The sequence below is a fragment of the Ambystoma mexicanum genome, chromosome 4p, assembly GCF_040938575.1.
Source record: "Ambystoma mexicanum isolate Mex_15411 chromosome 4p, UKY_AmexF1_1, whole genome shotgun sequence".
Taxonomy (NCBI): domain Eukaryota; kingdom Metazoa; phylum Chordata; class Amphibia; order Caudata; family Ambystomatidae; genus Ambystoma; species Ambystoma mexicanum.
In genome coordinates this window covers 1,025,100,312-1,025,244,490 of record NC_090927.1, presented here as the reverse complement: position 1 = coordinate 1,025,244,490, position 144,179 = coordinate 1,025,100,312, and positions in this window count along the sequence as shown.

Sequence of the window (144,179 nt, the reverse complement as noted above, 5' to 3'; positions counted from 1 at the left end):
ACCAAGACATATGGTCATTGTCATTCGCACACCTCTAGTACCCAGTCCACCTGCGCTTCTGCCCCTACTGACCAGGGCGGCGTAAGCCACTCAGGATCCGCACCACCTTTGAAAAAGAAGAAGAAGGGTGGCCTATGTGTCGGCACATAGCCGCGAAATGGTGGTGACTGCAGGGTGCAAGACCACACCTGGTCAACGTAGGGCACACTGGCAGACAATCGCAGACCACATTAGTGCCCTTGGATTTGTGAGGCGCACAGCTGATGATTGCTACAAGTGGTGGAATGACCTGAAACACAGAGCAAAGAACAAGCTGGCCTCAAATCATGCCTCTACTCTGGTGACTGGCGGTGGGTCTCCACCAGAGGACAACCAACTCACTGAACATGAGTCTGTTGCTGGAACCTTCATCACAGAGGAACAGATCCAAGGCGTGGGAGACCAACCAGATTATGACGCATTGTCCGGTGAGTGCCCATGCATGTGTGTGTAATCCATGTGTATGTTGTTTGGGTGACGGGTTCTGATTGAGTGCCAGGTGAGGTTGTGTACTCCTGAGTGGTATGGGTCACCCATGTGCTTCCTCCAAAACATTCACCGGCCTTGGATTTGGGTATGACAGTATCCCTTCTGCCCACAGTAGCCAATTAGCGCCACATTACTGCAGTTGCCCTTGAACTGTCATCTTGCAACAACATTGTTCTGAATTTCTCATTGTTCATTCAGGCTGATAGTTTCAATTCTCCCATTTTTGCAACCCATTTTTCAGCCCTAACGCCACTTATGTGACATGCTTATGTCATGGATTACACCCCACATTGGCTCACATTTGTTGCCTTGTTATGTGAATGATTAGACCATTCAGGCTGATTGAGTATAGGCCTGCTCACATTAATTCTTGGGGCCTGTTTGAATGTGGAACATGATAGTTGTTTCCTGTCATGTTGAAGTGACCAACCATTGATGTGTACATCTGCCTGCGATCACTGTATTATTGTACACTGGATGTGTTGCAGTGTGTGGCACATGCGTATTTTGTCACACTATTTAGCATTTTTCATCTCATCATGACCATCTCACATGGATGGGTGACAGTACTCATTCACTGAAATATGGCTGTACTTGTCAAATGTACCATGGCTAGGCTACATGCCATCTGTGTGCTGGCATGTGTCATGTATGTGTATTGGACATGCCACTCACAGGCTAATGTGTGATACCAGTGCTACCCAGCATGCTACCCAGCATGCAGCAAATGTGTTGCTTTTCTATCTTGGTGTCCCCAGTGTCTGCTTTTTGCCTCCCTTCCAACTCATTGACAGTGCATGCATGCCAGGGTTATTGTCATGTGGGATATGTGTAAATCATGTACTGGATCTCTGGCTTGTCAGGCCTATGTGTGTGCTATGGTGCTCATGCCTGTTTCCATTTGTTGTCTTTCATGTTTTTGCAGGTGAGGACACACTTGATGCTGTTGAGGTTGAGGAGATGGTGCAGACCCAGGAGGAATCTCAGGCACGACAGGGCACCAGTGGAGGACGTGGTGTGATGGTGGGTGAAAACCCAATCTTATTGCAGACCATACTGCCCAGGGGTGTCTCTGGTTGCACCTCCCCAGACCTCTATGATTCAGGTGCTGAATCGGATGATGAGACTTATGTGCTGTCGCAGGTGAGTGTTTCTGGCAGGGACAGAAGTCCAACCCACCTGCACCAGGGGTAGAACCCTCTATGAGGATGTCAGTGTTGGTAAGTCCGCCTTTGGCGGTTATGGATGCAGGGTCACACTCCACAACATCTGATCCTGTTCGTGGGCCAGCAGATCAGAGGGGGAATGCAGTCCTGCAACCTCAGGCAGTCCCGGCACAGCAAGGTGTAGATCGCCTTGCCCCACACAGGTGTGGTGCCCGCCGACACCTTGGCCGTACGCCACCAGGCAATACTGTATGGGAAAACTCCATGTACGGTATAGCAGCACAACAGGGAGCATCAGTTGAAAGGATGGCTCAGGCAATGGAGAGGGTGGCCACTTCCATTCTCCCCCCTGAAAGGCAGATGGAGCAACAACAGCAGGCAACAGACTCCATTTGCCAATCACACAGGGAAGACATGTTGGCGTCCAACAGGGACAGACGGGAGGCACTGAAGACTCTGCGGGAAGCCATTTCTGTAGAGTCACAGGGCCACAGGGAAGCCCTGAGGTTAGAACTCCAGTTCCTCAGGCAGACTCTAAGTGAACTTGAGGCTTCCCGAAATTTAAGGTCAGAACAGCAGCTGGAGCAGCTCACACATTCACTCTCAGCTGAGTTGCAGGCAACTCGGGAGGAGATCCGGGCATCACGCGAGGCCATGCGTGCAGAAATGCAGGCAACCCGTGAGGTGCTGCATGGGGATCTCCGCACTATCATCCTCCTGAATCAGACCTTCAACACCCGCATGCTTGCTGCCATGGAGGACCATACCAGGGCTTTGCGTGGGCTGCCTACCATAGCACCACCACCTCCTGATGCAGAAGCAGAGGGTGAAGAGAGCGACAGCAGCAGTTCTCCCACAATAGCGTAGCCGTGCAGGCCATGAGCCCATGGAGGTATTTTTTTTTCCACAACATTCACGCAGGTGGGTGTTGGTGTGCACCCTGTCCTCGAACCTCCTGGGTGGCCTCCCCCCTGGCCCCCACATGGCCATTTTATTTTATTTTATTTTTATTTTTTTACAGTGTGTTGCCTTGTGTGGCTCCCGTGGGCATCCACTGTGTATTCCAGCTGGGAACATGCAGGCTTGTCCTGTCTTTGGGTTATATGCTTGGGTTCCTGACACACACACCCCTCCTGCTTCCCTTTCCATGGGCTTGCAAAGGTGTGACCAAGTGACAGTGACTTACACAGTGACATTGGGCTCCCATGAGCTGTGTGGGTAGTCTGTAGTCAAAACTGTGTGTACATCCCTAGTGGGGGTTGTTGGTGTATTGAACACTGCATGGTGTATTGATATGTGCTTGTGCATCCATATCTTCCTCCTTATTCACATGTACCTTCTTCATGACTTCACAAGGCTGTCTCCTTTGCGGATGCAGTTCATGTTGTATGCAGTACACTGACACATTTGCCTGACGTCAACACTCTGCAGTTAGAAGGGGTGGATGTGCTGGCTTATTCAGGTTGTAAAACTTGCACTACTTTGATTTGGTACTGTCATATTTTGGCAATTTGTTGCTGGTAAGTATTTGGTCATGTGTGCTGTTTGTTATTGATTACTGGGAGCATATTGTCTGTGGCCTGTTTCCATTTGGGACAGTGCACTTTATGACACTTGTGTCATGTGTTGTGCATTCCTTTGTTTGCTTTCACATTGCATGACATGCCATGGTGTGTTGGGTAGCGGAGATGGGGAGGGGTTGGGTGACATGGCGCTGTTTTCATGTTCTATTTTGCAAGGGGGTAGTCATTCATGCAGCATAAATGTGTGTCTTTTTGTGACACAGCATTGGTTGTCTTTAGGTAGGTAGGGATGCACACAATGTAACACTTCCAGGTGACCAATCTCAGGCTGGTATGGTTGTGACAGTTGACTGTCCCTTATGTCATCATCATTGATTGTCAGCTGGTATGTGCCAGGGCTGTGTGCACTCCACAAGGGTGTGATTTTATGTGAAGTAATTAGCCACCAGCTGCGTAAGGGCTGCCTCACCACGTACCCTTTCCCCTCCCATGCGCAGCGGCCGTGCATGTGGTTGGGGATGTGGGGGCACCACCATGTCCACCGTCAGACCCCGACGGTTGAAACGTTGTGCAGGACACATGCTGCCACTATGCTCCTGCACACTACTGGGGGCGCATATAGCAGCTGCCCACCAGAGCGGTCAAGGGAGCGAAAGCGTAACTTGAGCACTCCGAATGTGCGCTCCACTATGCCCCGGGTTGCAATATGGGCTGTGTTGTATCTTACCTCGGGTGGTGTGGTGGGGTTCCGAATTGGCGTCATCATGTGGGTGCTCAGAGGGTAGGCACTGTCCCCTGGGGAGGTGATGATGGGTATCATTAGTGGGGTTGTGACATTACTCAGTATCTGACATGCATGCATGTGCAGAGGCATTTATAGTCACCAAGCAGCCATGTATCGCCATGCCGCCCAGCTTCTAGGTCCCGGTTTAGGGTTGACATTCTGAAAATGAAACTGTCATGGGTGGACCCTGGATAGTTGGCATATACTGAGGTGATGATTCCCTTGCCATCACATACTACCTGCGCATTGATGGAATGCCAGTGCTTGCGGTTTCTATAGATGTGCTCAGTTGCCCTGGGAGGACGTAGAGCCACATGGGTACAATCAATGGCACCTAGCACTTTGGGGAAGTGTGCCACCCCGTAAAAGGACGGCAGCCTGCCTTTGTGCAGGTGTTCTGGGCAGGTATATGTGCCTGCGGACTGATGGGCATGCAGTCATGATGGCCAACACCTGGTGTAGGCAGCGTGACTGCGTGGCCTGTGACACCCCCCCCCCACTATGGCACTTGTCCGCTGAAATGAACCAGTGGCCAAGAAGTGCAGTACATTGAGCACCTTTTCCAAGGGGCTCAGTGCTTGGGAGCACAGGGTGGGTGATGTGAGGTCATCCTCCCACTCACTCACCAGGTCGAGTAATATGTGAGGTGGAAACCTGTACCTCCCATACACCTGGTCATCAGGCATCCCAAAAAGGCTGGTCCTGGGTGTAAAAATTCTGGCCCTGACTATCCTCCTCCTCCTGCGGTGTCCCACGACCACTGCTGCGAGGAACGGTATATTCATCATAGTGTCTGAGCTTGTTTGTTGTTTGCGCGCACTTTTATTCTGCGTGGGTCCGCGTATGCCTGCTTCCTACTGGCGTACGTGTTTCCGGATTAGCGCGTCCTTTTTGGCGCACGCGTTTCCCCTGTTCGATTCTATGAATATGTGTTGTAGGGGCGCGTGTGGGTGTTCCTTAAAGCATACCGGGCCCGGGTTCCTCAAAAGAAGACTTACCGGGCCATGCCAACCTTGGCAGACCCGGTAATTCCTCGTCCGAGTAACCCGGACCCGGTCCATCCCCATTCCCATTGGAGCCCCAATGGGAATGGGGAAGGAGCTAACAACGGGCCCGTTTATAACGGGCCCGTTGTTAGCTCCCTGGTCTCCTCGCGGGACCCGGTAAGGACCCCTGGTTTTACCAGGCGCCTATTGGGGGTCCCGCGAGGAGACCTCGTAATAGGGCGGAATGGGTTTACCGGCACCGGCACCATTACCGGTGCTGGTAAACCGATTCCGCCAACCTCGTAATGAGGGCCAACGTCTACTGCAATACCTATAACACATCACGGCTCAATGTTATCCGCATTGAGATGGAAGGGCACCGTTCATCTAATGGAACTTTCAAAGTGTGAAATGCTGTTGCAACAAAGCGAGTACAAATCAAACCGATCTAATGTTAAATTACACATACAAATGGTAAAAGTGAAATATCTCAGTCAAAGTCGTATTTTAGCTGCAAAGGCTTGTTGTACGGGACAATCACACTTTGAATCATTGTGTAAGAGAGAACACAGTGATGTATTGATTTTATTATATAGTACTTCGCCTCACCATTACAGCGTCACTACAACTTTATCACTCATCAACCATCTTAAAGGTTTGGGTGACCCTGAGCAAAATCCTATTAGGGAACATTTAGGGCCAGATTCACAAAACATATGTTAACGCAAGAGATCACTTGCACCAAATATATGATGCACTCTATTCTCAAAGGCTAATGGAATGCATGCATCAAATATGCACATATTCAAATGCTCTTATTTACCTCCTTTGCACATTTGCACAAATCAGGGGGTGCTTCTGCACATTTTGAAGCACATCCCTTGCTCACAAGTGTCCAACTTGCATTTATATCCTTCCAACAAGTATAGAAAAGCATGTTTTACACATTTCACAGTGACTTGCTGGGCCTGTCACTGTGAAATGTGCTCCAGCACCCAAGTGTGTGCTGCAAGCCTGTAATACATGAGTTTCAGGAGAATGCTTCCAACACTAATGTATTCAAGGAGAGTGCAGCTTCCATAAAATGTGCAGACCAGCTTTTCGAGTAAGTTGACTTGAGCATTTCTCAAACTACTGCAAACAAAAAAAACAGATTTTCTGTCAATTTCTTTATTTGTACTAGTTTTTTTTAAGAATAAGGCTCTTAGAGTACAGTAACATGGTAGGAATTGCACATCTTCATGGCACATTTCCCAAGATCGGGAGATGATCTCTCCATTGAGACATGTTGAAACAATTGTGCAATTAAGACCCAAAATCTGTCAAGAATATCTGTTGCAAAGACCAATCTACACCCACAGACAGTACAACACGTGTTAACATGCGTTTGAATGCCATTTATAAAGCCCTTAGTTAACCATTGCAGGCCATTTTTGTCTCAAGATGTATAGCCACTTGGTATGGTCAACAACATCGGAACAATAATTCCATGTAATTGACATACATGCACTTCATCCATATCTAACATCTCCCTTCACAGAATCTCACTCAGCTTAATCATAATGCATCACATATCAGTATGCCCCTTTTCCTCTCTAACTGTGACATTACTTTAGTTTTCAGGCATAAGATAATTAATTTACACATGAAGTCAAGATGAACCACACTAGATACAATAATATAAAATGAAAAGAGAATTAGATGGCATTCAGAACAGTGAAGACTTTATATGTATTAAACACATTGGGCCTCATTACGACCCGGGCGGTAAGGATTACCGGTACCGGTAAGGGCATCGGTGCCGGTAATCCCTTACCGCCCTATTCCGAGGTCCCTTTGCGGGTCCTCCCTTAACGGCTGGTAAAACCAGCCGTTAAGGACGGGACCCACAAAGGGACTTTAGAGGTAATAACGGTACCGTAATTTGCGGTATCGTTATTACTGCCTTCCCCATTCCCATTGAGCCCTATGGGGGCTAAAATGGGAATGGGGAAGGGCCATGGTGAATGGGGAATTACCGCCCCTGCCAACCTTGTAATGGGGCGGTAATTGCTCCATTCACCATGGTGGAATCGGTAAGGTTTTGGAGGCAGCCATGGCGCTAATAGCGCCATGGTTACCTCCAGGGTCGTAATGAGGCCCATTGTTTTTAGGAGCCGTTTCTGGAATAGTCCCATTACACAAAAACACGAGCAGGGAAATACTGACAATTGTAAGCCTGTGTATGAATAACAGTAGAGTCACTTGCTATGGAACAGACTGAGGCTTTCAATGGGAGGTCCTGCCAGCCAAATGGAATTCAATTGCTTATCTGGTTGACCAGGAGCTAGGCCAAGGAAGGGTTAATAGATGTAGTCTACTTCGGTCCAATACAAGCTTTAATTATGTTCCATACTGTCAAGCATGGACTCGGAACCAAAAGTGACACTGGAAATGTTGTTTAAAGTGGCCCCATATGAATATATACTGGAAGCTTTATAACACATTCTTTACTTCATCCCACTCAAAGGAGGACCAGGTAATCTCCAGAGTTTCCTATAGGCCAGACCACCACTGCATACCATGAAGAACCAGAATGGGAGCAAGGGCAGAACACTTGGTTAGGTACTGGCTGAGAGACCAGGCTGCATTGACATGCTAGACCTTTGCACTCTTTGCTGAAATGTCTAATGCTTTATTATGGCATGCCCTCATCATGCCTTGGGAGGTTAGGTTATGTCATGCTATATGTGGATTGATTGTTTGAGCCCATTGCTAACTATTGAACATTCTACTTTCCTCCGTGTACTGTACTTCTTCCAGGTGCTCTACTGTAATATGTGGGGTTTTTTCAGCCCCAGGATACAAGTGCACTGCATCTGGCTAAGTTAGACCCAAAGGCGCAGGAATATGGAAAGCAAATTGTTGGATATCAGACAAATGCCAGCATTTAACTCTCACCTACCAAACATTCTAATATTGTCTTTCGGAAAAAGAAAAGAGAAGTATTAATTGTTTTTTTGCATTTGGATGACAAGGCCATAGAGAATTCTGCGCATCCTGAAACTCTGGTGGAATATGTACCATATCAGAAAGATAAACTCCAGTACCAGAAGGTTGTGGCTTTGTTAATCTGTGAACATTATTGACATAAAACAGCACGAAGGATAATTAACAGAAATGTGTTTTATTTAATGCAAGATATTTGTGCAGGACTTATGTGTAAAGAAAATGCAACAAGTTAAGAAGCACAATTTATGTTCATCATATCTGACTTAAAACATGTGTTTAAACCAGGGAAGTGTTCCGCATAACACATCATAAAGGTCAAGCACTGTTCAACCCCGCCCCACTATATTTACGAGTCCCATTTGGTCAACATCTTTGAAGCTCAGCAGTGTCAGGAAGGGAAAGGAGTGTGTGCCTGCATGTGGTTTATTGGGGTGGAAGATTATGTTTATTTATTTATTTAAAAATGTATAAAGCGCCACAGGCCCTAAGAGCACACACCTCAGATGAACACCGAGTAAACAAAACTGCAGCCCATGGATTTTGCACTTTCTAAAATACACAACATTTAATTCAGTTTGTGGTGGGGTTCTGGGCTGACTGATAGTTGAGATGTAACAGGAGAATGTCACATGATTCAGGGGCGGAGTTATACCCATCTTCTCAAGGAGATAAGGAAACATATGCTCAGGTCCTTAGACTTGAAATAATGTTAAGTGATCTTATTGAAGACTAAGTCAACATAAGTCAGATGGCCAGGCCTACATACAGGTTTTGGGAACAGAAGGGATTATTAAGTGAAAAAGTTGGTATGTAATAAAAAGGGCCTCATAGTATTATACGGGGATTCATATTTTGCTCATAAACTAGGGAACCGTGATAGATACAGAGATAGTTCATATGTCTTTGGAGAACACATGAAAAGCACTATTTGTTTGAAGGAATCTCCTCAAAATTCAAAAACACGTTACAGATTGGAGAATCAGGAATATGGTAGCTTATTGTATCAGATACCTGTCTGTAAACTATCAAGATTTTAACTGATGTCCTTTCTGGCAAAGTCTGTCTTTAACATGTTCAAATCCCTGCCGACAACTGGCGTGGTTCATTGTGATCGACATGATTAGACCAATTAAACTAATATATATATTATGACCCTTATTTGCGAATTAGAGAAATGTGCCATGTTGAGGGATTTTTGAATTCATATCTGAGTTGTTAAGAAATGCAGATTCAGATGGGTGGAGCGAGAACTCACAGAAATTAGACCTGAAAATCTGTGAACCAATCAGAGGGAATGGGCTTGGTCTTGTTTAGGGGGAAGAGCAATCTATGTCCAATTATAATCATTAGCCAATGAGCCAGTCCATCCTACAGATATGTTGGGCTGTGGTTAAGAGGTTTTAAAACTGGAAGCACAGTGATTTGGGGGTCCTGGAGAGCAGATCATATGGTCAGACAAGGAGACAACCAGAAAAGGATGAGACAAGGAGAAAGGTAGAACTAAAATCTGGAGGGAACCAGGAGAAGGGCTGAAGGGCTTTTTTTGTGTACCATCCTTAACCAGGTCCTATTGCTTCTAATGAGAAGACCCAGGATGGCTTCCTGACCGCTCCAGTGCACACACAACCAAAGAGATTTAAAGTACATACATCCAGTCCAACAAGCCAAACCATTGGTGGGGTTCTATTTGAATGAATGTTTTCCGCTGTACAAACATTCGTTGGGTGGGTGTGCAGAGGTAGATCCCTAGTGTTTTCTGATGAATAATAATTTAATGAATTCCCACATAGCCAAAAGATGCAGGGCAAGCTTTTGGAAATGTGAAATCTCTGCTCTCTCTCTGCCAGCACTGATAAATATATAGTTGTAATTGGGGATCACATATTACCTTTTTGCCAACCCCAAAAATCCCCTAAAGTGTAGCGGTGCATTTAAAAACAAAATTCATAATTGTTCAAAACTCCCCGAACCTTGCATAAAAACAGAAGTGGGTTTCAAATAGTAAGCTGAATCTCTGGGTCTGTGCTGTTCAGAAAAGTGTCTTAAGGGTTAAGGAAAGTGAACATGACTTATGTAAAAGCCCACACTCTCTTCAGAGAGTGAACAAGGAACACCAAAGTAAATAGGGAATTTTCTGACTGTACAGTGGCAAAGGAACAATTGTCATTATATGCTGAGAGAGTATCTTCCTCAAATGTTGGTTGTGCTAGAATATTGCTAGAAGGGAATGTGTGCAGGGAGGTTAGAGATAAAGAGTGCTGTGCATGTCTATACTTTCTCCCAAGAGAAAGCACTAACTTTTATTTAAGTTGGACCACATACCAATTACATGGTAAAGTACAATTGTCGTGTCATGTCCTAGGGTGCTATTTGATCATCTTTACATTAGGGGTATTCTTGTGAGTGACCCAATTATCTGAAGTTGTCTCTAGACCTGTATTTTCTTTGACATGTGACGAGGGGGACTAGGGACAAGACATGGAAACTGTACAGGTTATTGTATTTTAGAGATCCTCTTGATTTTATATTTTGATAAACAAACTGGTGTTTTCAGCTTGTGGTAGTTATAGCATTGTCAGGAAGGTAAAGCATTATGCCAAGGAGTAGGGTGGTATGCCTCTTGATAATAATTTTGTAAATATGAATATGTCAATTAATTAAAAGAAAATAAATTCTATTCTTTCTGCACACCGGCCTGGTTTTTGTCTTGCCTATTTCAAAAGGGTGAGGGAGTCCTCTGGTGTTGTATGATTCAAAGGCAGGGTTAGTTAAGAATCCACATCATTGCTCAATTGGTGGGCGCTCTTGATTGGTGGTGGGAATGAACTTCCTGCATTAATTTTTGCCTCGTAAACATATCCTACAGATTCTAACAGCTGGCATTTGCCCCATGTGTCCCCATGATTCTTTGCTATGGTGTGTCACACTGCAGATTTCACCAGCTGAGGTTTCCCCCCTAGTGTGAATTTGCCATTATGGAGACCAATGCAATCAGTGTCCTATGTGTTTTTGCTCTCCAATGCCCAATTTACTTCAGGTGACCCATTCCTAGAGATCATGCCTTAACCTCATAGCATGCATACTTGTTTCTAGGGACACCACCAGGACTCTGTTCTCACTTGAAGACTTACCCTGAACTTTACTTGGGAAACTTTCTCACCCAATGTCTACTTGCTAACCACAGCTGCATGCTTTGTATGTCTTTCATGCCTCTGCGTGTTGCCCCACTATCATCCAGGACGAGCCGCTGCCCGCTGCCCTCTACCAGGGATACAAGACCATGAAAGGGGGCCTCAAGATATATCTTCCTAAGTACCTTCGTGAAGGGAACCACTACCTAGACATCGCCATGGACAGGCACATTGGATGGATGTTCTGCAAACCGGGCCCTCTAGTAACCTCCTTGCACTAAGATTTTACATCTCTATACTTAAACACCCTATATGCATACCAACTATGACAATCACAACAAACATCAAACCACAGAATGATACACCTCTACAATCAACTTACATCTCAAAGTCCCAGCCAATGCATCCTAACAGCATGGGCCTGCAAGGCTCCTCTCTAGACACACATGCATTGATGCTCTCGCTACATGACACCTAGAAAAAGACCTACATGCAGAGCTCAGGGTACTTCTGGTCTACATGCATCAACACAACAGGTAAGTTATCTTGCATTTTGCCTCTCTTCTCACTTACCAAACCAACCTTTTTCTCTTTAATATCTGCCAGATCGGCTGGAGACCATGAACATGTGGTGCTTGATATAAATATCAATAACAGAACAAAGAGTACAGGTAAACACAGTTCACTCTGAGGAAATAGGGTAACCAGTTTAATAAAACATACATATGTATTTCATGGTATGGTGGTTAAGAAACAGCAAGTAAATACCTCTTTCATGGGATCAGCTTTTGCTATTGCTGTGGTCATGTGCTGAACATGTTGAAGTTCACTTGTTTCAGATCTGCAGTGTGTCATCTTTTAGGACTGCTGTGGTGGTGTCCAGTATGAGTAGCACTCATTTCAGCAGAACACTGGTGGGGCCCTATCCTTTGTGAGATGAGCATGTGCAAATCCTAGAATGAAGGTTCCCTTTCAGTATTAGAGTGTTGGCATCCTGTGAAGCAGACTAATTTCAGCTGTGCAGTGCATTACCTTTTAATATTTCAGTGGTAGTGTTCTGCCGGAGGTGTACTTGTCGCACTCTGTGAGTGCATGTCACATTTCAGGTTAGAGGTTTTGGTATGATGTTGGATGTAAAATACACTTGTTTCAGTGTTGCATTCATAGTCTAATTTCAGGATGGTAGTAGTGGCATCTTATTCTGTGCAAGGTGAACTCTTGTCAGTCCTGCAGAAAGGATCTTTGTTTCAGTGTTTCAGTGGCAATGGTCCGTCTGGTGTTCACTTTTTTTACTACTGCAGTGAGGGTCAGCTTTCAGTATTGCATCCGTTGGGTCTTTTCTGTCATGATGTGCACATATTTGGGCCCTGAAGGAAGAGTCAGATATCACTAATATATTGGAGTGGATGTGCATGGGCTGTGTGTATTCATTGTGAGGGGGTAGATGTTTTAATTTAATCTACTATGTGGGTCACCTTTCAACATCAGAAATAGTCAATAGTCAAGCTACTTTGCTGCTCTTTAAAAGTGCAAGTAACCAGTCTAGCAGTTAAAAAATAGCAGTTAACAGAACGCAAACCCCACTCATTGAGCCAGGAGTAAACTTTAAAGCCATCAGCACACGTCCGTGAGTCAAGCATTACTGACAAGTGAATGTCCAAAATATGTTTGTTTTTTTCATCAAAAAAGGTGATTGGATGGATCATTGCATATTTTAATGTTGAAATAGCATACTTAAGCGTACCTAAGTGCAGAAAGAGCAGAAAAAGCAGCAAACGTGTTACCCCTACTCCTCCCTGAGGAATTTTACAGAAATTGGCCAACATTTCATCCTCACCGACCATATTTTTTTTTCTGACAGAATCAACAGGTGAGGACATCAGTTTGGATGAGGGTGATATCAGCCAAGGTGAATTTCACAATAGTGGCCAAACCACCTGCATATTCCCCTTTCTGTTTTGTGGTGGCAATACATTGGCAATAAATAACAAATCCAAGGACAGCAACCCATGTTTTCTGCAAATTAATGATGTCATATGTGAGAAGCAGGCATGACATGGTTTATCTAATTCCCCCAGTGCCCCCACACTATTCCACAATAGTAAATAAATAATATCTGGAGGGTAAGTGCCTACAGACTCAATATCGAAGGGAGACAAGAATGGGTCTTCCGATACATCTTCGAACAAAGACAAGTTAATTTGCTTTAATTAACCCAGACAAGGGGTACAACGTTGTTTCATCAACAGTCGTTTTTTCGGCAGGTGTTTTTACAAAAACACTTTACCAAAAAAACAAATTGAAATTTTGTGGGGGGGGGGGACGAAAAGGGCAGAAATGGGATTGGGGGGTCAGGAACAGTTAAAAATAGGGGGGAAGTGGGGATCTAGGGGGAACGCCCAAAAATAATAATTTAAATTTCGATTACTTTTTTCAACAAAATGCTTTCGTAAAAACACCCGTTGTAAAAATGACTGTTGATGATATGGCATAGAAGCAGAGTAGGGGCACTTGAGGCAGTCGTTGTTCCATCCAATTTTTCAATTAATTAAAGGGCTTCAAAACGAATATGGGACAACAAAATTCCTCCTTGGAGATGTTATTTTATTCTTATTTTCATCCCTCCCCTTGGTCCCTTAAATGATGCAAGAAAGGTTATTGGGTTGATCACTAGAGTCTGCTGAATTTCCTTGGGAAGTAGATGCGAGTACAGAACTTAATATTTTGGAATAACCACACCCTCACTGCATCACAAAACCATCAGGCAAGTTAGTGTTTGGATAAAAGAAAGGAAGATCACCAATCTTAGTTTTCCTCACAGGGGTGCTAAAAGCCTGGCTAGAAAGGACAGGGGATGTGAGTCTACAAGATCACCACAATGCAGTCACATAACATGCTTTTGTTCGTAAGCCTACCCAGGTTAGATGTCTTGCCATGAGTATTTTCTGTCAATTAATTGAAGGTCACCTTATATTAATATTGAGCCAGTGGGTAACCTTATTTCTAAGTAATATAGTTGCTGCTACCGGTAAATCAACATTAAAAGTCTCTCATCTACAAGTTTTGCTTTAAGATTCAGCTCAGGCATGCTTTCTGTTAGAAGGGGTAGAGGGTAAACTTCTGATTATACAGTATTACCCCTTTCGTTGGCTGTTTGGTCTTCGTGGCTATCAACCTTGTTGTCTGAAGGTTTGTCGCATTTAAGCGTAACTTTACTTTTCAAGTTTCATTTTAAATCATCAATAATAGATAGAGAGCCAAATACTGCCTGTTTACAGTTGTGTTAGAAAATCTCACATGGCAGTAACTGTCATTAAGTGCCATGGTCTCAATCCTAGAAGCTATCCCAGTGCAAGCTCTGTCAGCCTGCTCAAAATACTCACAAATCATTCTGCCACAAGAATAATTTGGAGGCCCAAGGTGGTCTGCTATTTTAATCACAAGCTATTGTAAGCTGTCACTCGAGTGGGGGTTTAGAGACCTGCTGTGAAATTCCTGTAATTGCTCATCTTTCACCAGCTGAAATGTTATGGGGAAATAAATACAACAAAGGGGGTCCGCATATTCACCAAGATTGTCACTTTCTTGAGAAGTGACAGCTTACAATAGCTCTGGGGAACACCACCTGTAGTGAGAGAGGTAGTGGAGAGAAAAGATATGAAACATATTTTCCAGGAAAGTGAAACTTTTGTATTCACCCATGTCACACACAACCTATTAATTATTGTTGCACCTAATTTTAATTGTAATAATTATGCAATGACACTTAAGTAAAAGTAGGGGTTTATGTAAAAAGAATATATTTTTGGGGATGTACTTTTAATGGATTGTTTGATGAAAATGTGCCTCTTCATTTCTTTGTATCTATTTAAATGTATTACATTTGTGAAAAGTGTGTTACACATTGAAACACACAATTAACACATTTAAAACATTATTTCAAAAATAATTGCTCACATTTTGGATTTCCGTCATAGTGCTGAGCCCATCCTACTACTCATTTAAAGCCATTTTTCCCCGATTAAAGCTTAAGCAAACAGTGCTGACTGACTTAGGTCCCACCTCAGGATGCCTGGTTACTGGATCAGTCTGGGTCTGAGCCCAGTCCCGTAGTAATAAGTGGGTAAGAGGACTCAGGAATGAAACCTGTTAAGATGCCCTCGCTGTCACTATCCTATCCTTTTGTTGCAGAAGGTTCATTAACCAGGTTGAACCTCATAGATCTTGGGTAATATTTCAAGTCTTTCTCACCCCTGAGGATTTTCCCATCTAGTTTGCCTATAACTTCCTTTAGGTAAAAATCAAGGGAATGCGTAGACCCTTCTTAAATTGACGCCATTGGTTTTCCTAGATGTTTTGCCTGCAGGAGAATGCTGTGTTAAATTAGATGTCCTCGTTCCTATAGTAAATGAATAAATATACAACCCTGTAAACAATTGATGCGCTCTGAAACACTTGTGTACTGTACGAGCGTGATACAAATAAAATATCATATAATATCATACGTTAGTATTAAAAATGTGTACAAGAGTAAAACCGGCCAATATAATTCAATATACATTCAATAAAATAACGAAAATGATGAAAGATAAAAAGTAGAGATACATTCTTAAGTGACTAGAAAATAGTTCATTGGTATACAGTCGCAACAATGCAAGTTCACAGGCCCCACTGAGACATAGTAGCGAGGTCAGTGGTGTAATTAATCAAAAAGTCAGGTTAAACTAATTACTTGCAAGAGACAAGGCTCATAATTATCTGTTTTGTTCAGTTCAATCCAGAGCATACGAGCTTTCGAACCTGCATCCAGCTGGCAGAGTGTGAGGCTAGCCACTAAACTTTAATTACTTGGGTTACTTCAACCTCAACCTGCAATAGCTTCCAAGAATAATTCTAGAATACTGAACATAACAGTGCCACTGTTCCAGTCAGCCTGCTATGGTAACAGCTTTGGCAGCGGGGATTGTTTCAGTAATGGCTAGGGATGGCTTCTAATTAACAATAAGACGCATGAGCCAAGAACAAGATTTACTGGCAATAAATACCCATTATCACCACACATAGCTTAAAGAACAATCTTTACCATCAATGGAGCATGTTACCATCTGGACTCTCTTTTCTGTACTTATCGGTATTCTGCCTGGTAGATTCAAAGTCAGAGCCTGCAGTCACCACCCAGGGGTTAGCAGTCAAGTCCATGTGGAAGGGGCAAGATGAGCAATGCGTACCGCAATGGGTCCATCTGAAGGCAAAGGTTAAAACTGCAGACGAAGATGAAGAGAGTGACTCTCAGGAAATGCACCTCCACTCCACTAGCTAGACATCAGTTATTTGCACTTAAGGGAGCAGATATGCAGCAAGTAAATAGGGAAAGGATAGGCAGGCAACAACCTGCCCAACTAGCCATTACGCACTGATGGAGAGTTTGTGCTGAAATAGGTTTAATTGCTTATGGAGCCCCGCCCTTACAGGGAACAAATTGCCCTGCTAGCCACTCCACACTGGTGACATCATCAGTGATGTAATCAGCAGAGTTCTTAGGTAACTGCAAAATGGATGCCTCAGAGTTAAGGTGGCATAGCTTCCAACACCTGCCAAATTTCATGGGTTTTGTGGCATTATATTGGCACCTTAACGTCACTCAAAATAAAGATATTTCACAGAATTTCAAGGGTTTTGTTGCATTGAACATTTGCAGCACATTAACTGTCCCTTAACGTACGTTTTTTACACTGAATTGCCAGGGTTTTGTTATGCAATACGCCCACTATGTGTAATCCTACTTTTCTTCTGTTAAGATAATTTATGTCATAGTGTTTGTTATCAATATGTGTTCTTCAGCTATGTAGCATGGGTTACTAGGATAAAGAAGTGGAGGCTGGGTAATCCCAAAGATAACTTTTGGGTTGCTGGGAAAAGCAAAATAAGTGGGTAGGGTAAAGCAAAGGGGTACTATTGGGCTACTGGGATGAAGAAGGGTGAGGTGAAGGTAATTGAGTATTGGGATGAGGAACAGGGAGATGGCAGTAATGCAATGGATTAATCAGAGGGTAGTGAGAATCAGAAGAATGCAAAGGGGTTAATGAAGTAGCAAGATAAGGAAAAGAGAGGTAGGGTAATCGGCCACTGGGATGAGGAAGATGGTGTTGACGGAAATACAATGGATTTCTAATTAGGAACTTGGATGAGGAAGAAGGAGACTGGGTAATGCAACAGATTACTAACGGGTACAGAGATGAGGAATAGGGAGGCAGGTAATGCAGTACAAGGAAGCAGAAATGCAACAGATTACTAATGGGGTACTACAATGAGGAAAAGGGGCGTGGGAGTAATGTAACAAATTACTATTGGGGTAGTGGGATGAGGAAGAGGGAGTTGGGGCTGATGATGTACTGGAATAAGGAAGTGAGAGGTGGGGGAATGGAGTACTGAGACAAGGACAAGGGAGGTGCAGGTAATGTAACAGATTACTAAGGAGTACTGGGACAATGCAGGGGGGTTCTGGAATGAGGAAGGGCGAGATATGGGTAATGCGATGGATTACTGTTAGGGTACTGGGACGAAGAGGAAGGATGTGGTGGTTGTAATAAAATATTAATGGAATATTGGGATGAGGATGAGAGAGGTAAGGCTAATGGAGTACTGAAAAGAGGAAGCGGGAGGTGGTGATAATGTAATGGATTATTAGTAGAGTACTTGGACGAGAAGAGGGATGTGGGGTAATGCAATTGATTACTATTGGTGTACTGGAATGAAGAAGAGGGTGGTGGTGGTAATGCAATAGATTACTAATGTAGTACTGAGTCAAGGAATAGGGATGTGGTTCAATGCATGGATTATGAATGGGGTACTGGGATGAGGAAGAAGGAGGATGGGTTAATGGAGCACTGGAACAGGGAGAAGGGGGGCTGGAATAATGTAATGCATTTGAAATGGTAGGGGGTCAAGGAAGAGGCAAGTGGCGGGAATTTAATGGATTAATAATGGGGTACTTGGACGAAAAAGGCAGAAGGCAGGAGTAATGCAATGGATTATAGTATCACCAGGAAGCGATATACCTCCCACCACGTCCACTCATTCTCTGCACTCATCTCACATTCATGAATGCAGAGAATAAGTGGACTGTGGTGAGAGACATACGTCAGAGAGCAACATTTCAACATATAAACATATATGCTTTATGTCTCAGGAGGATAGCTGAGGGGCAACGTACTCACCTTGGAAATAAAACAATGCAGAACAATACAGGATCGATCCCCTGATCTGCGCTGAGAACCTTCTGGGTATTAAGCACATTATAAATAAAAAAATACCAGCTGGAAATGCTCAACGAAGCGTACGAGGTGGGACGGCTGCCGGAGTCACTCAGGGAGGCGATTATAATACCGCTCCCCAAGCCAAATAAACCGGGACACGGTTGTGGCTCCTACAGGCCCCTGTCGATGCTGAACCAGGACAGCAAGATCCTGACAGCTGTCCTGGCCACTAGAATGCGCAGAGTGATCAGCAAGTTGATCCACCCTGACCAGACGGGCTATGTCCCAAACAGGAACATTACTCACAACCACAGACGCCTCCACAGGGTGGTCGAATGGGGATGTAGTGATGACGGCGAAATGGCGATAGTGGCATTGGACGCGGTTAAAGCGTTCGACTCTGTTCGGTGGCCCTGGCTGCTGGCGGCTCTGAGATGGTACGGGATGGGACCAGGTTACGTTAGGTGGGCCGAGATGCTATACAGTGCACCACTGGCCAGGGTCCGCACGGGTGCAGTGGTGTCGGAGAGATGGCAGTTGGGCAGAGGCACTAGGCAGGGGTGTCCCTGGTCCCCAATGTTGTACATCCTGGCCCTAGAACCCTTGGCAATTTACCTCCGGCAGCAATATGACCCGGTCGGCATCGATGTAGGAGGAGAGTGTCACCTTATATCCCTGTATGCAGATGATATGCTGCTATACCTTAGATATCCAGAAGAAAATTTGCAGTATGTCTTAGAGGTGATGGGGAGGTATGCCTGGTTGTCCGGTATAGCAGTAAACCCCCAGAAATCCACTCTATTTCCGCTGGGAGGCTATGTGGGGACTCTGGTGGAGAGGTTGCCAGTGTTGCAGATCCCGTGGGCGACGAGCTCCTTCCCATACTTGGGAATTGACGTGTATCACACGACTGAGGAAGAACACAAGCACAACACTGAACTTGCTGTGGGGAAGATCGAGAAATGCATGAGGTTCTGGGAAAGATTGCCATTAGCGATGATGGGCCGGGGAGCTATGCTTAAAATGGTGGTACTACCCAGGCTTTTGCATTATTTTAACAACATCCCTTACATGATTCCTAAGAAGTTTTTTGTGAGGCTACATAGTGTTTGCAGGGAATTCCTGTGGCACGGCACGCGTAACAGAGTCGCACTGTGGAAGCTGCAGAACTTCTACGAGAAGGGCGGAATTAAACTGCCGAACTTTGAGGCATATTATGTGGCAGCGCAGCTGCAATATGTGTCCAGGTGGCTCTCTGACGACGAGACCCCTGAACACAGGCTGTTTGGGAGGGATTGTTCCCCTTTTTATCTGCGAGAGGTGATCTGGGTGACAAATGCATGCATGAGGGAGCGGCCTAGAATGCTAGCTTTGGGACGGAACATGTGGAGACGGGCCTGCCGGATGATGGGTAACCCTTTGCCGTGTGTGCCGCAGTTACCATTGGTCGCACTGGCGAAGGGAGACGGGCAGCTCAGAGCAATCATCCGGACATACTGGGAGTCAGTGGGGTTGGTCACCATGGAGATATTTGGCAGGATGGGACCATCGTGGAGTTCAAAGAACTAGAGGCAGGGTCGGGATTGCACAGGGGTCAATATGTGACATATCACAGGATAGTGCAGGAGATCCGGAGTAGGTGGCCTGAAACTGCCTTGGCCGATGAACCGGACGCCACGGTGGAGATACTATACGACACATTGGAGGGCGGGCATGAGGTCTCTAGGTTGTATGAGATGTTGATGACAAAGGTTGGGAGTGATTTAGTGCACTTGAGACTGGAATGGGAAACGGAGATGGGGGCCCCGATGGCAGATGGGTTGTGGGAGCGTGCCTTGGGGTATCATAAAAAAGTATCGAGGAATGCCAGGTTTAAGCAAATACAGCTTTATATAACGCACAGGGCATACATGACCCCCTTGAGAATATCCAAATTTCGGGACGTTGGACGCCAGGCGTGCCCCAAGTGTGACGAGGAGAATGCAGACATGATACACATGTTCTGGGCGTGCCCAGTGATTGCAGGTTACTGGGGTGAAGTGGCGCAGAAACTGGCAGGGAAGGGTAACACGCTCAAAGTGGATTCAGCCTGGGCCTGCTTATTGGGGGGATATCCCAGAGCGCGTAAACTCAGACATGTTGAGAAATTGAAAGATCTGGCTTATGTGCTTGCTAAACGTAGGATTGCAATGGGATGGAAGGAGTGTCATAAGCCACGGGTGGAGGTCTGGTGGAGGGATCTCCAAAAATGGGCGGAGGCCGAGACGGCGGTGTGGCGGGATAGCAGTATTGCAGGGGAGGAGGAGGAAATGTGCTCCCTCGCGGCATGGAAATTGATGATAGCCGAACTGTTTGGAACGGGGGCGGCTCCAATTGAATCTGAGAGCGATGACGCCCCTCCGTCCACAGCGGATACCGATGGCGGACACCATACAGGCTCATAGGGGGGAGGGATGGGGATTGCAGTGCTTTTGTTGTTAAATGTGTTTATTTATGTTCTGTTGTTTTGTTGTTTGGTTTATATATAAAAATAAAAATATATTTAAAAAAAAAATAAATAAAAAAATACCAAGTTGCCTAACATATATATATATATCTGTAGTTAAGTTGGGTATTCAGATTCATAGGATACCCGAAAAATGTATTGTTTATAAGGTTTGGCTCAAATGATGGATTTGACAGAAATTTCTAAAGCAAAAGGTTGTTCATGCAAATTTGGGAAAGATCCGGTAAAAAATAAAGAAATGTAAGGAATCAAGAGTAAGACTCAGACACAGTGGCATTTTAAGTGTTGGTTACAGACTTTTATTTATCACAAAAGAAAAAGGGGTTTGGATAAATCCCATCTATCCCTCACTCTAAGAGGGGTTTCCTTGCCTCAAAAAACGAAGGAATGTTTGTCTAAGGATGTTTAAACCAAAAAGCATCCTCCATCCTGCGTCCAAAATCCTAAACTGACCCTTACACGCTAAACTCAATACAATGTGCAAATTGGGAATTTCTGTAAGCTATACACCTGCAGCTTTTTTAAAAAAAAGTTCCAAACATAAAGTTATATGGTGCAGAAACGAAACCCAACAAAGTTCCACCAGAAAAGGGATCTTCCCTTCCCGTATGTTTCTTCTGGTCTTCCACTGTCTACTCAGTATGTCCAAGAAAAGTCAATAATGTTCCATACTTTCCAAGGGGGGGCTCTTCCCCTGACTTTCTCCTTTTATACAATATTTTACTTCACAGTTTCAAAGGGGATGCCTCCTTCCTTAAGTTGCTCTTTCCATACAATATTTTACTTCACAGTTTCAAGAGGGACGACTCCTCCCTTGAGTTTCTCCTCCTATACAATATTTTACTTCACAGTATTAAGAGAGACAACTCTTTCCCCTTGCTCCTTCAGTGTTCACAAGTTGATACTTCCACAACTTAAATGGGAGTGGCCAGCTCTTCCCCTGGGTTTCCTTCAATCACACAGTTGTTTTGAATATTCAATCTTGCGTCCTCTGGACATCAGTTATCCTTCACAGGGGTATGGTTATTCCCTTTTTAATTGATTGTCACTGTTCTACAATTTCAAGGAGGGGTTTTACCCCTGAGCTTTCTCAATCTCTTCTTACCCTTGGTTTACTCTCCTGCCAGGGCATCACAACTGTATTACTTTGGTGCAGGTCCAAGACTCACAGACTCACCATTCAAACAAAAAACTTGCGCACAAAGCAATGACTCACTTTCAAAAGAAAGGTCTGGGGTTATTGCGTCCAGTAGTTTTTAAAATATTTGCCAGAGAAGAAAGTGTGCCCTTCTCCTAAAATTGTAGCTATATCTTCCATGATGCTTTGCAGCAGGGTTGCTTTTCATAAATGAAAAGCGCAACTTTTTTTTTGGTCGATGCGTGAAATGTTCTTGATATTTTTTAAATGTTGGCAAATATCCTAAAGGGAAAAGTGGAAAAATGCCTTTTGGAAGCGGAAAAGGGATGAAATGGCATCAGGCTAGAGGTGGGTATGGGGAAATATGGCGCCATGTGAAATTGGTTAGATGTGGGGGGCTTGGGGACCAATTTCAGAGCTCAAACGTTTTGGGGCCATTTTTTCATATTTGGGGATATAATTGCGGTTTATTTTTCAAAAATTCTGCGCTATTTGTAGTCTATTGCTATAAAAAAGAGTTACAACATTTGATTAATACAAAGTGAGGTGTGATGTAACTTATTGGGGCAACATGTCAAGGGGTGCAATATAGGCCTGGCCAGTGAGCAAAAAGTAGGCAGTGGCAACCTAGTGGATCAAAGAATGAAATGAAATCAAAGAATTAAATGTTACCTTGATTTACACCGTGCACCGCTACCATTTGCATGATCTCCAGGTGCTCATATGGCTCTGTAAGAAAGTGGGTCGGGGTAAGTTAGTGAGGGAAAAGGGATAGAATAGAAGTTGTGCTCGTCTGTTGGTGCTTGCAGAACCAAGGGAAAGTGGAATCTGTGCGTGTTCACTTCTAAAATTCTGAGTGTGCTTTGATTCTGTGCACAGGGGTTGTTTTGTCCAGAGAGGCAATGTCCAGTGTCTGCGTTGTTTGCAGCAGTTTGTTCTTGTGGTGGATGTGTGCTTTTGTGTTTGTGTGTAATATATTTAGCCCATGTTGGTTTGTATAGTGTGTTGGAGGCATGGGGAAGATGAGTGAGGAGCAGGGGAGGTTAGTAGACGTAAAGCAATGTCAAAGTTCCTACGCAGCAGGATTCAACCTATTTGCGAATTTCAGAACCCAGCAAGGCAATGGTAAAACTTCACAGAGCAGCTATATTCGACCCAATGCGAACTCCAGACCGTAGCAAGACTCAAGGCAATGGCAAAACTTCACAGGGCAGCTAGGTTCAATCCAATAGTGAATTCCAAAGAGTTGAAAGACTCAAGATAGTGACATAACTTGACAGTGCAACTAGATTTAACTCAAAGGCAAACCTCACAGAGCGGCAAGATGAAAAGCAATGGGAAACTTCAGAGAGCAGCAAGATCTAGACCAATGGCAAACTTCAGAGTGCAGCGAGATTTAGGGCAGTGGCTAAAACTTTACAGGGCATCTAGATTCGACCCACTGGCAAACCTCAAAGCGCAGCAGGACTTAAGGCAGTGGCAAAACTTCACAAGGCAGCTAGATTCGACCCAATGGCAAACTTCTGAGCATAGCAAGATGAAAAGCAATGGTAAACCTCTGAGTGCAGCAAGATCTAGACCAATGGCAAACCTCAGAGTACAGTAAGACTGACGGCAGTGCCACAAACTTCACAGGGCAACTAGATTCGACCCAATGGCAAACTTTAGAGTGTAGCTAGATGTAAAGCAATGGCAAACTTCAAAATGTGGCAAGATCCAAGGCATTTCAGAGCGCAGCAAGACTTAAGGTAGTGGCAAAACGTCACAGGGCAGCTAAATTCGACTCAATGGCAAACTTTGGAGAACAGCAAGGTCTAAAGCAAAAGCAAACTTTGAAGCTCAGGAAGGACTAAAGCAATGGCAAACTTCAGAGCACAGGAAGACCCAAGGCAGTGGCAAAACCTCACAGGGCAGCTAGATTGAACCCAATGAAAAACTTCAGATTGTAGTCAGTCAGTCAGACATGTTTATTCGAATTTAAAAAAAAATCATCAAACGATCAATTAATACACAAGTACATACAACCCACAAAAAATTCACAATTCCTAAAAACTAGTGCTTGGGGTTAAAATGAGACATACAGATAAATTGAACAATAGCAAGTTCACATTCATTACATCGTGGGATCCAATTCGAGCAGGGCACAATAAAAGTCAGTATGCGAGGTATATCCATTGTAAACATGGTTCATAGTTTGCATTCGTCCTCCTGGAGCCTGAGCAAATTTTTCCTAAAGTGCAATGCTCTTTTCAGGAATGTAAGCAATGCCCATGCTGTAAAAACGCAGTCAGCACTAATTAAATAAATAAGTGCAGCTTTATAATGGCGCACCTTGGTTTTCCTTAGGGCGGGTAGCAAAGTTGCCCTTCGGATGCCTGCGTAACCCAGGCAAAAGGTCATAAAATGAGCCAGATCTTCCAGCTGATCTCCGCAAACCGGACAGCCGGCACCGTCTTTGGTTCCCTTCCACCTAGCTGAAGTTGCTTGAAGGAGAAGGGAGTCAAAACTTGCCCTTGTGATAAGCCACCTATCCTTTTATAAGGGCTCCATATTAAATAGGGTTGGATACCCGAGGGCCTACTAATCATAGTGTGATATTCATCACATTTGTTGCCGTGTTCCCGAAGTGTTCTTTTCCTTACTATGGCCTATCGGACCACAGTTTTATAACTAGATGCCTCACTCTTAATTATGAGTGAGACTGGTGGAAAAAGATCACTAAGGTTGGCCTCCCTGAGAGCATTGGATATATATGCAAGCAAAGGAATTTTTTGCCAGCCCACTTTGCCCACCATGGTTCGAATAATAAAGTGGCACATGGATGCAAATTCATTGGCCCACAATCGGATCCAAAATAAGATTGGAGCCAACGCCCAGAGATCCTCCCAGAACTCCATCCCCAGTTCTCTATGAATCGAGATGCACGCTGCAGAGTTCGGGAGCTCCAATAGCTGTCTGAAAAATGTATTTTCCTTTACTTGGATGTCCCCAACCTTTGTGAAGCCCCATATGGGGGTACATACAGGTTGATGGCCAATGTTTGGGCACCATATATCTAAGTAATTACTTCTAAGGGTTGGCCCTTACATCTTACCATAAAACGAAAAATACCCCCAGTTTGTTGGCTCATTTTGGCTGATTGTTTGTCCACATGGCTTCTACCGTTCAGGGCTTCAGAAAAGCTGATGCCCAGGTAGTCAAAGGCCTTGACTCGTGGTATGATTTCTCCGTCACATAACATCGGTTTCATCGCCAATGACCGTTTTCTGCCCGAACAAGCCATCACTGCCAACTTCTTGGAGTTAATTTTTAGACCTAGATTACACATGAAGGTTGTATATGCGTCAATCAAGGCCTGTAACGCTCTGGGAGTTCTTGCTAGCAGGACGGTGTCGTCCGCATATGCTAAAACTGGGAAACCCCGGCCCCCCAACACCAGGAAGTCAGCCAAAATAATGATGAGTTTGGGTGATAGACCATTAATATAGAGGCAGAAACTCAGTGAGATGATAGTAATAAAGTAAGGGCAAGATTTCAGAAGCACAGCAACATATTGCGAGAACATGTACAGTGGACACTGCCGACTTGTGTGGCCAGTTGCAATGGCCCAGTAGTGTTTTAAAATATACAGTGGACACAGTCAAAGACTATGCTCACTGGTCAGGGTCGAAGGCCCTGGCTGGTGGGTCGGAGAGACCTATACAGTGGCCAAGGCCAAAAGGCCAAAAGAAACTTATTGGGGGAACATGTACAGTGCACACTGCCGAAGGACATGGCTAGTGGCCTGTAAAAAAACGATGATATAAAAAAAACCTTGAAATTCACTGAAATATCCTTGGTTAAGGTGCAGTTAAGTTTATACGCAACAAACCCCGTGAAATTCAGCGAATATGAGAAGTCTTGACCAGCTCAACCCGGGGCTGATTTACTGAGCTAATAAAACAGTGTGAATTACACTTACACCAAAAGAAATTAAGTTGTACTTCTACTATTTATTTGTTTTGTAAATTTAGTCTTACTTAAGCTACTTATTTAGCTTAGTAAATCATCCATATATATATATAAATATATATATATATGCCGCCCTATATTTAAGGTGAGCCCGACTCCCATAGGAACCTCTTAGAATTCTATTGTGAAAAACGTTTGATTCGAGTAACAGATTTGACCGAAAGTACAAAAGTGATTAGGGACTCACAGCCCCCTCACCTCCCCAGACTGCAATGTTTTGTAAAGATACGTTGAAGAATAAGAAACTTATTAATAAGACAAAAAGAAACGTTTTTCCGAGTTGCGGACTGCTTCCCATTCATTTTCCCATGGACAAACAAGGTACATTTTTGTCAAAGCGCACAGCCCAAACTGCTGGGTGGATTTGCTCCAGGTCCCAAACAACTTGGGCATGAAGCGTTAACTTGGGATCCATGCTTGGTTTGTGGTTATTCCGTGAAGAAGTGTTTTAAATATTTGACGGAGAAGTGGGTGCCTCCTTCTCAATAATAGATAGCTATATCTTGGGGATTTACCCAAAACTGGGTGTTTTTAGAAATGAAACAGCAGCCATCTTGTTTTTCTCTCAATGTGAGAAATATTGGAGGTTATAGTCGAGGAGATGGGAAAATGAAACACAGGAAAAATGCCATTTGCAGGTCGAATAAAACATGCAAATGAAATCAGGCTATAGGTGGATGAGCGGCTAGAGTGCACCAAGTAACATTTGGAAGTTGGAGGGGGTCTAGTCACTGAGTTTGCAACACAAAGCTTTCTGTACCCTCAATAGCCGACATCTGAAAGCAAACTGCGTCACAGAAACAGCGTGTCTTGTGCGGGGAAATGGAGAGGGCAAGGGAGGTGAGGAGGCCATCTAGGGAGTGGGGGAGCTGGCACAGATGAGGGGGGGTCACTCGGTGAGGACCTGAAACCATTTTTTTCCAGCCTTACCCCAATATTGACAGCTATATTTGAGGCTATAAAAGTATATTAATAACTGAGGGTATGTGTATCTGGGTAACCGTAGTTACATTTTTTTTAAAGATAGTTTTACAGCTATAGTGACTTTGGGGGTGAAAAATCACCATAGCCAGTGAATGATTGCCATCCAGGTCTGCCATCCATGCAGTAACCAGGACAAACACTGCTTACCTTCAAAGTGAGGAAGGGGCCAGCCTCCTCAGGCCATGTCGCTCAATAAATGAGCCAAAGTGACAAGACCACATAGAGAAATGGGCTGGCCCTTTCCTTGCTTTAAAACTAATCAGAGTCATTCCCACTTTCAAGCTAATTAGGGTCTGTACTGGTTACTGCATGGATGAATGACAGAATGGGCATCTAAATTATTATTTTTTTAAACCATGCTGCTATCAGTCCTTGAAAGTTTTGCACTCAGAGACATTTTTTTGTCTTTTGCTGAATTACATTCTGGTTTGTGTAGTATGCCAGTCAAGTGGGGGGTGATAAAGGCACAATTGCACACTTTTGCCTAACATAACTCAGCCCCTGTTCTCACCTGTTTGCCCTTGGTCGTCTTCTTCTTTGGAGGTCTTTCAGCGTTCCAGGATGTCCAGGATTTATACAGGTAAGGGTGGTGATCTTCCGTATCCAGTGTGGGAGCGTAGGCAGTCTCAGAAGGAGACAGGAGTTCAGGATTCCAGTAAGGTAAGAATCAGGAAGTCTATGTCCGGTCTGATGCGCGGAACTAGGAAGGGAACAGCACAGCTCGCAGTGGACAGGGGGATTGCAGCGAGCATGGAAGAACGGGTTGGTTTCCAGAAAGGATGGAATGAGCGGCCACAGGCAGAGGCGAAGTCCGCACTAGCACTTCAGGAAGGAAGAGGAAGGGAAAGAATATCGGATGGTTGGTTCTCAGAGAAAGAAGGAAACAGCAAGCACACTAGTCGTGAACTCGAAAGGGAGGGTTGATACGCGCAGCGCCGCGGGGACGTGCTCGTTTTCCAGGAAGCCAGAGTTCCTGCGTAAACGATGAACCGCTACGTGTCTGAGCCGGTGGCCATGTTGGGAGGATTGCGGCTCCAATGTTGCGGTGCACCATGGACCAGGAAGTCCAAAAGGGGCGTAAACGGCGAATCATGACAAACATAGTTCAATAAGGATTTATATATTTCAGTGACACTATGGAATGTGATTACCGTAATAACAATGTTGGCCATGGACTTGGCCATGACAAAGGCTGGGTGTTCAAAAATACCAATGTGCATGGTTAAAAGCCATGTCTAGTAGCCCATCACTGTTTTAAAATATACAGTGGGCAACGTTGAACGCTGTAGTCAGTGGCTATGGCTAAAGACCATAGCTAGTGCCCATTAATATGTTAGAATATACAGTCCGCACAACCAAAGGAAGTGGCCACTGTCTAATATTGTGGTGAAAAACATGGATAGTGGGCTGGTTAATGTATATATATACCGTGGTCACATCCAAAGGCCATCGATTATTGCATTTTATTATTTTAAACATGGCCGAAAGATGTACAAACTGCACAAAGTCAAAGGTCATGGCTAGTGGCCATTTATATGTTAAAATATATAGTGAGCACAGCCAAGGATTGTGGCCACTGGCCAGTATTGTGCTAAACTACATGGCTAGTGTCTGATCAGTGTATATAATACACAGTGTACATAGTTGAAAGCTATATCCACTGGTAAAGGCCAAAATATATGCTTGGTAGCCTGTTAGTGTTTGAAAATATTCAATGCACATGGGTCAAGGTTGTGACCACTGTCCATAACTGAAGGCCATTACTAGATGCATGCATTAAAATACATTTGGCCATGAACACTGACCATGGCTGAAGGCCATCCTTAATGCCAGTTACTGTTGTAATGTGATTAGTGATGTCAGATATCAGAATCTTGACTAATGCAGTGCATCTTGCCTAATGTTAAAGTTGTAATTAACAGCTAATAAATAATACAAGAATTACTGCACACATGTTTTAGTACACAAAATATATATAGAGCGCATCAATGCATACAAATATGAGGCACATACATGAAACCTCTAGTAATGAGGAAACAAATAACAAGTTCATCATCATATATCAAAAAACAATTGTCTGTCTGGGACCTGGTTATTGTTCCATGTTTGTGCATCATGAGCTCAGGCCACACCATAAGGAAAGTACCTTAAGAATATAGCACAAAGTGAAGAACTACATATACAGCACCATTAGAGTATGTGTATCATATTTTCAATGCAGTATGACCAGATCAAGTCCTCTGCTTAAAATTCTCACTGTCACTGAACAAAAAGAAGCTGCCGTGATGTGATGTCATCAGGGATTTCACCAATGATGCCATTCGTGATATCATCTTTAATGTCTTAGCAGTGCATGGCGGTGGCACGAGTTATAGATGTATAGCTTAGCATAAGTGGCACATTTCTTTGGCTTTCCGATTTTATCTGGCAATCACAACGTCCATTTAACATTTTCTTTCAGTGAATATGATTTCACTATAGTTAAGTTGACTATCGAGTATCATAGGAAACCCAGTAATGAATCACTAATAACTTTTTACTCATACGGATTTGGCTGAAATTATTTAGATAAAATGATGCTTATGGACCCACCAGAATGTTATATTTGGGAAAGATCCATTATGCAATAAAAAAGTTATTCAGAAAGCAAAAATGCAGTTTTGCTCTAGTCTCCCACCCCATTCATTTTCCCATAGAAGAAAAGGCCATATTTTTGCTCAAACGCACTGCCAAAAATGCTGATTGGAATTGGTCCCGGTACGAAATTACTTGGGCACAAATGATTGTCTCGATTTCCTGGGGGCATCTGGGATCACTGTGTCCAGTCGTTGTTTAAATATGGCGGAGAAAGGGGTGCCCTCTTGTCCCAAAATGATAGTGATATCTCCCATGGTGCTTTGCAGCAGAGAGGCTTTTCAGAAATGAGAAAGCTGCCATTTTGTTTTTGTTTGTTGCGAGAATTAACTGCAGTTCTACCCGCGGCTACCCGAAAATGAAAAGGCCAAAAAATGACATTTGGAGGAGGAAAGACAATCTAATGCCATCAGTCTATAGGTGGAGGGGGGGGACCATGAGGAGTTGGTGGGTGGCTAGGGACCAAGTTAAGGGCACACGCATGTTCTCGTAGCTGCAGTTATTCAGAAGAAAATGAGATCGAGAATGAAAATACGTCACACGGAACAACAATAGTTGGGAGGGGCATGGGAGAGGGCTAGGGGGCAACATGAGTTTTAGTGGAGGGGGGACATACCAAGAGGACCGGGGCAACCTAGTGAGTGACAGGGAGGGTAGGGAAACATAATTTTTCTGGTCATTTTTCCCCAATAACAGTGGTCATTGGGCAACAACAGGTAAACACAGGTATCTGTAGTGCACTCATTTTACAACCGGGAATATGGGGAACATTTTTTTTTAAAGTATAAAGGAAGAAGTATTTGGGCAGCTACAGTGGGGTGGGGGTGAAAAGTGGACAGGCAAAAGTGGAAAGTGACCAAGAACGAAGAATGTGGGCACCTAGTGGGTGTAAAAGAAACATATTGAGCGAACATATACAGTGGATACGGCCAAAGGCCATGGCCACTGGCCATAGCCAAAGGCCATGGCTAGTGGCTTGGTAGTGTTGTAAAGTATACAGTGGGCACGGTCGAAGGCCATGCTCACTGGCCTGGGCCTTTGGCCTTGGCTAGTGGACCCAAAATAGAGGGGGAACATGTGCAGTGATGAGTCAAGTTACCACCTTCTACAGCCCATGCACCTCCAATCCCTTTGGCTGGAATCCATTGAACGATGGCAAAATCACATGAGACAGTTTTAAACTCTGCCTGGGCATAAACACCTCAGTGGGGTAAAGACAGTTGGAAAGGATGCTTGGAACATTTGACTGAGAATTCTCACAGTGGGGTAATGGATCAGGGTGACCCTGAAGAGTCATGGGTGGGTAGCAACTTTGAGCTGTGCAGTGCAGGTAGCTTTTATAACAAATGAAGTGGTAGCTACTGTTTACATCATTGCTGTTTGTGCCTTTGTCCAAAATACCAACACCCCAAGAATAGAACTGAGTAAAGGATTGGGCACACTAATACAAAATCACCTTTGTGGGAGTGGTTTAGGCTTTGGGTCTTTCTGGTAATTTAACATGTGTGTTCACTCCTTTGAGATTAGACTGTGTAATACAAAGGAACAATTTGAGATGTGTGGTTTAGAGATCCAAATTTCCTGCTGTCATTGAGGTAATAGTTTAGAGTAAAAGTCATACTGTGTATTTAAAATCTAATTAATGTAAAGGTTAATAATGTAACTGTTATGCATTGCATGCCAATTTTAAAGTTGTTCTCCATGTAGCAATGCGCCTCCAGCTGAATGTTACCAAAGACACATAATAAACCCAGCAGGGAGGCCTTTTGCCTGCTGAGCACTGGGAAGCTTCTGCAAAGATGGCCAAATGGATATTGTGATGGGACAGCTCAGCCCTTTCTTCTTTACAGCTGTGAAACGGTGTGTACCTTTGGCACACAGTTGGATTCTCTCACCCGTCTGTGGCTTTGGGTATCATTTCATAGGTTTCTTTATGAACTGGCGCATTTAGATTTATTCTTTGCCATTTTAACTTGTGTACGATCTATTTCATGCTTGCACTTTTTGAGCACACAAAGTCCTCCAAAATGTGGGGTCGGGGAGTCAAAGTAGCGGTTACATCTGAACATCATTTTAGTGCCCACATTGTGCGTCCCCTAAGCATAGGCATGCACTTAATATTGTAAAATAAGGCATCATTTTGAACCTTTACTTTTTGGGAGAAACACCTAATTCTGTACAATGGTTTAAAAATGCATGTCATGCGTATAGAACGAACGTCAATGATAATGGGGAGTGGCACCAATAAAACCAACAAGGTTCTGGCTGTTTTGCACATTAGGGAGCATTCTGGGAACATAACAACCAAAGAGGTTTATATCTGTCAGATATGTCCATGAGAGTTGTATGACTGAATCACTAAATACCTAATGCACGCTCGGTTTGGTACACATTTCCTTTTTTTCGTTTTAACAAAAGTCACCCTAACAATAAAGCTTTGGTAAATATCAAGTATATATATATATGTTTTGTCAGCAGAAAACTTCAGCTGTCAGAATGCAATAACTGCTAACAGCTCCAAATCTCTCAAGCATTGTTGTGGATTCGCAAGACTCTGAGAAACAAAACTCAATTTAACTTAAATAAAACTGTCAAGTGCATTGAAATTAACTGCTATACAAATGTTTCTCCAGTGGAAATCTGCACCCCAGGCCTGGGCCTAGTTAGCCTCATTGTAAATATGTCACTGATAATATTACAGACTCAGATGCATAACTACAGTGACCCTGTAGTTATGGTTAAGTTGCATTCCCCAGAGGAAGTCGCTTTAGATTGATACATTTTACATTTTTACATAGCAATAGTACACCCCACACAAACTGCACTCACTTGCACATACAGTAGTTTATGTATGCATCAGATGTGGTAAGGAGTGTGCTGACTTTTTAAATCTGACACAGAGTTGTGCTTGGGTGCAGGTTGGCTAGGTGGTACCTGAGACATCAGAACTGGGCCTTCCACAGAGCAAATATGTCACTTTTAGGCCACTTTGTGAAAAAATCGGTCAGTTTGCGTTTCTTGGTGATGATGTCTTCAGTAGTGATTAACGTTAGCAAAATTATTGTGTACTTATTTGTGTAATGTTATCATAGACCAGGGGACTGCAACCTTTGGCTCTCCAGATGTTTTGGACTACAATTCCCATCAGACATAACTCACCTTATCAATGGTGAGGGACCATGGGAGTTGTAGTCCAAAACTTCTGGCAAGCCACAGGTGGCAGACCCCAGTGATAGACCATGGTACACAAACAGAAACACGCAGGTGCAGGTCACCCTGCCATTATATGACTATGATATCAGGTGTATGATGAAATTGACAGCATGGGTAACTGCGATGAGATGAAATACTGTTACTTATGGGGGATGTCATTTTTTAACTAAGATTTATAAATAGTAAAAATAAAAGCAAAATGTAAGGTGTGACCACTGAATATCTTCAGCTGACTCCTATACAGCTTTGGTAGAAATTTAAAATTATTATTTGCGGTATCTGAATTTGATGATTATAAATCGGCATAAAAATGCTCAAAATTCCTTCATAATATCATCAGATTATAAGAGTATTGTAACTGTATATTTTGAGTAACTACAAGTCTTCAGATATAATTCTAGACATTAGCTGGTATTTATCAACCTGTCGCGCATCTTTGATTGCACCAACAGGAACCAACCTTGGGCACATTTAGACACAGAGGGTCCACCTGATCCATCCCTACATATCTTGAAGGAACTCAATATTGATCGAGAGGTGAGTGGATAATATGGTCCAAGCGGAGGATTAACCTGTTCATTTCCATGTCGGCAGTGTGTGTGCGTTAATAATAAAAAAATTAAAAAAGAAAAAGGCTATTCACTGGAAATTCTGCTTCGTGCAAATGATAGATTATTCATTGAATGGCCCCAATCACTTTAGTACTGCAGTAAGTGATTGGTAGATATACATTGTTTATGGACACAAAGTGCCTATCAGTTAACATCTCCAAATCTAACGTTATGATGGTTAGTCAAAACCTTAAACCCAGATAGTCATTCAAATTCAAGGGAATTAAAATGGAGACACATACTTATTATGAATCCGGTACGTTTCCATATCACAAAACTACGTCATATGAATGCACACGCTGTGTCGTGCTTTCAAGGGTTAATATTGCATACTATTCTGCACATAATAATTTGCAAGTTCTGCACCAACATGTATATATTTTGGCACTCCAAAGTGTGAACATTCATCCAATACTGCTAGGTGATGCTTTATGAGTTTAAATAAGACAAAGAAAAGCCTTTGGACAGGACAGCCAAAGACTTGCTGTGGAATGAGAAATGGTATTGAAGCGGCAGCTGGAGAGCTACCTGTTTACCACATTAGCTATACAGTCGCTTGCTGCTGGTTGTTGGGCTGACAAACTGACAGGGGCTAGGTAGCGGGCTTAAAAACTGGTGGAACATAATTAATGTAATCATACAATGTAGCAAGTGACCACAGCGAGCGAGCCTGAACTCGACATGGGGTGTACACACATATTATATCAAGAAAAGTACATATGTTTCTTAGTGATCTAAAGGGCTACCAAATACTGTTCTGCTAATAAGCTGTGGCCAGTGGCAAGCAGGCTGGATCAAAAACCCAATATAACTTAACATCACTAACAAATGAAAAACATTTTCAATTCCAAAATAGCTTTTTAAATAATGACACTTGTGAATGTATTCCATTACCATCTGAGTTGCATTTATATGTATTTATTTATGTATTGGATATTTGTGAGGCACCTATACAACAAGTGGTGTTTCAAGGCACCACAAGGCAAAAAGGGGGGTCAGGGGGAACAATGAGAAAGATACAATAACAGTCCTCCTAGGTCTTGTGACATTCAAATCGTGCAAGTGCAGAACAAGATGTGTGAGGGAGGGGGGAGGAGGGAAGTGCCGGTTTGTGCAAAAACGAAGTTCTACAGTGGGAAGGGAAAAGGGTGAAGGGGTGAAGTGCAAGTGCTAAAGGTAGGCCAGACGGCAAGTGCCAGGAAATACATGTAGGTGAAAAGAAGGGGGATGGACTGGGCGGGTGGGCCTGGGGTCCTGTAGTACTCAAAGGGAACCAGGCGGCCATTCACTGTGGGAGAAGAAGGTGTTAGCAAGGGAGGGTGAGAGTGAAGGAGGAGGCGAAAGGGAGGGTCTTGAGGAGCTTCCAGAACTTAAGGAGATACGGCTTAAGCATGAGAGGGGTGGGAGACCATTCCCCAGGGAGGCTCCTGCGGAGGAGAGACATCGACCCCCACTGCTTTGCTTAAAGAAGCATCTGATTCGCAGAGAGTTGGAGTTAGCATACTGAAGAACTCTAGCAGGGAGGTATTTAGGGAGAGAGTGTTAGATGTAGCAGGATCCCAGGCCCCAGAAAGCCTTGTGGATGAAGAAGAGGGTTTTGAATTTGATCCAAGCAGCAACAGAAAGCCAATTTAGAGAAATTAAGGCTGGAGAGATGTGATCCCTGGGCTTGAGGCCAAGAATAAGTCTAGCAGTCAAATTCTGAATTAGTTGAAGGGACAAAGTGAGGATGATGGAAGATTGAGGAAGAGGCTGTTGCAGTAGTGAAGACTAGAGAGGACTAGAGCTCTGGTAACATTGAGTTTCTGGGGGAAGATGAGGAAAGTGAGGAGGTGCAGCTGACAGTGCACCTTCTTGGCAATATCCGAAATGTGAGGAGAGAAGGAGAGAGAGGAATCAAAGATGATGCCAAGGTTTTTTGCCTCACAAGACGGTGAGGGGAGGGGACGCACAGAGGGTGCCCAGTGCGAGGGAAGGAAGGTGGGAACTGGGGTCCCAATGAAAAGGATCTCAGTTTTACTGGTATTAAGGCAGAGATCATTGGCAGCACAGCAGAGATCATTGGCAGCGCACCATGACTGAATGCCAGTCAGACAGTCAGAGAGGAGGAAGATGAGGAAGAAGAGGAATGAGAGGGAAGCTTGAAGGATAGCTGCAGGTTGTCTGCATAACACTGGAAGTGAGGAGAGAAGGAAGAGATCAAGTGGGCCAATGGGGTAAGGTAGATGTTGAAAAGCCACGGTGAGAGGATAGAGCCTTTAGGGACACTGCAAGTGGAGAGTGTCATAGGGGAGAGAAACGGACCCAGTTGAACGTGGCAAGGTTGGTTGGAGAGGAAGGAGGTCAACCAGTCCAGTGCCAGGCCTGTGATGCAGAGGGTGTCACAGAGCCAATTCATCAGGGAGGCATGATTGACCCCATCGAAGGTGAATGAAAGATCCAGGAGGATAAGAACGAAGGATGAGTTAGAGTCAGGAATAACAAGCAAGTCATCATGAGCGTTCAGTAGAGCGGTTTCCATGCCTCTGGCAGCTCTGAAGCCAGAGTGGTTGTCGTGGAGACAGCCGACAGATTCATTATGTTGGGTCAGTTGCATTATTAGAAATGAAGTATGGATAGAACATACTGCAGTAAAAATGAAAGACGCATTTCCAATTCAAACGTAGATTAGTCAATTTTGGTACATACATTTAAATTCAAAGATGCACAATGTTAACGTTAATGTTAAAGCTATTTATATAGCGCACCATAACCAACGGAGTTGGTCTCAGCCACTCAGGCAAAACATATATTACTCTTTGCAACAACTGTGAACTGTACACAGATCTGGATTGGGTTCCTATAGAAATCAATTAAACAAACCATGTCAAACATAATTTAAAAAACGGTATATTATCACCATCTAAAACAACTTAACTTACCATTTTAACTAGTAAAATTAAAAGCTTGCCTTCATGTGTGCATGCCCGCAAATGATATGACATGATATGTCATTTATAACGCGCCTGTACACAAGTGTTTCTTGGCGAAACAAGACAAGGGGGGGAAACAGAGGGAGGACAAGACAAACAATCTCACTTGGCCTAGTGTCATTCAGATTGTGCAAGTGTGGCAGCACAGAGGTGCAGGGGGAAGGAAGAGGGGGAAGTGCCATGGAGCGGGAAAGGGAAAGTGCAATCAGGGCAGCATCGCTCTGAGTGAGTGCAGAGAGGGTAGCATGGCTCTGGGTAAGTGCAAGGAGGCAGGGGTCTGTAGAGGTTACAGTTACAGCCCCTAAGTGTGCAGTAAGGACGGAGGCAGTGCAGGGGAGACTGATCATGGAAGAGCCTGGTGCCCAGCATGACTCTGGGGTAGCTGTAGGATTATTTAGTGTGTTTTTAGAGTGCAGCGCCACTGCACGGGATCAATGTATAGCGTGTTTTTGGAGTGCAGCGCCACTGCATGGGATCAATGTATTGATATAATGCGGTACAGCAAGCCATGTGTTGCCAGTGTAACATATGGACATGTAAATGAAGACAGGCTACACAGGTCAAAAACAAACCATTTTCTCATTTAAAAGCACATCATTTTTATTTCTTTTCTCACCTGAAATGCCTCTATTGCAGGAGACACATTAGATAAATAATGAACTAATATAATTAACAAGTACTAACACGATTTTAACTTCTTAATATTGTAATGTGTTCTCCATGTGCAAAATGTGGCAGGCTGAGGCTCAATTTAAACGTGCATTCAGATTTTTTTTTCTCTCTTTTTCTCTGTGCTTTTCACGGTCCTTGCTCAGGAAACAAAACTCGAATAAGCAATTTTGTTACAGTTGCTTACTGTAAAAGTGAGCTATTGTTTGAAGAAGGAGGGTATGACATGATGGATTTTTATTGGACAGGCGTCACGTTAGGGGCTGTAACAGAGGTTTCTTGGTGTACCTCGGGGAGGAAGAAAGTCAGTGTCCATTTTGCATAGCTTTGGTGAGGACTTGGCTGAAGTGACTGTGGGGTTGCCTGGCTGAGAGGCGTCGTTCCAGTGCACTGTTGACCTTCACAGGCTGGGGATTCTAGTCGATGAGCACTTGCTTGAGAATAGAAGATTGCAGATTGGAATTGCATGTTCTTCTGCATGTTCTCGCTGGGATGCTCTAAAAGGAAGCCCTGAGCCATCTAAAGAAAGTGACCAGCCCAGATATTTTGCGTGCTGAACAGCTACAAGTTGCTTGTAATTATCTGATACAAAGTAAGAGTGCGGTGTGTGAATGAAATCTATTTCAGGCAGGCAGTGTAGCGATAGTTTCCATTGAAGAAGCACTGTATTTAAATACTCCACTCTAAAGTTGCCATCTAAATGCAAGTCCACTGATGCATTGTTTTCTTTATTGTTGCAAAGAATCTAATGAAATGCCATGTATGTTGCAATTGTTTCTCTTATGTTTATTTTAGAAAGGACTGCCTCGCAAAGCTGGTAATGTATGATTTTTTAAATGAAACTGATGTAAATCACAACCTGTGTAAAGGCTTCTTTTTGCTTCTGTTTTCTCTGGTGCAGTTAGCCCATCTCACGTCATAAAAGGGGAGGTTATTAGGTAATATATGCCAAGCGTCCTATGTGGAAAAAGTTATGTTATGAGTAATTACAAATAGCTGTGTGCGTGGTTCCACTCAGTGTATATATGTGTGTGGCTTCTGAGTGGAACACAATCCGATAGTCTGCTGGGCGTACATGAATCAGCAGAGAGAGAGGCCTCTGGAAATAGTTTCACTAATGTAAATAAATTAGTGATAATACCACATGTTATTGTGAATACTTTATGGAAGCATAGCTCGCTGGTGTAGATAAATCAGTGACAACAGCCAAAAGTGGCACTCCATATGAAAATGTGGTGTTATTGAATAATGTAGAAGCCTGAGGCCTCTAGAGATCACAAGAACAGTCTAAACAAAAGAAAGGGGTTTTGTATGTTGGGGCCACAAATAAAACAAAGAGATTATGCTCATCACTATACCACAACGAAATGTATACCAACTGAATGTATCTGTGTACTGAAATAATGCATAGCTACTATACCACTATAATACCAAACCTAATCTAAATACAAGGAGTGGTTATTACTAAACTATTTTTGTTTTTGGTGGTAAGAAAATACGGCGAGGCTCCAAATCTACACAAAATACCCAACATAGCCAAGCAACCAGTCAGCACAGCCGATAGGTAGGTCAGCAGGGGAGAGAGAAAGAGAGAGAGAGAGAGAGAGAGAGAGAGGGAGGGAGGGAGAGAGAGAGAGAGAGAGAGAGAAAGCGAGAGAGAGAGAAAGAGAGAGAGAGAGAGAGAGAGAGAGAAAAAAAGAAAAAAAAACAGAAGGGGAAAGGAAGATCTTGAGCAGCTTCCAGAACTTCAGGTGGTACGGCTAAAGTTTGAGCGGAGCAGAAAGGCTATTCTAGCGGGAGGCACCTGCAGAGGAGAGAGATCTACCCCCCATTCTATGCCTGGAGAAGCATCTGACCCTCAGAGAGTTGGAGATAGGTGAGAGAAGGAAAGTATTTTGAAAGAGAGAGTTGGATGTAGTGTGGGCCACGGCCCCAGAAAGCCTTTTGGACGATCAACAACAGCATCATCAGAAACCAATTGTATCACTCCTTTCTCTACTGAAAGTCAGGATGTGAGTGCCTCCAAATGCATGGTCAGGAATGTTTGCATTGTGAGAGCGGCGTAGATGGGTCTTACTGATTGGGAACAGGTGGAGATATAGGAGCAGTCCCACTACTGATATTGATGTTGATATTGATATTTTATTTCTATCGTGCTCGTGTTTCAGAGCGTGACAAGGCAAGGGAGGGGGACAGGGGAGAGCAAAACAGCGGTCTTACTAGGCCCAGTGACATTGAGCATGCCCAAGTGCATGGGACAGGGGGAGGGGAAAGGTGCATGGAAGGGGGGAGAAGTGGAAAGTGCGAAGCAGAGCAGAAATAGATAAATAACTATAAATAAATAATAAAGGCAACAAACAGAGGTAGTGCAGCCAGCAATTTGCAAGTGCTAGGTTTAAGGCAGCAGACTGGGTTGGCCTGATAAGTGCAGGAAGAAACGGGGGGCTGTATGGGTACAGCTAAAGACCCCAGTGCAAGGGGTGGCCCAGAGGCAGTGCGGGAGGGTGGAAGGGTGAGCAGGTACCTGGGCCCGGAGGACAGAGGGTGGCTAGGTGCACGGTGCCAAGAGAGAACAGATCAGCAGGGGAGAGGGGGAGCAAAGGCAGAAGAAAAGAGGAAGGTCTTGAGGTGCTTCCGGAACCAGAGATAGTTCTCCTCAAGTTTTAGAGTGGCAGGGAGGCTGTTCCAGATGGAGGCCCCAGCCAAAGACAGATATCTACCCCCAGCTTGTTTCTTTGAAAAACGACTGACCCTGAGAGAGTTGAAGGTAGAGGAGCGAGATGGGATGTCGTCCCAGAATAGATTTGGATCTGAGTGGTCATACTCGTATTCGAGAATAGGGTGGAATTTGTTAGCGGCCCCAGTACTGACTGGCCTTTATTATGATGGAAGAGCAGCCTGACTCCTGATCGGTTATGAGTCGGGATGTAACAGTGCTCCACTTCTTAACAGTACCATGTCAGAATCTGAAAGTGGCTACACTCCTGATCAGATATGAGTCGGAATGTGAAAGCAGTTTCACTCTATTACCAGGTAGAGTCTGCATATCCAAGCTTCCAAACAACAGGTTGGGATGCATGGGCAGTTCAAGCCCTCATTGGGATCACTCAGGTTCGAATGAATGAGCAATCCCACTTCTGATAGGGAACAGGTTGTCATGTGAGAGCACTGCCACCCCCTATCAGGAATAGGTTGAAATGCAAGAATAGTCTGAATGTGAGAGTGATTATGCTCTAGATCTGGTACAAAATATAATCAGACAGTGGTTCAATTACACATCAAGTATCAGCTGGGGTATGAGAGCCGTACCACTCGTGGTTGAAATGTGTGACAGTCCCATCCTGATCAGAAACTGTTTATCTTGTGAGAGCAGTCTCATTGATAAATAGGAACAGGTTGAGATACAAGTGTGCCCAAAACAATGATCAGGAACAGGTTGGTATATGTGAGTGGTCCCACTACTTATCAGTAATTGCTAGGGATGTGAGAGCTGTACCCAAAGTGGTTAGGATGTATGATTGACCCCACTTCTAATCAGGAACTTGTCAGGGGTGAGAACCATACCGCTCATGTACGGGAACAGATTGTAATGTAGGAGCGGTCCCAATTCTGGTATGGAGTGGGTCGACAAGTGAGTGTGGTCCCATTCCTAAACTGAGCAAGAATGGGTCAAAATACAGTGATGATCCCGTTGCAGGGTTTTTGTAGCGTCTTGTCTCGTACCTTCTGTGCTTTATTTCATTTATTTTTCTTGTTTCATGTTTTTCTGGCTTCCTTTTTCTTCCACGGATTCATTTTGACATCCATTCTTTCCTCCCTATCTTTCCTTCCTTCCTCCCTTGAACCAAAATGCAGTATATGAAGGCTTTGCTGGGAGGTGACGGGGTGAGAGGCAGGAGGAGGAACAGTGTGATGTTGGATTTTGTGAGGCAGATGGGGCGGTGGGAGGAGTTGTGAGTTTATGTGAGTCAAGTATTGATTGGTGGGTCTGGTGCACATCATCCTTTAGGATGGGTAAGCGCCTGCGTGGGTCCACCCACGCACCCGATAATTAAGAAGAAGACTTTATTTCGCTATTTTACTTTCAAAAGTAATGTCTGTTACTTCAGAACAATAGTTCACAAGAAGTTTCTCAGGTTTTTTCTAGGTCAGTTACGCAAATAACATATTGATGTTCTTTTCCTATAACAAATTACACAGGTTTCACATCTTCCACCCGCCCGTTTACTCAAATCACCCATCAATTATTTACTCCTTTTAGCCACTTCGCTCCATGAATCTGAGGATTGTCAGAAGCGGCCAGGCGTCTTTCTGTCTTGGTTTAGCTTGATGATTGCAAGAGCACCCGTCGCGTGTCGAAAGGTGCTTTCTTCTTTGTTCCGGGTGGAATGCTAGCGGCTCAGAGTGTGGCTTGCGGTCCTTCAGAGATCCTGAAAGTGCCTGAGGTTTTGTCTACTGCAGACCTCTGGACAAGGCAGGATAATTTCAAGACTACTGGTGAGGTGTTAAGATCTTTGCTGACCGAGGCGTCCATTACACGCCCCCAGTGGGGCAGGGCCCATGGAGCTCCGTTCAGTACAGCTTTCCAGGCTACTAAATATCGCAGAAGGTGCAAGATTGGTCTGGTCGTGGATGTGAGTAGGGTGAGGTGCCCCTCCCTGCCAGCAGAGTTATCTATCGAGGACAGCTGACATTGGTGGTGACACCCCCCCCTTCTAGTCACTGTGGCTGTGCAGGCACATTTTGCGTTCATTTTTCTCAATTTGGGCTGTACCTAAAAAGCAAAGACCAAAGAACTATTTGCTGTATGATTAAAAGTGCAAATTATCGCACACAAACATGGGGACCTATTGAAGAGGGCAACATTTGGACAACAGTTACTACATATCGGAGTGGAGAAGAGTGGCAGTCTGGCTAGTCCGAGTGGACCATGTGGCGTGGTGGCAGATTTGAAGTTAACAAGTTACAAATTGCAGTTGTAGAAAGAATGCCTGGCAGACCACAACTGCTGCAGCCACTTGTAAAGTTGTTATTGGTGGTACAATGGGGTTCATTGTTATTTTTGAGGGCCTGCGGGCCTCTGTGACACTGATCTGGTATACAAATAATATCTAATCCTGTACCGAACATACTATTATAACATTTGCGATAATAATGACAAAAAGGGAAGGTATAGGAAGCAAGAGGAAGTCTGATAAGTGGGCATCCCCCTGTGCTTATTCATTGCGCAGTCAACGGGATCCCATAGGTCTACTGGTAAAAGAAACCAGGTCATGCGCAAAGCGCTCCTTACGCAGGGGGTTACAGACCTCATTATTGAAAGGATGAACAATAATACCAATTAACAAATACCTTTTGAAAAGGAGAGGAGATAGCTCTATGGCACCATTCACTGTGGCCCCTGAGTATACTAACAAGCCAGATATACAGGTGACCAAAGGCAATAAAGCCAGTTGATGGACTGCTGTGAGAACAAGAAAAGATAACAAACTTTTTCCCAACCCTTTCCTCGAGTAGACCTGGAGGTCTGCCTGTAGTAGCGAGTTCCCAAATTCAGTGGCTAATACTGATAATAATAATTCCCTGCTAAATACGTGCTTGAACTTAAGACGATCTTCCTTATCGGAGCTGTGCCCAACATGGATTTTCTTACATCGCTTCCCTCTACTAACTTGTCGGTAACCCCTGATCTTGAGAGAAATAGTGAACACGCACCCACTGGCAGAGGCAGATTGGAGCTTGGATAATTCAAAAAGTACAATACTTGATGATGCTAATTTTAATGAATCTACATTTATGCCACGCTTGAACACAATTGCCATTACAATGGATACAATTTTTGGGTCATGCTTGACATTGGCAAATGAACAGTGTGAGCTATAAAAAGGATCATGTTAAGGGTAGTGGATGTGATTCTGACCAACAGTGTCTTAGATATGGGGCATTCACGAGAAATACTAGGGGCGGATTCTGCAGAAGAGGTGGTCAGAGAGACAACAATGGATTCAAGCATGATAAATACTCTGCTATCAATTTCCGATCATTCAGTGTCATCCTTGGAGATGAATCAAACGAGGGTCATGCAGGAACTGTCAAACATACAATCTTCCGCTGTTTGCACTCCACCCTCGAACAAGCACACAATAACGCTATGTAAATGTAGAAAGAGAAATAAAACAAAAGAATTCCCTAAACATAAAAAGCAAATATTGGTGGAAGCACCCAACGATGCATCGGCACTGGCAGTAATACCTAATAAAAGCAAAAATGTTATATCCGTGAAGTGTAAGAGAGCCAACTCTGGGAATACTGTTGGAGAAAATAACCAGTCTAAGCGACTAATTGTTACGCTCGACAAATGGCTACAACTCACAGAGGAGATGGATTCACATAGGCCATTAACGAAAGGTCCAAACAAATTTGAACAAAGAGATAAAGTTCAAGTCATCAATGTGCAACATGCAAAAATGGAGATGGGTTCACAATGTAGATTGACAATGACCAGAAAATCTACCCAGATGGCAACTGAGAACGTAGACCCAAGGGCAATGTTTATGCCCACCCTTGACAACAGGCAGACCCAAGCCTCTTCGGATAGCCCGACAATGGCCAAGGATTTATCAGGCCCTTCACAAGCTTTGCTTGAAGATTGTCAAACCTCACAAGCATATTGCTACAAACAGCATAATGACAAGCCATCCAAAACCCCAGCACATTATTAGCGATGCATCTGTATCATGGAAATTGAGCCTACTAGTCATAGTCCATTTTTGAATGGAGAAAATGTGATGCTACCGTTCTGACAAATCATAGAATTGTTTGCATGACATCACAAGACATTGAAAGGGTGAAACTTCCCACCTTACATAGTCAATCTAAATGGGTGGTAATAATGTTTTTCAGTTGTATGGTCGTGGAAGGACTCATGCAATTTACTGAAGAATTGGATACTATGGGCTATGCAACTATACTATGGCTCCCTTGAGGAGGATCAATTCAGGACCCTGGTGTATACCATGGAGGGAAAAACAGCAATTAAATCTGCTCGGCCAAACAAGAGGCTGGGCTATCGAGGTGAACAAACTAAATTGATGCAGCATACTCTGCCCAATAAGAACTGAGCTTCTCCGGATGCAGAGCCTTGGTATTGACCACCGGTTTGGCCCGAATTGGGCCTTGTCCTATCTTGGAACAAAAGGGGCATTAGATCATTTACTACACATCCCATAAATTATGCTGTGCTCTCCACAACCAACATTTATATGTTACAAGAAACTTTTTTGATGTAAACCTTTTCAATGGATGGTTACCGAACATATTTTCAACCTGCTATCAAACGTTTGAAGGGGAGACCTAAAAGTGACCTATGTATAGGCATTAGACAGAGTTATGAGGCAGTGGGATATACGACTGGCACACATTGTAATAATGGCTTGGCAGTGGAAATTAAGAACTTCTTTGAAAGGAATATCCACACTTTAATATTAAATGTATATGACCCCCCTGATGTAACATATACCACTTCATTGTTAAAATGGGTGAAAGAGACATTGTCAAAATGGAAGCTTAAGTACCCCTCAGGGATTATAATTATAGCTGGTGATTTTAATGTGCACTGTATTAATCTGGTACGTGGCATCAAGACAGATACACAATGGAGACCACTTTCGGAACATGCCAGAAGTGTTGGAGGTGGTCAGAAGTATTATTGGAATTTAACCTTTTACTACAGTTAACAAGTAAAAATGATACTCTGCTTGAGATGGTCACGTGGACTAATAGTCATAGCACCTCAATATTGGATACAGACTGTGTGCATTGTAATGTATCGAAGTATGAAATTACATTTACTCCATTTACTCCAGTTAGTATCCACACAATGATGATGGCCACCTTTCTTATGCAATCACAGAAGAAAGGGGAAGTTGAATTGGGCATGGCTTCAGTCAATGCTAAGGGTGACAGAGTTGTGTGGTCTGAGGCCAATATAAAAAGGGCCAACAAGTATATAGCACGCATAGCCCGTTCCCCGGAAGAATGAATAAAACATTGTAATTACAACTTGGGGGAATTGTGTGCATTAATTAAGCCCTGCCTGTACATGGCAGGGAAGACGACTGTACAAGGTAAAGTAGCTATCTGATTCACATTGAAAAGCGTATGTTTCCCACGAAGGCGGGGTCTATTAAGAGAGACAAGACCCTAACATTTCAAGAGCAAAAAATGTAGATTGGGGCTACATCTACCAAATATAAGAACTGGCTGAGTAGCCATAAAGCAAGTTTTGTATCAGCCAATAGGAAAATGGTCTATGGGTTGATTCATACAACTGATTCATGGAAATTCTTGAACTTATATGGGACCTATTTGGCTCCAATGGCCCCCGAGTAGATTTGTGCTATAGAAGCTTGGCGGGTGTACGTAAAAGGTCTCTTTATTTATTTATTTATAATAATTTATATAGCACGGCCACTGACCCAGGGGCTTAAGGGCGATGACATAAACAACAAACATGTCCAGGGTCGGAAAAACCTAAGTAAGGACAAAAGAGGGCCAGGAGAGAGAAGGGGGTTTAACTCAAGACTAGATGTTAACAAAACACATTAGTTAAACATGTGAGTTTTTAAACCTTTTCTAAAAACTCAAGTAGAAGTTCCTTCTCTAGGCTTGCTCGGCAGATTATTCCAGACAATACGAGCTATTGAAGTAGAAGGCTCCAAATTTGACCTGTGAGAGTCTGCACACGGGAATAATTAACTAATGGCAGTTATTGGATCTAAGACTGTATTTGTTAGTTTTAATTATCAATTATATTTAGTCATCATCTCTATTGGGAGCAAACCACTGTTGAAATGTAAACTTGTGTTCGCTTATATGGGTGGACCAGTATTGAACATAGAAATTAGTGACATTCTTGACATTTTGGCTAAACTAAAATCTTCTAGGGCCCTGGCCCTGATGGGCTAGCAAATATAGTCTTGAAATCCAATCCTCAATTCTCGGCCAGAGTTTTGCACAAAATGTACACAAAAACTATGCATAACTGGAGTGCTCCCTTTGTGCTGGTTCAACTCAGCATTGATTCTGATCCAAAAATGTGGCTCCCGTGTAGAGCCCCATCAATTATAGATGACTAGCCATGCTAGATACCAGAAGCAAAGATTTGGAACCATTTTGTTGCTATTACTTAATAAATGGGCTAGTGACAATTGTTAAAAGCCAAACAGTTGGGATTTAGGAAGGGCTATTTCACCAAACAGGCCATGTAGGCCTTACGCCTGTTAGCAGCGTATGTATTAAGAGGGACTGACGATGACCTTTTCATATGCTTTGTCGATTCTTCAACAGCATTTGATTGTGTCCACCGACACATTTTGTGGTCTAAATTAGAAAGGTGGGGCATAGACAAACACTTGTATTTTTTTAATGCCCTAAATACTAATAGAACTGCTACTGTCTGTCTCTTGCAAGAAGGGGATGTCGCTTCTCCCATGTCTAGCAATAGGGTTTGAAGCAGGGGTGAGTATTAGTGCCCCTATTATATAACCTCTATGTAGCTGGCATCTGGGAGAAATTAAGTAAGCCCCAGACTGTGCCGCCACGTATTGGAAGGGTGGCAGTACCATGGATTACTTATGCAGATGACACAATTTTATTGGACCGCGCCCCTCTTGGCCTACAAAGAGCCATTAACAACCTTACCCAGTTCGCGGATGAGAACCGCTTGACGATAAACTACACTAAGACTAAGGTCATGAATATACGAAGTAAAGGCAATAGCTGGTATATCAAGCATACAAAACTGGAGCAGGTCAAAACCTATGTCTACCTTGGGTGCCTTTTTTCAGTACACCGATGCGTATACAATGCTATGCCTATGTCAAAGCAAAGGCTATGCAGCGACGGCTGGTATTGAGGGGATTTATCAAGCGAGTAGGTGGAGAGTCAGTAGAGGGATTGCTGGAAGTTTATACCAGAGCAATTGTACCATGTATATTATATGGACTAGAAACTGTTCCTGACAAGCACGTGGGCTGGCTAGATTAATTAGAATGAACAAAACATAGGTCTCTTTGGGCCTACCTACACGTGTATCAGTGGCTGCCATGAGAATGGAACTAGGCCTTACTTCTTTATATACTACTAGGAAACTATCTTGATGTAAGTTCTTTATAAAAAATAAATATGCCAATCTGGTGTCTCAATGGATAAATCTGATATATTTACAATGTCTAATGGACACATACGCTATCAAAGGCGTAACAAAGCCCATCTTGAATTGGCAGACACTGTACAAGAATATGGGGTTAATAATGGACTACCATGGAATGAGGCAACAGATATTGGCTTTTACTTACATAAACTCACGTTTACGTCGCATGACTGGGACCGTGTGAGATCCATTGGTTTACTTGAGAATAAGCAGCGTTAGGAGGAGGATGCTAAATAAAGCATTCAATATCAAAAGCCTTGTAGTTACCTGATAAAGCCATGTTCACACACATTAAGATGCTTCATCATGTATCTGAGATTAAATATTTTACCAGTATTAGAATATATGGGTGCCGGGCAGAACATCCCTCGGGAAGAAAGATTATGCCAACTGTGGGCCAAATCTATAGAAACTAGTAGGCACATTTTTGTGAGAATTCTATTGACCTTTACTGTAAGGGTCATGACCGTTTTTGCTCGTGGCATGGTAGTTTTGCAACAGATCAGTTTTGGTCTACGATTGTGGTAGCAGAGTCGCTTGTGATTACTGCAGCAGCAATGCGCGTATGGGAGTGCATACAAAATATGTTATGACTGGACGCACTGAAAACACAAAGAAGTGAAAGGGCTAATTGCACAAAATAACTATGGAGGTAGTCTTGAGTCACCCAGGGGCCTCCATATACTATTTGAGAGATGGCTTTTATTTTGAATGATGTAATTTATATAGGTATTTTTCAATGATGTATAATATGAATTCTTTTTTTGTAAATTAATTGTAGAATGTGCACTTTAATTGTACGTAATCTTTTTAACCGATGACTTGTGATGTATTTATTGTGATTATATTATGCAAAAGTCTTAATTAGCTGTACGCATTTAATTTTAAAAAATAACATTTTAAACTCGCTCTTTTTTGTCATTTTGCCTCTGACTTTTCAACCCAAGGGCACAGCGGTTCCTTGAACATGCACACCCTCACCAAAATATTCAGATTCTGTGTGCATTCTAAAACAACTCCCACCCGAACAAAAAACATTAAAAAAGCATCAATGCAAATCTCACCAGCCCGATAAAGCTCCCCGTTGCTGCTTGTCTCCTACTTTCAATGCCCTTTCTGGTTAAAACCTTGTAGTCATTGCCCGCGGATCACCAGGACGCGTTCGCCAGGCTGGCCCTCAATTAGAGCCAGATAAAGGACAGCTGAGTGCATAAAGTGCCAAAGTACCAACAACAAACCACAAAGAGAGACCCCTGCCCTAGCAGCTCAATACATTGTCCACTACAGAGGCACCTGCAGGGAGCATGGGAAAGGGAAGAGCCCTTCATACTGGTATTTCCCGCCGCCTGCGTATTGTGAGCTCACAGCTCGATGCGGCATGGAAGGGAGACTGCGCACAAGATGCACCTGGGGTAGGGTTAAAGGAAAGGCTACCCGGGAAACATGCAGGGGAAAAATCAAGGAAAACAAGCACTGCCATCCTCCACGGCACAGGATAGCAGACACTTGCGCCTCTCAGATGTGCTGTGGCCAGGCGTGTGACTGGCGGACACAAGGCATCAGTGGGCACGTGTACATTCAATTACCCGCTAATCTGTTGGGACTCGGGGCTAGCCTTTTGGTTGTAGCCCCTGAGCTTCTATCCGGGGCTACAACCAAAGGTCCCATGGCTATAGCCTTCCTAATACCGCCCCTAAAGACGCCCCTGATTGTCTGTTTTCGATAACTGTTTTAAGGCCTCTTCCTCATTGAGTTTTGAGTAGTACCTAACATGTCTGTTCTTAAGGTCAATCTGCCAGCTCATCCATGCATCCACATGCGGCTGCGGCTGACCCACCATGTGTTAGCTGATCCAGCAGAATCTCCATCAGAGATCCATAAAGGGGGTGGGCTTGTTCTGCTGATGCAGGCCAATCTCAACCCGAGCTAAGAAGCACCCTTTGAAAGGCAATCACTGTCCTGATGTGTCTTTTAATTAGGAAACATACAAATCTTCCCCAATGATCTCAGCCCGCACAGTAATAAACTGTTCCAGAAAGGTGTACCCAATTGATTTAGGTAGAAAAGGGTAGCCTAAGAGATGTGGTTCCATGTCAAAATGTCGCCTGGAAAAAGTCACCAGGTAGGCACCTTGTTTTCCTGACCCCTAAAATACTTTCCGCAAATATTCAAGAGGGGTATCATTTTATATTATAAACTCCTATCCTAGAATATTTGTGGAAAGTGTTTGATTTTACTGAGGGTGCGTTTTTTGGGAAATGACTCCCCCTGGCGGCCATTTCCCATTCAACTTTATCATTGGACACCAGAGATGCAATATTGAGAATTAAGCATTTGAAGTATAACCTCTTGCCTGACTTGTTATTGGCTAGTTTGTTTGTATTGTTTGATTTTGAGTAGCCAAAGTTTAGAACAACAATCATGCATCCACAGTGATCAAGAGGCTGGCCTGTGGTTCACCTCACACAGGGTCCATGTTCACATAACAGGACAGGAGGAGAAATATATAGTGCTAAATATTATACTAAACACTAGATCACTAAGTTACTGCAGCAGGTATCAGAGCTGGGGTTTACAGGGAGAGAAATGGTAACTTAGGGGCCTTTGTTTGTAACACATCTACTGTGCTTAGAAAAACGTAGAAGAGCAAGGGTTAGGAAACTCTTCTGTGATCCAGCTTGCCCCTCTTGCCCTGGCAGTGAGTGCAGTACTGAAAAAAGACCCCACACAGCATTCCACTGCCTCAGTGCATTTTATCATGCAAACTGTAACCTTTGCATAGTCGGGTATCATTATATGCCAAAGGATGGTGCTGACTGTAGTGTGCGACAAATTCAACTGATGACTTGGAGGGAAACCCTAGTACACTGAAAATTGCTTTAAAGGACGTTCCGCGCATGTGCAGAGACACCGCGGGGGGGGGGGGTGCGATGCTGCCCTTCACATTGAGAACATCTCTGCCCACCTTGGCTGGCACCACTGCCCCCTGGGTACGGCTAGGCATGGTGGGCTAGGCTGAGGAAACTTCATGGGAAAGCAGATGCACAGACAGTGATTCTTCGCCCGAGCTGCTGATATTGTGGCAGGAGAGTGAGGTGTAAGGTTATTGCAAAGTGTGAGGAGTGAGTTACGGTTGAACCCAATCATTCATCAGTGATTGCTGAGTATAGTACGCCCCTGTACATAAAATAAACCGCCTGATGAAAATAAAAACCCAAATGGCGGTTGTCAAACTGTAGTCTTAACCATGCTAGTTTCATCCCTGCATGAAGAAGTTACCTTTTTTGCCTTTTGCCTCCCCTTCCGTAGAGCCGGGGTTCCCCTTTGCTAGTCCAGAGAGAGCCCACCATGCTACCCACCAATGATGGATTGCGTGGTCTGGTCCCAGTGCACATCCACCCAAGAGAGAGGCAGATGGGGGTTAGTTCTGCTTGAGCAGCTGGGTGGGCTCTGGTGCTCAGAAGAGTCAACGTGACAATGACTGGACTGATGACTGAGCGTTAAAAAGAAGAAACTCTCAAAACACATTTCCCTGGGAAAGGCAGCTCTGGGCACCCAAACAGGGCCGTGCCAAAATGTGTCCCTTCTGTAGGACTGTCAGTTATAGTTCCCATGCAGAGATTTTATTTATTTATTTGGATTTGTATAGCGCACATCTGCCCAGGGGCATTGTGGCGCTGAAAGCAATCTTACTTGTTACAGGCATACATGGTGTATATATAGATACAGTGAAGAGCATTTTTTGCATATTTACATACAGTTGTGCTTATTTACATACAGTTGTGAAAATACAGTAGGATAGGTAAGGTGGGTGGGGTTAGTTAAACAGCGTGGTTTTGAGTACTCTGCGGAAGGCATGGTATGAGTTTTCGTTCCTTAGCGCGGTGGGGAGTGCGTTCCAGTTTTTGGGTGCTAAGTGTTGAAAGCTAGACCCTCCGGCTTTGCTTCTTTTGAATGTGGGTACATAAGTCTGGTTCGTCAAGTGTGACCTAGTGGGTGTGGTGGATGTGTTAAGGGTGATTCTTTCAGAGAGATAGGGTGGGGCCTTGGAGGAAAAGCATCTGTGGGTGATGGCCATGGATTTGAATAGTATCCGTTCTTTTATTGGTAACCAGTGGGCTTCTTTTCTAGGTTGGGAGATGTGCTCCCTTTTGGGGATGCTTAGGGCTGCTCTTAGGGCATTGTTTTCTGTGACTTGCATTTTTTTAATGTTTTGTGCAGACGTGCCCAAGAAGAGAGCGTTGCAATAGTCCAATTTGGTACCTATTGTGGCTCTGGCTACGGCCAGGCAGTTTTTAGTGGATAGGAAGGGTTTAACGGCGTTGATTACCTTAGTGGTAAGTGCAGCAGAGGACGCTATGGCGTTGACTTGCCGTGTCATGGAGAGGGTGGAGTCAAGGTATACTCCTAGTGTTTTTACTGCAGTGGAGACTGTGATGGTGGAGTTATCTATGTTAAAGGATTTGTACCGCGGTGGGAGTTTGTTTAGTGTTTCTTTGGTGCCAACTAGTAGGATCTCTGTTTTGTCCCTGTTTAAGCAGAGGCCGTTGGCTGCCATCCAGGTTTGGATGGCTGTATATATCTTGGTTAATGCCACTGCATCTTGTTCATAGACCCCTGTGAGAGGGAGCAGGACTTGCGTGTCGTCAGCATAGTTGGTGTATGCTATGTGACGACGGTCCAAGTCATTGAACAGTGGGAGGGTGAAGATGTTGTATAAGGTGGGGGCAGTGCAGGACCCTTGTGGGACCCCACAGTGGATAGTGGTGGGGGTAGCGCTCGCAGAATCGACTTTCATAAGTCGACCCTTGAGGAATGATTTGACCCAGGAGATGGCTTCTGGCGAGAAGTGGGCTTCATTTCTGAGTTTCGTGCCTAGAATATCGTGATTGACCAGGTCAAAGGCGGCAGAAAGGTCTAGCAGGAGCAGGAGTGCAGGTTTGCCTTTGTCCATGATGTCATTTAGTTGGATTTTGAGATCTAGTAGGGCCAATTCGGTCCCATGTCCCGAGCGGAAACCCGATTGCCTTTTTCCTAAAATGCGATTTTCTTCCAGGTATTGCTGTATTTGTGTGTAGGCAACTTTGTCGAGGATCTTGAGCAGGAAGGGAACGGTTGTGATGGGTCTGTAGTTGTTGGCGTTTTCGGGATCTAGAGTGGGTTTTTTGAGAAGAGGGCGCACCCAGGCTTCTGTTAGGCTGGTAGGGACTGAGTTTGTGTTGAAGGATGCATTGATGAAGGTTTTAAGAAATGGAGCTAGAGTTTCTAAGCAGTCTTTAACTAGTTTAGCGGGACAGGCGTCACCTTTGCAATTAGAGGGTTTGATTCTGTTAACGATATCGACTACCTCTTTTTCTGAGACTTCTCTAAATTTGAATGGGGTAATGAGATTTGTCTTTTTATTCTCAGTCACTGTTTCCGTATGGGATGCTGATAGGATGTGCTGGGTGAGAGTTTTGTGATGGTCTAGGATTTTTGCTTGGAGGAGTTCAATTTTGTTTATGAGGGCGGACTGTATGGTGTTACACCAGGCTTGGTCCTTAACAATGTATTGATACTTAGTGGCCGGTGTGGATAGTTCCTTGAAAATGGCGAAAAGCTCTTTGGATTCTGAGGTGGCGTTAGAGATTCTTTCATTGTAGGGCGTGGATCTGCTATGATACTTTTTTGTATTGGGTGGCCAGTGATTTGTAGGAGGATAGTGAGGATGCGTTAGGCGGACTTTGCCATAAGTTTAGGGCTTTGCGTTTTTTGGTTCATAATTCTTTTAATTCTGCTGAGAACCAAGTATTTGAGTGTTTGGTATTTTCTTATTTTTTCTTTTGTAGAGGTGCGATGATATCTATGGCAGTGCTAATGGTGGATTTGTAGATATCTGCCAGTGCAGCTGGGTCTGGGGTGACAAGGAGGTTGGTAGTGAGGGTCTCTAGGTATGGAGAAATATTTTTTTGGTGAGGTTCTTGGCGCTTCTAGCTAAGGCTGGCGGTGCTGGCTTGAGTTTTTTTGCCGAGTTGTTAGGTGTAGGGATGAGGAAATTAATGAGAAAGTGGTCGGACCAAGGGGGTAGGTGTGATGGAACTATTGTCGATGCCACAGTTGTGGTCAGCTATCCAGTCAAGAGTACGTCCTTTGTTGTGGGTAGGATGGAGTACTTTTTGTTCAAAGCCCATTTCTTGGAGAGCTTGTGCTGGTGTAGTGGAGGGTCTATCTTTCTGGTCGTGGAGTCCCAGGTTAAGGTCTCCTAAAAGAATAGTTTTGGTATTTGTTTTAAGGTTTCCACCTCTGGCTGTGGCAGTGCCTAACATGTCTAAAATGTCTTCCATGGACCGGCACGTGGATGAGGTTATCCCTATTGTTAACTAGTCCAGGATATTCTCCCTCGGTTGAAAACCTGGTCGCTCCCTCAGTTACAGAAGGCAGTTCTTAATACGAAATAGGGAGCGCCCTTCCAACTGGTACCTCTTTCTTTAATTTTTTTTTAAATTATTTATTTTCAAGAATAACACAACATAGAAATAATATGTACACAAAATTACATCATAAAGTAATGACAACAAAGCCAACAAAACTATATACAGCCGACAAAAAACCCTCCCCCCCAGGAGTCACAAAACAATCAATGAACTGGTCTAATATAATAGCAGAAATTTACCCCAAATCTTGTTAAATAATGCAGTTTTCTTCTCTCTCTGATATAACACTCTCTCCATATCCGCTAGAGAATGCATCTCTGAAATCCATTCCTCAATAGTAATAGGGTTAGACGTTTTCCAATGTCTCAAAATTAGTTTCTTCCCCACCATTGCCCCACGAAAGATCCATTTCTTCTGGGAAGTAGTCAGGTCGTCCAATAAATCTCCACAGCCTAGTACAATTGTCGTAAAATCTATATGAACCGTCTCCTCCAAAATCTTTTCACAGATCTGATCAAACTCGAACCACAAACCTCTCACCCTCGAACATCCCCACAACATAGGCTCCAAGGTGCCCTCCTCATGTGAACACGTCCAACATTCCGAGCCGTCATCATCCCTCTTTTCATCATTCTCTCAGGTGTCCAGTATGTTCTATTCAAAATCTGTATTTGATGCGACCTATCAGCAAGATTCAAAGAACACAATTTCACATTCTCACAAATACTTGTCCAATCCTCCTCAGTAATATCCTCACCAATTCTCCAATTCCAATCCAATCTCAAAGCATCATTAGCCCGATAGTTCGACGCAACCAGTCTATAGACATAACTAACCAGGCCACATCCACTCACTCCAGGTATCCATCCAAGCATGTCTATGTTGATTCTCTTTTCCAAGTCCACCTCCTCCACCGCCCTCCTGATCTTCCGATAGTCCATCAAACAAAAAGTAGGAATATCAAACTTCAACCGAAATTCCCTAGCTGTCATCCAACGCAAACCGTTGAACAAATCACTAATCCAATGCACCCCGGCTAGATACCAATCCCGCCAGAACAAAGTTTTCCCTTCAAGCGTAATACATGGATTCAGCCAAATCGAAGCACTCGGATCTCTCAAAGCATTGAAACCCAGACACTCACACAAGGCCACCCAAGAGTTCCGTAAACACCTAGTTAGCAGGCCTTCCACCCTTGTTCGCGATGGCTTACTGAGTCTTAATTAAGATTATTACAAATCTTCTCTAAAATACCTTGGCCAGCAAATCAACAAACTATTAAAGAGAGGTGCAATAAAGTAATGTAGGTAGATAAGAGTAGTGTAAGAAATGCTATTTGAAGCTTAACGTATTTTTACCGGCAGATAAATGCTTGAATCACCGGCACTGGTACTCCCGGGGCTGGTGTGTGGGGCAGTCACATCCCTTTGAGTCCTGTGAGACTCCATGGGAATGGGAATTTACTGGCACTCTGCTGCCTGTTATATCCCAGTAATACCGGGATATTGGGCGGCAGAGACGGTAAGGTAAGGCAGGGTTGCCAGTATCCCGCCGCCGGCAACCCTGTAATGAGGACCATGGTCCTTGCTCCCTCAACTGGAAGGAGGAAAGCACAGTACTGGTATATACCATACAAGCAGATGCCCCCCCCCCTGTCCCCTGCTGATCTGTTCTCTCCAGGCACCGTGCACTTGGTTACCCTCTGTCCTCCAGGCCCAGGTTCCTACTCACCCTGCCACCCTCCCGCACTGCCTCCGGGCCACCCCCTGCACTGGGGTCTGTATCTGTACCCGTACAAACCCCCCTTTTTTTTCTTCCTGCACTTATCTGACCTACCCTGTCTGCTGCCTTAAACTCAGCACTTGCCACTTGCTGGCTGCACTACCACCACTTTTGTTGCTTTTATTTATTTATTTATTATTATTTATTCTGTTCTCCTTTTGCTCCGCACTTTCCACTTCTCCCCCCTTCCTTGCACTTTCCCCTCCGCCCAATGCACTTGCGCGTTCTTAATGCCCCTGGGCCTAGGAAGATCGTTGTTTTGTTCTCCCCTGTTCCCCTCCCTTGCCTTCAATTCATGCACTAGATCACCAGGTTACCAAACCGGCGTGTAGATTGGGCTTTACAGGGATTGAAACCATAACTCAGGTGGCATGACCCATAACCCACCTCCTGTGCTTAGAAACAGTTAATGCCATGCATTCAAACGCAGAGAAGGGGTTCCAACTAACATTGTCAAATCAAATGCAAGGTACTTGTTGATGTCTACAATATCAAAGATATGAAGTGTATTAGCACAGAGATCAACACATTGCATCGATGCAAGGGCTGTAACAAACACCCATTCAGCACTATTCACAGGCCCCACAAACACCCATTCAGCACTATTCACAGGCCCCCAGATTAGCCCAAGCCCGACTAGGCCTCTGGGCCTGGAGATGTCAAGGTCACATCACCACATTCTGCAGGGGAGTGCCACATTGTGTGCTACACCACTAATATGTGTACTTGCTCAGATATGCATCCAAACATACCTTAACTAACAGGGGAAAACTGAACATACATCTCTACACTGAAGAACGACATAGCATGTAGTTTTGCTGCACTTAGCCTCTCCCATTACACTGTATATTAAGGTTTTTGTTATAATGCACACATGTGGATCAAGTGTTTGCATATATCTGGAGGACTTGGAAGTGAGCCTGCAGAGATGCTGTACAGTCCTGTACCAGTGAAAGGCGATGAAGACGACCAGCTGTGGCGGGCACCCCACTACCCGGCTTCATTTACCTAATTTCCCTTTAATGGGGCAGGTTCTAAGCAAGGCTTCTTCTCTCATCCTCGGTATTCTGATGGCCTTTGCTGGGACGGGGAGCTAATGACACAGTGTACCCGAATGTGTGGAAATGCCACTTGGCTGCAGAGCCTAACAGGCCATTCGCGTCGTGTAATATTTCTTAGAATAGAAAGGCTGCAGGAAATGAATGGCCGGCGAGTGTGTCTGGAGAACCATTAAAGTGATAGATTGGATGGCTGGGCAATGCCTCCATAATTATTTTTGACATAACTCTGAGCCAGAAAAAATAATATGGCTCTTTTGAGAGTAAGTGGAATGCGCAGGTGGGAAGTTGTTCTTGGAATATTATGTGAACTGAAGTGTAGTACATAAGGCAATATATTTATTTTCCTCTGGAGCGGTCGTTAAGCCTTATTTTTCGGTCGTACACTGCTTCCATCAGAGAACTTTCCCTGCTCCCCTTACGCTCAACCCACATTCCCTCCCTTCTAGTACCACTCATTTGAAAAAATACATTTAATTAATTTTGTTTGTTGAAAGGCCAGCTGCCACTGGGCAATCTTGAACGTACATTGCAAACTTTCAGGGTAACTGAGGTCACTGCTTCATGCAGTTTTCATACAAGTGAAGCAGATCCTTTTACAAAGGGAAGGCCTGTAATGTGCACAGTGTGAATATACTGCATGTGTTTTAAAAAAGTATGAAAGTGGCATGAGACTCTGATGAGCACAAGGAAGATGGGGAGCTGGCAGTGTATGAAAGGTTTCTGTGACCACACCTGTGGCACTCACGTGTACCTAAGGTGTGCAGGCCTGCACTTCAAATCACATGCGTGCTCACTAGCTGCTGCAATACATGAGATCATGACATCCTCATGTTAGACAACACCTGATATACTATACACTGTGAGAAAATGGAGATGGGAGGTGGAAGTGCAGAGTGTTGGCTAACTCTTGTCCATGTTTCACTGCTTGACCTATGTCTGTGGGAGAAAGGAGAAACAAACATGTCTACGTAGGCAGTCTAGCCATAAAAACCCACCTCAAATGCTTTTGATGAGGTTTTGCAAGTTGTGTCTTCGGCCAGGGAAATGTTCACTGTCTGTCTGGTCAGTTTCACTGTGGTTATTGATGCCTGGGGACTTAGCAGCAATCTTCATTATTCAGAGTCCTACGGTGCTTTGTCTCAGTCCAAATGGAAAAAGGCATCTTGCCTCCAAAGACACTGAATGGCAAGAAGACATCCCTAAACCGTTTCTGAATTGTGCCCTTGCAGCCTTGCCCCAGGAGTTGCACATACTTTTGCCAACCAACTTAGTTCGTTCTGTACACATCAAGCCTTACTATGGAAAAAGACTGGAGAAAGAGAAAGCAATCAACATGACTAGCAGGGGCCTGGTGTAAGAGCCATGGGAACCAATTATTTATGCACAACCAGGAAGCTGCTTTAAGAGTCAGCACTCTCTCACTCCTGACCTTGATAAGGGGACAGGAAATCAGGGAAATGTGCGGGAGAGCAAATGGAAGCGCCTGAGGCCAGGAAATGGGCATTGAGTCCACCCTCCATGCCCACAAATCCTTACCCCTTGAACAATAAACAGGGGTATGGGTGTTCCAATGCAAACAGGTCCAGTAAAAGCACTGTCAAATCTCTAGAAAAGGTGAATAAATATTTATTTTGAGAGGGAGAGGCACAGGGAAGAGGGAAAAATCCTCTGTCTTGACATTCAGTCCCGCCACCACCAAGCTACATGTTGTTTAATGCGATTTCAGGTTGGCATCAGCACACAGCCTGGTCTAGTTAGGCAAGTCTGCAACAGATCAAATCAGGCTCCCCTGTCTGCTGACATATCATTTTGCCACCACATTGTCTGCTCCCACCAGGGCACTACTTGCTGTAGAGTGTGGGCAATGGCTTTCAGGGTTAGGAAGATGGCTGATTATTGTAACCTTGATACACTACTTTGTTGCCTTCTGATTTTTAAGTACATTTACATATTTATCTTGGATCATTTAACTGGTAGTTCTTATAATTGTTGTTAATTGCTGAATACTTTATTCTGTATTTGTTCATTATAAATGACAACAAATAAAGCAAAAAAGAAGATGGCTGATCATTCTTAGCCAGCTTGAGGGCCGATTTCGAGCATTCTGAGATAGAGCACCTGAGAATGAACCTAGGGTTGTAGTCCAACCGATTTCAAATGCTTTTGAAGTCACCAATACAGGGGGAGAGAATACAATGGACACCCAGGACAGGTTTTAATTAATCAGCCACCACCCAGGGGAGCCCAAATGGTCCTAGGGAGGGGAGTCTGGTAAGGACATTTCTAAGAGCCTGGGTGCCAGCAGCTCAAAACATGTAATGCCATTGTTTCATTTGTTCAAAATGCAGGTGGGCTCAAGGAACCATGAAGAAAGTTTAAGCCATCTCCCCCATTCCGGAAGTCAATGATATACTGGAAGGTAGATTCAGAGCTGAGAATAGTAGAAACAGTCTCTGAGTATGGGACTTTATACGTTGCAGAGCCTGGGCATGGACTAAAAGGTGATCCAAAAAAGGGTCCTTTGTATTGTGATGACCATCTTGTGGAGCCAAACCTTTCATAAAGATCGGAGGGGCCATCTTGAGTCTGAAAGGAAGGAAGAACACAGAATTGAAGGTGTTGGTTTTACACAGGGAACCTTAGGAATGTCTTGTAACGGGGACACACCAGGATGTGAAAAAGGATGTGAAAATATGTGTCCTTGAAATGTATATGTTCTATGGTTCTCGTCTGAATGAGAGAAATGAAAAGGGTGGAAACCATTTGAAAGTGTTATCCTGAACTGAGTGGTTCACCCTCTTCAGACCCAGAAGAAGCTTCAATTCCCCCTAGGACATCAGTCCAAAGATAGAATTGGAAGAAACCCTGCGCTTTTTTACCAAGAGCATAAGCAAAATGTCCTCTTTCTCCAGAACCTTTGAACAACTGCCATCCAGTACTGAGCTTTCAATAGATCCCTTGAGATAGGTGTATGTATGAACACTGATCTGGGAGTGGGACTGACAAACTCGATTGCACAACAATGCGACACAAAATTAAGGACCAATGGGCATCATTACAAGTTTGGTGGTAGCCTTTCCGGTAAAACCGGCAGGCTGCTGCCAAACTTGCGAATTTTTCCAGCACCCGTGAATGGGCAATTACTGGGTCATTATGAGCCTGCCGGACCCGGTAATTGCCCATTCGCGGGTGCCGGAATAAAATGCTCCCCATTTCCATTTGAGCCCCATAGGGCTCAATGGGAATGGGGAGGTCGGATGCACCGGCACCATTCTTTAATGGTGCCGGTGCATCCCACATGCGCTGCTCCCGGGTGCCGGTATGCCCGTCAGGTCAGACCTGGTGGGCGGGAAGGCATCCACGAGCAGAACTCATAGTTTGCCGGTCCGGTAACAATGGTACCGGCAAGCTTACCGGTACCGTTGTTACCAGACCGGCAAACTTATAATGAGGCCCAATGAATTTCTGCACCACAGAGAAGGCCCATAATCTGTCCATTAGAGGATTGGGAGACTGCATCAGCAGGAGAGAGGTGGTTGAAAGAATTGCTGCTGGCACTGTTGAGGTTCTGTGCAGCCACCTTGGAATTTGAGTATACTAGGGCCCCTGCCCCCTCTCCCTCTCACTCTCCCCTCAATGGGGACTAGAGAACTGGCTAGAGGGAAATCAGTATGGTGTTCCTCTAGAATAGGTCCTCCACCATCCAGATGGAAAAAGGTGAGGTTTAAACTGCACTCCAAGGTTCCTATCCTTAGCTGCCTTTTTAACCATCACCTCAATGTATGGCAAATCGGTTTTGCCCTAAAATTGAGTTTTAGTACATATTCTTTCTGGGCAGCATCAATCTTGAGCGGCTCATCCAGTATTGATGGTGAGCAACAGCATCGTTGGACCATTCCACCGCAGCGTACATAAGAGTCTCATAAGCATTCTCTGAAAGTTATTGAAGCAGTTTGTGATCATCAAGAGTAAACTTTGGCAAATCTCCCCAAGCTCCCCCAGCTGCCAATGAATCTCTGCGGAATCAATCGACATATTAGAGGGGAACATGTGGGAGCACACTGAAGAATTGTGACATCTGAGTTTCTCTCACAAGTTCAGACGAGATTGGGTAGCCTGTAAACAGCTTCGGCATAGCACGAGTATTCGGCCAACAGCATTAGAGTCACATCAGCCTCGGATAATCCTGTATGGATATGGGTGAGTTTGTCAATAGAAAAGGTGTTTGGGAGTCTATATATAGAACTCGAAACTTCCTGCTTCCCTTTTGGGTTGAGTTTGGCTGCAGGAAGGTGAGGCAGGACTGACCCACACCAGGGGTATGAGATACAGAGACTTTTTTGAGAGGCTAGGGAGGAGTTCTTATTTCTTTCTGGACATTTTGTGTTATTTGTCATTTTAGAAATGTTTGTTTTTAGCAAGGAAACCTTTATTTTTGTGAGCCAGGCACTCAAGCAGTTTATTTGGGAAGCCATTATTTTGTTTCCTAGGAAAATCTATGTGTTTTTTTGTATTTGAAAACTTTGATATTCAAGTTGTGGAAACTTGAGTTCCGACATAAGGGAGGCCTTTTAACCTCCATTAAACACCCTTGGATAGGATCAAATACTATCTGGTCCACCCCCATGGTACTGGCAGTTTCGGTAAGTTGTAATTACCACTTAGTCCTACATTGCTTATAGTTAACATATATAATCCACCAAATGGTGTATTAATAAGGTAAATATTGGTACGGTCACAAGAATCTTGGAAGAAAATGATCCAAATACGCCTATAATTATCTTAGGAGATTTAAATGCCAAGATAGTATATTTGAATGAACAGGATTACAGACCAAATTGAATGCTTTAGAAAGGTTTGCAGCTGCAAATGGCTTAAAGGTTAATATTGGCAAAACTAAAATAATCTCGTTTCTAGGTAAAACTAAATACTCCCTTTCTACGAACTCTAAGTGGCTTATTAATAACCAGCAGATCGAAACCGTAGAATGTTACAAATATTTAGGAGTAATAATAGATCACAAACTTTGCTGGAAACAACAATGGAATTGAATTAAAACGAAATGTATGAAAGCTGCTATGACACTGAGTAATGTTATTGGCCGACAAGGGTTTTTTTCCTTTAGTACTATTTTATTGTTATATTCAGCCAAAATTGTACCCTGTTTTCTGTATGGTGCAGACATTTGGGGCAAATGTTATAAAAAGGAGATGGATTAGTTTGAAGCAAAAATCTTAAGAAATGTATTTAGAATGCTGACATTTTTACCCTGTGAATATATTTTATTAGAGTGTAATTTAATATGTGCCAGTGATATTTTAGAGTATAAAATGGCAATGTTGTTTGTGAAATTAACCATGTTTGATAATGACACTTTAATTGTTGAATTGATGAAAGTGTTTAACAAAATGGAGAAACAAAAAGATATAAGTGTATTAGATTCAATGCGTAGTGTGTACCTTAAATGAGCGAAGGAAAATGCCCCTATATAGCTGCAATATTATCTTGCAAAAGTTAAGCATACACTAAAAATGTTAATACATGATTATGGCAAAGAACGCAACATCATTAATCTTGCAACTAAATCCAATAGTGGTTTATATTTGGAGCTTTGGGTGAAGGATTCGACAAAACCAAAATATCAAACTGTCTTTCCAGACTGTAATACCAGTAGGCGGTATCTACTTTTTAAGTTTAATATGTATCATACAAAAAATATGTTTAGGCTAAAACACGTGTATGGCGTTGCTGTTGGCACTCTTGTTCAGAAGGGAATTGCCATAGCATTTCTGTGCTGGACTGCCCATGTGGGCGGGACAAAGACTGATATGCAAATGGGTATTTCCCATCTGTGACAGGTACAGTGAGCAAAAGCAGATGGCTGCAAACTCTCAAAGTGGTTACAAACCACTGAACAGGTTATCATGCTGTGTTCTTTCGAGGGAGGGGCGCCTGCTACTTTTTTTGTATTTTTGGATGGAACTTGGGGTCACCTAGGGGCAACCAGGCGTGGACTCCCTGCTCACAGTGCTCATAAAGGCACAGCTCCACCTCACTGATGAGGCCCAACAAGGCTGAAACACGTGTATGGGGTTGCTGTTGGTACTCTTGCTCAGAAGGGAATTGCCATAGCATTTCCGTGTTGGACTGCCCATGTGGGCCGGACAAAGACTGATATGCAAATGGTTTTTTCCCATCTGTGAAAGATACAGTGAGTAAAAAGCAGATGGCTGTGAACTCTCAAAGTGTTTACAAACCACTGCACAGGTTATCTCTCTCCACTCTTGCTTCTCCACTGTTTTTGACTGCTTACTCTCTTTTCTCTCCTCCTTTCCCTTCTCCCTTTTCCTATCTCCTCCCCTTACTTTCTTCTATGCACTTACTCTATCAGAATTGTCCCTGGACCTAATATGATAGCAATCTCGTCTGTTTCCTCCACCCTCCCATTACTGTTTTTTTTCCTCCCCACCATCCCTCCAGCACTATCTGAAATGTCGTCAGGCCTAGTATGATAGTCGCTTGTTTTGTTCCTCCTCTCCCTTTCTGCACCCCTCTCCCTCACCTTTTGTTTTTCTCCGGCTCTACCAGAAATGTCATCGGGCCTAGTATGGTAGTCGCCTGTCTGTTTCCATTTCCTTCCCACTCTCCCCCTCCCTTCCTTATCTATGTCTTAGCTCTTGCACTATCTGAAATGTCGTCAGGCCGAGTACGATAGTTAATTTCACATCCTTACTTCCTCCCCACCACCCCTCCAGCACTATCTGAAATGTCGTCAGGCCTAGTACGATAGTCGCTTGTTTTGTTCCTCCTCTCCCTTTCTGCACCTCTCTCCCTCACCTTTTGTTTTTCTCCGGCTCTACCAGAAATGTCATCAGGCCTAGTATGGTAGTCGCCTGTCTGTTTCCATTTCCTTCCCACTGTCCCCCTCCCTTCCTTATCTATGTCTTACCTCTTGCACTATCTGAAATGTTGTCAGGCCGAGTATGATAGTTAATTTCACATCCTTACTGTTCATGGCCTGTAAGAATGTGGTTGTATTTTCCCTTATTCCCTCCCTTGCCTTGAAGCGCTTTGAAACACATTGTGTATAGGCGCTATATAAATAAACTATCATATCTCATATCGCATATCTCATATCTCATATCTCATATCATATCACGATCATATCATGCATGCGTATGCCACGGTAGGAGCCTAAACTACTTGAGAACTAAATATCTGAAGGCATATGATAACACTACTAATATTCCGAATGTGAATGAAATGTGGGAATCCTTGCTATATGGAAATTATATGAATCTTATTTTTCATATGATGACGTGTCATGAGTTAATTTTATCTATTTTAAAGGAATTGTCAACTGGCACTATGTTTTAATAGAGAAGGTTTTATTTGTTGTTGTGTGTCAAATCTGGAATAGTGTAATGCTTATCTGTATATCTAAAGCCTTTGTTGGCTGTGTGCATATTAATTAATAAATAAATAAATCACATTGGCAGCGCTATTAAGTGCCCCCGACCCCTGTGGTAAGTGCACCCGCCCTCTGTGGTCTGGTTGCCTGGAGGAACAGGGAGAACTCCTGGAGTTATTGCAATGTCAACAAAGGTTATTGCAATGTCAACAAAGAGCAGTGTAGACAAATGTGCTCTGGCTTCCTTAATATTCCCTCTCTCCTCCTTTCTTTGCTGTGAAATAAGCAGTCTTTTTGTTATGAGCAAGTAGTTGAATGAAGCTATCGTACTTTCAAGTATACGTACTGTATGCCTTTTTAACAAAACAAAAAAAACTGGTCTGTTCACCTAGGTAACGGAGTGCACCTCCGTTTTCTTTTTTTGTTTGGGGGATCTTGTATTGTGCTGAATGTATTGCCCTATGGTCACTTATGGGCAAGTCAGGCACTTGGCTGGCAGTGAAATGTTAGGTCTAGTTGGTGTATATTTGGTCATTCTTTGTGCTATTAGGTCAGACTGACCGTAGTTCTTTGAAACAAAAGTCACATGGTGCTAAAGAAACGTCATAAACAGACAAGCCCCATAGTCATGTTTGATGGAGCAATTCAGATGTTACAATGAGCGGTAGGCCCATTTCCTCCTCCAGAAGGGGTGGTCTAGATATTTGGTATTTAGTATTTATTGATACTTAGAAAGCGCTTTCACCAAAGCACTGAACAAGCTTTAATACAAACGGTACAAACATTAAATTAACATATTGCATAAAACAATCAGATAAAACGGTCAAGCAAAGAATCAATTGTTAGGAAGAGTAGAAACCAAGTTACTTTTCAAGCATGTACTGAAGATGTGTAGAGAGGTAAAAGAGAAAAGCTCCAATGTGTGGGAGCCAGAAGGAAGATCGAACGAAAGAGAAAAGAGAAACAGGGAGCCCTAGTAAACAGGCTTGCACTGGCCACTTTTTGGGCCAATGTGAGTCAGTTAGATGAGTTACTTCACCATGCAGCTAATAGTTTTAACCATTGTTGTTAAATACATGTTCTTTAAAATGCACAATTTCCATCACATTTTAGCAAAAAACTCCCCCTTATGTACTATTGAGTGTACACACAGTGTCACAAAAGGAATGAACTGCCATTTGCAACAGTGGGCGACTTTTTCGTTGGTGCCCGAGACAATTTTATGCCCCAGTCGCACCCTGCTGGTAAATGATAGAAGATGTTGCAATTGAGAGTGCAGAGGATAAGGAGGTGAGTATAATCTAAGAATCAATGAAAGATAGGATGGAAAAGGAGACAAGAGTCCAAAGATAGAAGAGAAAAGGGGGAAGATAGCACGAAATAGACAAATGATGTGGCAAAGATTGCATAGGGTGATTGGATGAGTTATAGACTGAACGAGGAGGGGTAAGGACAGAGGCAGGGCGATCAATCAAGAGGGCTAAACAGTAATCAAGACAGGAAAACATTTAAGAGGTGATAAGATATTTGATATCATGAGAAGAAAGAAAAGCGCAAGCGGAACGAATATTGTCAAAATGGAAATGGCAAACATGAGCAGTGTTGGAGATTTGCGCAGAGAAAGCGAGAAATGAGTCAAAGACTACGCCTAGATTGCGAGCATTTGGGGGAAATTAAAGAATGAAGGAAGGAAAGGATAGTTTAGGAAGGGATGGAGAGAGAGAAATAGAAGAAGCAGGAAAGAAGAACACGAATGTTTTGGTGGGGTTTAGTCAGAGGAAGTGAACGTGCATACAGGCTTGTATGAACGAGAGGCATGCAGAAACAGTAGAGTGCAAAGTATATCTGAAGGGGGAAAAAGAAATGAAAATCTGGGACTCGTCCGCATAGAAATGGCAGGAGAGAAGGAAGGAAGATATGAGAGCCCAGAGAGCAATTATGTAAGAGATCGAGAAGAGACGTGGACCAAGTACACAGCTGTGGGGAATCCTTTATTGAAGAGGACAGTTGAAAGACTATTGTCCCACCCAATGCGACTGAGAAGGAGCCATCAGAGACATAGGAACAAAACCAGTGAAATACATCTATCATGTCCAATGCTGCAGATAAATCAAGAAGAATCAGAATCAAAGAGTGTTTGTCATGGCATGCTGTAGTAGAGTGTTGGAGACATGAAGAAGGGAAGTTTCAGTAGAGTGAGATGGGCAAAATCTCGATTGTAAAGGAGGAAGTAAAAGTAGGGGTTTAGGCAAGAAGACATTTTGGTTTAGACGGCCCTTTCCAGGAGTTTGGAAAAAAAGGAAGGCGTGAAATAGGGTGGAAATAGCAGGTAAGCCTAGTGTCCAAAGAAGGATTTTCAGTATCGGGATGACTACAGCGTGTTTAAAAGATGAAGGTGCATAGGCAAAATAAAGACAAATATTAAAGAGACAGATCAAATAGGGAAGGAGTTGGGGATAAATTGTAGGAATACATACGCGGGAATAGGATAGAGGGGAGCGCCCACAGCACAAAGTAAGAGAGCAGCAGTGTCAATGACAGTAAGAGGGAGGTAGAGAAGGGGAAGAAGGAGACAAAATGGTGCGTTTGTGGTGGTGAATGGGATAGATGTATAAGCAAAGGAGGATCACAAAGCAGAAACTTTAGAAATTAGTGATAGGCAAAGTCAGTAGATAAAGCACAGTGAAGAGGGTCCAGCAAGCTGGGGGGAAAGAATTATATTTAGAAGTTGGACAATAAGGATGGTGGGAGTGAGTAAGAGTGAGGGCAGAAAAGCAGCAGTTTTTTGCATTAAGTAGAAGAGTGTCATAGGAAGAATGAAAAGTAGAGAGAATGAGAAGATCACTAAGGGGTGTTAAGATTTCTTCCATGGACGCTCAGCCTTGGGAAGGCAGGACCTCAGAAAAAGAAGAGAAGATGAAACCCAAGGTTGAGGGTCTACGAGAAGGGGAAACCATGCTAGTGGAACAGTGAGGAACAAGAGATGACAGAAAATGAGTGTGAAAGTGAGACGCAGCTTGATCAGCTGAAAATACGAGAATGTGTCAATAGAAGGGAGGGAGGAGAAGAGTGAGGAAAGGGAGGAGGAAGAGTCAAAAGAGCACAAGGTAAGTGCGTTAGTGGTTGATGACTTGTAAGAAAAGATTTTTTTCCATTCCTTTCTCAGCCCCAGGTGGTTCACTTGGTTCTTGAGGGATTCATTATGTTCATTTTAGAGCAGCGTACCCTGGACCCTCATTTCATTTCCTCCCTTTTTGCTACACCTAGACACCAGTTTCCAGGTGAAGAGCCTATTTACAGCCTGGTAGTTAAAGCAAAATGGGGGATATTTGCAAAATAAGACCTATTTTAGCATCCACCCCATTTTAGGCATAAAGGTATTCATGGCCATTGAGGTGCCAAAGAAACACCACAGGCGGGAAATACTACTGTATTACAAGGTGGTATGAAAATCCACCTTTTATTACCTCACTCTCAGTGGTGGAGACAATAATTGCTAAAAAAAGACCCAATTTTTTAAATCCATTTTCCTGTACTTGATGGGAAACGCAAGTGCTTCCTTCAATGGAATGAAAAACCTTTTTTGCATTTGCACAATAGAAGGTAAGGAAAATTGGGCATCTCTGTGCACCCTCTCACTACTTTTCCCATGTAATGCATAGCAGGGTTAGCGCCTTTCTCTGCTCCAGAGGGATTGTATAGAGAATCTGCCCCCTTAGTGCTGTTATTGGGTCAACCTACTCAGATTAGCACTGGTGGTACTGTTTTTTTCCTATGGCTACGTTTCTGCAGGGAATACCACCAAGACTACTACGTGGCTTTAAGTGTGTAGGCCTCAATTTCCCTCTGAATATTAATATGGTGTGTCGATTGTAGCAGCAGAGAAATCTTTTTGCGCTGGTGATTCATGCCAATGTTCATGTGGTGGGATAAAGAGAGGCCATAACTAAAGGAAATGTTTTGTTGTTTTTCTTCGTGTGGAACGGAGGACGAGCCAAATGCTTGTGGGACATCGGGAACATCATCAAACCACTAGTAATGTGTGCCAGTCTTTGTTCTGTTTAAGGACAGAAAGATATCGTTCCTGTGCCTATATTACCTCTTATAGAAAAGTTTAGATAGCAGTTGCATCCACCTAACGCTATGGGTAATTGGTCAACAGACATGTATATGAGGAATAACAAGGTCTAGTAAATAAGGGCTGCAAAGATTGAAGGACCATGCTACCACGTGGCACATGTCACGTGGGACAACTTCCATCTTGGCTTCCCACAGCGCCTTGCGCTCAGGGACACATAGGACCAGGTCTAGAATTGCAAGAACAAAGATATGTCGACTTAAATGTAAGCATTGGCTTCCGGTGTTAAACATGGCATGGGGGTTACCTGGCAGCAGAATGTCTCAGGCGTTTAATCCAACTTCCCCTGATAACACAAGAGACCACGGGGTGCAGATTCCAATAATGCACTGGGAAATACAAAAATGGTAAACATGTAATGTTGTGAAGGGAAGGGGACACTGGGCCCTTTAAGAGAAAACGAAAGGAGAATAGGGAAAGGAGGAGGGGCGGGAGGAAGGGAGGCGGGAAGTGGGAGAACGGCAGTTACTGTAAGAATAAAGTGGAGAGAAGACGTATCCTGAGTCCGCGTCTTTATTAGGGCCTATGTACACCCACAACAACTGGCCACGAGCGGAAGAGAACCCACACCTTCGAGGCGAAGCGTGGAGAGCCTCCGTAGTCATGGAAGAACTTGGCAACGCCAGCCAGAAGCAACACAGCGGTGCCGGTGAGAAGGTCCGACACAGTGAAGCTTGCAGCCCAACCCAGGAGAAGGAGCAGAGAGGCCGACGCCCGCCCAAGGAGTGACAGAGGCCCACAAAGCACCCGGTGGGTAGAGCCGACCTGCAGAGGAGGAGCCGAGGAGTGCGCCACCCGCCAGGAGGGCAAGATGCACCGTCTGCGTCCAGGGAGGAGGTCCAGCATCGCAGGAGTAAACAAGGAGGAGCCGAGGAGTGCGCCGCCCACCAGGAAGGCAAGATATGCCACCCGCGCCTGGGGAGGAGGCCCAGCCACGCAGAAGGGAACACGGCGCGCCGCCCGCTGAGGGGGCGGAGGATCCAGGAGGCTCACAAACAACGTGCAGGCCAGGAAGAGCCACAAGCGGAAGGAAGGAGGCACTGCGCAGGTACAGAGACATGGGGAGGACCTGGCACGTGCGAGGAGGGCATGAGGGAGGACCAACTCATAACCACAGTGCCACGGAATAGAAATAGCAGTCATAGCAATAAGCCACTTGAAAGCGAGGAAACAAGGGCACGCATCAGTCATAGCAATAAGCCACTCGAAAGCGAGGAAACGAGGTCACGCATCAGTCATAGCAATAAGCCACTTGAAAGCGAGGAAACAAGGGCACGCATCAGTCACAGCAATAAGCCACTTGAAAGCGAGGAAACAAGGACACGCATCAGTCATAGCGATAAGCCACTTGAAAGCGAGGAAACAAGGGCACACATCAGTCATAGTGATAAGCCACTTGAAAGCAAGGAGTAGGAGGCACAGCGTAATATGGATAAGCCACAGCAACAAGCCACTTGAAAATGAGGACTTTGGCAGTGGCACCACAATCATGCCTAGACAACATCAAGCATGTCACAATCAGAAAGCGCATCAGTAGAAACCACTAAACCCGCCACACCGGGGGTAACTCCCACCAACCCTGTACCATTCCTACTCTGCCCTAACCCGTTCCCACTAGAACCCCAGAAGAATCAGGGCCAGAGGTAGCAGGAGTGGATGGACGAGGGTGAAGAATTCATGAGGGCTGTAGGAAACCAGGACGCACCAAACAAACTTGACATCTTCACAAACCTGGTCTGGAAAGACATAAAGAGCATCATCAAAACCATCCCGCTAGCAGAGAGGACGACATATCAAAAACTCATTGAAACTATCAATAGTTGCCTAGTAGTCGTTCCAAACAGAGACTATGAACCCTATATTTTCAACCAGTGCACACAAATGCCTCAAGAAACAATTGGACAGTTCATACTACATCTTCAGAGGAAAATTACATATTGCGATTTCACCAACTTCAATGACGATGAAGCTATCCGCCTAAGAGTTATTGAGGGATGCCTGTCCTCAATATTTCGTAAGCACCAGCTAAAGAAGCCGTTACCTCTGAAGGAGATAGCTGAGCTAGCTAGAGTATATGAGAGGGTAGACATCCAGGCTGCCCACATAGAGAACCCAAAGAAGACAGATACCATAGCAGCCATCACCAGCAGCCAACAAGGACACCAACCCAGCAACACATACAGACAAGACCAGTGGACCCCCATGAGACGAGCACCACCAGAAAGACAATGCTACCACTGCGGTTTTGAATTTCCACACAAAGGTCAGTGCCCCGCAATAGGCCAAATGTGCATGAGGTGTGGCCAAGAAAATCACTTCCAGAGCATGTGCTGGGAGAAAACACCCCTGCTAGCAGCATACCGGCCACCGAATCAACAAACGCAAGCGAGACGATTTGAACCGACGAGACCCTTCAATCCACGACCGTACCCCGAGCGGGAGAATACCAGGAACAGCAACCCCAGAATCATGGCCAACTCCGGGATCATCAGAGCAGTAGAGAACCTACAAGTAGAACCGACAAACGAAATGTACACCAGCCAAGAACAAATATACCAAATACAATCCTACCCTGATGAAGAACCCAGAAGAGAGAACACCACCAGGGACACGTATGAGAACCCGCCCCTTGAGGAACAACCGCCAGAACCGGAACAATACACGGAGTATGATCGATATAGCATAGAGTACGTCCGACTCATCTCTGATTCTTCAGATGACAGCATTGCACCCCGGGTGACAGTCCGGCTAGGGGGAATCGACACCCCGTTCCTGGTAGACACAGGCGTCACCGTCAACGTCATGAGGCACCAAACATATGAAAACTTGGCCGACAAGTTCCCATTACAGCCGTCACAAGTCCACATCTTCCAATGGGGCGCAACACAATCACTGACCTCTAAAGGACAATTCATGTGTGACCTGGTACATAGAGGGAAAAGGGTCCAGTCGGCAATACATGTCATCCACAGCCCGGCGACAGGAAGGTGCATCCTCAGCCACAAAACAGCCATCGCTCTGCACCTCATTGACATTCAGTCTGATCAATTGGAAGCGATACAAGGGCTCCCACCCAACTCCCAGTATATACGGGCCATCAGCCAGAAGCCGCTAGACATTGAGACACTGAAAAACGCTTATCCCGGCCTGTTCAAAGATGTCGGCATGCTGAAGGACAATGTAATCAAACTGCACAATGACCCGTCAGTACGGCCCGTGCCACAGCATCCCAGAAGGATAGGGTTTCATCTACAAGCTAAAGTTACCCACGAACTACAGACGCTACTAAAGAACAACATCATAGAGAGAGTGGCAGGCCCCACACCATGGGTGTCCCCACTAATAGTCGTCCCCAAAGCGGACGGACGCCTTCGCCTCTGTGTTGATATGAGGATCTTCCTGAAGCATTCTATGGAAAAATGATGTGTTTCTGGTTATCTCGCCTTGGTCCCCTATCGCGGGGGTCTTGGGCCCTTTTACTTCAGTCACTATCATCGGCTCGGGCCGGTGTGTCGAGTCAGTTTTCCGGCGCTGGGCCTGTCGGACTAGCACTGTCTCACCAACAGGAATTAGCGGTTCTCTGGCTTCCACTTTTTACGGTCAGCCCATTCCTTGGCCTTTTGTCTTTTCTCTGCTTTTAGTTGTCTTATTTCGTCGTCTTCCTCGGGCGTGTAGTCCTTGAGTTGGGGAAGCCGAGATCGTGGTTTGTACTTGATCATGAGTTCAGCCGGGGTGCGGCCGGTCGCCTCATGTGGGGTGTGTTGATAGCTTCGTAGCATCTGCGAGATGGCTTGTGGCATCGAGGCCTGATCTGTTGCCGCTTTCTGGCGTGTGCGCTTGATGTTCCACATTCCGTTGGCTTGTGGCCATATTGGGTGATTCTTTGGTGGTGGAAACCTAGGTGTGCTGCAAATTTCTTGAATTTTTGGCCCTGGAACAGGGATTCGTTGTCGCTTTTCACTGTGTTTGGAATGTCCCATTCGCTAAATAGTTTGTCTACCATGCCCACTACATGGTGGAAGGCTGTGGACTGCACATGTTTCATCAGTGGGAATTGGGAGTACTCATCGATAGCCACCAAGAGGACCGTCTCCTTCTTCGAGTGGGCCATAGAAGTCAATTGCCATGCGCTGCCACGGTCCCTCCGGGAGGGGAACTATCTGCAATGGGCATGGTGGTGGGCTGGCTGAATTGTTTTAGCATGGACCGCAATGTCTCAATATGTCGTCTACAATTGTGTCCATGTGGGGAAACCACACCTGGTTCCGTAATATCTTTTTCGTGTTGCCACGTCTCGATGGCCTTCATGTGCAACCATGACCAGGGGTTTCCTTAGACTCTTGGGTGTTACGAGGCGGTTCCCTCTGAGTAGGGTGCCTTGGCTTGTTGTGGCTAGTTCGTTGTGTATTTTCTCCATTCTCGCCTGGTCTCTTCTGTCTACTTCCCCCCCTCCCCTGGCGCAAAGTGTTCATTGGCTGCCTGTTGCCACTTGTTCATGTTTGTGAGGTGGACTGCTGCCCTGATGGTGGGGGCTGCTCTGCTCCTTTCTGCGAACAGTTGTGCTGTGATCGCTGGGGGAAGCGTTCAGTGACAGGTATGCTACGTACTCTTCAGCTTCTCCTTGCATCGTGGTGTCGGATTCTCCATCCGGGTGTCGCGACAAATAGTCTGCGGGGTTGGCGTCGTCCCCAGGTTTGTGAATGATGGTATAGTTGTATTCCTGGAGGCGAATACCCCATTGCTCGATGCGTGGCGGCATCTTGATTTTAGGGTTGCCAAAGAGAGCCAACAGGGCCAGGTGGTCCATTATTAGTGTGAAGGTGTGTCCAATGATGAAATGGTGACATTTTTCACACGCTCACATGGCGGCTAGACTCTCGCGCTCAGCCTGTGAGTAGGCTTGCTCGGGGGGTGTTCAGTGCGCGGCTGGCATATGCTAAAATGTGTGTAGTGGTGTCATGCTGCGGGTTGGTTTGGGCCAGTATCGCCCCTAGCCCTACCGGACTGGCGTCTACGGTAATTTCGGTGCACCATTGTGGGTTAAAGTATGCCAGTTGGCGGTTGGTTGCCAGTTCCCGTTTTATGGAGGAGACTGCTTGTTGGCACTGGTCCTTCCATGTGAAGGGTTGGTCCTTTTTCAACAGTTGTCGTAGCGGGCATGTGAGTGTGGCATATTGAGGAAGGTAGCGGATGCAGTACCCTGCCAAGCCCAAGAACGAGTGAAGTTCAGACACATCCTTTGGACTAGACAGGTTCGTTATGGCGCTGATTTTGTCTGGTCGGCTTTGATGCCCTGATCCGAGAAGATGTGGCCGAAGAAACATAGGGTGTGGGTATTGATCTCACATTTTTGGCTGTTGAGCGTAAGTCCAGCGTCCTGGAGGATGTGACAGACTTGGTGTAGGGCCTCGTCCTGTTGGTCTTGAGTGACTCCAAAGATGAGGATGTCATAACTGTAGTTGAATGCGTTGGTGACTGGGCTGATTAACCTGTAAATTGTTTCCTGAAAGATCTCAGCGGCGGATGAAATGCCGAAGTTCAGCCGTTTGTAGCGGAACAGACCCTCGTGAGTAGTGAAGGTAGTGATGGGTCTTAATTCGGGATCAATGACTAGCTGGCGGTAGCCTTGGTTGAGGTCTAACTTTGAGAACTTAGTGGCCTGGTTAAGCCTTAACAGCATGGAGGTGCATAGGCAAAATAAAGACAAATATTAAAGAGACAGATCAAATAGGGAAGGAGTTGGGGATAAATTGTAGGAATACATACGCGGGAATAGGATAGAGGGGAGCGCCCACAGCACAAAGTAAGAGAGCAGCAGTGTCAATGACAGTAAGAGGGAGGTAGAGAAGGGGAAGAAGGAGACAAAATGGTGCGTTTGTGGTGGTGACGGGGATAGATGTATAAGCAAAGGAGGATCACAAAGCAGAAACTTTAGAAATTAGTGATAGGCAAAGTCAGTAGATAAAGCACAGTGAAGAGGGTCCAGCAAGCTGGGGGGAAAGAATTATATTTAGAAGTTGGACAATAAGGATGGTGGGAGTGAGTAAGAGTGAGGGCAGAAAAGCAGCAGTTTTTTGCATTAAGTAGAAGAGTGTCATAGGAAGAATGAAAAGTAGAGAGAATGAGAAGATCACTAAGGGGTGTTAAGATTTCTTCCATGGACGCTCAGCCTTGGGAAGGCAGGACCTCAGAAAAAGAAGAGAAGATGAAACCCAAGGTTGAGGGTCTACGAGAAGGGGAAACCATGCTAGTGGAACAGTGAGGAACAAGAGATGACAGAAAATGAGTGTGAAAGTGAGACGCAGCTTGATCAGCTGAAAATACGAGAATGTGTCAATAGAAGGGAGGGAGGAGAAGAGTGAGGAAAGGGAGGAGGAAGAGTCAAAAGAGCACAAGGTAAGTGCGTTAGTGGTTGATGACTTGTAAGAAAAGATTTTTTTCCATTCCTTTCTCAGCCCCAGGTGGTTCACTTGGTTCTTGAGGGATTCATTATGTTCATTTTAGAGCAGCGTACCCTGGACCCTCATTTCCTTTCCTCCCTTTTTGCTACACCTAGACACCAGTTTCCAGGTGAAGAGCCTATTTACAGCCTGGTAGTTAAAGCAAAATGGGGGATATTTGCAAAATAAGACCTATTTTAGCATCCACCCCATTTTAGGCATAAAGGTATTCATGGCCATTGAGGTGCCAAAGAAACACCACAGGCGGGAAATACTACTGTATTACAAGGTGGTATGAAAATCCACCTTTTATTACCTCACTCTCAGTGGTGGAGACAATAATTGCTAAAAAAAGACCCAATTTTTTAAATCCATTTTCCTGTACTTGATGGGAAACGCAAGTGCTTCCTTCAATGGAATGAAAAACCTTTTTTGCATTTGCACAATAGAAGGTAAGGAAAATTGGGCATCTCTGTGCACCCTCTCACTACTTTTCCCATGTAATGCATAGCAGGGTTAGCGCCTTTCTCTGCTCCAGAGGGATTGTATAGAGAATCTGCCCCCTTAGTGCTGTTATTGGGTCAACCTACTCAGATTAGCACTGGTGGTACTGTTTTTTTCCTATGGCTACGTTTCTGCAGGGAATACCACCAAGACTACTACGTGGCTTTAAGTGTGTAGGCCTCAATTTCCCTCTGAATATTAATATGGTGTGTCGATTGTAGCAGCAGAGAAATCTTTTTGCGCTGGTGATTCATGCCAATGTTCATGTGGTGGGATAAAGAGAGGCCATAACTAAAGGAAATGTTTTGTTGTTTTTCTTCGTGTGGAACGGAGGACGAGCCAAATGCTTGTGGGACATCGGGAACATCATCAAACCACTAGTAATGTGTGCCAGTCTTTGTTCTGTTTAAGGACAGAAAGATATTGTTCCTGTGCCTATATTACCTCTTATAGAAAAGTTTAGATAGCAGTTGCATCCACCTAACGCTATGGGTAATTGGTCAACAGACATGTATATGAGGAATAACAAGGTCTAGTAAATAAGGGCTGCAAAGATTGAAGGACCATGCTACCACGTGGCACATGTCACGTGGGACAACTTCCATCTTGGCTTCCCACAGCGCCTTGCGCTCAGGGACACATAGGACCAGGTCTAGAATTGCAAGAACAAAGATATGTCGACTTAAATGTAAGCATTGGCTTCCGGTGTTAAACATGGCATGGGGGTTACCTGGCAGCAGAATGTCTCAGGCGTTTAATCCAACTTCCCCTGATAACACAAGAGACCACGGGGTGCAGATTCCAATAATGCACTGGGAAATACAAAAATGGTAAACATGTAATGTTGTGAAGGGAAGGGGACACTGGGCCCTTTAAGAGAAAACGAAAGGAGAATAGGGAAAGGAGGAGGGGCGGGAGGAAGGGAGGCGGGAAGTGGGAGAACGGCAGTTACTGTAAGAATAAAGTGGAGAGAAGACGTATCCTGAGTCCGCGTCTTTATTAGGGCCTATGTACACCCACAACAACTGGCCACGAGCGGAAGAGAACCCACACCTTCGAGGCGAAGCGTGGAGAGCCTCCGTAGTCATGGAAGAACTTGGCAACGCCAGCCAGAAGCAACACAGCGGTGCCGGTGAGAAGGTCCGACACAGTGAAGCTTGCAGCCCAACCCAGGAGAAGGAGCAGAGAGGCCGACGCCCGCCCAAGGAGTGACAGAGGCCCACAAAGCACCCGGTGGGTAGAGCCGACCTGCAGAGGAGGAGCCGAGGAGTGCGCCACCCGCCAGGAGGGCAAGATGCACCGTCTGCGTCCAGGGAGGAGGTCCAGCATCGCAGGAGTAAACAAGGAGGAGCCGAGGAGTGCGCCGCCCACCAGGAAGGCAAGATATGCCACCCGCGCCTGGGGAGGAGGCCCAGCCACGCAGAAGGGAACACGGCGCGCCGCCCGCTGAGGGGGCGGAGGATCCAGGAGGCTCACAAACAACGTGCAGGCCAGGAAGAGCCACAAGCTGAAGGAAGGAGGCACTGCGCAGGTACAGAGACATGGGGAGGACCTGGCACGTGCGAGGAGGGCATGAGGGAGGACCAACTCATAACCACAGTGCCACGGAATAGAAATAGCAGTCATAGCAATAAGCCACTTGAAAGCGAGGAAACAAGGGCACGCATCAGTCATAGCAATAAGCCACTCGAAAGCGAGGAAACGAGGTCACGCATCAGTCATAGCAATAAGCCACTTGAAAGCGAGGAAACAAGGGCACGCATCAGTCACAGCAATAAGCCACTTGAAAGCGAGGAAACAAGGACACGCATCAGTCATAGCGATAAGCCACTTGAAAGCGAGGAAACAAGGGCACACATCAGTCATAGTGATAAGCCACTTGAAAGCAAGGAGTAGGAGGCACAGCGTAATATGGATAAGCCACAGCAACAAGCCACTTGAAAATGAGGACTTTGGCAGTGGCACCACAATCATGCCTAGACAACATCAAGCATGTCACAATCAGAAAGCGCATCAGTAGAAACCACTAAACCCGCCACACCGGGGGTAACTCCCACCAACCCTGTACCATTCCTACTCTGCCCTAACCCGTTCCCACTAGAACCCCAGAAGAATCAGGGCCAGAGGTAGCAGGAGTGGATGGACGAGGGTGAAGAATTCATGAGGGCTGTAGGAAACCAGGACGCACCAAACAAACTTGACATCTTCACAAACCTGGTCTGGAAAGACATAAAGAGCATCATCAAAACCATCCCGCTAGCAGAGAGGACGACATATCAAAAACTCATTGAAACTATCAATAGTTGCCTAGTAGTCGTTCCAAACAGAGACTATGAACCCTATATTTTCAACCAGTGCACACAAATGCCTCAAGAAACAATTGGACAGTTCATACTACATCTTCAGAGGAAAATTACATATTGCGATTTCACCAACTTCAATGACGATGAAGCTATCCGCCTAAGAGTTATTGAGGGATGCCTGTCCTCAATATTTCGTAAGCACCAGCTAAAGAAGCCGTTACCTCTGAAGGAGATAGCTGAGCTAGCTAGAGTATATGAGAGGGTAGACATCCAGGCTGCCCACATAGAGAACCCAAAGAAGACAGATACCATAGCAGCCACCACCAGCAGCCAACAAGGACACCAACCCAGCAACACATACAGACAAGACCAGTGGACCCCCATGAGACGAGCACCACCAGAAAGACAATGCTACCACTGCGGTTTTGAATTTCCACACAAAGGTCAGTGCCCCGCAATAGGCCAAATGTGCATGAGGTGTGGCCAAGAAAATCACTTCCAGAGCATGTGCTGGGAGAAAACACCCCTGCTAGCAGCATACCGGCCACCGAATCAACAAACGCAAGCGAGACGATTTGAACCGACGAGACCCTTCAATCCACGACCGTACCCCGAGCGGGAGAATACCAGGAACAGCAACCCCAGAATCATGGCCAACTCCGGGATCATCAGAGCAGTAGAGAACCTACAAGTAGAACCGACAAACGAAATGTACACCAGCCAAGAACAAATATACCAAATACAATCCTACCCTGATGAAGAACCCAGAAGAGAGAACACCACCAGGGACACGTATGAGAACCCGCCCCTTGAGGAACAACCGCCAGAACCGGAACAATACACGGAGTATGATCGATATAGCATAGAGTACGTCCGACTCATCTCTGATTCTTCAGATGACAGCATTGCACCCCGGGTGACAGTCCGGCTAGGGGGAATCGACACCCCGTTCCTGGTAGACACAGGCGTCACCGTCAACGTCATGAGGCACCAAACATATGAAAACTTGGCCGACAAGTTCCCATTACAGCCGTCACAAGTCCACATCTTCCAATGGGGCGCAACACAATCACTGACCTCTAAAGGACAATTCATGTGTGACCTGGTACATAGAGGGAAAAGGGTCCAGTCGGCAATACATGTCATCCACAGCCCGGCGACAGGAAGGTGCATCCTCAGCCACAAAACAGCCATCGCTCTGCACCTCATTGACATTCAGTCTGATCAATTGGAAGCGATACAAGGGCTCCCACCCAACTCCCAGTATATACGGGCCATCAGCCAGAAGCCGCTAGACATTGAGACACTGAAAAACGCTTATCCCGGCCTGTTCAAAGATGTCGGCATGCTGAAGGACAATGTAATCAAACTGCACAATGACCCGTCAGTACGGCCCGTGCCACAGCATCCCAGAAGGATAGGGTTTCATCTACAAGCTAAAGTTACCCACGAACTACAGACGCTACTAAAGAACAACATCATAGAGAGAGTGGCAGGCCCCACACCATGGGTGTCCCCACTAATAGTCGTCCCCAAAGCGGACGGACGCCTTCGCCTCTGTGTTGATATGAGGATCGCCAACACAGCCATTCAACGGGAAAGACACCCAGGACCGAACATAGAAGATATGCTGTTAAGGCTTAACCAGGCCACTAAGTTCTCAAAGTTAGACCTCAACCAAGGCTACCGCCAGCTAGTCATTGATCCCGAATTAAGACCCATCACTACCTTCACTACTCACGAGGGTCTGTTCCGCTACAAACGGCTGAACTTCGGCATTTCATCCGCCGCTGAGATCTTTCAGGAAACAATTTACAGGTTAATCAGCCCAGTCACCAACGCATTCAACTACAGTGATGACATCCTCATCTTTGGAGTCACTCAAGACCAACAGGACGAGGCCCTACACCAAGTCTGTCACATCCTCCAGGACGCTGGACTTACGCTCAACAGCCAAAAATGTGAGATCAATACCCACACCCTATGTTTCTTCGGCCACATCTTCTCGGATCAGGGCATCAAAGCCGACCAGACAAAATCAGCGCCATAACGAACCTGTCTAGTCCAAAGGATGTGTCTGAACTTCACTCGTTCTTGGGCTTGGCAGGGTACTGCATCCGCTACCTTCCTCAATATGCCACACTCACATGCCCGCTACGACAACTGTTGAAAAAGGACCAACCCTTCACATGGAAGGACCAGTGCCAACAAGCAGTCTCCTCCATAAAACGGGAACTGGCAACCAACCGCCAACTGGCATACTTTAACCCACAATGGTGCACCGAAATTACCGTAGACGCCAGTCCGGTAGGGCTAGGGGCGATACTGGCCCAAACCAACCCGCAGCATGACACCACTACACACATTTTAGCATATGCCAGCCGCGCACTGAACACCCCCCGAGCAAGCCTACTCACAGGCTGAGCGCGAGAGTCTAGCCGCCATGTGAGCGTGTGAAAAATGTCACCATTTCATCATTGGACACACCTTCACACTAATAATGGACCACCTGGCCCTGTTGGCTCTCTTTGGCAACCCTAAAATCAAGATGCCGCCACGCATCGAGCAATGGGGTATTCGCCTCCAGGAATACAACTATACCATCATTCACAAACCTGGGGACGACGCCAACCCCGCAGACTATTTGTCGCGACACCCGGATGGAGAATCCGACACCACGATGCAAGGAGAAGCTGAAGAGTACGTAGCATACCTGTCACTGAACGCTTCCCCCAGCGATCACAGCACAACTGTTCGCAGAAAGGAGCAGAGCAGCCCCCACCATCAGGGCAGCAGTCCACCTCACAAACATGAACAAGTGGCAACAGGCAGCCAATGAACACTTTGCGCCAGGGGAGGGGGGGAAGTAGACAGAAGAGACCAGGCGAGAATGGAGAAAATACACAACGAACTAGCCACAACAAGCCAAGGCACCCTACTCAGAGGGAACCGCCTCGTAACACCCAAGAGTCTAAGGAAACCCCTGGTCATGGTTGCACATGAAGGCCATCGAGACGTGGCAACACGAAAAAGATATTACGGAACCAGGTGTGGTTTCCCCACATGGACACAATTGTAGACGACATATTGAGACATTGCGGTCCATGCTAAAACAATTCAGCCAGCCCACCACCATGCCCATTGCAGATAGTTCCCCTCCCGGAGGGACCGTGGCAGCGCATGGCAATTGACTTCTATGGCCCACTCGAAGAAGGAGACGGTCCTCTTGGTGGCTATCGATGAGTACTCCCAATTCCCACTGATGAAACATGTGCAGTCCACAGCCTTCCACCATGTAGTGGGCATGGTAGACAAACTATTTAGCGAATGGGACATTCCAAACACAGTGAAAAGCGACAACGAATACCTGTTCCAGGGCCAAAAATTCAAGAAATTTGCGGCACACCTAGGTTTCCACCACCAAAGAATCACCCAATATGGCCACAAGCCAACGGAATGTGGAACATCAAGCGCACACGCCAGAAAGCGGCAACAGATCAGGCCTCAATGCCACAAGCCATCTCGCAGATGCTACGAAGCTATCAACACACCCCACATGAGGCGACCGGCCGCACCCCGGCTGAACTCATGATCAAGTACAAACCACGATCTCGGCTTCCCCAACTCAAGGACTACACGCCCGAGGAAGACGACGAAATAAGACAACTAAAAGCAGAGAAAAGACAAAAGGCCAAGGAATGGGCTGACCGTAAAAAGTGGAAGCCAGAGAACCGCTAATTCCTGTTGGTGAGACAGTGCTAGTCCGACAGGCCCAGCGCCGGAAAACTGACTCGACACACCGGCCCGAGCCGATGATAGTGACTGAAGTAAAAGGGCCCAAGACCCCCGCGATAGGGGACCAAGGCGAGATAACCAGAAACACATCATTTTTCCATAGAATGCTTCAGGAAGATCCAACCGAGGACATGGCCCTGGAAGAGGATGAGCCCGAGGACCCAAAGGCTCCCACAGATCCACCGGAGGCGCCCATGTCAACAGACCTGGCCCATGAAAGAAGTGACCATGCCGGACGGCCCCACAGAATGGCCAGAAGGCCCATCCGTCTCATTGAAGAAATGTAGACCGTGGACTTACTTGATAAGTAAGGGAGGGGGTGTTGTGAAGGGAAGGGGACACTGGGCCCTTTAAGAGAAAACGAAAGGAGAATAGGGAAAGGGGGAGGGGCGGGAGAACAGCAGTTACTGTAAGAATAAAGTGGAGTGAAGACGTATCCTGAGTCTGCGCCTTTATTAGGGCCTAAGTACGCCCACAACATGTAGGATGTTGACTACTGTGGCATAATCTGATCAGAACCGAGCCGCAGCACGAGACACTTGTGCGAGCCGTGCAGGCGGTTAGATCCTACTGCTGACAGACATCCGCGCTACAAGTGAACATTAGCATTTCAAATGGAATGGACGCACTGAATGCGTAATGAGGCGCATGCCGCTCTGCGTCGTTCATTAGCTAGACACTAAGGGCAGCCTAACATTTAAGTGCCTGCTTCTTCACTAAATGGCAGGTTACTTAAAGTAAGGTTTTCATCAAAGTAACTAAGCCTTTCCATTTTCAGAAATCAACAGCACTGTTTTGAACCAATTCAGATGATTAAAGCATTAAGAAAAAAAGGGATTTCGGGGGCTATGTGAAACGGTGTAATGCAGCAGTGTACAGCAAGGAACTGCAGAACCATTGTTCATTACCGAAAATTGATTGTTCGCAGCCGTGCAATCCATGCTAAATACGGCGTGTGATTTCCTTCCACCTCCACGAACAACACAAAGATGGCAGCGAAATAAAAGCAATTAAGGGAATGGAAGGTCTGATTTATTACAATTACTCTCGAAATCAGGTAGTTAACATTTGTGCTCCTATTTAACAGAGCTTTTGGCAGTAGATCACGGGCGAAAACAATCACCGACTCCAACGATTCCGCCCAATTCCTTTGGCAACTGACTTTTCATGTGGTCCTCCCTGCCGGTCAAGGGGGAATGTGCCACACAATTGTGGGCATTTCCTTGCACAATCTTTTCGGCACATATTTAACTCCCTCACAATTGGCCATGTACTCTTGAAAGCAGTGTAGTATAGTAGTATGGAAGACACTGCCACATAATAATGTTCAACTTTTTACAACTAATATTCAAAAAGACAAAAAGGAAATGATACATCACTGATACGTGCATAGCCGGTGATTTTTTTTATTTTTGTACATACTTGGTGCTTCATCAACACCTATGTGAGTGAAAACTAATGTTATAGATTTAAGGGGGAGGATGGGACTCGTGGACAGATACACGCCTGCCAGAAGTATGTCAAAGTCACTGTTCTCTCAACATTCATGTCACATAGGCATTGGAGGACCACGTCACAACAGAACGTGGGCAGCACCATCCGTTGTTCATTTGGTCCTGTCATTGCAATCTCTTAAGTGTGAGGCTCAGAATGTAGAAAGTGGCAGGGAAAATAACAAAGGTTCTAAAAGCGTTTATACAAAACTGCGTCATTTGTCTGCACCCTTTAGATAACCTGTGACATCACTGAAGGCGATCAGGCACTTTAGTGAAGTCATAGGCAAACTTTAGTCAAGCAAAATGATGTCCTACTCCAGAAACAGGTCAATCTGCCCACACAAAAGATGGCAGGCCTCATTACGACCCTGGCGGAGAACCATGGTGCAATTTGCACCATGGTCCATGGCGCAAAGCTGCCAACTCCGCCATGGGGGTTGGCGGACTTACCGCCCCATTCCGACCTTGGCGGGGCGGTAAGTCCCCAATCCCCATTTACCCTTCCCCATTCCCATTTTTGCCCCATAGGGTATAATGGGAGTGGGGAAGGCGTTAATTACGCCACCGTAAATTACGGTGGCGTAATTAACAACAAGTCCCGTAGCGCCATGGATTTTTCCGCCTGCAAAAAGCAGGCGTAAAAATCACCATGGCGCTACGGGAACTCGTAGTCAGGCGGAAAGGGGCGCCATGGTTTACGCTGGCGTAAACCCCTTTCCGCCAGGGTCGTAATGAGGGCCGGCCTCTTTTTTCACTGAAAGATGTCACAGCTTTAATGGAAAGCAGCAGCATTCGTTTTTGTTGTGCACAGATAGCCCTGATTATGAAAAACTCTCCGTCTAATATTGTTTCATTATAGATAGAATCCCGACTGTGTTTTAATCTATGCAAAACAAGAGTTTTAGATGTAATTTAAACATAACTAATGAAAACGCGTTGGCAAAGCCAACAGTTTTGGCTTTTGTATAGGCACTGCATAAGTTTTTGCGAGGCATTATCATCATGTGCCCAGGTGCTCGTTCCTTTTGGCAGGTATTGGTATACTTTGTCCAAATGCTTTTACTTGATTATAGCGGAAATAAAATGTTCAAGGGATAAGAAAAATGTATTTGAAAATTATGAAGCAGTTGATCTACAAAATTCCAGTATAGAAAATAGTATTCTTCATAAAATGGAAGAAAGCACTGTGTGAGGATATAAGTCTGCAAGTAGACTAACAATAATCCCATGGATACAATAAATTAAAAGAAGTTTCATATAGCAAAAACGTCATCTGACCAGGACATACCTATGAAAGGATGGAACAAAACAAATGAAAGCCTATAGCGGGCATTCATTTGTTTTATTCACCTTGGGTTCTCCTTGGCTAGGGGGACTATACCCTAACGCACCTGATGTGGATATAATTAACTAGAGAGTGGGTTCTGATCATCTGAGATTGTCTTATTATTAAGGAATAAGGTGCACCTCACACCTTTGTTAACATTTATGAGAGGATGGAAAGCAGGCACTATAATCAAGGAACATTTAATCAGAAACCTTTAAAAAAGTATACACTACATGATTACAAACTAATAAAGGTCAATCTAATATGTTCCTTGAATAGAGATGTGACCAATTATTGTTCTTTATAACCCAAAAACATTATAATGCTCAGCAGCTAATAAATCACTACAAGATCCAGCTAAATGTGGATCTTCATGATGAGAAACAAATGAGACCAATTACAGAGAAGACAGGAAAATATCCTCTTAACTGCTAGATGAGACACTTTCATTAGCCAATGCCAATCCACCATCGAAAATATAATCTCCTATTGTGATTTTACTAGAAAGGCTTCATTACATTTTATCATCTATTTTGAGATTATTAGGAAAAACCATGGCTGGTTCAGACCATCAACAATCCTCTTAACACATGTATCAAAAGTTTTATTAAAGCAAGCGGAATGAGAAAAGTACAATCAAGCAAAGTTCTTGCATGACAAAAGAACACATATAATTATATTAGAGATAATCCAGGAAAGGAAGTCAAACAGACTGTAGTTAGTTTTAATGTAATAACCGGGGCAGTAGAAAATGTGTTTAGAAATTTCAAAACCAAAATAGAAGAAACAGCATTTCTGGGTAAAAGATCATGACAAGCAAACAATGGTATTGATAAAAATAAGAAAAGTCAATATATGATAAAATATATGATTCCTATGTTCAGAACAGGTAAGTATACAGTGCAAAAGAAACAACGAATAAACAATTCATAAGACAATGAGAGATAAAAAGAAAAAGAAAATGTAGGAAATTCGGAGGATGATATGTGAAAGAATGAATCAAAATTATTTTCCTCACTTCCTAGAAAAAAACAGTAAAAATCAGAGTGATGCACCAATAAATGTGACATCTTTGTGTAGTGAGAAAATTAAAACAGAATCTAACTAATTAAGCAAGTATGGATATAATAAGTAGGGAAGCAATAAGAAAAAGGAAGACATGACATCGAAATAAAAATCAGACATTAATTATTATAAAAGGTCAAAAAAAGATGTTACCGTTGTAGAAGGATTAACAGAAATCAGTGAAATAAGGCATGGCGTTTAACAGTATATTGGCACATATAACATGAGATCCAAGTCGTAACCGATTGGAAGAATCACCAAGTGTAAAGTATCAATCAGAAGAATGTACTAATCTGAATACGATCACCAATATCACAGATAACAGCAAAAGAATCAAGAGTCTTATGTTACCACCAATTATTTGTGGACCATAAGTACCTCTTTGAACTGTATGAGCAATATTAGCATTGACACATATGATACTTCAATTTTGGGTAACAATATCACAAGCTCTGCATTTAATAATGCTTTTACAAAGGAGGAAATAGCGATCCGGAGCCAACATACATAGAACTCAAATAAAGGCAGAAAAATCATAACACTACAAATTAGTGGTTTGTTTTATACAATTGTTATTAATGTATTCAAAGAAGGAAAATATGAAAATTAAAAGAAGAAAAACAATTCTATGAAGGTCCAAGACAAGAGAAGCAATTGGAAAAAAGTATTTCAAAACAAGGAAGATAGGAAATATGAATAAAGTATAAATGTGGAAAAAATAAAACATTTAAGATAATGAAGGACTAGGCATTTTCCTGATCAAATATGAAAGCTGTGAACCTACCATCAGATGTGAGCTTGGATTTGCTATCAGAAATTCTACAACTTAACAGTTATTCAGTGATCCCAGCAGGATTAAAATGTTGTGCCCCACTCTATATGAAAACGTGGAATGTAGTGGAGCAAAAAAACACAAGGAGAGGATATGCTGGTATCACTAACGTCTTCTTCAATATAGCAATTCAAGAAATATGGCTACTGTGTATAAAATCTATTGAGATTTAATGTTGTTATGATAAACCCATTTTTAAAGCAAAAAGAGGAAGGAGCAGTGGGGACATATTGACTGTTATAAACATTGTTATGAAAGCAACTTGTAAACAAATAGAAACCAATATAAATTATTTGTCAGAAGTATGAACAACAAGTTCCTTTATTGAAATGTTTCAATATTATTCTAAATATTTATATTCTACTAGGTAACAAATATTATTTTCTGATGGAAAATGGATCATTTTATATAAAAGACTTGCAAATGATTATTTGGATGGAAGTTTGGTTATACTGAGTGATTTAAATGCTTAGATTACAACATATTGGATTCAAGATATAGATTTGATTGGAAAAAATCCTACATTGAATATTACTAGATACAATTGTCCAGAATCAAGGGGAAATAAGAGAGGAATAACATTAATGAAAAATTATAGAAATTATTATTTAAGATCTTTAAATGGTTGATATGCTGAAGATAAATAAACTAATTATACATATGGGAAAATCAAACCAGATCAATGCTAGGCCATTTTATTTTAAATGGATAAATATAAACATGTTAAATGTTTGAGAGCTATTCCTTCCATGGAAAGTGGCCAACATAGTGTGGTTGCAATCTTGCAATTTTGGATTGGACTTATAAGGTTAAAGAAAGTGCTATTCTTCAGAAAGACAAGTAAGTTAAACAAAGAAAACAGAAGAATAGTATGGTTAAATAAAATCTGGCATGCCTTTGATCCAGGCAGATTTGATTATAATAAATTAGGGATATCTGGACTAAAAAGGTACAGCAAGATTGTATCATATGTTGTGGATCCTGAATTAGGATGTTTATGCATCATATGTAAAGGTAATAATTCAAAGGAGAAGAATAGTTTCTAATCAAGAAACATGTCTGTAAGATTCTCGGTATGAAGGGGAAGTAAAACAAAAGACAACATTTTAAATTTGAAAATTAGATAGATCTCTAAAGAAAATCAATTGTGGGATATATAGACAATCAACACATTGTGGATAAGTTATACAAATTAAATATGGACCAGTATGTAAGTGAATAGCTTAACTGGAATGCAGTAATGGATTTGGCTAAATAAAGAAACCTCAGAAACTCGTGGCAAGAGCTAATTAATGATTTGGGCACACCACATAAAGACCTCTGATGATCCAGCCTAGAATAGGAAGTCATGTTTGAAAAACCTATATATAGCTACCGGCACAGAAGAAGAAGATAGATACTTTACCAAGAAGGAGGGAGGAATATATATAGAAACATAAAAAGTAATGTTACAGATTAAAGAGATAAAGAAATCCAGAGCAGCAGGTCCAAACAAAATTGCAGTTGAACTTTAAAAAAGAAAAACCTACATTCTGGTCAAACATGTGGACACCAGTACCAAATGTTTTTTCTATGTTAAAGTTAGTCTAGAAAGCTGGAAATGTACTATCATGGTGACATTTGTGAATTGAGGGAAGTAACATCCCTTAAAACCATAGAACAATCGCATTACAGAATTCTGAGGTAAAACTTAATAGAACTTCTGTGTAATTGGCTAGAATACAAGGAACTTGTTTCTTTAAACCAGTCCAGCGTTTCTAAAGAAGGCGGAGTTGAAAGCTGAGTTGGAAGCAGATACTGGCAGGATGTTTTTGTGCTCTGGAGGCTGTTTTCCCTGTCTACCTAATGCATGTTGAATGGTAGTAGGAGCCAATAAATACCATATGAACTCGCAAAGCGGAGTTGGAAGCTGACGTGGAAGCAGTTACTGGCAGGATTTTTTTGTGCTCTGGAGGCTGTTTTCCCTGTCTACCTAATGCCTGTTGAATGGTAGGAGGAGTCAATAAATACCATACGAACTTGCAGAGCGAAGCAGAGTTGGAAGCTGAGGTGGAAGCAGTTACTGGCAGCTAGCGGCATCAGCCGGGATTAGTCGGTAAGATTCCTTTCCTTTTTTTTTCTGTTCAAGATTCTCATATCCATTTAGCGTTTTTGACTCTGACTCCGATTGCTCTTTAAATTAAGTTGGAACATTTCTGTCTGGAGCCACGTGAACAGCTGCCTGCCATGTGCCTGGCGACTGCTGGGTGTTGCCTTTTGGCCTCAACCTTTGACCTGGGACCGGCGTGAGACTCCATTAATCTGTTGGGCTACTGGAGTGAGCCCTACATAAGAGAATACGGTCTGGGCTACGTAGCCAGGCCGGACAAGATCTACGGGCAATGCAAGTTATACCGGCTGGAGGTGGCACCGCTTTTGTATCTGAGAGGTTGATGGGTAGCACAGATAAGTCAGTTACTATGAATGAGGGTCCAGCTTTGGTATCAACTAGTCTGTGCAAATGTTCACCCGCTCCTCTTCATGAAGCGTGGGTGGGTCAGGTGGAGGGCCAAAGTAGTCTTTGGCCCTATCAGTTCCACAATTGATCTTTATTCTGGATGATCAATGTAACCCCGGCCCCCGTCCTTCTACCCTGACTGCACCAACTGATATCCATTCCTTTGGAAAGCTGGATGTGGTTAGTGGTGTAACCAATAAGCTTGTGGAACATCACAAGACACCGAGATCTACTCTGGGTATCAGACCAATCTCTGGGCAACGGATTATGGACTACTATTATATTAAGGCTGCCACTACCAGTACGGAACTCAAAAAATTTCCAACAATTAAAGGTAAAGCAATGCTAGATCATTCGGTCATGAATTCACAGTCTAATTGCTGTGGACTTAAGGACCTTACGGACATCAGCAAAATTGAACTTGCCGATCAGGCAGAAGAACAGGAAGCAAACTATGATCCACTTGTGGGCAACTACAGTGAAAGTGTGGTACAGCAAACATGTGATGCCTTGCTATTGGATTCACCAACTGCCCTTACCAAGCTGCTTGACAGGTCTAATATTGGCCATGAACAAGACTGTCATGCGTAATCTTATGGCCAATATCAAACCTCGGAAAGTCTTTGCTGCTCAGAGGGATTCTCCGGCCCTTCACCATACATTGAGGGAAATTGATGAAATTCGTCTGACCCATCTCACTGTATCCGTACTGAACATGGTTTTGACTTAATTTGTTTCTTTCTATGATAACATTTGGGCAGAACTATAATCTACTAATGCAGTGTTGGCAGACGTTATTATTAAACTAGAGGAGATTGGTGCTGAAATACGGTTTGGAAATGGTGGTCAGGGCCCAAAAGAGATGAGTTTTGCAATGGGGGGACAGAACATCAACCCCCCTCAACCCATAGTGACTGGATATAATTGAAATCTCTGAAAATGCTCCTACGAAGGAGTTGTCTAGCTACCACACCTGTGCCATGGGGCTTGGCTCGAGCTTATCCTCAATAAGCCTCGGTCCCAGTGGCACTTTGGGTTCCCCCCCAGTGATTGATTTAACTAATGAAACATCTTTGGTGGGGGGAGGGACTGTGAAGTTGTTGAGTGATCTGGTGGCCACAATTGCTCCTGTGTTTCTGCTAACCTCTCCTAAACCAAGCAATGTTAAAAAAGGCAAACTAGTGACGCGGAATCCAGGGGCTAGAAGGAATTGTATACTTAGTATCGGAGCGGTACACAGAACTTTATTTTGCTCTAGATGGTCTCCTGTCATTGAACATGGACCATTAAATCTGGAGGCCCCATCCAAAGCCGTATCTGTTGACTCCACAGCTCAAACAGACCCTAATCCTATGGATTGTCTGGGTGGTGCTGATCCTGGTTTAACCCAGGTGGACTCTGCCCCCTCCGCGAGTACCCCTATAAATACAGGTAATAGAGGGGCCTGCTCTTCGCGTACTGGATCAAAGGGGGGGGGCGATTTGGAGCCAAGGGACAAACCTGTATTTTTCCAAACTCCCAGATTTTTGGGTGGGGATTCTGAGACAACGTGTTCATTTGGGGTTGTCTCTGCTGGGATTGAGTCCATCTGGGGTACAAGGGAAGGTGTGTCTACCTCGGCTCCGCTGGTGCAGAAATCCAGTGAACAGAATTATCTGCCCTTGGGGGAAATAGAGGGGATGAAAAAACCAGTACATAGACCAACTTGTGAAAGACCAGTGGTTGTACCCAGATGGTCGAATCTATTAAAGGACATGGGGCGGGTAATTCTGTAAAACCTTTTTCCAATGCAGACATAGGGGCAAGCTCCATGAACTTTGGGGTGTGTTGTGGAAGTGGCAAGTCAAGGGCTCTGGAGGAGTTAGTGGTTATCCCTCCAATGTCTAACTACCCCAGAGTAGCCTCAGGGATGAAGGACCTGCTTTCAGCGATTATACTACCCCATTACCTATGTCCCGAGGGACACGCCTAATGAACAACGACAAACTGTATGTGGGCCTCGTGTGACTCCATTGAATCAACGAATGGGAGCTCCACACAGTGTAAAAACCAAGGTGGGGCAATGGGTTTGAGGCCGATCGAAAAATGTGCTAATAAGGGGCTCCATGGAAATAAAATGACCAGTAAGTTGGGCCCCAATTATCAGGTATGCCTCAATTGCTCAAAAATTCTATCTATCTTCTCCTAAATCGCCTCTCTAGTATTAATGACCTCGACTGATATTGGGAGAGTGGATTTCCCTGAGAGTGACTGCCTGGATATTTGCACTATCCATCTAAACTGTCCATTGGTGAAGGAGCTGTTCCTCACACAAGGGGAAGGCGTACTGAACCTTGGATTTGAAGCAGAACTGCTGGACGGGGAGAAGGGGTGCCCCTGCCCTAAAGGCGATATGCAGAGTACGGTGCATGTGCAGTTGGATACTGACAAGGTGGATTTTGGTAATGGAAAAGGTGGTGGGAAAGAAATCGATTCGGCTACCATAATCTCCTCCATGTGGCAGAAATTGGTCCCGTAGAATACCAGACTGCGCAGGCATCATATGAGGAGATTTGCAGCTCTGCCTAAAATCATGGAACACTCGGGGCAATATCCACCTCTTTTCCAACCCGCTTTGTCTGGATAACCAGAGACTAGCTAACTGTATATGCCAACAAGAATCCTGGTTGACTTCCATACCCATCCTGGACGGCTTTAGTATCTTTACCCAACCTGCCAAAGAAAGTGCAGGAGGAAGGCCCTCAGGGGGACTGCTTATTACGATGGAAAATTCTCTGGGTTTGAGTGGGCTAACCATCGATAATTTGCCATTTGGTGTGCTGGTGGTGGATTCCTCATCTGTAGATGGCATGATAAAAATCTTGGTTATCAACATCTACTGGCACAAAGGCATCACCCTGGTAAATGCGTTTGTGGAAAAAGTATGTCATATAATAGATGACTGGTCCTGCATGTTCTTGAATGGGAGAATTATACTGGTGGGTGACCTGAATGAAGACTGTTATTTTCAACACTCCCCTTGGGATCATGATGGGATTACTTTTGGTCAAACAGAGAAGCTACAATTGGGGCAAGTTTGGTATGTGGGTCTAGGGGGAAGAGGCCTTCAGCCAGTAGTGGGGAGGAGGTCTGACCATTTCCCTGAAACCGACTGGCATACTTGGCATGGGGCTATAGTTCCTCCCTTTGGAATTATATCTATCTAGACTCGTTCTTAATGAATTGCTGTGTGTTGTTTGATGTGCTGACAAATGCCTGGAGTGACCATTCTATCCTGACGGCAAACCTTCACTGGATATTGAATTCCAGGGAATCCCGTTTCCAGCCCCGGTAGTTGCCAATATGGCCGGCAATGCAGTGAGATGGACAGACATCAATATCTGCTACTTGAACCAGAAACTAAGGGAAGCACTAAATTTATCCACATTAGAGTTGAAATTAAATCATTTCAATGCAAGTGAGTTTCAGTCACTTGTCAGCTCCCTTGTATCCGGGCTTCCAACTGGGACTAGAACCAGGGGGAAAGGACCTGCCAAACATACCCATTGTTATAATGAGGAGTTGGCTGCCGTAAAAAACATCATGAGGAGAGAACTGAGACTCATCCATCGTACCATCTTTGATGAGGATTCTCGCTATGAGCAGGCAAGGAAGATCAAGCAATCCTATACAAATTATTATAAGTCATTGAAGCCCAACTTCCTACCACAAGATGCCGAGATGATGTTGGGGATCTTGATTAATGCTGAAGTCAGTGCCTTTTGGCACTTATTGAATGGGCAAGACCCAAATCATGTAGTCTCCCAACTCAACTCAATTGCGGAGCAAGAGTGGGTACAGTTTTTTTAGGGTAGGTTTGGGCCACCTACTACCTCCTCTGAGGAGGTAGTTGGTTTGGCTGATGGCCCTACCTGGGAGCCCCATATATATATTGATGCCTTTCTACTCCTTGATCACTAAATGTAAAAGATTGAGAGCCCCAGGCCCTAATGGCCTAACTAATAACACCTTTAAGGAAGATCCAAACATCTGGTCAAATCTGTTATATTTGGAATTTAAGGACATTTTCTCCACTGGGGTAACACCTGAATCCTGGAGTACTGCTAATGTTGTACCCATCTTTAAGTGTGGATGCAGGGCGGACCCAACCAATTATTGACCTATTTCCGTGATTGATGCCGATTGTAAGATCTTCTAGGCCCTCCTGCTCTTACATCTTGATGAATGGGCTAGAACGGCCCATCCTCTTGATCAATTTCAGACTGGATTTAGTAAGGGCCACTCCACCAATATTAACGGTCTTGTCCTCAAGTGCGTGCAGAAAGAGGCTTGGAGGTCACCAAAGGGCTGCACCTATATGGCCTCAATTGACCTCTCAGCCGAATTTGATTGCATGGACTGAGGCCAATTATGGGTTAAACTGACCAGGTGGGGCATGCCAGGGGGGCTTTTGATAATTGGTCGCAAACTCCAGGTCCGCCTTAGTCAAAGGGGGTATGTTACCCGGAGAGTTCGATCTTACCGGGGGGGTCAGACAGGGATGTGTACTGGCCCCTGTCTGTTCAACCAATATTTTTCTGATGTTGCTCTGTTTCTTGAGAAGGAAGGGTTAATTGCACCTAAGGTGGGCCAGGTGAAAATCATTTGGCTTGCCTATGCAGACCTTCTGATCTTCGACCTAACGAGGGTCGGTCTGCAGAGGTCATTAAATAAATTTGTGAGTTATGCAAAAAATAATGGGCTCAATATTAACCCTATAAAAACTAAAATTCTTTTGTTTAGAAAAGCGAGTGTCAAGACGATTGGGCACATTGGCACTGTTGGTGGAATGCCCCTGAAACTCTCTGAAAATGTTAGACATCTGGGCTTCAACTTTGCAGCTTATATGATAGGTTATTTATAACGTGCTTAATACCCAGAGGTTTCTAAGCGTGGACCCAGGGATGGAACCTGTGGTGCTCCGTGTAATCTTGCTTCCAAAACAAGCACCTGCTCCTGAGCTATCCTCCCGAGAGAATCCTCCCAATAAAGGGTTCAATATAGCCATCGAGGCCCTGCTTCACAAAGCCAAGCTTTCGGAAGTACAGATTATCAAGATTGACCGTAAATTCTCCCTTAAACCTAACCTAATGTTTTTTGAGGGGAAAATCATGCCGAAACTAACCTATGGTCTGGAATTAAAATCGGGTAAAAAGCACAACATTTTGGACAGAATTAAGGGCAGAATGTGGCAAAGAATCCTCAGTGTCCCTAATGCAGTCCATTTACCAGCCATACGATTCGAATTAGGTGTTGCATCCCTCTGGGTAAGTGTACAATGGGCTTGTTTGTCCTTATTCTCGAACATTATGGCTCCCATTCCTGACTCTTTGTACCAATTATTGGGGAGCACTGTCACCTACTCCATTGTGTTAACTTCCCTAAGGGAAAGATCAGAGCTCATTCTTTGTGACATTGGTATGAATTTGGAGACCTTGGTCTGTAATCCTACGAAGGTCAAAAAGGCACTACTTGATTTTGATTGGATTCAGACTATTGATTATCCCTCTCTGAATCATCTTGTGCACGGACATATATGCAGAGGCTCTCCATTTAAGATTCTGGCCCAATTTCTGAATAAATTCTATCAGGGAATGGCACTTAGGGCACGATGTAACATCCTACCCACTAGGGAAATCCAACTAAGAAGGTTGCAAATAACAGATGATGCAGCTTGTTGCCGGTTCTGTATGGGGAAATTAGAGTCCCTAAGGCACTTGGTTATGGAATGTGGTGCACTACATGGACTTAGAGCTAAGTATCTTGCAACTTTAGATGTGAACCCTTTATCTAATACCCTTTATGTATTACATGTTGAGTGCATTGTTTGAACTGTACTTCCAATTGGTCTCACACTATTGTTTTTTACTACCTTTGTTGGCCCTTTTAAATAACTGTACTGTTTTTTTCTTATTCCACTTATGATGGTTCAGTGAGTTTTGTCTTTTTCTTTTTCACAAAGATTGTGTCTTCTTTTTAATATGATTGTGTTTTTATACTTGTTCTGATAATTTTTACTCTTCTGTATGTGTAAAGGTTTAATTAAACAAATTGCAATAAAAAAAGAAGGCAGCAACCAGTAATAACATTTAGGTACTCAGCCATTTGGTGCTCAAAAGCAACCAGAGGATAAATATGACATTATATTGCTGCATCGTTGATTTACCCAAGGCCCCTTGTTAAGGTAGATAGGCCAACACTATGGAAGAAATTTTGAAAATGGGCGATACTGTAATGACTTCTATATATGGAATGTCGCTAAACGTATAGTGTTTGATTTTTTTAATAGAATTATACACCCTATCTAATACCCCCACCACAAAAATCTCACCTCACAATCTGGGACAAGAAACATGCTATTTTTAACCTGAATATTCTGTTTACTAACAAATAATAAATCAGGGAAATAAAGGTGGCTCTAAACATGTAATACCAGGGAAGTCAACCACAACATTCCAAATAAATACAGACAGCTTCTCTACAGAAAAGAAGCACAACCTACCTGGTGATGTGTCGCTTATTTTTATATTCACAATACACACACACATCCATATGTAAGATGAAGGACTATTCTGAACAAAAGAGTAAAATCCTTTCCAATATAAGCATATAAATTGACATTGATTGTACATTCAAAAAGACAAAATAATTCTTAGAATTAACTTTAAACTATATAAGTACCCAGCGAGGGGGTGCGGGGTGGCGGCCTCCCAGCCAATCAGGAGGCTCAGAACTTGGACTTTAGCACACGGTAAAGCCCCTGGTCCGAGCCTCCTTGGAGCAGGAGACCGCATTCTTCCCCACTGGGACTGAGGTAAGTGCAGCCCTGCACTCCCCCGTGTTCATTTCCCTCCACTCCCACTACCCTTTTTCACAATTCCAACCCCTTTGATCTCCACCCCACTTGCCTGGCAGTGCCTTGTCCCTCGCTGGGAACACTACTGTTTCTGGAGCATCCCCATCGCAGCAATGGCCGTCATGTAAAGGGAGAAGGGACTACATGTAGTTCCTTTCTTCCTCTTCCATGGTGGCCATCTTGGATTGTAGTTTTTTGAAGTTGAGAAATGTCAAACATGCCTATTCTCAACTTGATTAAGAAACAAACTATTATTATCCAGGTACAAAGTGCCAGAATACTAAATGCAATGCACCCCTTGCTGTGGAGATGGGTCGGGCATTTCCGGATCAGGTAATGCCCCAGGGCTAACGGTAAATCCCTCACTTCGCTCAGGCTTCTAACTAATGCTCTGGGGCATTACCTGACCCAGTAAGGACCCCCCAGCTCAGAATGTATTCCTTAATTGTTCACTTAGTTTGTTCTCTGATACCTTCAACACATATTGGCCTCAAAGAAAAATTGTGGCAGAACAAATTACTTAAAGAGCCTAGGACTGAGCCAGCTCTAACGCATTGGACACCATGGATTTCTAGCATGAATATAGATACAAGAATTCTTGGTAGGATTGACTTGATTACACTTATTCTAAAGGTTTGTGTGCAGGGTAGAGGCTCTTATTTTGGAGAGCAAAACATCTTGATATGTTAAAGGGATAAACCTTTAATTGCCATTAGGAGTCTACCTAAGGCAGAACACTTCTAAGTTTGTGCAGTGTTATTTGGGAAAATCACATTGGTTATTAAAACAGACAATTTCTTGGGAATGGAGGGAAGACAGTAAACCTCCTTCCTATTCCACTGATAGGATTAGAAAGCTCTATTCACACTGTTTCTTTTCAAGCAATAAGCCCAGAGCTGGGGGGCGATTACCATGTCAGGTAATGCCCCGCGTCCATAGTAACGAAGGCCCCGATGTATTACCGGACACAGTAATGTGCCCCCCCAAACTTGGCGAGGGCCTTATTGCTATTAGTACTCCGGCCCGTCGGACCGGGGTACTAAAAGCAACTTTCTTCAGTTGCGAGATGCCCCAGCGTTTTGCAACTGAAATAATAAAATAGAGAAAAAAAGGGAAACAAAGAAAATGCCCACCATGGAAAGGAGAGTAGGGACTGGACATAATCCATTCTCCCTTTCCATGGCGGCCACTCGCATTTCGGAACGACCAGCTAGGAATGTAGAGAGAGGCAGCAGTGGAGGTAAGGGGTTGTCGGATGGATAACGACCAGGCGAGGACCAATGAGCTTTGTTTGTTGATTTTTGTTTAATATAAACTATGGTTTTTACAGATCAAGAGGTTTGTCTATTCTTGCAACTCTGTTAGACGCGTTGTACAGCGCAGTCGCAAGCAAAGACATCATTTGCTCCTGTGAAAACTCAAGGAGTTAATCAATAATTGGTTATTGACAGAGGCTAGCATGGCCTGCACGATTATACATTCTAGGGCACTCTATTGTAATATACTTCAACACATTTTCCTTGAAAGGCCCAGTTTCCCCTTCAGAGACTTAGCTCGAAAGCAGGGTTCCCCTTAAAAACTTGCAATTGCTCGCTGAGATTTAATTAATTCTTAGGACATTTATTTAAAGGCTCTGGGGTTATTGCACTCAATTCTGTTTTGTCTTTCAGACACCTGTGATAGACAAGTAGGGACATAAATTGCTCCAGGCAACTCTGCCAGGCAAGCTCTTCCATTAAATCTCTCCACATGCTGCTGTAGGGAGCACCGGGACCAGAGCCAAAGCTCCTGTGGAGCAGGTAGGCGGGGAGGGTGGAGGCAGGTGGATGGATGCAGGATGCCTTGGGGGCTGGGGAAAAGTGTAGGGGTATGGAGAGGCCACAAGGGGGGATGCATGTTGCCTCCACACAATCAAAATGTCAGCATCCGGGGCAGGGCCTCAGTGGCTGGAGAAACACAGTGGTAGGTACACTTTTTTGTTCTCAACCACATTTCCAGCCACCTGATTGGCTCAGCACCCTTCCCGGGTGGCAATTACAAATCATGCTGCGCATGGAACAAGTGTAGCATTGTATTTTAAACACAATTTGAAGTGTTATGTGTAACTTCAGTTTCTACATTGCCATGAGAAACCCACACAAATGACATACGCCGTTTGTGTTAAGTGACATTTCGGTGCATACTGGGCGTGGATTTGCGTTGGTCTTCAAAGTTTCCAAATAGAGCTCTCAGCAAGAACGATTTCATGAACTCAGGCTCTTTGCAGAAAAGCCAGTGCTAAGAAAATGCCAAAACGCCCAAGACTTTGATAGCACAAACATCAAATCTCTAAACTATCTCGTGTTTTTACTTCCCTTCCTACTTTAATGCCCTTTCCTGAACGACATTGCTACTTTCCGACTGAGAAAGGAAAATGTCTCTGTCTGGAGCCAGGGCATCTCCCCTTAAGCGCCTGACTCAGAAACAGATTATGAATAAATAATGCCAACTTGGGCAGCTACATGCTCTTTCTGCTACAGCAAAGGACACCCTTTGTTGCATGTGCCACACCATTCAACTTTGGAGCTAGGGAATTTTGTTGGAAAGGTTGCGATATCTTTTTCCCAGGACCTATTCTACTATTTTAACGATATGAATCGTATGCCCTAAACAAGAGATTTCTGCTGCTATGTAGCAGGTTGTTCATTTGCACGCACGTACTGCATTAAACAAACATTTTCACACTTTGTTGAACAGTTCAGACTACTTTCAAACAAGCACTGGCAAAGCCGTAGCCATGGACTGGGCATTTTTCAAGCACTGACATAATATTTGTGCATTTGATAGTGCTTGGCAAACTCTTATGTAATACCTAAACAAGCCAAAATTGTTGGCTTTGTTACTGCTTGCATTTAACAGACCTTTAGTGTCAGGAGAAGATATAAATCAAGTGGCTGAAGGGACAGTTGTCTAAGACATTTATATTACACCAGTAACACATTTACACCAGCAATTTAGCCGTTAACTCTCAGTAGATTTCCAGGCCAAATGTTGATGGAGCTAGCTCAAAGAGATCATAGAAGGGTGTATGTTGGGCTCAGAAAGACATGCAGCGGGTGGGAATGGTCATAGGGTTTACAATGGCCTTGAGCTGTCAATGGGTGCATAAATAATCAAACTGCAACCACAGGCTGTGTCCCTCCTCACGTGATATCTCCCTTCTAGCTGTACTCCAATGTAATAGTTTTGGATTATAGTTGGCGCTGAAGCAGCACCTAATAGACAAAACTAATTAACCAGCCACCACTGGACTGCATCTTCCTAGACAGCAAGTATTCCGCATCCTAGAGTCTACCTACACCTCACCACCTTCTGAAGGCGAGCGTCCCCCAGATAGCACGATCCTCCCCACAATGAGAGACAATAATGGACTCTCCCAAGATGGGAATAAGGCTAGGACAAAGTGCGGGTGAGCTTAAATGGGAGTTTAACAATCAGAAAAGGGCATGCAAAGGACTCTGCAAACTCCGAGAGCGCTCTGTCTGACAATAGCAAAGACAGGCGTATATATTTACAAGAAGCGTCATAAGAACCTACATGCTATAGGGGGCACAAGTTCGTTGGGATTGGGTGGCGAGGACTAACTATAGGTGCTGCTGTGATGTGGTTTGCCGTGGTCGGTGGACGTCACTGGTTACCCTCGTGGGCTGGGCTGGGCTGGGCAGGTCAGCTGGGCTCATCCGGACGGTGTTGTTGTGCCAGCCGTTACCAGTGTCAGTGATGAACGTCTTTCCTGACTTTCTGCCCTAAGGCCACGCACAACGCAGTCATTCAACATTGCAATATTATCTTCTCTGATAAATCTTCTAATAGGTTATTCTACAGGTTAATGCAACACAGGAGGAATGCACCTAGGGTAGGGTCTTTTGGTGATACATCAATACATGGTTACCATCGTCCTGTTGACCGGTTATCATAGGTCGCGAGGTTGGGTCTCAGGGCATGGGACGGGCTGTCCGAGTTATCATGTCTCGTTAGAAGTCATTATGAATGTGTTCCTGTAGTGTTTCTATAATATTGGGTGTCCTAATTTTACAGGGGCCATTAACCTAAGGTGAGCCGGTGGGTCGTGGAGCCTAAGAAAGGGCGCCTTTGGATCTGTGTTTTAAGGCCAGGGTTTACTGCTGGGTTGTAAATAATTCAGGTGGCAGGCCGTGGCCCTGGGTGCTGCGGGGGAATGTGAATGTTTGAAGCGGCTCCAGCCGAATTGGGGGAGGTGGAGCAGAGCAGCACAGGCCTCTGCTTTTTCGTCTGGCAGGCTTCAATGGGAGGAAGGGGGAATGGCCTTGGGTATGCTCACAAAGGTATTTTCCTCGTGTGTTGCAGATTTAAGTGGAAGAGACAAAAACATTCACATAATATACAATACTCATTGAGTCTTTTCAAAGCTTATGTTTTGACATTGTTAGTGCCTTTCACATAGCTATTTCAAACGCGTTACCTATACACTAAGTATTTAACAACCACAACATTTTGTTAGATTTCTATACATGTGCGGTAAGCGAGGTAGTAGTAAGGTTGGTGGAGCACGCAGGAACAACCCGCTAATAAGACTGACGGCAGTGACACATAGTGAGCTTGGACGTACATATGGTGCATTTTCGTGCACCACTTACATGAGCTCCCAATAGGGTTGTATTTGTCTTCCTTTGCAGTCTAGCAGCATTAGTTCAGTTATGGCATGGGACCTTGGGGTGCAGTCTTCTCGGCGAAACACATAACATGAAAACCCCCGGGACACTTTTACTATTTGCGCATAGCTACAGGGATGTGGGTACTTCATCCCGAATGTCATGTAAGCACACATTCTGCCATCTTCATGGAGGTTACAGGTTTTTTAGTCAGAAAGGTCATGGAGAGAAAAGTTTCACCACAGGTGGTTTGCTCATTAGTATTTGGGGACTCTGCTTTTGTCAGGGGACCATTTTACAGTGCTTTTCCTCATACTGGGAACAGCGATACACTGCGGAAGGTGAAATGTTACAGTGTTGGTATCTAACATTAGCTCATGTCCGTCTGTTCGTGGGAACGGGCTTTCAGTGGATCTACCAGAGAGCTGCGGCCACAGGGATAAGTGAAATTCTCCAAGGGTGGGGGCCGCGCTGTGGTGCACAGGGCTAAAACCATCTTTATTTCACAAAATGGTTTCCAGGGCCTAGCTAAATACAGCATGTTTGGTCAATGTCTTCAGCCAGTGGCCCACCCACCACCTGGTCCCTGGTGGCAGGGGGAACCCCTGACGAGCCATGGACTTCACAGGGGGGAGAGGATGTAGGAGAGAGGGGTCTCTTGGACCAATCCTCCCATACATTTCCCCCCTTTCGTTACTTAAGTAACAAATACTTTCAATCCTCCAACCTCTTGCATTCTTCCTCTTCAGCTACAGCGTCATCCCATGCAGGGGTGCCTTTTATGGGCATCCATGCCCTGCACACTCCTCGCAGGCTTTCGCCTCTCCTAGCATATTCGTCTGGGGTGCAGGTCAGATATATACACCCACTGTCCCCTTCTAAGTCCACCCACACCTCCTCATACTATTAAAGCATACGGGGCTCTTTGATTGTGGTGTGCCATAGCCTATCTACTATATCCCCGCTGTGGTATATGGGCACCATCTGGAATGTTGGTGTGTTATCTGTTCCTGTTTGTACCTGTACCTCCTGCATGTTTTGTATCGTACCGCGGGCGTTGCCCATTGTCACCATCATCATTGCACCATTTGGTACGGCGTTAGCACAACATCGAAGACCCACCTGGCACATGCAAAAAATAAAAAGGAGGAACACTACTGCCGGCATCAAAAATTTAACAGTCATTCCCAGCCACGACGGGACCCAGGAGAAGATGTTGTCGAACCATGTGCTTTCTTCTGCTCCACCCTCCATTTTCATTCTTTCTCCTAGGTTATGTACTGCTTCGATCACATGGGACAAGGAACCATTATCCGCGTCTTCGGAAGGTACGAAAGTGCAGCAGGCACTTCTAATTTTTCGGCAAACACCTCCGTCCATTGCTGTCAACAGGTCCAAGACATACCTATTTTGCATGGTCATTAGCCGCAGTGCTCGCAGTTCCACCTTTATTACGTTAAACCCTTCTTCAGTGTCATTTGCCAGCTGGATCAGCTCCCAGCGTGTGATTTGGAGCCACTTTGCATTTGCTCGTGCCTGGATGCTAGGGATGAGTGAGGCAAAGAAAGTTTCTGCAGAGGTGAATAATCGATATCTATCCGGGATCTGTGCCAGCAGCTCTGATGATGCTTTTGATATGTAGTTTGATGATCGTTTGTTTTGTGACAGCACCTCCTCCTTGTTACCGGAAGACAGGATATATACTTGTGACTCTGCAGTTGGCTGGGCCTCATTCTGCTGAGGTCTTTCTCGCATTTTCTTGCTCCCATCAATGTGGCTTTCCGGTATCACCATTAGTGCGGAGTGTAGGGTGGCAAATGAGCAGCTGCCACCCCAGGATTGTTGGAGGTGCAGGTATGCCTGGTTGCCACATACCCAATAAGTGTCCATGAGGGCCGATGTCCCCTTTCTCATATCTGGGATGGTGAGGGTCTTGTTGCAATTTTTGTTTACCCCCATGATGACTTTCCCGTCTCCCTTAAAACACAGTTCATAGTTTATTTCTTTCTGTAGCTTGAAGGGCTTTTCAATGGCCGTCACCCAAGTCAATTTTGAGATGTGCTCCTTCCACACTGGTGTGCAAGTTTTTTCTATCCATTGCAGTTTCTCTGGTGCCACTCCTCGCAGCGCTTCGGCTTTGCACATTATCTCTTCATCTTTCCACTTATTTTCTGAAAACAGTGTCCCTTGTATTATAAAAAATGGTTCCTCCAGACATATCACTCCTACCGCCTTTTGATAACATGTCTTCTCATTCTGCAGCATTTTAAAAGTTACCTCATGTGCCTGGAAGGTGTTCTTAATTCTGCACAACGTGAGATGAAGAAGACACTGGGCATCGACAATAGGCAATTCTTTGGGCAGCAATACTTTGGGTGTCCTGAAGCATGGGGAATGAGGGAGCAGACATAACAGCTTTCGTTTGTTGTTTGTTTAGCTGTTGCACTCATGTCCGCATACCATTTATTTGTCTGGTGGGGGTGTCAGGGGTCTTCCATTTTGTCCAATCCCAACCCATAATATTCATCATATTTTCTCCTTCCCGCCTCCCTTTTCCTTCTGTTATTTCTAAGATATTTCCCGGCTTCATGGGCAAGGAACAGTGTGGGCCCCCCTTTCTCCCCTTCGCCCCCCTTTTCCCACTCATCATATAATGCTTCATATCTCACTGTCATTTTGTCATTCTCTTTCTTCATGTTATCTAGCAGTGTGTTTTCTGTTGCGGGAGTGGGCGCGCTGGTGGGGGTGTTATATAACCATGATATAACAGAGGGGTTCCGATCATTTAAACTATGGGCATTGTAATTAGATGCTTTTGGCGGGGAAGTTGTGCTGTTTCGCATCCTTTCCTGCAATCATTCATTTGGCGAGATAGCAACATTGGGTGGTGTCGTGTAATAACCCCATACCAGTTTAGATCCGTCCCATACCAAAAAATCACCTTCTTTAGTATTTACACTTGTTGTTTCATTTGTCACATTAATCCCGTTATTCCCTCCCCCCTCGTTCATCTCGATAGAGATGAACGCTATAAACCAATATGTAACCAGGCCAAACAGTATTGTAAAAAATAATGTAATGCATACAGATAATCCACACTCATACAAATATCTACATCTTTCAGCTAAAACTTCTCTATATCTAACAAATCTATCCATTGCAGGCTGCCCGTTTGTTGCCATGGTAGTTCCTGTTTGAGATATAAAAGTGCATTAAGTTTGTGCATGTAAACATTTTTGTTGGCACTGTTTGTGCCAGGAGGTCATGGAAGAGAGATGGGTTGGGTAGGGGAGGAGGGAAGGTGGGAGATTTACAGAGAAGGCAGCAGACAATATACATATTTTTCAAATTGTTATTTACACTTGAACGTTTTCTTTTTTTCTTTTTTTTTTAAATTTATCTCCATCGATAACCTGTAATATAATTTCTTTTGTTAACGTTTTTTTTGTCTATCAGTTACATTCCTCCACTCACTTGTTCACGTTCACTCATCATTTTCATTATTTCTGTTTGCTGTTGTCTGTGCCTCCTCATCCACCTCTTCCTGTACACTGTTATATGCCTTTCGCACATCCGTCAAATGTATCCAGTATTTGAGCCCCTTTACTTTTACAGCTGTAGGGGTACAAAATACCACTTTGTACGGCCCATGGAACCTAGGGGCATTCCACCGGCGCACAAAGCTTCGGACATAAATGAACTCCCCTGGCATTAATTGTCCCTGTACTTCGTGTTCTGCATGGGACACTGTCGTGCTTCCCTCTTCCCTTGTGAATAGTGGTGAGAGCTGCTTTGATATTGCACGCGCTGCCCTAGTTAGCTTCTTCAGGTATTCTGTGAACTCATCTCCCAATATCTTGGTGCTTCTGTGTGCATCTGAGTGTTGGCGTAGTGGGGAATGTGCAGTGTGCATCCGTCTCCCTGTCACAATTTTGTGCGGGGACAGATGGTGGTCCTTGCTCGGCTGATTCCTCAGCTCAAACAGCGCAAGGGGTAAACAGTAGATCCAGTTTTTCTTTAACGAAAAACACAATTTAGACAGTCTCCTTTTTAACAGTCCGTTCATCTTTTCGACAATGCCGTTACTTTGAGGATGATAAATCGAGCACAATTTATGTTTTATCCCAAATAGCGTGGTCACTTCTTTGAAGAGCTCGTTCACAAAGTGAGTGCCGTTGTCTGAGCGAATTACGTTGCAAATTCCACAACACGGGAACACTTCCCTTACTAGGAACTTTGCAGCGCTTTTAGCATCAGGTCGTGCACATGGGCCTGCTTCCACCCACCTCGAAAATGGGCATACAACCACTATCATGTAGCGTGCCCCATTACACCTTTCCCCCATATCCGCGTAATCAATGTGCAGTTCTCTGAAGGGCCCTATGGGTTTTGGAATTGTTCCCCTGAGGGTTCGTAGAGTCATTCCAGAGTTATATATCTGGCACGTTGTGCACTCCATTGTCAATCTGGATATGTGCTCCTGGAGACAGGGCACAAACCAGTCTTCTTGTATCTCTGCTGCAATGTGTTGTTTGGTGTTGTGCGCTGGAAAGTGTAATTGCTGAAATGCTATCTCTAACAGTTTGATGGGCATCACTACTTTTCCTGAGTTATTTTGGCGCCATAGTAAGTCTGTTGCTGATTGGCTGCACCCTCTTTTTTCCCACACCATCTTTTCATCACCACTGGCCCCTTCCTGCAGCTCTAGTATTTGTGATATGGGCATGGCATTGTATCCTTCTGGGAGTTCTTCGTTCATCTTGTGCTGTAATATGTACTCACCTGTTACATGTTTTTCAAAATACGAGGCTTCCTTGGCAGCAGCGTCTGCTGCCGCGTTCCCCAAAGATACAACGTCCGTGTTGGACGTATGTGCTTGGCACTTCACTATTGCTACCACTGTTGGATCTTTTAGGGCCTCAATCAATTCTTTCAGTAGTTCAGCATGTTGCACTGGGGTCCCATCTGCCCTTCAAAACCCTCTCCGCCCCCACCTTGCTAGGCCTCCATGTACTGTCGTCGTCATGTAGGCTGAATCTGTATATATTGTTACTGCACAACCTTTAGCTGCATGTAATGCTTCTATTAGGGCAATAAGTTCTGCTGCTTGTGCTGAGAAATGTGATGGAAGGCGATACTGTACTAGTACTTCATACTCACCTTCTTCTAGCCTCACTACTGCCAATCCCACATGTTTCTCTACTGTGTCCATGTCAATCGACTCTGGCCCATCCACAAAGTACACCTCCCCTTCGCTCAGGGCGTTTTTGCACACCACCGTGTCCTCCCCTGTTTCCCCTGTGTAAGTTGCACAATTGTGTTCCCGCATGTCCTCTAGTGTGCATGGTTCTGTGATGAATGTTGCCGGGTTTACTGTTCTGTACCGTACCATGTGAATATTGGCGCTGGACAATATTATTTCATAGGCAGTTGCTCGCTGTGTGGTCAGTGTATTTTTTGATCTTTCAAGTATTGCAAATAATGAGTGTTCCACGAACAACGTGACAGGGCACCCCATTACTATTATGGCACTTTTCTCAATGGCGAACGCGGCGGCGGTGAGAGATTGCTCGCACGCGAAGTGGCCTTGCATCACCGCATCCAAGGTGCCACTATAGTAGGCCAATGGTTTGTGTCCTAGGGAAGTCTTTTGTGTCAGTACAGCTGTCATAAGGGTTCCCTTACAATGTGAGAACAGGTAAAATTTGCGCTCATAATCAGGATTGGCGAGTACTGGAGCACTCGAAATCAGCTCTTTTAGTGACTTAAACGAGTCACTTATCTCTTCTGACCACTCTATTTTCCTGTTCTCTTGTTGGGCCTCCTTGAGTGCTTGCAGTAATGGCCTGGTGTAGGCTGCATAATCTAATATCCATGCTCTACAATAGTTACACATTCCCAAGAATATCCTACAGTGTATTAAATAATCAGTAAGTAGTTGCCGAGCTCACGTCCAGGGATATTGTCATCTTAAAAAGCTGCCCACACCAAAGCCTTTTAGTAGAAGAGGTTGTGAGATTGGCCATCACCAAATAAAAAACGTAGTTATAATTTTTCAGAGTCCCTGAGCGTCACTAAGCAACCTCCGAAACCAGAACAATGACCCAGTCACCACTTCAGTGTCCTCTTGGAGGGCATGAACCATTTTAGGTTCTCAGTCTCAATTCCTCCTAGCAGTCCCTAAAGCTCCTTTTGCCCCCTTCATTCTCGTTGCTTGCTCTTAAGCATTGGAATCTGTACCTCTTTATTCGTTCTTCTTCTGCTTTTGCTCTGTTCCATTTCCATCTTAATACTCACTTGCTAGCACCATTAGCTCCCTTCTAGGCTTCTGTCATTATTTACTTGAAATCCTATTAATTTCTACCGTTTTTTTCAGTTATGTACAGAATACAAATGACTAAGAAGACATATTTAAAAAGAACACACAAATGGCCCTAAGCGGAAATTCTTTGAAGTATGGAAGTAATCAGAAACCTGATTATTTCACAAAGCTGTTACAATTAAATGGTTCAACCATACAGCCTATTTGAATATTTTAAATATATATAATTTAAATATAAGTTTTATTTTCATGTAAACATTATTGTAGGTGCAAATAAGCTCAGCTCATTAATACAAGAACGTTTCTTTTTAGTGCCAATTTTTGTGAAATAATTATGTGTGGTGAAAGATATGGTAGAACTGTATTTTCAATCCTCTGATTGCAAGATGGCTGACACTTTAGATTTTGTGAAGGGGCTAACCTCAAAAAATTAAACAAAGATCCCCGGTGGGTGTAGTTTGGGAGGAGATGGTCAAGGACTGGGAGGAAATGCACATAGTCTTCGGCTGGCCCTCAGCATTCAAAGGGTGGGTACTAGCAAAAGGACACCTGCGATCTGTCTCCCCTCTGTGTTATGTTATGTTATGTTATTTTGCATTTATATAGCGCCTTATATACCATTGGTATGGTCTGAAGGTGCTGGTAGGTTGAACGCCCTTGGGAAGCTAAGTTCAGATCAGTAGAGGGAGTAGGAGAGTCAATGGTGCGAGTGAGTACCAGGTATGTGTGCAGCTTGAGCGTGTAATAGCTGCTTCTTAGCGGTGGTGTGGGGGTTCCGGGGTCAGGAATATGTGTTCATTCAGGCAGGATTTATCCAGACCGGATGTGGCTGCGTTAGGCCTGAGGAGTATGCCTGGCTGGGGGTGTGAAACCAGCAGTGTTTACATAGAGTGATGTGGAGTATGTGGCGGTTGTTGGTATGAGAACAGTTATACCGAATGGTGTCATAGTATCTCTGTGTTCTAGTTGAGTAGTGGTGTAAAGGAGAGAGTAAGCATATGGTGGGTTATGTGGTCATTCAAACGTTTTCAGCATTCCAAACTATCCTATGTACTTTACAGCATCCGTTCCATGCACCCTATCCATTCCATGCACCCAGTCTGTTCCCTACATTCCGGTCCGCTCCATGCACTCATGCATTCCAGTTCGCCCTGCGTGTTCTAGTCCGTCCCGCATGCTTCAGTCTGCCCCGAGCGCACGAGTCTGGACCACGCAAGCTCTATGTAATCCTCCGTTGTACGCAACTCGTCTGCTCTACGCAGCACGTCCATTTTTTCCGGGCACTCCTTTGCTCCTGGTACGGCACTCCTTCGCTCCACTTACTACGCACCCATCCCCTCTACGCACCCATCCCCTCTACGCACCCATCCCCTCTATGCACCCATCCCCTCAACGCACCCGTCCCATCTACGCATCTGTCCCGTCTACGCAGCTGTCCCATCTACGCACCCGTCCCCTTGACGCACCCATCTCCTCGACACACCCATCTCCTCGACACACCCATCCCCTCTACACACCTGTCCCCTCTACGCACCCATCCCCTCTATGCACCCATCCCCTCTGTGCACCCGTCCCCTCTGCGCACCCGTCCCCTCGGCGCACCCATCCCCTCTGCACGATCGTCCCCTCTGCGCGCTCGTCCCTCTGCACGCTCGTCCCCTCTATGCACTCTTCTCCTCTACGCACTCTTCTTCTCTATGCACTCTTCTCCTCTACGCACTCTTCTCCTCTACGCACTCTTCTCATCTATGCATTCTTCTCATCTACGCACTCGTCCCCCCTACGCGCTAGTCCCCTCTACGTACTCGTCCCCTCTACGCACTCGTCCCCTCTATGCACTCGCCCCCTCTAGTCACTCTCGGCGCACATCCACTCTCCACACTCATCCATCCTCGGCCACTCTCTGCCCTCGGCCACTCTCTGCCCTCAGCCACTCTCTGCCCTCATCTGCTCTATGCCCTCATCTGCTCTCCGCCCTCATCCGCTCTCCGCCCTCATCCGCTCTCCACCCTCATCCGCTCTCTGCACTCGTCCGCTCTCCGCACTCATCTGCTCTCCGCGCTCATCCGCTCCACGCGCTCATCCGCGCCTTTCCCTCATCCGCTCTCTGAACTCATCCGCTCTCCGCGCTCATCCGCTCTCCGCACTCATCCGCTCTCCGCCCTCATCCGCTCTCCACCCTCATCCGCTCTCTGCACTCGCCGCTCCCCGCACTCATCAGCTCTATGCATCTATGCATCCATTCCCCGTGCTCAACTGCTCCCCGTGCTGATCCGCTCCCCATGCTCATCCACCCCCCGTGCTCATCCGCGCCCCGTGCTCATCCATGCCCCGTGCTCATCTGCGCCCCGTGCTCATCCACGCCCCGTGCTCTTCTGCTCCCCGCGCTCATCAGCTTTATGCACTCATCATTTTCCACGCATTTAACAGTAATATCCTGTTCTGCATATTCATCTCTACACTCATCCGCTCTATCCACTCATCTGCTCTGCACACTCATCCGCTCTGCACACTCATCCGCTCTACACACTCTTCCGCTCCACACACTCATCCGCTCTACACACTCATCCGCTCTACACACTCATCTTCTCAGCGTTCTTCACATGTTTCTGCAGTCGCTCGGTCTACACACTCATCTGCTCTACGCACTTCTGCTTTCTACGCACATCTCTGTACTTATGCACTTATCTGCTCTACGCATTCATCCATTCTGCTCATCCATCGCTCTACAGACTCATTCGTTCAACATATTAATCTGTTCTATACACTCCTCATATCTACACACTAATCCGATCTACACACTCATCTGCTCACCGCATTCATCAGGTCAGCGCATTCATCCGTTTCACATGTTTCATCGGTTCTATCGATTTCATCCACTCCATTCACTCCATTCATTCATCATGCATTATATCCATTTCATTGATTTAAATCTGTTTTTGTACGATTTATTCTTTTTATTTACTTCGCTGCTGTGCTCTACTTTACTCATTCTGTTCTGTGTGTCTTTTCAGTTTATATTAGTGGTTATTAAATGTTGATTCTCACATCTGGTAGTTTGCTGGGTTGATGTCATTGAGGTGCTTTTATTCTGTTTGGGTCATTCAGCGTATGGGTCGGTTCTAGAGGAAGAGCCAGGTTTTCAGCAATTTGCGGAAAGACATTCAGTAAGGCGGATGTGGGTAAGATCCTCAGTAAGGCGGATGTGGGTGGGAGTGCGTTCCACAGTGTGGGGGCCAAGGCTGAAAATGATGATCCGCCTAACCTGACTGAGTTTGTCTTAGGGATGATTAGGAGGCCGGCTGAGCTTGATCTTAGAGTGCGTTGAGGGTGATAGGGTTTTAGCTTGTTTTGAAGATATTGAGGTCCGGTTTTATGCACTGCTCGATGGGAGATGCATAAGGTTTTGAAAGTCACCCTTCAGGCGACTGGAAGCCAGTGCAGAGTCTTAAAGGCCGGGGAGCTGTGGTCTCTTGGGCCGAGCACAAGTAGCAGTTTGGCTGCAGTGTTTTGCGCCCTTTGAAGTTTATTCAGTTGGTATGCGTGGAGTCCGAGGTAGAGGGGGTTTGCGTAGTCGAGTCTTGATATAACAATTGATTGGACCGCAGAGAGTCTGTTGGGAAAGAAGAGATATGGAAAGATGCGCTTAAGGGTTTTAAGGTGGTAGTGGCATGACTTTGAGATGTTGTTGACATGGCGCGAGAGTGTTAGGTCAGAGTCAAGCGTGCATCCAAGGTTTTTTACTGCATTAGAGGGGTTCAGTGGGTTGCCCAGGCGGATGGCCAGGGTAGTGGGTCTGGAAGAAGTTCGGAGCTGCCACATACCATGATTTCAGTTTTGGAGGGGTTTAACAAGAGGTGGCTTTGGGTCATCCAGAGCTCTATGTCAAGGAGGCAGGAGGCGAGGTCAGGTTGGGAGTTGGGTTTTGAGTTCAGGAGTTTTCGGATTAGTTGAGTGTCGTCAGCGTAGTTGTAACACAGGATGTTGTGTGAGCGAATTATTGGTGGGAGGGTGATCGAATTATTGGTGGGAGGGTGATCAAGAGGAGATTGAACAGGAGGGCAGATAGGCATGCACCTTGTGGGACTCCCGTGTCGGCTGGTCGGGCTTGGGAGGAATAGGTGGAGAGTATCGTTATTTGGTACCTATCTTTGAAGAATGAAGCTATCCATTTAAGAGCGGGTCCACAAATTCCTAGGGAGTGGAGGCGGTCAAGGAGGATTGAGTGATTGATCGTGTCGAAGGCGGCGGATAGGTCAAGAATGATTAATGCAGCGCATCCCGGGGAGTCGGCCGTTATTTTGAGGTCATCCCAGATTGAGGTTAGGGTGGTTTCGGTTCTGTGACGGGCTCTGAACCTGATTGTGCGGGGTCTAGGAGATTGTTGGCCTCGACAAAGGCATTTAGTTGGGAGTAGGCGGTTCGGTCAATGAGTTTGGCAAGGAACCTCGTGTTTGAGATGGGGCAGTAGTTTTTGGGCTCAAGGGGGTTGAGAGAACGTTTTTTTTTATAGAGGTTTGAAATTAACTGTTTTGGCATCGGGAAAGATACCAGAGGAAAGGGAGTCATTTATGATGGATCTTGCGTGTTCTCCTGCGCATGTGGAAGTGAATATTTCTTTGAGGGTTGTGGCCGGGCAAGGCTCTAAGGGAGAGCCGGATGGTTTACGGGCAGAGAGAAGTTTGAGAAATTGGTCTGGTGATATTGGACTAAAGGATTCGAACGTTGGTTGCGTAGTGGTCTCAGGCGGTGGGTTGGCCGGAATGGGGGGAGGGTTGCTGGATGATGTAAGAGAGCCAGTTTGGTGTTTAGAGCATTTGTTCTTTCAAGAGCCGTGGCATAAAAGTGGAGAGAGCGTGAGTCGCACAGTGATTGGGAGGGAGTTGGGACGGTCGTAGTGCATGCTGGTTTGGTGAATTCGGAGATGATTTTTTGAAATTCTTTGCTGGGGTTTTTGCAGTTTAGGATTCGGGAGTTGTAGTGGGCTTTTTTTGCTTTCCGGATTTCGGCCTTGTACTGATGAAGGTGTCGGGCCAAGGTGGTACCGTTATCCTGAGATTTGTCATTCTGCCATTTGCGTTCTAGGTATTTATTTAGTTGTTTAGTGGTTTTAAGCTCATGTGTGAACCATCTAGGGAACAGGCCACGGCGGGCTGATGGTTTACAGGAGGGTGTGAGCCACATTAGTGAGGAGTTGAGTGTAAGGAGCGATTGTTAGTTTTTTCCAGCATTTGCGTAGCTTCGGAGGTTCTGATTCGCATAGGGGAAGGGGGTCGGGTGAGAGGATGGCGAAGGAAACAATGAAATGATCGGACCAGATGATAGGGGTGGGGGGGTTTAGATGTATCTGGTTGTGGGAGGTAAAGATGGCATCAAGAGTGTGTGCTTTATAGTGAGTCAGGCCGTTTATGTGGGGTTGAAGGTTAATTGTGTCTACACCGTCAACCAGAGAGTGTGTCATAGGTTTGGTGGGGATGTCGAACCATATGTTGAAGTCTCCAAGAAGGGTGGGGTTGGGATGGTTTAGTTGAAGGGTGGCAATAGAGTTGCAGAGGTTGTTTGAGAATTGTCTATCGTAGCCAGGGGGTCTGTAGATTATTAAGAAGCTGTGTGAGAGCGACGGGGAGAGGTATAGTTTAACAAGGAGTGATTCGCAGGCAGGAATGCAGGGTTGGTTGTCGGTGATTGAGGCGTGGAGGTGAGACTTGAAGACAAATGCTATTCCTCCACCTCTAGAGGGACGGTTAAGTGGGATGAGGGAGTAGTCAGGGGGAAGGCTTCATAGGCGATCAGGGCAAAGTCGTCAGAGAACCAAGTTTCGCTGATGAAGACCAGGTCTGTTTTTTTCAGAGGCGAAGAGGTCAAAGATGCAGTGTCTGTTTTTTGCTACAGATTGGGCATTAAATAGGATGCAGTTCACTTCGTTAGGTGAGGATGGTGTCGGTTTTGGAGCGGGGGAGAGGGTGGAAACTGGAGAGCGGGCAGAGGGGTAGGGTGGTTGATGATTGATGGAAAAAGTGGGCAAGCAGAAAGGTTGGCGGGTTTCGGGTGGGAGTGGGTGGATGTGTGTGTTAGGATGATAGGATTTGGACCGGGAAGATTGAAAGTGGGGTGCGGGCAGTTAGGGGTTTCAGTTGCAGTTGGTGAGAAATCTAGGGAGAGGGGTTTCAGGAAGGGTGAAACGAGGGGGGAAGGTGGTGATTGGGGGAAAGAGGAGGTGGGTCGAGACAGGGGTGGTGAAGAGTGCTGAGAGATTGAGGGGGACCAGGTACGTTTCCTTTTTAGTGACTTCGTTGTGATTGGCGTGTGGGAGAGGGTAGGGGGGTCAGAGGGGGAGAGGGCTGAGGCTTCTGTTCTTGCTAGTGCTAGGCGTGCCGTTTTTAGGGAGGGGAAAGGGTGTGGTCGGGAGAGGAAGATGGTGGGGGTTTGTAGTAAAGGTGGAGGGGGGCTGGTTGAAGGGCGGGGTGTGCCTGGAATGACAGTGAGGGGAGCGGGGATGATCAATGTCGGCTGGTGGGTAATGGGGTTGGGGGGCAGTGGTCTTGGGGTGGTTGGCTCGCCAACGTGCCCCTCTGGTTGGTGTTTGGATAGGGGAGGGGTAGTGGATGGGAGGGAGGGTGCGATGATTTGGGAAGGGGGGGTGGGAGGCGAGGTGGACCAGGTAGTGGAGGTGGTCCATGGTGGTTGTTTCCGGCAAACCCTGGTGGAGCGGGTGCACTCATGGTTAGGACGGGCTACTTGGGGGTAGTTTCAGGTGAAGCTTACACTTTATGAGTTCGGCTATCACTGGGTGAGATTGGTCATGGTTTCAGTGAATGCTGATTAGGTGGCCTATTTAGTTGGAACTATACCACAGTTATGCTGTTTGGTAGGCTCTCTTCTAGAAAGCTGGAATACAGGTAAGCTATTATGGAGAAATTGAATGTAGTAACACCCCAGGTATGGTTTTGGGCCGACTTTTAAGTACAGTTTAGGAGGGCTTTCTAATTTTAGTTCTAGATTCAATGTGTACACTATTCGGCACACTTCTAGATTCAAGCTAGCAGCGCTATTGGGCCCACTTCTAAATTTACACTTTATTCATGTACGATATTGCGCATGTTTCAGTATTCAGCTAATAACTTATAAACTCAACGATACTGGGCACCCTATTGCACAGGGAGGGATATTACATAGACGGAGAGGATATTAGGCACGCTTCTAAGTTCAATTTGCACTGAGAGAGTATTAGGGATAGTTCTGAGTTCAGCTAGGGCAATTATTGGTCACACTTCTAAATTCGAGCTATGTGCGTTATTAGGTTCACTTCTAAATTAAGCTTTGCCGGTATTTAGAGCGGGAATTTAGGGATAGGCTTTTAGGCACATTTCTAGATTCAGCTTTACACCGAGATATTGTTGGTCTATTAGATAGACTTCTAAGTTCAACTGTAAACAGGGATGATGTTGGGCTATTAGCTATTAGATAGCCTTCTAAGTTCCGAATTCCGCTGTACACAGGGATGGTGTTGGACTGTTAGATAGAATTTTAAATTCGACTATACAACAGAGACGGTATTAGGCCTGCTTCAGGTAGGTAATTTAGACAGGCCTTATGAGTTAAACTTTCTGCAGTTCTAGGGTCAGCTTTGCACGGGGGGTATTGGGTATATTTGGTTTCGGGTTTGCACTGGAGGGATATTATGTGCAAGGTTTGCACAGAATGGGTATTAGGTGCACTTCTATTTCTAATTTACACAGAAACGAAGTTGGGCACACTTTAAATTCAGCTTTAACAAAGAGGCTATTGGGCACACTTCTAAATTTTATTTTCAACAGAGAGGCTATTGAGGACACTTCTAGATTCAACTTTTCACAGAGATGCTACTGGGGACACTTTAGGTTCAGCTTTCCACAGAGGTTATTGGGCACACTTCTAAATTCTGCTTTCACAGAGAGGCTATTGGGCACACTTCAAAATTCTGCTTTCACAGAGAGTCTAATTGGGCACACTTCTAAATTCTACTTTCACAGAGAGGGTATTAGACACACTTCTAAATTCAACTTTTCACAGAGGCTTTTGGGGACACTTCTAGGTTCAACTTTTCACAGAGAGGCTATTGGGGACCCTTCTAGGTCTAACTTTTCATAGAGGCTATTGGGCACAGTTCTAGGTTCAACTTTTCACAGAGATGCTATAGGGCACACCTAGGTTCAACTATTCACAGAGAGGCTATTGGGCACACATCTAAATTCTGCTTTCACAGAGAGGAGGCTATTGGGGACACTTCTAGGTTCAACATTTCACAGAGAAGCTATTGGGCACACTTCTAGGTTCAACATTTCATAGAGAGGCTATTGGGCAACCTTCTAAATTCTGCTTTCACAGAGAGGCTATTGGGGACACTTCTAGGTTCAACTTTTCACAGAGCGGCTGTTGGGGACCCTTCTAGGTTCTGCTTTCACAGAGAGGCTATTGGCACACTTCTAAATTCTGCTTTCACAGAGAGGCTATTGGGCACACTTCTAAATTCTGCTTTCACAGAGAGGCTTTTGGGCACACTTCTAAATTCTGCTTTCACAGAGAGGCTATTGGGGACAGTTCTCGGTTCAACATTTCACAGAGAGGCTATTGGGCACACTTCTAAATTCTGCTTTCACAGAGAGGCTATTGTGGACACTTCTAGGTTCAACATTTCACAGAGAGGTTATTGGGCACACTTCTAAATTCTGCTTTCACAGAGAGGCTATTGGGGACACTTCTAGGTTCAACATTTCACAGAGGCGTTTGGGCACACTTCTAAATTCAACTTTAACAAAGAGGGTATTAGCCACGCTTCTAAATTCAACTTTTCACAGAGAGGCTATTGGGGACACATCTAGGTTCAACTTTTCACAGAGGCTATTGGGCACACTTCTAGGTTCGACTTTTCATAGAGGCTATTGGGCACAGTTCTAGGTTCAACTTTTCACACTCTTATGCCAATATTTCTGCCTAACTAGGCATCCCTAGTGTGACACCTGCGGGCCAAAACTAAAAATCTGCAATATTGCTTCAAGTAATCACATCTTGCAACATATTAAAATCTATATCAAACAGCATTTGCAATAAGTGATTGGGGATTTCTTATTACCCCACTGCCTTATGATTTGGGTACTTGGGCATATACAGAAGATGTAAGGTGTGTACAAAACAAGGAAGGAGGAGGGATACTCGGGTGTACTGTCCCCAATGCCCTTCAAAGCCAGCCCTCTGCCTACAGCCTTGCTTTGCTTTGTATCATACAAATAGAAAATATTGGGAGATCGAGTGATTTCCTAAAATGCCCATCTATCCTACAAAGTGACCCATAGACTCTCGATTCATGCAACACCCAATTTACTTGTGTCTTGGAAAAGACAACACCATTCAGGCTTCCTCCACTTAAGGCGTGCCTCACCTTCCATCAGCATTAGAATGGCAACTGCAAACTTCTTGATGGCTCTGGCCTTGGAAAACACCAATGAACTAGAACTGAAGTAGATATAATTTGCATTTTCCCTATACATGTGCAGGATCCACTAAGTCGAAATCATGGGCTTCCAGTGGCATTGATCCAAACAACTATCAGTACGTTTTGTTAGAAATTTTAAAATTGGGAATAATGGCATGATATGCTGCAGGTGGGAAATGATGTGCTCTGTCTTGTACTTTATACAGTTTAAGGAAATAGCGTGTAATCATGGTGTTCAGATATCAAACACAAATGCATTGGAATCACTGTATTTTGTTGTTAGGTGTCATTTTTCTTTCTTTTATGATGGATGACATATGCATTTGTAATTTGTAATTGAACGTACAAATGTTATGTTTTGTTTTTTAATCTTTTTTATATTATAAAAATATAATCACCTAATCACCCTTTTCTGTGACATAATTTATTTTAATATGGGAGGCATCCTACAACATTTCTACAATGTCAGTACTAACACATTGTATTCTCCTAGTCTAAACATGTATGTGTCCCTAAAGAATACTTTTGTTTACTTTTATCTAAATCCCACCACTATTACCCAGTTAACTTTAAACTAACTATATGCCTCAGATAATTTTACAGCCACTATGAGAATTTGAAAGAAGATCACGCTTTGAGGTAACCCTCCAGCCCATTTGTCACACTTTATTCATGTGTGGCTTATACTCCACATTTGTTCCATCGCTCCCATCCCATAACATTTCCTGGTTCCCCATTTGCATTTTTACACGTTGATTTTCCCTCTCTTCTTTATTCATTGTGTATTTCTTCCACCCAAATCATCTTGGTTTGGACTCCATAGATCGTCTGTCCGGTCGTATTTGTCCTCTTTTTAGGCATGCTTTGCAGCAAGTTCCGGGGACTTTCACTGCATAGGCCACTTAGTCCATTCAACGACATGGAGTTTTCACAGGAGTTTGTCCACTGTCAAAACTGCACAGCAGACACATTTGTGTATGGGCATCTGGTTAGGTCCCTTGACCCTTCTCTCTGCTCATAGGTTTGAGTGCCGCCAATTCTCCGGGTATATATAGGGTTCTCTTTCTCCCCGCCTGTAATATAAAACTGAATGAGTTTCCTTTGAAAAATAAGTGTCTCTATCGTCAATTTTTTTCCTTTCAACCCAACCCTTTAAAAGCCATTTATGTGTTACCTTTAAACATTCCATTCCTTCTACTCCTCAAACTATTCAGAAGAGACCACATCACTCCAGCCCTAAAAACACTACACTGGCTCCCAGTAAAACTTTGCATCACCTTCAAAACAATATGTATAACGCACAGGGCAATCAGCGGACAAGGAGCAGAATTCCTACAAAAGAAAATAACAGTCTACAAACCAACGAGACCCCTCCGATCAAGCAACGAAATCCACCTGGAACTCAAACCATACCTTAAGAAAAAACTTGGAGACACCTCCTTCTACCACTTAGCCGCAAAAACCTGGAACAACATCCCAAAATAAATAAGAAACACTGAAGATCACCTACAATTCAGGAAATCACTAAAATCCTGGCTCTTCAACACCACAGACTAAATCTGGAAACCAAAACTGGAAAAAAGATGACTAATCTGGAAAGGACACAGACATCCCCGACCCGAGAGGGTAGCTCCCACGGCACCTGGACGGGTGACACTGGATAGACTGGAACACAGGCGGCATGCACGAAGACTGAGCCAACTCCCCCAGACAATCCCACCAACACTTTCGCCCATCCCTTAGTTACCGCCAGGTACCACAGTGGTGTGGAATTGTCGAGATATTGGAAATCACCACTCTACCTGAGAGGTTGACATTGGCAGGTGCACTGGCCACAGGAGTATGAAGGGAGGATAAGGGGAGCTATGAGAGAGCATGTTAGAGGTGGGGGCCAGAGGAGTAAGGAACCTTTTATGCCAGTCGGACCCAGATCAGGACAGAGCCGCACCAGGGGAGACTGCGCAAGCCGAGCGCCTGAATTCAGCATAGAGACGCATACTAACCAACCCTACTAACAATTTCCCTTTCTGCATACACCTCTCAAACTCCAAACCAAACACAACCAAAATCTACAGCACAACAAACCGCACAAACTTCACTACATTGTAACAACAAAACAAAAACGTGCATAGTCTTGCACAACATTACACGACGACTACCGGCCGCAAACACCCCAGGCCCAGCCAACAGACCCACCGGGCTGAGGCCGCCAACAGCACATCACTGCTCTCTTGCACTTTTCCTGCCTCCTCCCACTAACTCAACCTCCCCTCCTTTCAGAGCCTCCAGAGCGCCAAGGGACCACTCTGGTGGTGATAGTGCCCGGTACAAATGTCCTTTAACATTAACATTAACATTAACATATCATGGCAATACCTGACCAATAATTGAACTGTGCTTCCTTACTGGAAGAAGGAAATAGTGTGCAAATATTGTGAGTACCTGAAAAAAAGTTGGCATTCGCCACAGTTAGATTATTAAATGAACCAGGGAGACGGGATGGGAAGAGGGAAAGTAGGACTCAGTGTAATGACTAGTAGAGACTCCCAAAGTTTTAAAAAAAATGATTTATTCAAACCAAGGCAATGACTGCCTCATGAAAGAATGAAAGACCCACCAAATTTCTTATAGACACTGGGGCCACAGTGAACATGATTAGTGAGCAAGTAAACAAGGAACTGCCACAAGCCCCAGAACTAAACCCTGCAATGGTTGACATATACCCATACGGACCTACACCGCCCCTCAGATGTCTAGGACATTTTGAGGGAACATGCTGCTACAAGGGACAAGCAAAGAGGGTGCTGCTACACGTGCTGGCAACAGGGAGCGAGAGTGGCTGTGTATCAGTTTTAAGACAACCATTGACATGGTACACAAGTACATTGATCTGGTGCACATGATAAAGGAACTATACCCCAACCTGTTTAAGGGAATAGGGAAGGTACAAAACAGGCAAGTGAAGCTGCACATTGACGAGGATGTTCGCCCAGTATCGCAACACTACAGGGGTATACCAGTGAATATCCAGAAGAAGGTCGAGGATGAGCTACACAACTCATGGAACAGGACATCATCGAACCAGCCACGGGCCCCACCACAGGGGTCTCACCCATCGTCTCGGTGCCAAAGAAAGTTTCTGATGCCATCAGACTTTGCATGGATATGAGGAAACCCAATCAAGCCATCCAGAGGGTAAGGCACATGGCACCACGTATCACTCATATGATTGACTTGCTGAATGGAGCCAAGGTATTCTCCAAACTGGACTTGCAAAAGAATTACCACCAGTTAGTCTTGAGTCCCGAAAGCCAGAGCATCACAACTTTAATCACACACCTGGAATTGTATAGATATAAGAGGTTGAGCTTTGGGGTATCTTCCGCTGCAGAAATATTTCAGGCGGAAACCCAGAATGCGATCAAGCACATTCCAAACTACATAAACTACAGCAATTACATTTTGGTGTTTGGGACAGACATAGGCTAACACAATGAGACACTGGCTAGGGTGTGCATGGCATTGGAGGCCGCCAACCTCACCCTTAACCAGGAGAAATGCGTGTTCAGGAAAGGCACGCTAAAATTCATCGGCCACGTCTTTTCTGAGAATCGCATGACTCCAGACCCTGACAAAGTCACCACGCTCACCGAGCCACCACCACCAACCAACGTTTCGGAACTAAGATCATTCCTGGGCCCCGCCAATTACTGCACGAAGTATATCAAAGACTTTGCTACAGCCAGCGAGCCAGTCAGGGCACTGACCAAGCAGAATGTGGCGTTCAAATGGTCCGAGGACTGCCAACATACCTTCATAACCATTTGCGAAAGAGTGGCGCGAACCGAAAACATGTCTTATTACGACTCTGACTGCAAAACAGAACTAACCGTGGACGCGAGCCTGGTGTGTCTAGGAGCCATCCTAGATCAAATTGACCCATTGGATCAGACGCAAGCCCACATTGTTGCATACGCAAGTAGAAGCCTGTTGGACACAACACAGAACAAGCATATTCTCAGGTGGAGAAGGAAAGTCTTGCAGTGGTGTGGGCTTGTGAGCACTTCCACCTCTCTTTCTATACAGCAAGCCGTTCAAGGTAGTGACCGACCACCAGGCTCTCTTATTCCTCTATGGCAATTCCCAGGCCAAGCTGCCGCCTTGCATCGCAAGGTGGGGGCTCTAGCTACAGGACTACTCATTCAAGATAGTACACAGGCCAGGCAAGGAGGAAAATCCTGCAGGCATTTTGTCCAGACATCCCGGGAGCAGTTGCACCCCTGAAACATTGGTGGCAGACCGGTACCTCAAATACCTGATCCAGCCGGTGATACTCAAAGGCATTGAACCAACACACCTAGCCCAGGAGATGGAAGCATGCCAGATAGTGTGCAAAGGGCTCTGCTCAGGCCAATGGAGGAGAGCAAAAAAAACGGGTTGCCTTATGTTGGAAGAGATACGACATGAGGTGGACAGATTGTTGCACGGGAAGGATGAGCTATCTCTCTCGGAGGATAATCTGTTGTTGAAGGGTCACAAGATGGTTATTCCAGCCTCCCTTAGATGGAAGGTGGTGTATTTGGCCCATGAAGGACATTGAGGAGTTGGCTCCAAGAGGCGCATGTTGCACCAAAAGTTGTGGTTTCCACAGTTGGACACCATGGTGGAGGAATGCCTGAAGAAGTGCCCCATGTGCTGCCTCATCACACCCAACTGGAATCCAGAACCATTGCGAATGTCTGAGTTACCAGATGGCATTTGGGAAGCCGTAGCAGCTGATTTCTTTGGACCTATCGTATGGGGAAGGAACGTGTTGGCCGTCATGGATGAATATTCCAGATATCTGGAAACCCAGATCATATCATCAACAGCCGCCCATCACGTCATCCCGATAATAGACCATATATTCACGGCATATGGCATCCCCAGGAAATTGAAGATGGACAATGCCCCTCCGTTCAATGGACAAGACTTTGCGAAATATAGCGAATACATGGGGTTCCACCATCACAAGATCATGCCCCTCTGGCCGCAGGCCAACAGCATGATTGAACAATTTATGGCTAACCTGAAAAGGGCACTGCAAGTGGCATGGCTCAGGGGGCAACCATACAAACAAGTACTCAATCAGTTGCTAAGGGACTACAGAAACACACCACATAGCTCCACAGGGAAGAGCCCGGCAGAGGTAATGTTTGGGAGAGACATCAGGACCTGACTGCCGCAGGCCAGCCCAACAGAGTGTCAACAGACACATGATGATGAGCTGAGGGAACGAGATCAAGCAGCCAAGAGTCACATCAACGAATATGCAGATGCTTGCGGGAAACCCCGAGAACCATACCTAGAAGGGGGGGACATAGCAGCTGTCAGGCAACCTCAGACGCACAAGCATACAGCGGCCTTTCAAGAGGAACCCCTCATCATCATGGAAAAGAAGGGCCCCATGATCACAGCTCAAGGGCACAATAGACAAACCACCCGTAACTCGTTGCACTTCATGAAGATTACCCTCTCGGGACCAAGGAGGCTAGGTGGAAGAGTTGAAATTACCGACAACTACATATCCGATGACTCCTATCAAGGAGATCAAGAAGATTCAGATGCTTCTGGCCTGGAGGACCCAGGTGAGAGACCACAGGCCCGAGGCTCTGCAGAATGCTTCAGCTGCAGACACCAGAGAGCCAGGAGCAAGCCTTGCCATCTCATTGAAGAAATGGGCTAATGGACCCCGTTCATGTTATATACCACCCATGTTGGGTAACTTTTTAAATTTGGGGTGGGGTGTCAAGTTGACCCAGTGGTTCTGGGGTTTCAGAGAGGCAGGAGGTGGGGAGCGAAGTTATGCGGGAGGGCAGAGTAACTTAGTATATTTTTGTGTTTCAATAAAGATAGACGTTGCAGCATGAGCTCCTGGCTCCGTCTAATAGTTACTGCGCAGCGACCTCCATGACAGCGAGTCCACTGTACTCGACTCAATTGCTACAAAGAAGTCAGTCAGATAACACAGTGAAATTAATATTTGATACAGAGCTCTGTGTTGAACATGCAGCGAGAAACTAATATTATTGGCATCCTAGCTGGCCTGAGGGAGCTCCAATCAGCACGCTCCATCGCCTGACAAACCCTAAACTGAACACCCTAGCTCGGAGGGAGCTGCAAGTTGCCCGCCCATGCAAAAGACTCTGCCATCTTCTCCCTGCCTCCCCCGCCTCATACCACCCTCCCAACACTCTGCTCCCCAGCCTACCCACCACTCCAACCAAGAGCCATGATGCTAGGTTCTCCTCCTTGCAGATTTCCATGGGAAGAGAGGGATATGCTACAAGGCACCCCTCTCCGGTAACTATGGCAGCAATCATTGTTTGGCAGGCTCTTCCCTTTAATGAAAAGTTACCACACAGAGACCAAGATCTAGCTGGCAGGCCATTACCTCTTATGAATGCCCTGCGCTCAGTGCTTTTAAAGAGAGTAAGATTTGTCTGAGTGAGTAAGGCCATCGGGAGGATATTCACAATTAGGGGACCCTGTACCACAAAGGCTTCCCAATGCTGATTTCAGATTAAATCTTGGGATGACCAAACAATGCATGCTGGATGATCTGAGTGTTCTGCAGGGAATATGAGAGTAGATTAATTTTGTCAAATAGGTGCTGTTTTTTTAAATGTTTTTAAATAAAGACATTTGTGTATGAACATGCTACTTAAATTGTAATACACGCCTCTTCTGAAGCCAGTGTAATGTATGTAGAATTGGGTTTGTATAAGAAAATTGAGGGGCATTGACCACTATTCAAGCAATTTTATTTCCAAGGATTTTGAGCCTAGGAATTATTGTCTGTGTGCATTCCATGTAAGGGACGTAAAGTGATCGATTTGGGAGTATATTGTAGCTCGAGCTACATGACCCAGTTGATGCTCTGCCAGTACATTTTTTCTATAAAGGCAACTATAATATGTTGTGCTAATGATATAATTCACATGGGAAGCCATGTTAAGTTGATGTCGAGAAAGACTTCAACCCCCATATTACAGAAACTATTGGTGCAAGTGCAATTAGCACTAGGCCAAAATGTGTCGTAGTGCAAAAATATATTATTTCAATGCATTTTAGCACCAGCTGAAAGCACATTCTGCTGAATGCTAGGACTAGGGAAAACATCGCCCAATGCAGAAATGCATTGAAATAATGTATTTTTGTTACCAAGGCAATTTTTTCCCTAGTGATAATTGCCTTTTCTCCAATGCAATATTTATCTAATACGGCCTTATGTGTTTTCAATTTGCTCACAGTGAGCAAAGAGGTAGAGTCCATAGCAAAAATCATGGGATGAATTCTTCATTTGTTTGCCTTAGTTGGAGTGGAAATGATGGTTAGGTCTGTGTCAGGGCTGTTCAGGCTCAGGCAGTTTAATCTATCCGATTGTTGATAATTAAACAATTTATCCCAAGCTGAACAGCATTACCGTGTCAGGTAATGCCCTGAGGTGAAAGTTTCACTTGGGCTTTAACGTTAGCCTTGGGGCATTGTCGGAATTGAAACAATATTATGCCTCCTATCGCAGCAATTGTATGTGTATTGGCCTACGCCAAGTTGTCTAAAACATCATATGTGAACTAACTCAGCGGCAAGGTGTTGACCTTAGAGAAAGTAATGTAAGTCGCCATCTTGGATTAAGCCGCCATTTTAGGTTCTCTTGTAAGATGGAAGTCACCCTGAACATCAAAATGGAGGCTGAATGACATTCTCAGTAAGATTCTGGCCGTTGTGACCTCCGTACACACGAATAATGAATATGCCTGCAGGCCACTTGTCGGGGTCGCAAACTGAGACCTTGTCCTATTGCTGACCTATGTGTAAATGTACAACTATATCAGCGAAACTAATCAAAATGCATATATTATAGGATTGACCTGGCTAGGAACCCATAGGCCCGATCCCTAGAATGGTTAACCCGCAAGGGGGTTGGCCAAGGGCTGGACAAATCATATAAAAGACCCAAGTATTCCAATGTACGATCTCTCTTACTAATGCATCGAACCTTCGTTGAATTTCATTACGTTACTCTGAGAGCCGAATAGCTATCCGTTTGTCAATTGACTTTGGTAACTGTTGTAGCTTTTAAATAAAGCACTTGTATGTTCTTTGTAACCTGTGTTGGTGTGTTTCTTTTGGGCTTCCCGGCCTCATATTATTTTTATGTTTTCACAGTTGGCGCCCGAATAGGGACCCTCAAGATTGATGCCGGATCATTGAAGGTTGACGCAGACTATCGAACCGGGATCGGACGGTGTGATATTGCGGGCCCGACAATCCGATCCTTGGACGATAGTCGTGTGGTCTGACACGGCATCTTGACGAGGGTCCATTTTGAGGCGGGTAGATTTGTCGAAACCACCAAACATAAGGTAAAATTCGTTAGGTAAGTTCTTTGGTAAACCGCACGGTCCTCCTTAGGTTTGGTCAGGTGCAGTCGTGACCCGGCACTTAATTTAACCTTCACAATTTGAATTTGGCGTATTGTATCTGCAGACACAATTATTGACCAGGTAACACCAATTTTTTGTGAAATGCCTGGGAAATTGTCTAGCTGCTTTAGGGCTCTGTTCCGCAGCGATCGACAATCTTTGGAATTTAGCCGGCCGGCACCACAGGAGGGGTCGCCGGCATGTACTATGTACTGTAAGTATGGCATTGGAAGTATAGTATTTAATGATATTTGGCACAGACAAACCAGACATGCCTCCGAATTTCAGTGGCCAATCAATGGTAGTTTTGAGATCACCCGTATTGAATACCTAGAATTAGTCTTGCTAAAAAAGAAGGCCAGACCTGCAGCCTTTGATGTTTTGCAGAATTGGAAAAAAGAAGCATTGCAGCAGCTTAAAAGTAGGGATAAACATGCACGCCGTCACAAAACAAATGCCGAAAAGGCGTTGTTATATGATAAGGAAAAACATTCAGAGTCAGTTAAAAATATGGATAGGGCTTTTTCACTCGGAATCCAGAAAATGTATCCCTCTAAAGACTTCCATGTTTCTGAAGAATTTATTGAAAAATTGTTAAACGAACGCAGGCCTGGTGCCTCTGCGCCGCCTCGTATGATCCTCTCCCGGGTGCTCTGCCCATTCCTGCTGTTGTTCCTGCTGTTATTCCTGTTCCCCCTGTACAACCTATTGTTCCTATTCATCTAGTTATTGTTCCTCCACCTATCGCACCACCCCTTCCTCCCGCGCCGATAATTGCACCCTTATTGAATTTGCCTGCACCTCCGCTCCCGAGTGGTTCCGTATTGACTGAAGTTGATCAGGGTGCGGGGTCAAAGATTGTCACTCGTAATACTGTTTCTGCAGACAAGAAACGAGAATTGTTTGCATGGGCTAAGCACTTTATGGAGAAAGGTGATCAAGTTAATTTTTTTTCCACATTATCAAATTTGAACAGTTTTCCCGAGAAAAATGTTTTTATCAAAGGTTTGGGGACTCATTTATGTGTGATGTGGGGTAGATTACAAAATTCGGATCTCCCACAAGGGGTGAGGGATCTAAATGCTTTAGCACTTTCGAGGGACACAGAGGAGAAAGTACATGGTCATGTTGAAAGATTGTTTGAGTATAGGAGGGACTTTGAGAAATCACGAGATGAGGATGATGAAGACGACAGTATGTATGTGCAGAAACGGTTCCTTCCGTGTCGTAGATCGGCACCTGAGGAAGTACGAATTTGTACCAAAGATGCGATTCAATGGATCTCGGATTCATCGATACCGCCAGATGAAGTATATGACACGTATAGTCAGTATACAGTAGAAATGCAAAGGAAGGTGATTCAGGTAATGGTACAGTACCTGCAGGAAGAATGTGTAAGGAAGAAGGTTAGTTGTCCTATAGAGTTATTGGGAATTTGTAAAAGGGCTTTTTCGCCCGACACTTCTTCGACTGCCTTAGCGCTCGACCTGGCTCTGTTGCTTAGTAAGCGGTCTGAGTTACCTATATCTCAGTTGCCTATGAGAGAGGTTCCTCCGACATTTGTCCCAAAGGTTGAGATTCCCGCTAACGCGGGGACTGGTGCACCCGCTGTGGATATCCCTGCGCATTATTTATCGCAATTTCTTCACGTCCCGTTTTCACGACAGGAAGTGAACACTATTAGACAATAAATTCCCGATATCAGGAAAAACCCGACAGGGTTTTACAAAGAGATAGAGTCCGTTTTGCAGTCCTCTGTGTTCACCTTAAGTGATATTGACTTCCTATTCCCTGTACTCCTACCAGTAGATTTATGGAAGCAGGTTCGGACAACAGACGATGTGCCAGGGTTGGGAGATACGTGGGCTAACATGACTAGGTTTGATGGGGAAAGACCAGCTGGTGAGAAACCACCTCAGGTAATACTTACTTTGCCTGATAGAATTGTCGCAAAATTAAAAACTATAATTCCAGAGAAAAGAATTATTTGGGACAAGCTTACGACCTGTGTTCAAGGAAAAACTGAAGGCGCCACCGAATTCTTTAATAGATTCGAACAGGTATTCTCTGACTTCAGTGGACAGGACTTGGGTACAGAGTCTGGGAAAAGGTTGTTTTTGGACACATTTGTACGTGGATTGTTGCCCGACATCCAGTCACAGATTATGTCCTCTGAGAGCACTTGGCAGGCGAAATCTCAATCTGAAGTTTTGCACATGGCTCAGTATTATGAGAACCGTGTTAATAATGAAAAGGAGAAAATAGAGAAGAGGAAAGGAGATTTGAAGACTAAAGTATTGTTACAACAAATTTTTAGAAATCCCAGAGGAGGTACAACACAGACCAGAGGTCAGTATGTCCCAAAAGGAAACGCTCCTTTGGGTTATGTGAATATTAATCAATGTGCCTATTGCCGCCAGGAAGGTCATTGGCGAGCACAGTGCCCCGTCCTTCGACAAAGGTCAAACAATGCATTTGGGAGAATGGGTAGACGACCTAGAAGTCGCCCTGGAGCAGGGGGCCCTGATAGAGGTCATTTTTCATAAGATCCTCAGCAACCTTTTTCACAGGAAAATCAGACTTCGAGTGTGGACGCAAGAAACATATTTGATCACCCTTCTGCTGCCTACCTTTCTGAAGAGCTTCCTTCCGACGACATTTTATTTTGTTAGGACTGCCCGAAGCAGGGTTTGGAACCTTCACCTATTCCCGTTAATCAGAAAGGTCCCTACGTTGAATTGTTAGTGGGGAATAGGAAACACCAGTTTTTGATAGACACTGAAGCACAGAAGTGCTCCATTGATCATTCCCGGGTTCCAAACATTCCACTTTCAGGGCAAACAAATGTTTCTGTAGGGTTTTCTGGTATACCAATTGTTTGTCCGGTTTCTTCACCGGTGTCTGTTTCTTTGGGTCCCTTTACGGACCATTGTCCCTTCCTTCTGACTTCGAACTGTGGAGAGAATTCGCTGGGGTTGAATCTGTTGAAGAAATTGAATGCAGTAATTCATTGTTCCTCTGATGGAGTACGACTGACGGTTTCGCCACAGCAACTTCCCAATTCTCAGTTTCTGATTCGACCATTGCCTCCTGAGTTTAGCGTTGTTCTGGAATGTTTATGGGCAGTTGACGACAATGATGTAGGGGAACTACAGATTGAGCCCGTTAAAATAGTTTTGAAACGTGGAGTTAAATTACCACGCATTCCGCAGTATAAAATATCAGTTGAGGGCTAGCGTGCTTTGGAGTGCATTGTCTCCGATTTTGCGCATCGAGGGGTGATTGAAGAGATTGCAGGTAGTTTATGTAACAGCCCGATTTTGCCTGTATACAAGAAAGGCGACAATGCAATCCCATACAGTTTCATAATTGATCTTCGTGCTATTAACAAAGTTGTCGCCCCACAATTTCCAATGGTGCCTGATGTAACAACGATACTAACAATAATCCCTGCTACGGCTACGCACTTTAGTGTTGTGGATTTAAAGAATGCTTTCTTTAGCATTCCTATACACAAGGAGAGTAGATATTTGTTTGCGTTCACCTTGGGAGGACGTTCATTTACATTTACTCGGGCACCTCAAGGGTATACTGAAAGTCCAAGCATTTATAGTAGAGCTTTGAAAGAGCAGCTCGACACCCTTGAATTGCCACCTACTTGTACACTGCTTCAGTATGTCGATGATTTGCTTTTGGCTGCAGATTCTGAAAGTGCTTGTAAAGAAGGCACTGTACTGCTGCTTATTCATCTAGCTAAAAATGGTCATAAAGCTTCGCTCAAAAAATGTCAACATTGTTGTCAGGAGGTCGCCTATTTAGGCTACCTCCTGTCAAAGGAGGAGAGACGATTGACACCGGAAAGAATAAAACACATTTCTGTCATGTCTGTTCCAAATACACAGAAGGAAGTCAGAGCCTTAATAGGTATGGCTTCTTACTGTAGGTTGTGGATCCCGAACTTTTCACTAGTGATAAAACCGATGTTGGCTTTGACGAAGAAGGGTATTTCTCTCCCACTGCCATGGAAATCGGAACATCCACGATCATTTGAGCTTCTCAAAACCGCGTTATGCTGTGCACCGGTTCTGGGTACTCCAAATTATGACAAGGCCTTTGTGTTGTTTGTGTATCAATGTGATGGATGTGCTTTGGCTGTGTTAACACAGGAACACGGAGGGAAGAATAGGCCGTGTGGCTACTACTCCTCTGCCCTTGATCCTGTCGCATGCGCTTTGCCAAGATGTTTGCGAGCTGTCGCTGCTGCTGCCGCGTCTGTAAAACAGAGTGAGGGAATGGTCCTAGGCCATGATTTAATTTTGATGGTACCTCACTCTGTAGATGTCCTATTGAATAAAACCCAAACGCAACACCTCACCTCTGCACGGCTAACAGGGTATGAATTAATTCTGTTTGCCCCTCACATTCAAATTAAGAGGTGTTGTGTTCTTAATCCGGCTGAACTTCTACCTTTCCCGCAAAATACTGTTTGCGGTGACGAAGAATTACATGACTGCCTGTATACCACTGAACAGGAAACAAAGGGCAGGATAGATCTTATAGATACTCCTTTAGACAATGCAGAAGGGGAGCTGTTTTGTGATGGCTCCTGCTTCAAACTTCCAGATGGTACATCTACAGCTGCTTACGCAGTTACTACGTTGAGTACGGTTGTTGAAACTAAGAGAATTTCGTATACCTCCGCACAGGCCGCAGAGATTATAGCATTGGATCGAGCTTGTGAACTCTCCGAAGGGCGTATAGTAAACATATATACTGATAGCCAGTACACCTTTGGGGTGGCTCACAACTTTGGGAGGCTCTGGTCGGAAAGAGGGTTCCTAACCTCACATGGGACCAAGATCCAGCATGGTCCCCTGATAGTGCAATTGCTCTCTGCACTCTCACTCCCTAGGCAGTTAGCGATCATGAAATGTGCAGCACATCGTAAGGTCATAGATGATGTGGGAAAAGGGAACGCTTTTGCTGACCAGATAGCCAGGCTAACGGCCACAGACCTTAGCGCAGACATGTATGCTCTAAGGGAAACAAAAGATGCCTATGTAATGGATGAGGGTATTGGGTCTGTGCGAGATATTCAAACTGATGCCACAATAGAAGAGTCTAAAAGGTGGGCCGAAGGAATGGGGAAAGTGGATGATGATGGGTGTTGGGTGGATACATCTGAAGGAAAATGGTTGCTCCCTGATTCATATGTGCTGGCAATGGTTACGATGGCACACGGTCCTACGCATGTGTGTGCTCAACAGATTACGAAAATGCTAGAACAAGTCTGGGTGAATGATAAAATTTTGAAGACTGCACAGCGACATGTTCAGAATTGTATGATTTGTTTATAGCACAATGTGGGGAAGGGGACAGTAACTCCAAGGGGTAGCTTTGGGCCCCCTTCTGTTCCCTTCGAGGTCATCCACTTTGACTTTATTGAGATGGAACGGTGTAACAATGTAAAATATGTTCTTGTGATTATTTGTGCTTTTAGTAAATGGGTCGAGGCTTTCCCCGTTAAAGATGCTACTGCCATGACCACTACAAAGACTATGGTAAAAGAATTCTTTCCACGATTTGGGCTTCCAAGGGTAATTTGGTCGGACAATGGTCCCCATTTTGTTGCAGCAGTAATTTTGCAGATATGCACAGCGTTACACATTGAAAAGCGATTTCACTCGGCTAGACACCCTCAAAGTGCTGGGTTGGTAGAGAGACATAACGGTATATTAAAGAATAAGCTTGCAAAAACATGTGCCGACACCAAATTGAAATGGCCAGATGCCTTACCTATTGTATTATTAGCCATGCGTACCACACCTCAAACTAAGACTGGACTTTCTCCATTTGAGGTAGTGATGGGGAGACCTGCTAACATTTGGGGTCTTCCGAAGCCTAAAGCCCTGAGGGAGGTAGAAAATGTATTGCTTGTAGACTTCTGCAACCAGTTGACTAAAAACCTGTATTTCATTTATCATCAGGTCCAATCAGCTTTACCTGTACGGTTTACGGGCCCAGGACACGATATTCAGCCTGGAAGTTGGGTCCTAGTGAAGGCCCACGAAAGGTCTTCCTGTCTCGCTCCTCGCTGGAGGGGACCCTACCAGGTGCTGTTGGTCACTCGGACAGCAGTGCGGGTTTTTGGAAAAAAAACACTGGATCCACGCGCCGCATGTCAAGAAACTTCCTCACCCGACGCCACACGTTACAGAAGAAGCAGAACCCCTCGCTGATGCTACAATCTCTGATCTTGGAGTAGCAAACAGCGCTGTGAGTGCGTCGGAGAATTTCTCTGAGCCTGTGGAGCTTGGGGAACAGTCCATTTAGTCTCCGCACTCTTTGGAAAAGTCACTTCCGGAAAACATTGTTTCAAGTTCTGTGACTTCCGTCGCCTCCGATACGTCGCCTCCCTCAGGAAGTGATGTTACCTTGTTTCCGGATCAAACAGTTTTGGGTACCACCAGGTACGACCTTCGACGAAGAAAATAGAACTACGGCACGGGTCTTTTCCGTGCATTTGGAAAGAAGAAGTGATTGAAAGTTTTCTCTTGTAAAAGAAAGTTCCTTTCGAACAAAAGGGAAAAAAAGGGATTCTGCTGGCTAGGGTTGGGAAGGACTAAGAAGTCACGCGACCGTAGTGTCGCAAGCAACGAACATTGGGGTCGTCGATTGAGAAACTGCGATGCCTGCCACCTCCACCGCTGCTCCCCACACTGGACTTGTAAATAAGGGGGTGACCAACTCGGACAACGAACAATGTGCCTGGGCCCCAAAAACGTATTGCTGCGTTGTGTTAATAATAATTGGAATTTGTGTAATTACTGCTGTGGGACTTTGGTACTTTGAAGAAATTTCCCCTCTAAAACCTCTACTGCCAATTGAGATTGTACCTACTGCTTTGACTCCCTCTGTACACCTTCACACTCTGTCACCTAGAGACTCCCAGCATAGACGAAAGTACCATAATAACACTTTAATGATAATAATGAATTCAACGCATGCCATTTTTAATAAGAGTAATTGCTGGATTTGCACCCATTTACCGCAACATGGGAACAAGGGGCTAGGATGGTATATTCACCCTTTACCTTTAACGACTGCTTGCTACGCCTCTCTTAGAGCACTATTCTTTGGCCGTTGGAATGATAGCATCTCAGGGAACTTTGATGGAACTAATTTAAATGATTTTGAGAAACGTGAATTGACTCCCCTGGGATGCTCGCTTTTTGCAAATAGAAGTAGACCTAATGTTGCTTCTATTAGGCCATCTGATAAACTATCTCTTCCTTTTCAAACTCTAATTTCCTTTAAAATGGCTCCGATAGGCAATAAGGACGCCGTGCCTCCTTCCTACTCTATTAATCATAGCCCTGATTCAGTCCCCTTTTGTGTACAAAGAAATGGCACTCGGCCAATGGGAGATTTTGAAGGTTGTGTAAACATTGTAAATTTGACTGGGGAGAACAGGCCTCTGTATGTAGGGGGGCCTGTTTATTTTGTTTATGGTAGTTCAGCATTTCCCTGGTTGCCCAAGGATTGGCAGGGAACCTGTTATTTAGGAATCCTGTTACCTGGGGTATTTATAGCTAGTACATTGGAAGTTTCTAAGGCTCGCCCACGGCGGGACGAGGATGGGGATACCCCTGGGCAAGTATTGGGAGATATAGCAAAATCAGTTGTGCCCTTTTGGGGACAGATAGCAAACTCTGAAAACATTAGGGGACTAGCAAGAGTGCTGGAGAGAACCATCAACCGGACCACAGATATACTCTACAATATGACACTAGAACAAAAGGCAATAAGATTGGTAGCACTCCAAAATCGGATGGCATTAGATGTCATTCTGGCAGAACGTGGTGGAGTATGCAAATTAGTGGGGTCCGCTTGCTGTGTTTTCGTACCAGACTCCTCACCGACAATTTTTAAAGCAATACAGAACCTGCACATCCTTAGTTCTGAGGTGCATGTTCCTGTGGGAGATTGGAATATTAGCGCCTGGTTCTGGGATTCTTTATGATCCTGGGGTTGAAAGATGCTTTCTGTTATCTTGGTTATTTTAGGAATCCTGCTATTCTTTTGTTGCTGTTTTCAATGTCTACCTAGTATATGTGTAATGCTAGCGGAATGTTGTGCTCAAGCAGTGAGCACAGTAGGGCACAAAATGTACGCCCCAGATACAGCATCTAAAGAGTTTGTGTTACAAGAGGTTCTGATGAACGACCTAATGGCTGTAGACATTACAGATAATGATTCAGGATGTATGGACGACAATGCATGGAGTTATTTGCAAAAGTATTAGAAGTGATATTAGCACTTGGCATAGGCCAAAAGGAGGGTTTGTCGGAATTGAAACAATATTATGCCTCCTATCGCAGCAATTGTATGTGTATTGGCCTACGCCAAGTTGTCTAAAACATCATATGCGAACAATCTCCGCGGCAAGGTCTTGACCTTAGAGAAAGTAATGTAAGTCGCCATCTTGGATTAAGCCGCCATTTTAGGTTCTCTGGTAAGATGGAAGTCACCCTGAACATCAAAATGGAGGCTGAATGACATTCTGATTAAGATTCTGGCCGTTGTTACCTCCGTACACACAAATAATTAATATGCCTGCAGGCCACTTGTCGGGGTCGCGAACTGAGACCTTGTCCTATTGCTGACCTATGTGTAAATGTACAACTATATCAGCGAAACTAATCAAAATGCATATATTATAGGATTGACCTGGCTAGGAACCCATAGGCCCGATCCCTAGAATGGTTAACCCGCGAGGGGGTTGGCCAAGGGCTGGACAAATCATATAAAAGACCCAAGTATTCCAATGTACGATCTCTCTTACTAATGCATCGAACCTTCGTTGAAGTTCGTTACGTTACTCTGAGAGCGGAATAGCTATCCGTTTGTCAATTGACTTTGGTAACTGTTGTAGCTTTTAAATAAAGCACTTGTATGCTCTTTGTAACCTGTGTTGGTGTGTTTCTTTTGGGCTTCCCGGCCTCATATTATTTTTGTGTTTTCACAGCATTATCTGTCCACGTAATGCTCCCCCAGCGAGGCGTGTATTGCTATTAGTATCGTGGCACGTTGTACCTGGATACTAATAGTATTTTTTCAAGTTGAGAAACAGCATGTTTGCCGTGTTTTGTGGAAATTGAGGTTGGGGGGGCGTGGGGAAAAGTAGGGGAAAGGGAGCACAGGCTCGCTTACCTTATTTCCGGCAGAGAAGACGGTGGCCTCCCGCTTCCATGGAGGCTGGGAGCAGAGTTTTTACCATCTGGTAAAGCCCCTGTTCTGAGCCTCGTGATTGGCCGTGAAGCCGCCAGTACCCCTTTCCTCACTGGGTTACCAATGTTGAATAACGCAGACTTCCCCAGGGCTAGGAACAAAAGCACCTTCCCTTAAAAGAAATGTTAAAATGAACAAGGAGCAGTTTCTGTGCAAATACCTATATGTAAGCCTTTTTTCCTCAACAGTTTCTTGCCTATGGTTAGCACAACTCTAGTGCTTGTGCAACCCTTTGCAGAAGACCTATTTCTTGAAAACTAGGCCCAGTATCCACCTCTACATGTGGGTAACAACACATCTACAATTCTGGAAAATGGTATTAAGAAGCGTGAGTTTGGCATAGTCCTGAGTTTGATTGTTAGTGAGTTTGCAATAAAAGTGAGTGTCATCTGCATATCAGTGACAGCGCATGTCCAAGGCAATGAGTTAATTGTGTAAGGATTTAACAGTGCACACATCAGCTGGGAATATCTGAGGACTGTAGCTGTTGACACATGTACAAGCAAATGGTTTAGGAATCGGTTTGCTGAACTTTCATACCATGTAACAACCCACTCGTGGGACTTTAACCTTGGTTACAAAATTTTTTGTAGCTGATGGGATCAACTTGAATTGGAACAGCATCCCCCAGGACACTAAATACAGACAATTATGATGGTCTTTTAGAAATGGAGATGCCCAGCAATGCATCTTACAAGTCTTGTGATAGCACGTTTTCCTTAAATGATGGCATAATAATGCATTCTGTCGTCACCATATTGAAAATCCTCTTGTGCATTGTTCAGCTGTATTGTTCTTATTTTGTGATTTCCCCCCCCCCCCGAGCAGTTATTGGATGCCTTTGGGCCACAACACCCTTGTCACTGAAGTGTTATCAACATTTCCTGTGAACTTGGGCCATGAGCAGCAATTCCAGTGCCATGCCATATTTAAGCAATATGACCCGAGCGGCAGAGGCATTACCGACTCAGGTAATGCCCCGGGGCCCATAGGTATAGGCCCTGAGCGCAGCAAGGGCCTTACCGAAGTCCCCGGGGCATTACCTGAGTCGATAGTGCCCCCGCCGCGAAGGTCATATTGCTATTAGTACCCCGGCCCGCATTATGTGCGTGACCGGGGCACTAAAAGCTTTTTGCTGCAGCGTTTCAGGAGAAAAAAAAAAAGATGAGAAAGAAAATGGCCGCCGCCATGGAAAGGGAAAACGGAGTCCATTTTCGCTTTCCATGGCGGCCATCGGGAGCGCACACGCTGGGAACACAAGTGTTCCCAGCAGGTCTGCTCCCGAAAAAGGATCAAAAAGAAGGTAAGTGGGGTTCTGAGGGTGGGATGAATTTTTTTTTTTAAACGTACCTGGCCCTGCTCCGAGTCTCCACACAGCTGGAGGCTTCCCTCGTCCCCCTCTGAGGATGCAGGAACAAGAAGGTAAGTTGGGGGGGGCAGGTGGGAGGGAGGGAAGGGAATTAAAACAAAAAACAAAAAAAGACTTACCCGAGTCCCCGGTGGGGGGCGAAGGCAGCCTCTCAGCCGGGGAGGCTCGGAGCGGGGATGGCCCCACTTCAAGCCTCCTCATTGGCTGAGGGGCTGCCACACCCCTGCCGAGGACAAAGGCCGTGGAATCCCGATGGAGGGATTCCCGGCTTGGTAACGACTCAGCGGGGGCCAATCAGAATGGCTCTTTCATTCTGATTGCGTCCTCGCCGGGTACTAATAAGAATTATTGCTTGCCTACTTGTCTGTTATGCCAAGAACAATGCTGAAATATAAAAATATTCCACAGTTTTATTTTTCTTCATACCTAATTAGCATGACATTAAACTTAAATGAACTGGCACACTAACATACAACATGACGAGACCTCAGGCGTTAGGGCTGCAGGCATGATATATGAAGCCTCAGCACTTGGGGCTCCTGGTATAATGAACGGTTCTGCACTTGTTTGCAAACTGTATCAATAGGGAGTTTGTACAGGATACTCCAAAGATATAAAAGTGCAAGAGGCTTTGCATTGGAGGAAGATGGCAGGTAGACATTATGCCCAGACTTGTGGATGCTTGTGCACAGGAAAGTAAAGACCGACAGATTGGAGTTTGCTCTCTGAGGTGGGAGTACATATCTGTCCAGGACTGGCAGAGCCTCCAAGGCCAAGTGAGCTCATAGTGTTAAGATGTTCATTTGTCAGCTGCAAAAACGCTGTGATGGTCTGTGATTTGAGGGGCGGAGGCTAAGTTTCTGCTTGCAATCGAGAAGAGGACATGCTGCCAGTTTTTGTGACACTGCAATGTCATAAAACTGTCTCTGACCCTTTCTACTCTTCCAAATTCTATTGTGTCAGCTCTTTTTCCGTCACAAGAGATGTAAGTAAGCCTGCATTGAATGCTGAGTTTATAAAGTACAGTTTGATTGTATGTGTCGGTGAAAAAAAAATATATTTAGTTCCTAATTTATGCTATAGCATTAGAGAAAAAAACATTCAAGAGATGCCTAGATTGTAACGTGGAAGTTGGGTTGTGTAGTGAAAGAAGGACCTAGGCTCAATAGAGCAAGAATGAACAAGCATAAATCAGAAATAAGAATGCTGCCTCAGCAGTGGCAAGACACTTCTTTGAGAAAGGGCATAGCATCTCCCAATTGAAGTTCCAGGTACTGGAAACTATCAACATGAAAGGCCAAAGAAAAGACTTCAAAAGGTTTAGAGCACAGAGAGAAGCTTTCTGGATAGATCGATTGGACGCCTTAAATCCTAATGGGATTAATGAAGAGTGGGATTTGAATAGCTTCCTCTGAAGCATTTCGGAATATGATTGTGCTGGAGACAGTTGACCCAATTGTGGTATATTTGTAGTACCAGTGCAGACATATCCATTGTTCTTACTACTAGATCACGTGTCTGAACCACTTTTGATTATTAAGTGTTTTGACTTTTGAATTTTTTCCTTTAGATAGCAGACTGCATTATGTCAGATTTTGACTATCTGCTTTAAGAATATTCTTTTTGCCACCTCTTTTGGTTCAATGATTTTCCCAATGTCAGGACAATGTATGGCTTCAATTTAAGTTCACGTAAGTGATTTCAGGGATCTGATATTCATTCAGATCAGAAGCTGTGGCTTGCCACGGTTTTTTAACAATTCACATATAGTAATGAAACACTCAACAACAACTGAACCTGGGTATTTCTTGGTCAAAGGTTTTTGGCTGTTCTGAATCATGTTGATTGAATGATCATCTATCGTGGCCTGAGGGGCAAGAAGACCCTCTGCTTCGTCACAGTAGCGTGTACACAAGCCTTCAAACAGAGTGTAAGGCTTCTCTAACCACACAGATTAATTGCCCTATTTTTGGTCCGTTCTGATCTTGATTATTCTCCAAGCATTACATCTCCTCACAGCTTAGCATTACTGACCACTTAGCTGTTCTACATTGCGCACACTCCCTTCTAATATGGCCGCCCGATTAACTCATGCACACCACACTAGACATTGTCAATGTCTTGAGCCATTGCCATAGTAACAGTACATACACTAGAGGACACAAGCTCTCGCCGGTATTTCACTTGGAACACTGTGCGCTAGCAGCCGCTGTTAGCATGTCTGTTTATAGAGAGATCTCTATCAAAATACACAGCACCTAAGAGGTAATAATCCTAAAAGCCAGAGATATTTTGGTACACTATTGCATACGCCTCACACACCATGGTATTTCAACGCGCATTATTTAACCAACCATCATGGTTCTTTTTGCAACTAACAGGATCCATCTCAATGAGACAGGAAGGTCAGTATAAGAGAATAGGTAAACCGCATGTCACTTAGACACGAGGGAGCACTTTGGTGACTTAGTAGTGGAATACATATACACGATTATATGGTAATTACTGCACCCCTCATGACAGCGTACCTACACACCACTACGAGGGTGTGGTTAAACATGAGCACCTTGTCCCATTTGACACTCACTGCCATTTTCTACCATCATACCAATTTAGAAGGTTTGAGCACGTAGGAAGAGGTTGTCAGTCATTTGTAAATATACACATGGAAACCAATAGTTATATACAACGAAGGGCATGCAAGTGATTTAATTGCTTAATGTTGATAGTAATTCACTGATATGTCCTGTTTCATTTTTCTTTCTTTTTGTTCTTGAATATTCTCATATATGCTGGTCTACTGTTGTTTGTCGTTGTCATGTGGTCTGCATGTACTTGATGTCATAATATCATTATGTTTTTCAAATGAATGTCTGTAACATCTACCCGATTGTTGTGTTGATGAGGTAACGTAACCACATATTGACATTTGAACCGTTGGTGTAATTATAACCGTTTGTGTCGATCAAATGAAGTAGTTACGCCCTGATGAAGGACTATATACAGTCCGAAATGCATTTTTTGCATCTGCAAATACATCACATACTTTTCTTCTTGAAACTATAACCAATGAACTATGTCAAATTTATTTACCGAATATTTAATGATGAACACAATTGTTTACAAGTGAATGATCAACTAAAATATTGAAGTATAAAAAATAAATAATTGTGTAGTTATTAGGGTGTGCAGCCCACACCGAACGCTATTGAGCATAGGTCCTTCTTTTGCTACCGGTTTTATGCATGCCCAGCATGTAGGCGTGATACAGTGGGTTGCACCCCACTCTGAAATCTACATTAGCTAAAGAATTCTTTAACTAAATCATTTAGAACTCTAATTATCTTAAAGTAGTGCCCGCTCATCCTCTCCTTTTGAAGTTGGGTTGTGTGCCATGTGCGTTATTCTTTGGCCCTTAAATGTTTTTTATATGTGCTTTGTTAGTCTGCCAGGGAATGATATCCCCTTTTTATTTTCTTTACACACTGCCCGTTATCCATTTTGTGTCACTTTGGGCTCCGGAATGTTGGTGAGAAAATGGAAAGTGTTGGTGTCACCCACTTGCAGGGGGAACATGTGTTTCTTTGAGAAGATTTCACCTCGTATGCTGGGAGGACTCCCCTGCTGGGGCTTAGTAGTTGGAGGGATTCGAGGGACAGAAAGCCCACGTTCGGGAGAAAGAAAGGGAGAGCTGAGGAGATCAGAGGGGAAGCCCGCAGGGGCTGCAGAAGCCTGTCCTAGGCCTCGTTTGTTGCCAAGTTAGTTTTTCCACCCACTCCTCTGGGAGCCTGATGGGAGCTGGAAGCGGAGGATTTCTTAAACTCTGCACAGCACAGATGAGTAGAGAATAAAAGGAGAATGCCAGTCCATGTAGTCTTTCCCGCCATGAAGAGAAACTCTAGAGTGAAAGAGCACAGTGCCTGGGTAAAGGGAGGACGCCCATCCGGTGTCTGTCACCCTGTCAGTTGGATTGGCCTGCCTTAGGATATTCATTGCCATCTACCGTTTGGGTCATTCCCCACTTTAGGGGTGTTGTGATCTGAGAGCAGGTGAGTGGAAAGAGAGAAAACTTGATGGCCGACTTACGAACCCTATTGCAGATTGAGGTCAGGGACACCGGCAGCACTCGTGAAGGAAGGCGGAGACCCAAGGCCCTGCGTTATGTGATTGCCCCGTCTACCACTGTGCAGGTTGAAGTTGTGCTCGTGCAAACTTAAAAGAACAAGCCTAACACGGACCTCCATGGTTTTTTATTCGAGGTGAGGAATGAAGCGCTCTTTATACACAGTTTCCTGTTGAGCTATAAAGAAGAGAGGCTTCAGCGCCCAACTCTGTCAGAATTCATCCCCAAAGGGCGTGTGACTGGCCATTCAGGCCTGTGTGCGGCCCTTGTATGTTTTGAGGAAGGGGTTATGCCTTCGTGTCTCTTTCCATTCATTAGGAAACCCTGTGGCAAAGGGTGGGGGTTTTGACACCCCGTACTGGAGAGCATCAATGTTTCCAACATTTTAAACCAACCTGGCTGTTAGCACCTTGTTGTCAGAAGTAAAGCAATAGTGTTCGGAAAGAAAAGGCTCTCTTTTAAAGTAATGGGGCCGGGCACGAGCTAACAGCTCTGAAGGTAGTGATGAACATTGGGCCTCATTATGAGTCAGCCGGTCTGGAAACAACGTTGGCGGTAAATACGCCACTAGCGTTGTTTCCATACTGGCTGATTCCGAGCTCTGCAGGCAGGAGGTGTCACTCCCGCCAGGTCTGACCTGGCGGGAGTAATGCCACCCACCTGCAGGCGAAATGAAAACAACAGCTCCGTCATAGACGGAACCAGTGTTTCCATTGTCCCCATTCCCATGGAGTCCTATGGGAATGGGAATTTACAGCATTCTGCCGCTGGAATTACCGGGTCACCCGGGTTGTAATGCCCCGGTGATTCCGGCAATCACGGAGGCGGAATGGTATTTCAGGTCCGGCGGCAGCCTGCCGGTTTTTCCATCACGGCTACTGCCGGACGTGTAATGAGGCCCATTGTCTGATATGAGGTGACAATAATTAATGTATAAATAAGGCAGAACCGCAAGCGGCCAACAGCAATCTCACCCTTCTAAGCGTTAACTGCAAAACTAAAGAAAGATCATTTGGGAGGTATCTAGTAAGCTAGTTGCTGACTCGAAGGGGATAACTATTTAAGAACTATATAACGATATGCTGAAGCAAATGGCAAGTGGTAGTCCTCATCTGTGCATGCACTTTTACACACCTCTGTGAGACTCTGAATCGGCTGTGTGGTGTGTGTTTTAATGTTATTGCAGCGATCAGCAAGTGAGCCCGTATTAGAGTACTGTGAAAGGAAAATAGCTACTGCAAGGCCGGCGCTGATCCATGTGGCAAACCAGGGATTTTTCTTTTGTTTCACAGGGCCTCATTACGACCCAGGCGGTAAGGGGTTTACGGCAGCGTAAACAGCGCCGACCCTTACCGCCTGATTCCGAGGTCCCTTAGCGCCATGGAGGATTTAACACCTGCTTTTAGCAGGTGTTAAAATCCATGGCGCTAAGGGACCTTGTTGTTAATTACGCCACCGTAATTTACGGTGGCGTAATTAACGCCTTCCCCACTCCCATTATGCCCTATGGGGCAAAAATGGGAATGGGGAAGGGTAAATGGGCATTGGGGACTTACCGCCCCGCCAACCTCGGAATGGGGCGGTAAGTCCGCCAACCACCATGGCGTAAACGTAGTTTACGCCATGGTGGTAAAGGTACGACCCAGGCGGTAACTTACCGCCTGGGTCGTAATGAGGCCCACAGACTCTTAACGTGTGTGACTTTAGCCAGTTGGAGTTTTACACATTTCTGCAAATCCTCGTTTACACCACAACAGGAAAGTGCTCCCAAGTAGCCGAGCTGTATTGACTTGTTTTGTCTTCATTTCCTGGGCTCATGGATATACTGGATTAAGGGGTTGACACTGTTTGCAGCACACATATGCTTTTTTTTTTTAAATGCTCTCAGGGCATACCTTGCCGGGTTTAAATGGGACCTGGAGGCTAGATAAAGGCGTTGTTGTTGTTTTATGTCGTTCTTGTTCTTTCCCTTTGTCCATGTGTATGTGTAAAGCTATGCATTTTTGTGTGGTAGACTGCAGCTATCACTGCAGCTATCACTGTATATTACTCGAGTGGCCTAACAAAACCCAGGGTTCACCCTGGGCCTCAGGAATCCAAGGTACGCCATTGAAGACTGTAAAGCACTATGGGTTTACAGTCCATTAGTCTAGTATAGGCAGCATCTGTGTACATACGGTATTGTTTGTACAAACAATACGGCAAAACAATGTAGAGATGAGGGTACATTGCTCTACAGGATATTAAATCAATCCATGAAATTCCAGCTTTGCTCTTGGTTTAAGCAGTGAAAACTTGTTGTTTTAAACTATTTAAAAGAATTGTAATCTTCAGCAACTTTTTATCATTCAAGAAATTCTATTACTCACTGCGCTCATATTTATTTATTTATTATATGTATAGATAACTTAAGCCACCTCTAGAAATATGCTAACCTATACTTTGTTTTTTGCTAGTGTAGGGAAATTATGAAATAACAGGAAGGTGGTTGTTTTGTACTAATGTACTATGTTTATAATGCATCTGTTAAAGCGGCGATTACCTTGGCACCACTATTTTTATTTATTTAAAAATTACCAACATAAAGGCTGTTGGATTCATAAGTGTGCAGTGGCATTATTCCCAGCTGAAGTAAAGTCATATTCAGCTTGTACATGTAAAACGACATTCAACCTCATTACAACCCTGGCGTTGGACCATGGTGCTCTTAGCACCATGGTCCATGCCGGATTCCGCCATGCTGGATGGCGGATTTACCGCCCCATTCCAAGGATGGCGGGGCGGTAAATCCCCATTCACCATGGCCCCTTCCCCAATCCCATTTTTGGCCCATGGGGCTCAATGGGAATGGGGAAGGCGGTAATTACGGCACCGTAAATTACGGTGCCGTAATTAGCACCAAGGTCCCTTAGCGGGTTGGACTTTAATGCCTGCAAAAAGCAGGCGTTAAAGTGTGAATCGGGCGTTAAGGGTTTAACGGCGCCGCAGCCTTTTACGGCGGCGTTAACCCCTTAACGCCAGGTTTGTAATGAGGCCCAATGTGTTGTTTCTTTTTACAAGAGGGTGCTTCTGGGAGCTGGCTCCATCCTGTTGCGCCCAGTGGAGGCACTTATTTCCATTTAGGAAGCCCCAATGATATTGTGTTTTCTCTTGGCCTCTCCCTGGATTTCCAAACAGGTGCATTGTGTATGATAAGGCGTATGACCCGTCCTCCTGTTACTCGCGGGTGCTTACTATAGACGGATGTATCTACATCCATTTTCTTTCCGTTGCAAATAAGGTTAGGACAGTTTTGCTGAAGTCCATCTAAAAGCTTAGTAAAATCATACAACTGAGGGAGTACAAGACTCCACCCTTAGTATAAGGCTGTACCTCTTGAGTTCATGGTAGTGTAGGCAGAGCAGCCAGGCTTATCTTAGGAAGGAGAGAGGGCTGTAGAATCAGTACAATGAAATTGCAATACAAAGAAACACTGAAACACTATGTATTGTAAAAATAAATGGTACAACACAGACCAAGAAGACGAATTATCATTCATAACCATGAAAACCTCAAAGCATCCATAGATGGTCCTTGTGTTCATGGTACATCAGAAGCCATTCCCATCAATTTGATCTTCCAGCTCCATAACTTGAATCCTGTCAGCTCATATGTCTCCAAGAAACTTGGATTACCAAAAACGCCAAGCTGTGACGGCTTCCTAACCTTTCTTAATCCTGCAATCCAAAGAAAACAAGGACAAGCATATTCTGGCCTACTCACTATGATTAAACTAAATCCTAATTTAAGCCTAGTTTACACGACAAACATCAACCCGTGGATCCAAACAACGACTATAGATCAAAAACAATGCCAACCACTCATCTCAATCACAGGACAACAGTTCTTATGTTAGAATTATTGTGATTAGAAATGTCTACTGGAAATCAGTGGCCATAAATGATGAACACTTTTTAGATGGTGTATTCATGACCATCGACAAACTTGCTGCCACACACCAAGACATCAATATCATAATCTGCAGAGACCTTAACATCCATATGTACACTCCCAATGGTCAGCAAATTCCGTTTGACGACCTTTCCCTAAGAGCCGTCGATGGACCAAGGAAATAACCATCAGAAATTTGGTTCTAACAGGACACTCCATTGATGAACAAAACCAGATGATCCCGACTTGGTCTTGTAGAAAGGCCACTGCAATAATTTACTATATCTACTCGTCTCCTGGTCTCAACAATCTAATGGTGAAATCTAAAACAATTCCATCTATGAAGAGCGAACACCATATGCTAGTGATTTGCGGCACAGGCCTGTTTGAACAGAACTCGACCATCCCGTACCGCCGCTGGAAATCACAGGAACAAATGCCAAATTAAGAATAACTTCAGAACAATCAGCAAATCTTCCGATGTCCTTCCATCAAACATCCATGAAAGACACAGTCAACCTGAACAATGATTGGCTACTGACTGATAAGAGGAAATACGAGAGGGGATCCCTCACACCAACATTATTATAATCCAGAGTTGGCAGCTAAAAAGAAAACCTTATGGCAGGAGTTGCATAGATGGAGAAAAAAATCTCATCCCAGAAAATATACAAAAAATCAAGAGAGCCAAGCAAACTTATTCTAACTTGAAAAAAACCCATGTAATGAACCTCCAACAAACGGATGCGGTAGCTATCTAGCGACATTTAAAAACAAGAATTTGAGAAATCTGTGGAATTTGCTCAACAATAACGTCAACATCAGCACAAATTGGTGTCTAATGTGCCTGAAAATAAATGGATTCTCCATTTTTCTAATTTATATAAAGCTCGGGCCTCAGACACTGATCCAATAGAAACTCAGGCTTCCAAGAAATGGACACTAACATGGGATAAACAAGATGTCTGGGAGATGATCAATAAGCTCAATGCTTCCTGTTCCCCGGGACCTAACAGGCTTCTCCAACGCTATCATGAAACAGGCCCCTGAGAGCTGGATGAATCTGATGGACCATCTTCTGACCCTAATCAACAAACTAAAGCAGATACATTCCACCTGGAAAAGGGCCACGCTGATCCTGATTTTCAAACAAGGGGATAGGGATGAGCCATCCAACTATAGACCTATCGCACTACTTGATCACATGGGCAAACTGTTTGCCACTTATCTACTACAAAAACTCACTGCGTGAGCTAACG